The following is a 144179-nucleotide window of genomic DNA, read 5'->3' on the forward strand; positions in this document are numbered from 1 at the left end:
TACTCACGGGCTGTTAGAAACCCTGTTTGTTGACTCTGCTCCCTTTGTCCTTATGGGACAATGACCAATGACCCCTGAGAGAAGGGAGACACACAGGGGTAGTGACAGTGGTAGGTAGTATTGGACTCCTTGTGTCAGTGTTAGTGTGAATAAGAGATCCTGGCTGGCTGCAAAATACTCATAGTTCTAACAACAGCAGAAGCTACTCAGTCAGCTTCAGCGATAGCCACGTGGTTCCTATACCACACCCTCTTTTGCTTCTCTAGTACTAAGGGATGGCACTTGATAGTTTATTGCTGTCTCTTCACTTCTGCAGCTCTTCCAACACTTTTTGCAGTTAATTCACTATATTAAATTTCTGCTGTTTGACTACTTAAGAGTGATTTCAATTTTCAAAAGTGAATAGTAAGAACTCAGCTAGGCTACATTTTCTCTCTCAAGCATGTGGACCCGAGTTCTGGATGATAGACTGCAGCATTTGGAGTAAGGACCTTAAGAGTTCTTGTTCTCTATCTTCTCCCTCTCTCCATTATCCATCTTAGGGGATGGTGGATGAACAACATGAAGCCCTGAATCACCATATGGAGTAAAGCATTCACCTGCTTGAGCCTACAGAATGCTTTGACTAAAGGGATGTGCGATCATGCCCAGCAAGGATTGATTTATCTTACCTGTGGTCAGAAGAGTAGAAATCTCTTAAGTTTTAAATGGCACCAATTTCCTTAAAGTATGGAAGATAAACTTATGTATGTGTTATAAACATGACAGACCCATACATGATATAGTAACTTCCATGATGATTCATATCGATTCTAGAAGGTATCAGTGTAAATACCTAGGGATGCAGGAGTAATCTAAGTAGAGAGAAGAGAGCATGAAAACTTCTTTAGAGATTTGAACTATTGTTTTATAATGTAGGTTTTACAGGGAAACATGCACAATGTGGAATACAGCATTTTTTTAAAGGGAGTTTGAGGCTAACCTAGACTCCATGAGTCTTAAAAAGCCATTTTCAATCTCCCATGCTCATGGATTGGCAGGATTAATATAGTAAAAATGGTCATCTTGCCAAAAGAAATCTACAGATTTCAATGCAATCCCCATCAAAATTTCAACTCAATTCTTCATAAAGTTAGAAAGAGAAATTAGCAAATTCATTTGGAGTAACAAAACACCCAGGATAGCGAAAACTATTCTCAACAATAAAAGAAATTATGGGGGAATCACATCCCTGGCCTCATGCTATATTACAGACCAATAGTGATTAAAAACTGCATAGTATTGGTATAGAGACAGGCAGGTAGATCAATGAAATAGAATTGAAGATCCAGAAATGAACCCACACACCTATGGTCACTTGATCTTTGACAAAGGAGCTAAAACCATTCAGTGGGGAAAAGACAACATTTTTCAACAAATGGTGATGGTTCAATTGGCAGTCAGAATATAGAAAAAATGCAAATCAATCCATTCTTTTTTTTTTTTTTTTTGGTTTTTCGAGACAGGGTTTCTCTGTATAGCCCTGGATGTTCTGGAACTCACTGTGTAGACCAGGCTGGCCTCGAACTCAGAAATTTGCCTGCCTCTGCCTCCCAAGTGCTGGGATTAAAGGTTTGTGCCACCACGCCGGCTTGAAATCAACCCATTCTTATCTCCTTGTACAAAGCTAAAGTCCAAGTGGATCAAGGACCTCCACATAAAACAAGATACACTGAAACTAATAGAAGAGAAAGTAGGGAAAAGCCTTGAAAACATGGGCACAGGGGAAATTTTCCTGAACAGAACACCATTGGCTCATGCTCTAAGATCAAGAATTGACAAATGGGACCTCATAAAATTGCAAAGCTTCTGTAAGGCAAAGGACACTGCCAATAGGACAAAACGGCAACCAACAGATTGGGAAGAGATCTTTACCAATCCTCCATTCAATTGAGGGCTAATATCCTATATACAAAGAACACAAGATGTCAGATTCCAGAGAACCAAATAACCCTATTTAAAAAATGGGGAGCCGGGCGTGGTGGCGCACACCTTTAGTCCCAGCACTCGGGAGGCAGAGGCAGGTGGATTTCTGAGTTCGAGGCCAGCCTGGTCTACAGAGTGAGTGCCAGGACAGCCAGGGCTACACAGAGAAACCCTGTCTCGAAAAAAACCAAAAAAAAAAAAAAAAAAAAAGGGGGAACAGAACTAAAGAGAGAATCCTTAACTGATGAATATCAAATGGCTGAGAAGCACCTAAAGAAATGTTCAACATCACTAGTCATCAGGGAAATGCAAATACAAGCTGGTGTGATATTCCACCTCACACCAGTCAGAATGGCTAAGATCAACAACTCATGTGATATCAGATGCTGGCGAGGATGAAGAGAAAGAGGAACACTCCTCCATTGCTGGTGGGATTGCAAGCTGGTACAACCACTCTGGAAATCAGTCTGGTGGTTCCTCAGAAAATTGGACATAGTACTACCTGAGGACTCAGCTATACCACTCCTGGGCATATACCCAAAAGATGCTCCAACATATAACAAGGAAACATATTCCACTATGCTCAAAGCAGTCTTATTTATAATAGCTAGAAGCTGGAAAGAACCCAGATGTCCTTCAACAGAGGAATGGATACAGAAAATGTACATTTACACAATAGAGTACTATTCAGCTATTAAAAACAATGATTTCATGAAAGTCTTAGGCAAATGGATGGAACTAGAAAATATCATCTAGTCAGAAAAGAACACCCATGGTATACACTCACTGACAAGTGGATATTATCCCAAAAGCTTGGAATACCCAAGATCCAATTCACAGACCACATGAAGCTCAAGAAGAAGTAACACCAAAGTGTAGGTGCTTCAGACCTTCTTAGAAGAGTGAAGAAAATACTCATGGGAGGAAATACAAAGTGTGGAGAGGACACTGAAGGAAAGGCCATCCAGAGACTGCCCCACCTGGGGATCCATCCCATATACAGTCACCAAACCAGACACTATTGTGGATACCAAGAAGTGCTTGCTGACAGGAGCCTGATATAGCTGTCTCCTGAGAGGCTCTGCCAGTGCCTGACAAATACAGAGGCAGACACTTACAGCCAACTATTGGACTCAGCACGGGGTCCCCAATGGAGTAGTTATAGAAAGGACTGAAGGAGCTGAAGGGGTTTGCAGTCCCCTAGGAGGAACAACAATATCAACCAACCAGGCCCCCCTCCCGCCCCCAGAGCTCCCATGCCTAAACTACCAATCAAAGAGTACACATGGAGGGACCCATGGCTCCAGGCTCATATGTAGTAGAGGATGGTCTTGTCAGGTATCAATGGGAGGAGAGGCCCTTGGTCCTATGAAGGCTCAATGCCCCAGTGTAGGGGAATGCTAGGGCAGGGAGGTGGGAGTGGATGGATGTGTGGGGGAGCCCCCTCATAGAAGCAGTGGGAGGGGGCAGGATAGGGAGTTTTCGGAGGGGAAGCTGGGAAAGGAGATAACATTTGAAATGTTAATAAAGAGAATATCTAATAAAAAAAAAGCCACTCATGCTGCAGTGCTTCTTAGAAGGGGGAACAAAACACTGGCAGGAGGAAATATGGAGAAACAGTGTGGAGCAGAGGCTGAAGGAAAGGTCATCCAGAGGCTGCCCCACCTGGGGATCCATCCCATAATCAGCCACCAGACTGGGATGCTATTGTGGATGCTGGGAAGTGCTTGCTGATGGAAGCCTGATATGGTTGTCTCCTGAGAGGCTCAGCCACAGCCAACAAATACAGAGGATGATGCTTGCAGCCAACCATTGGACTGAGCTTGGGGTCCCTGATGGATGAGTTGGAGAAGGAACTGAAGGAGCTGAGGAGATTTGCAGCCCCATGAAGGAAGAAACAGTGTCAACAGGCCAAACCCTTTGGAGCTCTGGGGGACTGGAATATCAAATAAAAATGGAGGGACCCATATGTGGCAGAGTATGAGAGGCCCTTGGGCCTGAGGGTATTAGATGCTCCAGTGTAGGGGAATGCCAGGGAGGGAAGACAGGGTGGGTGTGTGGTTGGGTGGGGGAACACCCTCATAGAGGCAGGTGGGATAGGGGATTTCCAAAGGGGAGACCTGGAAAGGGGAAAATTTGAAATGTAAATAAAGAAAATAGCCAGTACAATATATATATTAAAACCTGGTTAAAAAAAAACACTCTCCCCTAAAGACACCCACTAATCCACTAAGATTCCCTCTTAAATGCCTTTTCAGTGTAAGAAAATGGAGCTATTCATTTAAGGTAAAGTAAAATTCTTGATTTTATCTGTTTGGTTTTTGAGACATAGTCTCACTATGTAGCCTAGGCTGCCATATGCTTGCCACAGTTTTCCCAAATGCTGCTTTTCAAGTGTGTACTGATGTTTGGAAAATAAAATGCTGGAATTAAAATGTTGTATGGTTACTTGGATGCGGCGGTGCAACCTGAGAGCTGAGGCAGCGAGTCTCTAGGTTAACGCCAGACTGAAGTACATAGAGAAATTCTGTTTCAAACAAAATCCCTGACGATATGGCATTAAAAGTAAAAGTCCAGAGTCTGGGAGTGTTAACCGTAGGTCAATGGTAGAACATGTATGTGCTTAGCATGAGAAAGACCCTAGGTTCTATCCCTATCATCCTCTTCCAAAAACCAATTTAAATATGTCATAGTAAATATAATCATAATATGAAGAGTGGCGTCTGCTTATTATCCTGACCGCAGTAAGTCCAGGTACATCTTTCAGAAGGCTTAAACACACACCACCAGTCACCCACTGTGGTTTAAAATGTTTGTCATTTGTACAAGGAATGCAAGTCACCTTTAATCTGTGCTGTCATATGTCCTATTCCCGCTCTCCTTGGAAAAGAAGCCTAAAAGTGTGCAATCCTCAATTCACACCCAGTACACCGGGAATCGTCTACTCTGACATTAGCAGAACAGCAACCTGTTTCTCATTCCTCTCACTCTTCCTTTAGCCCCATTTCCAGCCCTTCTTCCTTCCAGCCAATGGGAAGCACCGTACCATCCGAGTCACTCCAGGGACTCCTCCAGACGGAGGAGGAGCTCTCAGTCGCCGAGTGCCTGACCGTGCGCACGCGCACTCCCTCGGCGTCCAGGGGACGCTTAGCGATCCGTTTCCTTCCCCCTTTTCCTGGATCGCGCGACTCCCCAAACCCTTCCCATCCCGTAGTCGCTGAGGAGCACCTCGCAGTTCCTCACGAGGCGCCGCTCGGGCCTGGACGCGGCTGTACCCGGATGTGGAGCCGCTCTCGCCCGGCGGGGACTCGGTGGCGGGGCGGAGCGCGGCGGCGTGCGCGGGGGCTGAGGGAAGCGGGCCCCGGGGCCCCGGCTCCGGCCGCTCGCCGGCCGCTAGCGCCGCTGCCCATCTCGGAGCCGGCTCCCGGGCGTCCAGGCCCGAGTGAGCGGCCGGGGGCCGCTGAGGGCCGGCGGCTCGCCTGGCCTCCCGCTGCGCTCGCCGCTGCACCCGGGCGAGCCTCCCCCGGCCCTCCGCGCTCCCGGCCGGGGGAGAGCGAGGTTTGCTGGCGGCCGTCGCTGTAGCCCGGCCGGGGAGTCCGGGGCAAGCGGCAGAGCCCCCGCCCACGGCCGCTCGCCCTCGGCCTGCAATCCGCCGCCTGCGAGCCTCCGCGGGCGGGCCTCCAGTCGGAGCGGGGGCCGCGACGGCCACGGCCCGGCCCGGGCGAAAGGCTGCTCGTGGACCGCGCCGCCGCCGCCCCGGTAAGTCGGCCCCACGGCCCGCGGGGCTCGCTGCCGCCCCCGCCGGCGTCCAGAGTGCGGCCCGGACCCAGTTCTCTCACGATTCCCCCGCCGGCGGCGGCGCCCACCGTCCGGGCCCCAATGAGTAACTCCCGCAACAACCGAGTGATGGTGGAGGGGGTCGGCGCCCGCGTAGTGCGCGGCCCGGACTGGAAGTGGGGCAAGCAGGACGGCGGCGAGGGCCATGTAGGCACTGTACGGAGCTTCGAGAGTCCGGAGGAGGTCGTGGTGGTGTGGGACAACGGCACGGCCGCCAACTACCGCTGCTCAGGGGCCTACGACCTGCGTATCCTGGACAGCGCGCCCACCGGTAAGCGGGGCCAGCGGGTCTGGGGCTGTACGCGTGGGAGGAAGGGGCGAGGGCAGCCATGAGACGGCTGCCCTGGAGTGCAGTGCCGGGTCACGGGGAGTTTGAGCTTCCAAACCCGGTAAACAACTTCCAGAATAGGACATCCTTCTCAACTCACAGATTGTCCATTACCAGGATGCTTTCAGGTTTCCTAGATGAAAGGCATTGCAGACAACAGATTTCCTTCTGTTCTAAGGCAGGGGCCGGAGAGGCTGTCTAATAAGCATTGATATTAATCAGCTACCAAGTTATAACTGTCTAATGGGAGGCTTGCCTTGCCATATGGTGTGGAGTTGCTCGGGAATCCGTCTCTTGGTGCCTTTGCTTTGTTGAGCTAGCTTCTTTTCTTCCTGCCTGTGACACGGAATGATTTAAGAGTTTAGTTGGTAAATACTACTTGAGACTTGAAAATGTATTTTCATCGAAATTGTTTAATTATATATCTTTGTAGTAATAGAGGGGGACACTGAGCTGTTGAGCTCGTGTGTGCGCGTGCGTGCATGTTCGTACCTGTGTGCGTGTGTGTGTGTGTGTGTGTGTGTGTATGTGTGTGTGTGTGTGAGAGAGAGAGAGTGTGTGTGTGTGTGTGTGTGTGTGTGAGAGAGAGAGAGAGAGAGACAGACAGACAGACAGACTTTTTCCAAGAGGGGAATAGACATAGGAAATGCCGTTTTTTTCCCCTCCGGTTATCATCCTGTCCTAATAATATATTAAAATTCTACATATTTATCCTGAGAGTTAGTGATAGTCTTGGCTTACTCCATTATAGGCGTCTATGAGTTATCGTCACTGTGCTTTTTTATATGACAAACTTAAGAGTTGCTCTCACAGAATAAATAAAATTTATTTCAATCTACTTTAACTTAGATCTATTCTTGATAACTTTATTCATTTAGAAAGTTCATATTGAACTTATATTACGTTTCAGAATTTCTAAATAAGATGCTACTAAGATAATCAATTCTGCAAAGCCTAAATCTTTAAATGGATAGCTATTGCTACCAGCAGAAAGTAAGTTACCATGAGCTAACTCAGTTTTGAACTAGCAATTTATAAAATTTTGTTTCATTTTTAAAGAGAAGTTCTTGGACTCCTGTGTTGTTGAGGCTGGCTCTGTACTCCTAATCCTGCTGCTATAGCCTCCCCAAATGCTGGGTTACAGACATGGGTAACCAGACCCAGCTGGAAATTGTTTTAGCTGGTTTTTATGCACTGAAAGAATGTGTATGCATAACTCAAAAGGGCAGCCACTATTAACCTGTTTCTTGTATATTTTTACAGTTGCAAGCACAGATGTGAATATACTGAAAATACAAATCTCTTCTCTTAAATACAAATAGCAGTAAACTATATTTAGTTTTCTATACTTGTGTGTGCCTGCACATGTATGTCTGTGTGCACACGGGGTGGGTGTACATCTGGGTGTGCAGGTGTGTGGAGTGTCAGATGTGTGGTGTCTGCTTCGCTTTGCTTTTTGAGACAGGCTCACTCATGGACACTGGAGCTCACTGACTGACTGAACCCTGGGGGTCTTCATGTTTCTGTACCCCCAGCACCGAGATTACAGGCACAGCTACTGAGGATTGCATGGGACTGAGCCATCTCCTCAGCCCTCTTCTGCACCTTACTTACTAGATCTAGTAATTCATACTGGTGATCATTCCATGTTTGTACCTCTGTGTAGGTGACTGGATGCATACATGTACTTTCCCAGTAGTTTATTGATAGGTGTTTATATCTTACAGTGATGAAGTAGATGAATCTACAGTACCCTTGTGCATATGTGCTAGTTCTACAGAGGTGGAATTGCTTCATCTAAGTATGCACATATTTAATATTCTCATAGGTATTGACTGATTGCCTGCAAAGATATTTGACCAGTTTATACTCCAAGCAATTGTATGTCTGTTTATGCACACTTTAAAGTTTTGTTTTTATGCTAGCTCAGACAAAAGTCTGACCATAGTATAATTATTTGGAGGAATTTTTAGGATCAGTGATTGTAGGCTTATGGAGAAATCTAAGTGTCTTTCAAGGTTGGAGGTAAGTTTATCTCCACACACTTATCATTTTCTTTGTGGTGAGAGCCTTTACAATCTTTTCACAGCACACTGTTATTTTGATCCTCGCCCATGCAGCAGAGTTGGAGCTTATTCCTTGCCTCCTATGTTAGGATTTCTCAAGAGCTGTCAACATTGGATCATGTTCTGTAGTATGGAGTCTATATATTGTATTAATACACTTAGAATAAAAGCATGTACATAGAAGAAACTTTGAGAGCCTTTGTTTACTTCGGGATAATCTGAGATATTATTTAGTGGGAAGCAGATAATGTTCATCTGATTCCTTTTGAAAATACTGTTTTGATACTGGGGATTGAGCCCGAGGCCTATGCTCTGTGGCAGCTACATTTGAGCTCTTAAACATTTGAAAATACTTCTGTGTGCAGGTTAGGTAGTCTTCATGTGGAATGCTTGTTGGAATGTATCGTAGTTTCTGTGGTTTAATTTCCATCCATTAAATGCTTTTTGAAATATTAAACAAACATAAGCTCTTAGCTCCGATTTTATCCCTAAACTTAATAATGCTGCTTTTGTTTTTGCTTCAAAATATTGAATGAATGATGTCCATTGGCATTTTACTACACTCTGTAAGATTTATTCTGTTATATTCTGTACTTCATACATAATAGTGGGTTTGGCAAAATTCTGCTTTCACCTTCAAGTAATTTTGGCTTACAAAAATATTGTAAACTAGTAAGATTTTCTTGGTTTCTCCTTTCTCTGATTTAGAGGTCTCCTTTAACTTTGGGCCATGTTCTCATTTTTTGTCTTTCAGAGGTACCAGCCACAAGTCATGTGGACTGTCCCTCAAACTGAGTTGTCTAATGTTTGCTTGTGGTTAAATGCGGGTTAGGTTTTGTGGCAACACTGATAGAATGGTGTGTGGCCTTTTCAGAGCCCTGCGTTAGGAGATGCAAATCCATGGTCTCACTACTGTTAACGTAGCCAATCTTCACTTCCTAGGATTTTTTTATTATCAGTGCAATGTCAATATGAAAGATTTATATAATATTTTTAATGTTATCATGCCACCATTGGCCAGATGAAGCCTACAAAGATGCCTTTCCTGGGGCTGTTCAAGAACGAATTACTGCACTAAGAGACTTTGTCCCTGAACAGTTTTGTGTAAAAATGTTCACAGCAGTATTGGTTGCATGTAAAAGCAAAAGTTAGAAAGAAAATTAAAAATAAATAAATAGAATTAATAATAGTAATAAGTGAGAGAACTGTGCCTATAAACAGTGAAGTACAAATAGTGCAGGAGAGATGGCAAGGGAACAAAGCTGTAAAACGTTGGAGTTGAGGATGTACCTTAGTGGGGGGCATTTGATCGTCTGGAAGGAATAAAAAGCCCTCTGATATGTTAAAATGCAAAATACTACTATGAATATGTTGTGCATGTGTGTGTGGGTATGGGCTGTTGTGTGCACTCTGTAATAGGTGTGGTGGTTCTGTCTTTCTACTGTGTGGGTTCTGGGAATCAAATCTACTGATTACATTGTCAGGCCTTGAGACAGGCATCTTTATCTGTCATCTTTCCAGCTCTGTTGCAGTGTGCAGAATTTATGTTCTAGGCTAGTCAAAATTTAGTAAGAGGAACATTTGGTAGAAATCTGTATGCTGTAACTTGGGTCTTAGAGATACATTTGGCTAATTTGAAGTCACCAAGAAGATTGTGGAAATACATGGGCTATTAGTTTGGGGTCGTGAGGTTTGTGATCAGGTAGGTATAGTTGGCTCTGTATCTTTTAAGTACTAGTTTTAGATGATTTGGGGAGAAGTATGTTTTTACTTAAGATTTGTCTTGTCATCATTTCAGTGCAGTACTGTATTATTACCAAGGAGCATGGAGAACATGAGTTAGGACTTCCTACAGTTGCCTTTCTTATTCTTGGTATGTGGAAAAAAAGGTGGTGGTTCGTTCAAACTCCTCTAGTCATTGTTGGTCCAGGATGTTTCTGGGGTGTGTGTATCTTTGTGTCTTGTTCTACAATATTCTAAGACTGTTCCTCAGATTCCATGTGGAAAACCCCATAGGTGTTTGTAACCAGGTGTGGGTTTTAAAGCTGCTAACCTAGGATTAAAAGAAAGAAATCTTTAGGCTTTTCTTTCCTGAGATTCTCTTCTGGTCCATTTCTAGAGCTATAGTAGAAAAGTATATTGTCAAGTGAGCAAAGCCTTAGGAAAAAACAGGTTAGAGAAGAATAGAGGAGAAGATGCTGCTGAGGAGGGTGAAACGCCATTGAGATTGCGGCTTAGTAACAGTTATCATCTGCGAAGGAAGTTATTTTCCTAGAGACTTTGACTGTTTGAAATACGTCTTTCTATCTGTCTTCTAAAACAATGGTTTAAGTGAAAGGCCATCCACATTTTGAGGGGAGGCTGTTGGGAGGCTAGGGGTGGAACCCAGAGTGTTGAGTAATCTAATCATGTTCTCTTACTATGACTGTCCTTGTATTAGATTGTGTCTTAGTTGGATTGAGGACCTAAGTCTGTTTAGTAGACCTTACATTCATGTCTCTAAATGGCAGAAAGCATATAGATCACTCTGGGATCTTTTGGAATGCAGATTCCAACTAGCATCTCCGATTCTGCAAGAATCAGTCTCCCTCCCCCCTTTTCTCTTTTCTCTCTGGGTATGTGTGCATGTGCCTATTTCACACACCTGTGGGTGACAGATAGTGGACATGAGCAGTCAGCTCATGATTTCCCCCTTAGTCCCTTCTTTATAGTATAGTACTTTAGAAATGCTCACCACCTAAGTCTCTCACTGGGAGGAAATTGATTATAAGATTAAAGAAAATTAGAAATGAAATTTGTGCTGTGTAAGTTTTTTTTTAATTTGTATTTCCTTTTGTAAATGATATTAGCTGGTTATTTAAAAATGCATTTCTGTAACAAGCATTTGTATTTTTAAATGTTCACATAATTCTGTTCCACAGAAATAGCTACTTTGGTGCACTGTTAAAAAGTTTCTCTTTCTATGTTTTTTTTTTTTTTGTACAGACAGGGTTTCTCTGTGTAGCCCTGGCTGTCCTGGAACTCACTCTGTAGACCAGGCTGACCTAGAACTCAGAAATTCGCCTGCCTCTGCCTCAACACCTTTTATGCTTTCGATTTTATTGGGTAGTTGTCCTTTGATATCTTTAGAGGATTGGTTCTAGGACCCCTTACTGTTTCCAGAACCCAGGGGTGCTCAACTCTCTTCATAAAATGGTATAATATTTGCATCTAAGTTATGCATCTCCCTCTGTTTAAGTCATGTCTGGGTGCCATGCCAAGCAGTGTACATCCCTGCAGATGGCAGTTGTGCTGTGTGACTTAGGGAGATTTGCACATGTTCAGTATACTTGCATTTTAGCTTTCCTGATATTTGAAAACAAATTTTGAAAATTATTGTATTTTTTGTATATAGGTGTTTTGCCTACATGTATGTCTGTGTATCACTTGCATGCCTAGTGCCCATGGTGGCCAAAAGAGGGTGTTGGCTCCCCAGAAATGGTGTTATAGTTAATTGTGTACTGCCATGTGGATGCTGGGACTTGAACTCTGTAGACTAGGCTGGCCTCAAACTTGTAGATGTGCCTGCCTTTGCCTCCCAAGTACTGAGATTGAAGGTGTGCACTGCCTGGCAATATAATATAATATAAAAAAAAATTCTTTTTAAGGAAGGGTTTATTCTCATTCAGTGTTTGAAGACAGACAGTCCATCATGGTAGCAGGAGTGTGACGTAGTGGTCACATGACATTTGCATTCAGGAAGCAAAGAGGTGACTATGTTTTCCTGAAAAAAAAAAAAAAATGTCATCGTGGATAGGGTTCAAGCCAGATGATGTTCCAGCACTGAGAGGGGGAAGTGAACATGAGGTCCCACTCGTAATTTTTCCTGGTAGTTTTAATTCATGGTTGATTGGATTTGTGAATCCATGTTGACTCCACTGTTAAACACTTTCTGTTATGTGTGTTTTCTGTTTGAGTTGCAAATAATTTAATGTTTGTTGTATAGTAAATGATGATTATTTGAATGCATTAAGCGTATACACTTGTAGAAAACACTGCTGCTTGGCTCTCCCTTGTAAATGAAACATATGTACCTGTTCTCTGCTTTCTTTTTTCTGTATCTTGACATCTTTATAGATTAGCAGGTAGACACTGGTCTTTTTAAGTAGATACATGCATTTAATAGTTCAAAGTGTTTACCTAATTGCTCCCCTTATATTACTTTCTTTTATTCTGATGTTGTAAACAGTGCTTAGTACATATCTTAAAATACTGTTAGTTGTAGGTTAATTTGTTATAGGAATTCTGTTTTCACTGATTCTGAGAATTTTGGTCTTGTGAGAAGCTACTTTATAGGTATTGATGATAAATGAATTTTTTTATTTGAATACTGCTACTGTACTTTTTGTGTTTCATTTTTCTGAGGAGTTGGAAATTTTTTTTTATATTTTTGATGGCTATCTTTCTTTTCTTTTCTTTTTTACAAACAATCCATTTTTAAAAAAATTAGATATTTTCTTTATTTACATTTCGAGTGTTATCCCCTTTCCTGGTTTCCCTTCCGAAAACCCACTTCCCCCTGATTCCCAACCCACCAACTCCCGCTTCCTGACCCTGGCATTCTCCACACTGAGGCATAGAACCTTCACATGACCAAGGGCCAAATGAATTGAATGGGCTAACAGACAGTTCACAAATTGTGGAGATTCAAATCTAGTCTTCACCTCCTTGGCCTTCAGCCCTAATTTTTTTAATGTACATAATATATTTGGAGTAGGTCAGGGTGTATGCACAAGTGTTTGGTTTTTGGCTTTTTAGCACGGTTGTTTGAGTGTATTCCCCTCCCCTGCAGGAGCTCTCATGCAGCGTGGAGCTTGATCCACAGGCTGGGCTGGCGTTGGATTTGCAGCAGCTCCCTTGCCTCTGCTGCCCCAGTGTTGGGATTGCAGACATGTGCCACCTTGCCAGGCTTAAACGGAATACAATTCTTAATTTCACATCTTTATTAAATTTTTTACTCCTATATGACAAATGCTAAAAATAATTACTAATTTCTGATTACATGCTAGTTCAATACTTTTTCTTTGCCTTTGCGTGGCATAGTTATAATTATTGTGTATATTTGAAAAAGAATAAAACAGAAGGGAATAATTTATCCAGCAAGGAGGATAAGGGGGATTTGCAGATTTGGTAGAGATGTTTCCAGACGTTTTCTTAATGTGAAACAGAAGCTGGCTGGAAGAAAATGATGTGTGTCTATATTATTGAAACAGATTTTTACAATTTTTAAAATATTTTAAATGTATTCTCTTAGAATTTAATTTTACTATTGCAATTTAATAACATATCTTGAATACAGCAGATCAGTGGGCTTAATGCCCTAGATGTTGGGCAAGGGGAGGCTTTTAGAGTACTGCTTGCCAAGAGCTGAGCCTAGTAATCAGTCCTGCCTGGATTCAAACTTCAGTGTGTCACTCTAGGCAAGTCACTTCTCTGAGCCTCAGTTTCTTCATCAATAAAATGGGATAATAATATGTATTTTAGGATTGTTGGGAAAGTTGAGTAAAATGTATGTAGGGCACCAAGTTTGGTAAAATAGTGGCTTTTATTAATAACAGCTGACATTTAGTTAATTTAACATTTCTCAAGAATAAGAAATGGAGACGACACTGGACAGTTGGTAGGTAATAAAGTCCTTGCCCTCAGTAAGTATTTTAATCATAGTTTGGACTTGAGTACACAATACCCAAGAGCTCTCATCTTAAAGGGAATAAGAAATAGTTTATTCTGCAGCCATTTTTAGCGTTCATGGCCTGGGAACAGAGATTTAGGTTGCTGAAAATTTCAGATTCCAACGTGGAAGCAGTTTCAAGTTTTTACAAAACAGAGAAAGTCATGAATCAAGGCAAGTTTAAAGTACATTGGTGGGTACATTAGAGAGGCAATTGTGGTAAGATGGAGTTAGTTTTTCTCTAGCTTTTAGGTTGTAGAAGCTAGTTATGTAAGTTCCAAGACGACAGCAGGTGTGTATCTACTAGTCATAAGACCTTAGTTTTGACAAAGAGGTGGTGGGTGAGGAATATAATTAGACTTTGGACCTGCAACATGGCACTCTCTCTACAGTAGTGAAATTCTAATCAGTCATTCTCTGAAGATAGTTTCTTCTCAGGAGTTTCATTCATAGCCAAAGGCGGCTAATCCTTTCTGTAACATCTGAGAGAGTAAACAGTTTGATGAGTGTAACACTCTTGGAATGATGGCAACACTTAGGCCTTAGTAATAAATTGTGTTTGAATAATAGTATTGACTTTTTAATTATTTCTTGATGTGAGAAATCTTTTTGTTGTTGGTTTGAGGCAGGGTTTCTCTTTGTAGCTCTGGCTGTCCTGAAACTCAGCATGTAGACCAGGCTGGCCTGCCTCTGCCTCCTGAGTGCTTGGATTAAAGGCATGAGACATTATGTCCAGTTTGATGTTAGAAATCTTTGAGCTAGGAGAGAATTTCATGGGTCATTAGGTGCCATGCTAGTTTACAGTGGATGTTTGTTTTTATATCTGAACAGTCTGAGAATGTGTTACACAATCCTTAAGATATCTAAGATAATCAGCACTACTGATGTAGTGCCAACTTAGATATTCTTATCTCACGTACTGAACTTCACGTAGGGAAACTTCAGCTTGTTGTCTTTTCTCTTTATAGGTTTAATATTTTATGTTAACCAGTAATTTGTGAGTTTGAGTTACTTTTTAATGGTTCTCTTATGTTTTATTTTTATTTTTGTATTATTGATCCTGGCAACATGCTGTACTGTATTTAAATATTTCCAAGAAAAAGTTGTTAGTTATATAAATTCTTTGTTGTTGAACTTAGGAGAGATACTATGAACTGAGAACAGATGCTCATTTGAATTTGAGTAGAATGAGTCAAAGCTTTCATCAGGCCCTTGGCATAATGGTGGCAGGTGTCTTCATAAAGCCTGGGGGAAAAGAGCATTGACTCTCCAGGGTAATGTGGCATGCAGCAGTACGGAGAAAAGCACTAATGGGTTTCGTTAGGGAATTAAGAGATTTGAAATGAAAACTTTAAGGTATAACTCTGTTGGAGCTAACAATCTTAGATGAGAGTGAATTGGGGGATCTTAGTCTCCTAAAAGACCAATGAAGTATTGGCCTTGTTTAGTGCCCTTTCTTCTGCTCTAGGTTTTATTTAACCATCAGTTTTTGTTTTAAAGTCAGTTGTGTTCTCATTATAGGTCCCACAGCGCCAAGCTTTGTTTACTTTTTTTTTTTTTTAATTTCTCAATGCTAGTCTGTTTCACAGCTGTTGAGTGGCTTTGTTGGCATTTGAACTGTGGGAACCAAGAAAGGATTTAGATGTGCTTTTGTGTGCACTGGTGGTTTCCCTAAACTATTGTTTCACACCATGAATTGTAAATTGTAGAAGGTTGCTTTTTTTCTTTTTCGATGTCCATTGTTATTGTGTGTTTAAAAATGGGTTCTTTAAAGAAAACCTGTATGAAGTTTATGAGCTCATGAATGTCATCATTGAATTTTGTAGAAAATGAACTGAGAGGTGAAAAATATATAGATAGGATAGTAGTTGCACACTGCTTTTCTGTTGAGTGGGGACTTCAGGATAGAATTTTCCCATTCCCTTTGTTCAGCTGCCGCATGAGCTGCACAGTAGCTGTAGTGGGTGTTGACTGGGTCAGTGCATTTTTACTCTTGCTATAGCAGATTAACTGGAGGTCTACTCTGGTCTGTTCAGAAACAACCATGTCGTGGATGTCTACTGTTACTGGTATCAGCATGTTGACATTTTTGGCCAGCTTTCCTGCAATGAGACAGATTGCTACATATGGTATGGATAATGTACTGGGGGAATGGCCGTGTCTTCATAAGCATGACATAACTTAGTGTAAGGGTTAACAATCTCAGCAGCAGCTGTGTGCTCTATTACTAATGTAACTAGTTGGCAAGTTTAGATTTTGAGATACCCAACATCTCACTTGACCGTCCTGGTTTTCCAGGAGCTCTTAGCATTAACACATACTCAGTGTATATTCTCTGGAAAATTGCAAGGGGCAGTTCCATAACAGTTTTGCTAATTTTCTTTCTAGTTTGCCTGTGGTGGTATACTTTGTAATTTTAAAAATAAAATGTTTCAGTGTAGATATTTACAAAGTAGGTAAAATATTTTTCCATGGCAACATTTTATGTGTTTTAAAAATCAATAAAATGTCCTTTGTGGGTTAATATAGTTTGTATACATGTAGCTCTATATTTTCTACCTCTATTAAGTTTTTGTCTTTCTTTATACAAATAATTGTATATCTGTGCTTTTAAAAGATTTAAGTGGTTTGAAACATTTTGAAAGTGACCTCAGTGGAGGTTATGTCAGGGTATTTTAGTATTCAATAAGCCTGGAATAGTATTTTTTACTTTATTTTGATTTTTAGTTTCGAGCTTTTGAGTCTCACAGTGTAGCCTTGGCTGGCCCATCGTTTGTGGCAGTCTTCACACCTTTACCTGGTGGGTGCTGGGATTATGATGTATGTATCACACCCAGTTTTGGAATATTACTTTTGAACTATACCAGTTTCAGAAATAAAATTGCTCTTCATTGTTTTTTTACCCTCAAATTAGAAAATAAACACCAATATGCTTCTAATTAAAGTTTAAAGCAATTTAGAAATGTAAATGATTGAAACCACCATAGTCAGTAAAGCATGAGTTCCTGAATTCTGGCAGCCGTGTTAAAATGGCATGGCAGAGTGCTTGTCATCCCAGGAGTAACCCTGGGACTTCCTGGCAGTCAGTCTAGCCTAATTGGTGAGTTACAGGCCAGAAAGAAGCCCTTTCTCAAAGGAAGTGGATGATACTGAACTTCTCTTCTGGCTGGTCTCTGCATGCACACACATGCATATACACATATACACATGTGTTAAAAAGTAAATCTGAAAGACTTAGTAGACACTGATGTCCACTGTCTTCTTTTTCCTTTTGGTCAAACATTTGTGAAGTAGGAGACTTCGTGCATACAACATATTTGACAATGGAAAGTCACACTAGCTGTAGCCACTTCAGCTCACTGTTTGTCTGTGCTTTCTCCTTTCACCGTCCTCCTCCCCCCCCCTCCCCCCCAGCTTTACTTTGGCTCAAGCACAGGCTTGTACTGGCGTTCAGCTTCTTCTTCTTCTTCTTTTTTTTTTTTAAAGATTTATTTGTTTGTTTATTTATTTATTTATTATATGTAAGTACACTGTAGCTGTCTTCAGATGCACCAGAAGAGGGCATCAGATCTCATTACGGGTGGTTGTGAGCCACCATGTGGTTGCTGGGATTTGAACTTCAGACCTTCGGAAGAGCAGTTGGGTGCTCTTACCCACTGAGCCATCTCACCAGCCCCTGGAGTTGAGCTTCTTGTTTGAAATCTGGTTATCTGGATATAGAAAATAAATTTTACAGTTTCTTTCTTATTAGGGAGTAGCACTGGTTACTAGTTCTTTTAGAACTTAATAATAATATCACTATTTTTGTCCTGTAGTTCTTGCATGCACAGCACATTCTTGGAGTTTTAGTGCATACTGCCTTACCACTAAAGAACATTGTGCCTTCTCCAAAGGAGGCTAAGGCTTTCAGAGTAGAAGGACTTCCTTTCTTTTCTTTAATTATGGAAAGCTTCCCAAGTTAGACAGAACATAGAATAAGATCTCCATGTTACACACTGGGCATCTTTAACATGGCTGATCTTAGTTCATCTGAGTCCCACCTTCTTCTCTGCCTCTAATTATTCTGAAATGTGTATAAATACCTTGCAAATATTTGAGCAATAACAACTTTCTAGAGAACACAAAGATAAGCATGAGCTAGCTGCAGGTCAGTAGTGAGTTTGCCTGCTAGGATGTCTTGTAAAGTTGTGACCCTGCTGTCATAAGCCACAAACCACTTAAATTCTGGTTTCAATATATTGAACGGTGAGAGTAGTGTTGCAGGGTAATAAAGGAGGATTGCCCCCACTCTTAAAGTTATTTTCCATAATTTGTCGTAGTTTCTTTCCGTGTCTGTTTCATTCTTATGTGAACATTCTGAGGGAGGTTATAAGTTGGAAACAAGTGTACTGTTTTCCATTTAATACGGAAATTTGATTGCTAATATTTTAAAAGCACTTTTAATTGTGTTCTCATGTGTGTGGAGTGTGTTGGTATTTGTGCAAGATGCACCAGAGTCCAGAAGAGGATGATGAACCCCCTGGAGATGGAGTTACAGAAGGCTATGGGCTGCCTGACATAGGTGCTGGAACCAGACACAATTTCTCTGAAGCATGCTTTATGTTCTCCACCTCCGAGCCCACTCTTAGCACCAGTTGCTAATCTTTTTGTTTTTTATTTTTATATTTAGTTTGTGGTGTAGGTTCACATGTGCCATAGAGAGTATGGTCAGAAAAGAACTTGTGGGCATTGTGTTTTCCTATGCACTATATGGGTCTTAGAGATGGAACTCTGGTTGTCAGGCTTGGTGGCAACCATTGTTAGTTGCCGAGGCATCTGGGGTCTCCTCGTGGAGCTCAGGGAGGTCGAAAGCTGCTGATTAGTTACTCAGGATTCAGGATGGCAGTGGATTCCCGATTCCTTTCCTCCATCTCCTAAGTGCTAGGATTACAGTGTGTGCCACCATATTTACCGGTAGCTAACAATTTTCTAAACTTTAATGTTTATGGGGGAAACATTTACTGCTAAGTACGTAAGTAAAAGTTAATTTCTTTTGGAATAAGTATTTACCTGGATACTATGTTGCAGTTCTTTCAAATCCTGAGGGGTTTTTATTTTCTTCATGTATGTGTCCATGTTTATATCATGCATCTTTGCAGGTATGTGGTGCACACATGTGGATGTGGAGGCACAAGATTGATATTGGAGTGTTCTCCATTTGTTTGCTCAGAATCTTTTCAGTGAATCCAGACCTCAAGTGATACAGACTGGTCTAGCCAGCCAGCTAGCTCTGTGTCCATATCTCAGTATGGGGATGACGTCCAAACCATAGACTTAATTGCTCTCACAACTCTCTTCACTGAGCTATCTCCACAGCTTCTGATTGAGTATTTATAGTCAGAAACGTTTAATTGATGGGAAAGCATTCTTTATATCAAGCCCAGATTTCCATTTATGGATGATATCTAGGCAAATGTTATTGTGTAACCATTTAAACTATCTAATATCTGTACCAATAAAGACACAGGTATAAACTGAGCTGAAAACCTCCTAGCTCAGGGAGGTGTCTTTATTTTCTTAACTATATACAACTATTTACAAGCCTGGTCCTAACTGAACTGTTAGTACTTTAGAAATCTCTCTCTCTGTCATTCTACCCAACTAACCCCAGAGGGCTCCTTAGCTCTCTTTCCTAGAATACAGTTTCACCCATGTCCTGCCAGCTGCTTCTCTGTTGTTCCTGCAAGGCCAAAGAGAAAATCCCTATCTCTTACCTGGAGCTTTTTCCATAAAGGTTCTTCCAAGCCGGGGGTGGGGTGGGGGGTGGGGGTGGGGTAGACTGGTGGGGGGAGAGGGAGTTAGACACAGACAGGGAAGGAAGGGGAGTGGGAGAAGAGAGGAAAGAGAGGGGGAGGAGGAGAGGGAGAAAGAGGGAGAGAGACTTCTCACAAAAGAAGTCTCTAGCTCCTCCCTTACGTTCTTTTCCGCTGAACCATGTAACCCTCTTTGTGTAGCCGGGATCCTAAGCCAGGGCAGTAGGGGCCAAACCTATGGTGTGTTGTTCAAGGCCATCCTGCTGACTTTGTCTTGCCTCATAGACCAGAGAACACAATTCCTCTCTCGAGCAATTTGTCTTAAAATAGGCAGGAACTTTTCATTCTTTAGCATTACCTATGGAGATTTTTAGAGGCACACCCAAACTGTATCTCTTCAGGACACACCTAACTGCAATATCTGACAAATGCAATATGTATTTAATCTTTTATATTTTGCTAACAGTTCGGTTTTCTATGTACAGTAATCAGTTATCCTGTAACACTATTGGTTTGTGTTCTACTAATAAAATGAGAGTGGAAAGCATTGTTATGATTTATAATTTAGTTTATGATTTATATTGATCAAAGTATGTCAGATCTGTCACATCAAAATCAGATGTATTGTTTTTTAGAGAAAAAAATACTATTTGTTAAAATAACCTGTAATATGCTGTTGGATTTTCCCCAACACAGTAGTGTACACATAAGTGTTTGAGCGTGACATAAGCATGGAATTGTCTCCACAGGCATCAAGCATGATGGAACTATGTGTGATACCTGCCGCCAGCAACCAATCATTGGCATTCGATGGAAATGTGCAGAGTGCACCAATTATGATTTGTGCACTGTTTGTTATCATGGAGATAAACATCACTTAAGGCATCGCTTTTATAGGATTACTACACCAGGAAGTGAACGGTAAGAGAAAGAAGTTTTTCTTCACGACTTTTTGTTTCATCCTGTTAGCTTTAAATGTAGCTTAGGAAGTAGCTTTTGACAGTTTAGATTGAGTGTTGGAGAAATGAATAGCAGGCTAGATATAGATCTGGTTTGATGATATGAAGGTTGAATTTTATTATATGTGCCTGCCTGCCTTTCCTTCCCCTTTCCCCTTCCCCTGTTTACTCCCTTTTCTCTTCCCCTCACTTTCCTTTCCTTCCCAGACATGGTCTCACTGTATAGCTTTGGCTGGCCTTGAATTCAATGTGTGGACCAGGCTGACCTCCAACTATTACTATTATTTTATAGATGATCTTCTAATTTTTCTCTACCATGGAGACTTGGCATTGCTGATCAGTTGAAAATGCATGGGCAGCCCAAAACTGAAAAATGTTTTCTTGTTACACCCTTTGTTTTATGAATTTCTACCCAGAGAACACTATGGCCTGCTGATTGAGTCAGCAGGCACTTACTAAGGGTAGGGACTGGAGATGTGAGTCAGTTGGTGAAGTGCTTGCTGCACAACCATAGGGACCTATATTTGAATACCCAGCAGCCATGGAAAGCTCGGCAGAGTGGCACATTTTTGTAATTCTAGTGCTGGGGAGACAGAGACAGGATGATACTTGGAGCTGTGGCAGCCTATCTAGATGAACATTGAACTACAGATTCAGTGAAAGATCTCTTCTCAAAAAATCAGGTGGAAAAGTGGTTGAGAAAGACAACCAGCATTGACCTCTGGCTCCCATATGTGCATGCACACCTGCACACACAGATGCATACACACATGAATACATACACAGAAAGAGAGACTATATGGCAGCACTGTATTTGTGATTTGAGGATAGTTTTTCTTTCTTTCTTTTTCTTTTTTGTTTTTTTCGAGACAAGGTTTCTCTGTGTAGTCCTGGCTGTCCTGGAACTCACTCTGTAGACCAGGCTGGCCTGAAACTCAGAAATCTGCCTGCCTCTGCCTCCCATGTGCTGGGATTAAAGGCATGCACCACCACGCCCGGCTCGAGGATAGTTTTCTTAAGGAGTTTATAATTTAAGAGGAATAATGGATCATGAATGATTATCATATGATGTTTTAGAGTATGGTAGCATAATGTTTTAGTTTTTAGGAGCAATGAAAAGAGCATAATGGGATAATGGGTGTGGAGTTTTAGGTTGCGGAGTCTTTTCTTAGTAGATAGGATACTGCACTTAAATACAGTCAGCCAGAGAATCACAGCCAGGAGTAATAGGGTAACAGTTTTGAGTCACAGCATCTCAAATTAAGGCCCTGCCACTCAAACTGAGTACTTTGAAAAGTTATTTTGCCTTTTGCTTACAATTAAAATTAAGGAACAATAGGTTTTTTTTTTAATGAATATAACAAAAGGTAATATTCAAAAAACAAAAGTCCAAAATCTCTGATTAAAAATCATATAAATGAGAAAGGAGAGACGGCCTTGGAGCTATCAGCTGACTCAGATAATTAAGTGAAATGTCTTTTATGTTTGTAGTGCTCATAGGAGGCAGTATAGTGTAGCCAGACCTGTGCCTCAGACTCACTTTTCTGTCATAAATGCCATACTCACAGTGTTTGAGTCATTGCTCATCTTTTACAGATTCTTAAAGACACCCCCACCCCCACTCCAAACCCAGTGTACTGTTCTTCACAGCGTTCGGCAGAAGCAGAGGAACTACTATTCTTTGTAGGTAGATCATGCTCTAGAGGAGACGAAAGTGCTGCCACCAACTGTTCTTCCTAGGTCAGAGCCAAGTGTGGTTTGTCACTCATCCGAAGATGCTGTCTGCAGTAGGCCCTTACAGAGGACACTTAAAGCCAAAGCCTGAAGTGCCTAGACTAACTTCCTGTTCTGATTCCATTGCTTTGTAAATTCTTGTGAGCCTGAGCAACATCTTTTTTTATGCCTTGAGTTCCTTGTTTGTAAACTGTAGTGTTGTCTTTCTTTTAAGGCGCTAACACTTACAACCCATGTGAATGCTTTTATGTATACATTACTGTAACTCAGTTTTATAAGATTGTGAAAACAAAACTTTTATTTTTAGGGTTCTGTTAGAGTCTCGTAGAAAATCTAAGAAGATTACAGCCAGAGGAATCTTTGCTGGTGCCAGAGTGGTGCGAGGAGTGGACTGGCAGTGGGAAGATCAAGATGGAGGCAATGGGCGTAGAGGAAAGGTGTGTACTTTTTAGGGTTCACCGTCCACTAGAGTACCGTGTGTTGAGAAGATTTCTATTGCTGCTGTAAACACGTGTCTTTCCCATTTAAAGAAAGCAATGTTCCTGCTTACAAGTGCTACTGTCTCTTGAGAAGGCTGTTAGGCGGGTTTTACTTCAGGCTTCATGTTGGTTTTGCTCAGATACCGCCTTCCTGAAGACTCCATTTTGGGGCCACTCCTTCTTAAGTATAGTACCTCATGTTGTTGATTTTCCTGCTACTAAAGTTTTATCTGAGTGGCTGAGGGTGTAGCTCAATGAGAGAACCTCAAGATGTTCCTGGATCTGTTCACAGAGCTGTTGATAAGTATAAACATTATATCCATGTTTATATTCTATTCTTCTAAAGGTCTGCCACTCAGTAAGCAGCTACCTCCTCCTCCTCCTCCTCCTTCTTCTTTTTTTTTTGGTCTGGGGATCAAACAAAAGCCCTTGTGCATAAGAGGGAAGTGGTCTAGGGCCAGTATTTGGGTATGTTGCTTATATTTATCTTGGATTTCATTCTTTTTAGCTGATAACTAATTACCTATTGAGACAACAGAGATTACTGTATATGCTCTTCAGTGCTATATTGGATGGTCAGTGTCCTGAAATGAGTAGCACTTGGAAACATACATCTCCTCCTCAGATCCACTGCTGTCTTTTGAAAAGCTTGCTTGGGAGTAGGACAGAGGTTAAGCTCTGAGTACTGCTTTCCTCCAAGTTACACCAAACCAACAGAGAGAGAGGACTCATCAGTCAACCACTGACTTTTTTTTTTTTAATTTTTAATATTTTTATTACATATTTTCCTCAATTACATTTCCAATGCTATCCCAAAAGTCCCCCATAGCACCCCCCACTTCCCTACCCACCCATTCCCATTCTTTTGGCCCTGGCATTCCCCTATATTGGGGCATATAAAGTTTGCAAGTCCAATGGGCCTCTCTTTCCATTGATGGCCGACTAGACCATCTTTCGATACATATGCAGCTAGAGACGAGAGCTCCGGGGTTCTGGTTAGTACATCATGTTGTTCCAACAATAGGGTTGCGGCTCAGTGGGTAAGAGCACCCGACTGGTCTTCCGAAGGTCTGAAGTTCAAATCCCAGCAACCACATGGTGGCTCACAACCATCCATAATGAGATCTGACTCCCTCTTCTGGAGTGTCTGAAGACAGCTACAGTGTACTTACACAACCACTGATTTTATCTTAAATCGTAGAGCAGTAAAGCAAAAGGAAAGCCAGACAAGTGGGATTTACTATATTTCTGAACAGTTTATTAAGAAAATAAACTTCTTCCCTTTTTTTTTTAGATTTATTTATTAACTATATGTAAGTACACTTTAACTGTCTTCAGACACACCAGAAGAGGGCATCAGATCTCATTACGGATGGTTATTATTAATCCATGAAAAGAAAAAACAGGGTCACACAGGCTTTGCCTATCAGGCAGTCTGAGAGAGGCAGCACTCTAATAATGTCCCCTCTTCCTAGGTGACTCTAGCGTGTATCAGGTTGACATAAACAACAGAACACTAACCAGGCAGCACTTTTGGGAAAATGAGGAAAAGATATAAATAAAAGTAGGCATTCCTGAAGCTTTGAATTATCACAGCTTTAGTTGGTTGAAGTTTATCACAAGTTATACTTTAAGAACAAAATGAGAAAAAAAATGAATAAAACCATTTTGTACCCATATTACGCATGCACACATGTACATATGTTACTCTCGTGCGAGTGTGCACACACTTATACACACAATGAATCTGGATCAGAATTACTTAAGATAGTGCTAAATATACATCACCAAGTACTAATTATATTAGAATCTGAAGGAATGCTTCCAGTCTTGGCCCTTGCCCTGAGCAGAACTTGGGCGCAAACTCCACAGCCAGTCCCATAACACCCAGAGGAAGCCCCACTCACAGGTGCTTTAACATGCCCAGGATCACAGGAACACAGGATCCTAGGAGCTTGGTCACACCAGAATCTCAAGGTCCCAGAGGCAACTTGACTCCTAGGAGCTTGGACACACCCAGGATCAGGATCCCAGGATCTCAGAATCACAGAGAAAGCTTGACTCTGAGGAGTTCTGACACAACAGGGATCACAGGAAGGACAGGCTTCAGTCAGATATAGCAAGGGCAGGTAGCACTAGAGATAATCAGATGGTGGGAGGCAAGTGTAAGAACACAAGCAACAGAAACTAAGGTTACTTGGTATCATTAGAACCCAGTTCTTACACCATTACAAGTCCTGGATATACCATCACACTGGAAAAGCAAGATTTGAATCTAAAATCACTTCTCATGATGATGATAGAGGACTTTAAGAAGGTCATAAATAACTCGCTTAAAGAAATACAGGAGAACACAGGAAAACAGGTAGAAGCCCTTAAAGAGGAAACACAAAAATCCTTTAAAGAATTACAGGGAAACACAAACAGGTGAAGGAAATGAACAAAACCATCCAAGATCTAAAAATAGAAAAAGAAACAATAAAAAAGAAACAATAAAGAAATCACAAAGGGAGACAACCCTGGAGTTAGAAAACCTAGGAAAGAGATCAGGAGTCATAGATGTGAGCATCACCAACAGAATACAAGAGATAGAAGAGAGAATCTCAGGTGCAGAAGATGCCATAGAAAACATGGACACAACAGTCAAAGAAAATGCAAAAGGCAAAAGGATCCTAACCCAAAACATCCAGGAAATCCAGGATACAATGAAAAGACCAAACCTAAGGATAATAGGTATAGAAGAGAGTGAAGATTCCCAACTCAAAGGGCCAGTAAATACCTTCAACAAAATTATAGAAGAAAACTACCCTGACCTAAAGAAAGAGATGCCCATGAACATACAAGAAGCCTACGGAACTCCAAATAGACTGGACCAGAAAAGAAATTCCTCCGTCACATAATAATCAAAACACCAAATGCAACAAATAAAGAAAGACTATTAAAAGCAGTAAGGGGAAAAGGCCAAGTAACATATAAAGGCAGACCTATCAGAATTACACCAGACTTCTCACCAGAGACTATGAAAGCCAGAAGATCCTGGGCAGATGATATACAGATCCTAACAGAACACAAATGCCAGCTGAGGCTACAAACTTTCAATTACCATAGGTGAAGAAACCATCTTGGAATATCTTATTCCATGACAAAACCAAATTTACACAATATCTTTCCATAAATCCAGCCCTAAGAAAGAATAATAGACGGAAAACACCAACACAAGGAGGGAAACTACACCCTAGAAGAAGCAAGAAAGTAATCTTCCAACAAATGCAAAAGAATATAGCCATACAAACATAATTTCACCTCTAACAACAAAAATAACAGGAAGTAACAATCACTTTCCTTAATCTCTCTCTCTCTGTTTTTTTGTTTTGTTTTTCGAGACGACGTTTCTCTGTGTAGCCCTGGCTGTCCTGGAACTCACTCTGTAGACCAGGCTGGCCTCCAACTCAGAAATCTGCCTGCCTCTGCCTCCAAAGTGCTGGGATTAAAGGCGTGCACCACCACTGCCCAGACCCTAATATCTCTTAATATGAATCTATTGTAATCTATTGAAATTCAAAAATAGGAGGAATTAGAAATTTGTTGGCTGTCACCTAGTGGTCTCTCTAATTTGGTAATTGGAGCAATAGGTCCAATATTGTACAATCATATACACTTTCTGCTTGTTTGTATGTGACAGTGTCTTGCTGTGTGCCACATAATGGTCTTGAAATCATGCCTCTCCTATCTCAGCCTCTCTATTAGTAGGATTGTTTATATGACGTTTTTACAGTATACTATGATCAGAACAGCTTACATATTTCAAAATTATATAGCCAAAAGAAATGTAGACAATTAATTTGGGAGGTGGTTTGTAAGAGAATAACAAAGAGTGAGACAGAATGTTTTGCTTGATATTTATAATTATGTATCAACATTGAAGAAGACGACTCCTTTTTCTGAGATGAATGCTTTTCAAAATTATCACAGCCAATGAACCAAAATCTTACCCTCACCTAATGTCTGTGCCACCTTCCAGGCAGAATGTTTGATGAATGACTTCATGGATAGATCATCTTAATGCACACACCATTTCTTAAATGAATGCAACCTGTTCCTTGTGGGCTGAGAATGATGACAATCACTCAAGTCAGATCATAGCAGGAAATCTGTGTCCAAATAATTGTGCCTATAATTCATTCCTTGATGCAGCAGAACTGTCAACGCTTAACTTAGCTGCTATGGAGCTACTATACAATCCTTTGGTGACGTGAGGGACATTGAAGTACAGCCTTATTACCATGAATTCCAGTGTCTAAAAATTGTTCTTATTTTGCTTTTGTACCACAGTAAGAACCAAGATTTTAAGCTTTACTAAAAACAAAACAAACAAACAAAAAGACATTATCCTTTTATGCTCATTTAATAACATCTCTATCATTTTTATGATTGGTAGAAAATTATATATTATGTTGAATATAATAATAAAAAGAATAAAAAAAAGAAGTGGGAAAAAAAGAATCTTAAGGCAAGTCATTGCTACAGATGGATTACTGCACATTCACTTCAGCTCCTTATAAACTTGCTAGTTGAGATTGTACAGTGGTCATTTGGGCAGAATCCTAATGCACAGTGGAGTATTGTTGGACTAAATTTAGAAAGATGGTTGCCTCTTTTGAGAAATGGGTGGAGGGCGGTTGTGATGAGGTGTAGTGGGGACCTGAGAAGTCTGGGCTTCACTTTTTAAGACAGTGGAATAATTATAAGGTTGTTTATTTCTTTTTTTATTTTTAAAAGTATATTTCTAAAGTGTTACAATACATAAAAAACTTTCAAAGAATATATGGACTTAATAGTAATTTAAAGTATTTCTCATATGGTTCACTAAATCTTAAAAAATGAAGTCCTTTTATTTTTAAACTGTTCTTTAGTTCAGAGCAGAAAAGAAAGTTTAATATGTATTTTATTTAAAGTAATACTAGTCTGCTTTTATGTTTATGAAGTACTAATGATACAAGTTAGAATGGAACGGAAGTGCTGGCACACGCCTTTAATCCCAGTACTTGGGAGGCAGAGGAAGGTGGATTTCTGAGTTTGAGGCCAGCTTGTTCTATAGAGTGAATTCCAGAACAGCCAGGGCTACACAGAGAAACCCTGTTTTAAAAACAACAGCAAAAAGTTAGAATGGAGAAAAAAGTCATTTGAATTGTGTGTGAGCAGCTCCTTATTCTTAGTTGTAGACAGACCGAGCTAGAGAGCCAGCTTTGGTGCTCTCTGATGGCAGTCTATGTACTTGACTCTAGACCTTTAAGGAAAAGTTAGTAGCTAGTACCTGTGTGTGTGGGTGCATGTTCTTATACGCTTGTATGGGGTGGTGAGTAAGGAGAGAGAGAGAGAGAGACGAGACAGAGACAGAGAGACAGAGACAGAGAGAGAGAGAGACAGAGAGACAGAGACAGAGAGACAGAGACAGAGAGACAGAGAGAGAACAAGTTAGAGTTTAAGCAACCATGGATAAGAATCAATGGGTGTGGTGTGGTGTCTATGTGCCCACTAGCATGCTGTTCTAGTTGGAGTAGCCTGCTTTCGTGACAGCTGAGCAGCTCACTGCCACAAATATTCTTCACAACTTTGGATTCTAACTACAAAACAGGCTTATCATTGTTAAAAAATTTAAATTATGTGTTGGATAATTGGCTTAAAAGAATATGCTGTGTTCTTCAATTTAAATTTTGCATTATTCATTTTCTACTAATATAATTCCTCTGCCTCCTAATTAAAATTTTTTTTACAGTGATTTTAGAATGTACTCTCAGGTAAGGTCAGATGTGATGACATAAACCTGTAATGCAGATACAGACTTTGTGGTCACCCATGGCTAAGTTCTGACAACTTGCCTCAACCCCTGCCCTGCCCCAAACAAACAACATCAAAAACACCAGGCTGGGAATACAGCACTTCCCTATAGTATAGTGCTTGCCTAGCATACAAAAAAGCCCAGGGCTAAGTACCACCAGGGGAAAACAAAAGCAAAGACAACAACAACACAAACAGTTTTGTAAGTTGGATGAGGAGGTACACACATCCTACAGTCCTTTCCCTTGGGAGGCTGGGGCAGGAGAATTTTGAGTTTGAAGCCAGAGTGGGCTACTCCAGGATATTCTATCTTAAAACAAAATAAAAGTTAAAGTTCTGGAAAAAATTGTACTTTATTGCTAACTCAATAATGCTAAAAGTGACTTTTAGCTGATATTTTTCTTGATTTTGTTATATAGGTTGATAGATGAAAAGGTTTTTAAATTTTCAGTATAATTAAAGCATCTAACTGCTTTCCATTTTCTAAAACAAGTTTTTTTTGTTTGTTTGTTTGTTTGTTTTTTTCACCCTAAATTTTTATTAGGTAACGGAAATCCAGGACTGGAGTGCATCCAGCCCACACAGTGCAGCCTATGTTCTCTGGGATAACGGTGCTAAGAACCTTTACAGGGTTGGCTTTGAGGGCATGGTGAGTAGTGAAGAAGCACACCTGTGAGAACTGGTCCCACGCCGTGTGTGCACTGCTGTGTGTGCTCTGACGAGACACCCTGGGGATTCACTAGGACAAGAGATCCTCACACCTGACACCTCTCAGTGTGTCTACACTGCTTAGTTGTAAACATGCTTTTGCCAGAGTCAATGTTTGGGCATCTTACTATATGTTATTTTATACATGCCTTTGTAATGTAAATGTAGTAGATTTATCTCTTAAAATCTAGCAAAAAAAATTAATAATTATCTGTAGGGGACTCTGGAGTAGACCTGGAGGCTAGTATTAAAATGAGGTTGTTTCTGTATTCTATGCTGTAGTAGCTGATAAAAACTTTAATTATTTTTAAGGAAGTTTTTTTTTTTTTTTTTTTTTTTTTTTAAAGTATAGAGTTGATGATTAAATGTGATTATCTTGTGGCATATGCAATCCCAGCACTCCAGAACTAGAGGCAGGAGGATCTCAAGTTCAAGGTCAGCTTGGGCACATAATGAGACTGTGTCAAAAATTAAAAAACAAGGTAAAGCAAGAAAGTGATAAACTCTGCTTCAGGAGTGCTGGTGTTAAAAGTGTGCACCATCATCACCCAGCTACCAAATGCTTTATTAATGTTAAATTTTATCATTGGATATAGGGTCAGTTCATTTCCTTGCATATTCATGACACTCATGTCTCTCCATGCTTTCAAATTGTGAGTTGTTTTGTTTTGTTTTAAGACTCCAAGTAGCTCATGCTTTGTTTACTATGAAGATGTATATGCTGTGTGGGTTCAGGCAGTTAAATGGAGAACATATACAGGTTGATGGCTTATGTGGTTAATAGTATTATTTAATGAGTTGTCCTTTGAGGGTTACCTTTCCCTCTCCATTGCTGCAGGCAGGGTAGCAGCCAGTATGCTTGTATATGTTTTTGTGTATTATGGATATATTTCCTTAGGATAGATATACCTAGAGGTAGAATTACTGAGTCAAACTATTATGTTAAAATAATCCCAGCCTTTGTCTGGGTCTGGGATTGAGCAACCTTTCATGGTTAGTGGCAGGGTGGGCTGTTACAGAGTTGGGTTCTGTGTGTATGTGCCAGTTACCTGCTGTTACCTGCTGTTTACACCAGCTGCTTTCAGACTTCTTCTTTTTTTTAAAATTTTTGTTTGTGTTTTCTTTAATTCACTTCAAAGCTTTCATAAGTAACACCCAAGAATGCCTTAATGTCCACATTTCTTGTAACACATAGTCATAGGTGTCTTCTCATTCGGGTACTTAAGTAAGAATATGTTTTTATAGAAATAAGTGGGAAGGCACTTAATTAGCCAGATAAATGGGGCAATTACCTGTGAAGGATGAAAGCTGGGTTTGCTTCCATTCTTCTCTGCTTCTGCAGGCTGCTTGGCTTTACATTATTTCCCTTCTTTCTTGTATTTGCTTTATCTCTGTAATAGACGTGTGAAAGGATCAAATGTAGTGAGAGTTTTGGTTTATTTTGTGTAAAGTTATTTTAAAATTTCAGGGTGTTGTACACACCTCAGATACTGGGTATTTCTGAGAGTTTATTGTGTGCCATGTGCTTTTGAAAGTTCTGTAATGATGATGGGCCAGTGCTGACTGTGGACTTTAAAATTAGATAGATAGCTGAAGGTACATAAGGTCTTTCTGCAGATGAGTTTTCTGCCCTAATAGATGTTATGAAAGTAGAGTTGACTTTGGCATCCTCCCAGCACTGCCTCTGCCACAGATGCTGAGTGGAGCTTGTTGCTTTGCATACTGTGCCTCATTTCAAGTTTTAATGGATACCTTTCTGCTTTCGTTTCTTCTTAGTCTGATCTCAAGTGTGTCCAGGATGCCAAAGGAGGTTCTTTCTACAGAGATCATTGCCCTGTGCTAGGTGAGTTAGCAGATAAAGAAAATTTCCAAATAATGAGTCAGGTTTATAGAATTAGTATAATGTCTCAATTAGACAGGAAAAAAATTGATTATCATTAAAGTTATATAGAGAAGTACTAAGTTTCATTTTAGTTTTAAGACAATTATTTCTTTTTATGATTTATTTAGGCTCAGAATGAGTTGTCATGTCTTGGGAATTGATGTGCTATTTGTATCATAATGTATATTTAATATACTTTTAACTGAACTTACACCATTAAAATTTTTGTATTCGGTTATATCAGTGTTGTATCTCCCATACTACTGAGGAAAGAATTTGACAATTTTGTGATTATTAATACCTCACACTTACTATAAAACTAATTTCTTAGTAAAAGAATAGCTTCAAGATCAAGGTAATATAGTAAATATAATTCAAGGAACATAAATGTTTTTAAAGAGTAAAGAAGCCAAATCTGCTTTTGTTTATAAACTAATTATTGTTGGTGTGTTGTGATGGGCCCACAGTCTCCAAGCACTTTCCTCCCTGGTAGTGTGTGTGCTTTCATTTCACTTGCCTTCTTGTCAAAGCATGCTGTTTTCTTTCAGCCTACTTTTATTTCTTTTTAAAGGAGAATATAGGAATATGCACATGCGTTTGGCTAGCTCACTTTCTTACTTTCTTTTGTGCCTTTATAAGGAAAGTGTGGACTCAACATGAACATTTTGATCCCTCCATGAAGTGTTTGATGACTTTAAATCTTTGTCCCAGAATCTTTATTTTTAATTGGCCTTAGTCAGAAATGCAGATTTTGTTTGTTAAAAAATACTAAGCACATTTGAGGAAATCTAGGTTTCCCCTTTAGAGTCTATATTTAGTTACTATGGTTACCGGGGCTCTGGTGCAGTGCAGGAGTCATCCAAACAAACTGTGAGTGTTTTTATCTTTCAGAACTCTATGTTTATTTTTATTTAATGTATGTGAATACACTGTAGCTGTCTTCAGACACACCAGAAGAGGGCTTCGAATCCCATTGCAGATGGTTGTAAGCCACCATGTGGTTGTTGGGAATTGAACTCAGGACTTCTGGAAGAGCAGTCTGTGCTCTTAACTGCTGAGCCATTTCTCCAGCTCCCAGAACTGTATATTCTGATGTAGGATTGGTAGTCTTTCATAGATTTTGCTTCTACTTAATTTTTATGAGTGACTGTATTGTTAGAAATTTCTTGTACTTGGTTTGTGGTTTTGTGGACCAAGCCCAGTGTCTTCCATCTTCCTGACAAGAGGTGCAGTGCTCAGCTCCATGCTTCTTGGCAGCTTATCAGTTAATGTTGATTTACTTTTTTTGTGTTTGAGAACTCTGTTCTAAAATCTTATACTCACTTGATCACAGTTAGTTTTGGGGTCTTGTAGCATAGCATAGTGACTTTAGTTAACAGTAATGTCTGTTTTGCATCTCAAAATAGCTAAAAGAGAGAATTTGTAATTCTTTTATTATAAAGGATATATATCTGAGGTAATGGATATGCTCATTATTATTCTTATTTGCTCATTACACATTATATGTATCTATTAAAATATCATAGTGTATCCATGAATGTATTGAATTGTCACATCATTTAAGTAAAACTATTTGATTCTAAGAGAATATTATGAATAGCTGTTGGTCGATAAATGGCGTAATCTAAATGTGAAAAGTGGACTCTTACACAAAAACACTACAACTAGCTAGAGAAGATTAAAAAAAAAGAAATGGAAAATTAACATAGATCTCTGTCTTAGCTAGGGGTTTCTATTGCTGTGACGAAACACCATGACCATAAAGCAAGTTGGGGAGGAAAGGGTATATTCAGCTTATACTTCCGGATCATAGTCCATCATTGAAGGAAGTCAGGACAGGAACTCAAACAGGACAGGAACCTGGAGGCAGGAGCTGATACATAGGCCATGAGAGATGCTGCTTACTAGCTTGCTTTCCATGGCTTGCTCACCTACCTACCTTCCTTCCTTCCTTCCTTCCTTCCTTCCTTCCTTCCTTCCTTCCTTCCTTTCTTTCTTTCTTTCTTTCTTTCTTTCTTTCTTTCTTTCTTTCTTTCTTTCTTTCTTTCTTCCTTCCTTCCTTCCTTCCTTCCTTCCTTCCTTCCTTCCTTCCCCCCCCTCTCTCTCTCTCTCTCTTCCTTCCTTCCTTCCTTCCTTCCTTCCTTCCTTCCTTCCTTCCTTTCTTCCTTCCTTTTTTTTGTTGTTGTTTTTTGTTGTTTTGTTTTGTTGTTTTGTTTTGTTGTTTTGTTTTTTCGAGACAGGGTTTCTCTGTGTAGCCCTGGCTGTCCTGGAACTCACTCAGTAGACCAGGCTGGCCTTGAACTCAGAAATCTGCCTGCCTCTGCCTCCCGAGTGCTGGGATTAAAGGCGTGCGCCACCACTGCCCAGCTTCGCTTTCTTACAGAACCCAGGACCACCAGCCCAGGGATGACTCAACCCACAATGGGCCATAACCCCCACCCCTCATTGGTCACTGATTGACAAAGTGCCTAACTTATAGCTGGATCTCATAGAGGCATTTTCCTCAACTGAGGGTCCTTCTCTGACACCTCTAGCTTGTGTCAAGTTGATGTATAAAACCATCTAGTATAACCTAACCAGTCCAGATAGCAAGGTAGTGATCGCACAAGCATGAATGCAGTTGCATACTGCAGTAACTGCCTTTTTTCATCCATTAATTGTGTTTGAAATTACAGGTGAGCAGAATGGCAACAGGAATCCTGGTGGATTGCAGATTGGTGACCTGGTAAATATAGACCTTGATCTAGAAATTGTCCAGTCTTTGCAGCACGGTCATGGAGGATGGACCGATGGCATGTTTGAGACTTTAACTACAACTGGAACCGTCTGTGGCATTGATGAAGATCATGACATTGTAGTACAGTATCCAAGTGGCAATAGGTTGGTACTGTTTCCTGGGTCTTGATGACAAAGTTAGCACACAGAGATAAGAGCCTTAAAGAAAGCAAGTACAGTGCTGAAACTCAGGGTTTATTGAATTTAGTTCTTAGATAACAGATTCAGAGCGTGTGGGGAAGGCAGTGAGAGACGTGTATGTGTGTGATCACATATTTATAATAAAACCTTTTTATATTTAACATGCTGTGGCATGGTAGCTTACACTGACAATCTCAGCACTGAGGATATTGAAATAGGAGGATTATTGCAATTTCAAAGCCAGTGTGGTGGTTTGAATGAGAAATGTCCTCCATAGGCTCAGAATTTGAACATTTGGTCCCATTTGGTGGTGATGTTAGGAGGTGGCGCCTTGCTGGCAGAAGCACTTGAGTGGTGGCAGGCTTTCCAGCTTGCTCTGCTTCCTTTGTGTGGTTGAAGTTGAGATCTCTCAGCTTCCTGTTGCAGCTGCCTGCTGCCATGCTTCCTCTACCATTATGGAGTTTCTCTGCAATTGGACCCCAAAACTATACTTTTTGTTCTATAAATTGTTTTTCATTTTGCTATTTTATCACATGAACAGAACCCGAATAAAAGCAATTCTATGTGCTATTAATATTAGGTCCAAAATTAGCTAAATATTCTTTGTTCATGATAGACTGTAACAGTCCATTGTGAATGAAGAGCTGTAACACTAAAACTCCTTCGGCTCGTATCTCTGGGATCCTCTCTCAACAGCACAGCTTTCTTTGCTTTAGACGCGTGCATGCCTCTTGGTCTTGTCAACAGTGTAGTATGGCATGCATGGAGAGCGGTACCGACTGTAGGACTGTGTGCATTTCCTCCTTTGCATCTTTTTATACTGCTCCCACGTGTGAATAGCTCTTGTTTGTGCTTTGTCAGTAGATTTTACTCCTTTACCTCGTGTACATATCAGGTTTATGAGCTTTGAGCTTTGACAACCTTTCCCTCTACACGCCATGGTTTGAAGTTCCCTATTATCGGTTAAAATTATTAGTGACTCTGTATCTTGATCTTGAGTTCTTGGAGGCTTAGTATATACCTTTTATTTTATTTTGGACCTTGTTAAAAGTGTAGTTAAAGGCCATACCTAATATGAGTGTCTGTCTTTTTTTTTTTTTTTTTTTTAAGGAGAGGGATTTATTTACAATAGGGAAAACTGTATCAAGTTGTTTGCCTAAGTATGGAATCTTCTGTGATAATATCCAAGTATTTGTGTGTGCGTGTGCATGCGTGCATATGTATGTTTGTTAGTTGTGTTTTGGGGACATGGTTTGGATGTGTAGCTTAGGCTTCCCTGGAACTTACTCTGTAGCCTTGGCTTTTCACAAACTCATTAATCCTCCTCCCTTGCATCCCTTGCCCATACTGGAATTACAGCTGCGCACCACTACCACTAGCTGTTTATCCAGATCATCAGGGTGCACACACTCGTATCAGCAGATATAGAAATATTTTAGAACATATCAATTAGGTCAGAAAAAGACATGAAAGGACAAATGTAAGGGAGTGGAAAGCACTCTATTTAGAGGGAGAGAATTAAGTCCATACTACTGTGTTTAGGTGCTGTTGTAAGACTTATGTTTTACAATGTAATTTTGGGACGTAAAGGACACTGGCTGATGAGAAAGAATAGAATTTTCTTTATCGTTCTTTAAAAAATTGTGTGTGTGTGTATGTGTGTGTGTGTATATAAACGTGTGCACTTATATTGAAGTCAGAGGACAGCTTCCAGGATTTGGTTCCTTCCTTCTATCATAGGTGGTCCTGGGGTTTAAACTCAGGTTGACAGGTCTGGTGGCAAATGCCTTTAGTTGTTGAGCCATCTTGCTGATCCCTGAATATGATCTTAACTATTCAAGAGACCCTTTCCCTCTGGGTTGCTTTAAAAAAAATTTACTTGCATGGTTATAATATTTTATTATTTATGTGTATATGAGCCTGCATGAATTTATGTGCACCATATATGTGTAGGAGCCGTTGGAGGCCAGAGGAGGGCTTTGGACCCACTAGGATTTACTTAAAGGTGGTTGTGAGCTCTGACTGTGGATGCTGAGAACCAAACCCAGGTCCGCCACAAGAGTGTGTTTAACCCAGAGGTTCTCAGCCTTTCTGGTGCTGAGACTCTTTAATACAGTGTTCATGTTGTGTGACCCCCAGACATCAAATTATTTCATAACTCTTAATTTTGCTACTATTACAAATCCTAATTTAAATATCTAGTATGCAGGCTATGCAACCCCAAAAGCATAGTGACCCACAGGTTGAGAAACACTGGCTTAACCACAGCCCCAACTTGCATGGTTCTTGGGACCAGGTTTCTTTCTTCCCTTCTTTTTTAGATTCGTTTAGATTCTCTTACTCCAGATAAGCACTTAGATTCTGAACAGTGCATAAAATGCAAATAATTTGGGAACTTCTTTGAGAAGGTATCTTTTTTGCACTGGAGTTCAGTGTGTAGTTAAGTGGAGTGTGTTGTGCATGTTTTGGTACATTTGTTTGATGAGATATGGAGTAGTCAGGAAGATGATAGTAGTACAAAGAAATGCTTATGTAAAACAAAGAAGCCATCATTTTAGATTAGGGACATAGCTCAGTTGTAGAGCATTCAGCTGGCATGAATGAAGCCTTGAGTTCAATCCACAGCTCTGCATGAATATTAAGTATGGCACATGTCTGTGATCTGAGCATTTGAGGTACAGAGGCAAGAGGGCAAAAGAGGAAGATTGTTCTCAGTATGTTTGAGGCTAGCCTGGGCTATATGAGATTCTGTCAAAACAAAAACAAAAAACAAAATAAATTTGATTTGTGTGTGTTTCTGGGAAATTGAACCCAGGGTTTGGTGAGGCCAGACAGTGACTATCACTGAGGCCCAGACCAGATATTTTTGTTTGTTTGTTTTGATACAAGGGTTACAATTATGGAAAACATTTATGTGTGGCAAATTAAAACTAGATAGTCTTTTAACTGTGAGATTGGTAGTCGTATAGGACAGTGATTTCAACCCTCCTACTGCTGGGATCCTTTAATGCAGTCCCTCATGTTGTGACACCCAGCCATAACATTGTTTTGTTACTATTTCATAACTGATTTTGCTACTATTATGAATCATAATACAAATATCGGATATATACAGGATATCTGATATGCAACTCTCAAAGGGGTTGTGACCCATAGGTTGAGAATCCCTGATATTATAGGGAGTTTGGCTAGGATAGAATGATAAATATATATGTGTGACCAGGAAACTTTCTTAAACTGCTCTGAAGAAACCACCTCAGTGTGCAGTGGAGGTACATACAGTGATGTTCTTTATGTATGCTATGTACTGGTAAACATCAAAAGTTAATAACAAAATTCAGAATGTAATTCCAGAGGGTTGCTTTATTATTTTGAAGTAGTACAGAGTTTTTCTCCCTGCAGTGTTTAAAGATATATTGAGTGAATTCACTTGTTCTGAGCCTGGGTTCTGTTTTTGTAGATGGACTTTCAATCCTGCTGTTCTCACTAAGGCAAACATTGTCCGAAGTGGGGATGCTGCACAGGGTGCAGAAGGAGGCACCTCGCAGTTTCAAGTGGGTGATCTTGTGCAAGTTTGTTATGATCTGGAAAGAATTAAACTTCTCCAAAGAGGACATGGTGAATGGGCTGAAGCGATGCTTCCAGTAAGTATATGTAAATAGTTTGGGAAAAAATATTATACTGTGCTTGTAAAATTAATTAGCTAATTAATTAAAGCAAATTAATTTTAGAAACAATTGGAGTTGAAAGTTACATAAAAAAGTCACTCAGAATGTAATTGCAAAGAAAGACAGTGCACAGAAAACTGACAAAAGCTAAAGTCAAGCAGTTCAAAATCAGCTAAAATAAATGAAGGATATGCCAAGACACAGAAGAATGAAAGAGCAGGAATGAGGTGTTAGAACATAAGAAAGAATTCAAAAGAAGAAAAAGGTCATTTAAAAAATTATGATTGGCTGAGGAGATGGCTCAGTTGTAAAGTACCTACCAGGCAAGCAGGAGGACTGATTCCTTCACCCCGAACCATGTGAAAGCCATGCATCTGTAACTCCAGCATTGGGGAGCAGAGGGGAGCAGCAGGTCAGTGGAGCTTGCTGGCCTGCCAGGCCAACAAATGGGTAAGTGCCAGGGTCCACAAGTTGGTGGGGGGAGGGAGGGAGGGAGGAGAGAAAGAGACCTTGCCCCTGTCTGAGATGATAAGGTAGAGGCTAGGGAGAAGTGGTTCAGCATGTAAGGGCTGATGATCTGACAACATCTTCAGGACCCACATGATAGGAGGAGAGAATTGCTTCTGCAAGTTGTCCTCTGACCTCCACTTATACCATGTCATGGGTGCACACATTTGCATTCTTACACACACCATAAATAAAAGTGTAATTAAAAAGTGGAGAGTGATTGGGAGACATGTGGTTTTTGGCATCCACGTGAGTGAGTGTGTGTGTGTGTGCGCTTGAGCATGACCTTCTTCATGTACCACACACAGACACACATGCACACTATATGCATACGTGCAAATACAAGCCTTTTAACAATGGTGGTTAAGCTGGGTGATGGTAGAGCACGCCTTTAATCCCAGGACTTGGGAAGCAGAAGCAGACGGATCTCTTGGGTTTGAGGCCAGCCTAGTCTACAGAGTGAGTTCCAGGACAGCCAGTGCTGTTCAGGGGGGAAAAAGGTGATGGTTAAGTTGGAAGGAACACAAAACAAGTAATTACCACAGATAATACCTTAGGAGCAATAGAAGCATCAAAGCATGAAGAATTTAAATATGAATGACATGTAGAGAATATCTGACATATTCATATGTAAGCCCCATACAAGGTTTGAAACAGATAAAATTCTTTTTTGGTCTAAATAACATCTTGTGAATACCAGCCAGCTGTCTACCACTAAGCTAACATTTGTAATTCCAGCTAAATGTTGTTGAAATTGAAAACAGATTTGAGGCTGAACTTGAAAGGGAGGGCACATGACATACCCAGGAACCTACTCGGATAGAGTGACTTGAGTCTTTGAGAACATTTTTTCCGACTGCTAAAAAAAAAAGGGTCAAATTATTATAGGTCATTACAGGAAGAGGAACATTTTTTATTGAAAAATATCTCTGGGTTTCATGTAGAAAACAGTGATAATATAATTTAAAAAGAAAAGGTATATTTAGCCAAACTAACTTAACTCCAGGGGTTGTAAGTTGCTTGAGTATGTAAGAATGTAAAGGCCCTGTTCTCATCATCCTCGGTAACCTACTAAAGAATGGTACACTGATGCAATCCAGTGACAACCCGCCAGCTGGTCATGCTGTGTATTTGTTTGGTTAATTAATTTGAAAGGGCAACACATACAGTGATTATATATTCTAACAGCATAACTGCAACTGTCAGAAATGGAAATGAGGAAACATGAGAAGTTTAAAAGTTTGTTTTTTAGCTGTGTTAACCATCATGAAATACTATTATTTAAAATATTGAAAGCCTGGTGTGCAATGGCTGCAAATAGCAGCCTCTGTGGTAGTGCACTCAGCCTGTTGCTTGTGTGAGTTGCCCTAAGGGAGCTTAGACAGTTTTGGTGGGTATGCCTATTTTTTATTCCAATGCTGTTCTCCAGGTAGGCTTTAGACAGAGATCCAGGGACCTTTGAAAAGTCCTAAGGCATTAGTGGCCGGGATTCACATTGGACAGGTCATGTTTATCTGCACTAAGAATAAGACACATGATAAGTGACCTGTAGAGAGCCAAGGTCAAGTCCTGGCCACTGGAGCATCCATACCTAAAAGAAATGGTATGGATGCTCCACGTCATCACATCTAATTTAATGAGTTTTAAAGACATGGTAGCTAGAAGTGGCTGGTTCCAGATGTCCTTGAGATCAAATATTTTTATCCCCAGCTATTGTCTTCTGGACAGCTGGTAAGGACCCAAATTCCTGAGGGCTTCCACTGTGTGGGAATTCCATACTCCACTAGTCATGCTCATTAATAAATATTATATCCAGTCTGCCTCCCTCCCTCCCTCTACACACTCCTTCCCTCCCTCCCTCCAATTATTTGCTTGTTCGTTTGTTTATTTATTTATTTGGTTTTTTCAAGACAGGGCTTTTCTGTGTAGGTGTGCTGGAACTTGCTCTGCTGACTCTGCTGGCCTTGAACTTGGAGATCTCACCTGCTTCTGCTTCCTAAGTGCTAGGATTAAAAGTGTATCACCACTGCCAGGCTCTAGTCTGCTTTTTAAAAGTGTGTGTGTGTGAAGATGTAGGGAAAAGGAGGGGGAGGGGTATGTAAGAAGAACACACAAATGACTAACTTCAATATTGTTCATACTACAGAATAGACATTCATGTATATGAGTCTTTTTTTTTAAGAAGTAAGGAGATGTATGGTCATATTTGTATTTATATAAAAATATTAGTTAAATAGAGCTGTTAAGGACAATGTAAACTTTATGTTAAAAAAAAGATAACTGGAGATTTAAACTCGGTTGTAGAATGCTCACAACTGGCTCACTATAGTCTGTAGCCCCAGGTCCAGGAGATCTGTGGCTCACTGTAGTCTATAGTTCCAGGTCCAGGAGATCCGTGGCCCTCTTTTGGCCTCTGTGGGCACCTTCATGCTTGTGGTTCACATATATGCACTCAGGCACACACGGATACATTTAAAATACGAAGTAAGTTTTTAAAAAATAAAAAGATGATAAAGTAAAACCCTGCTTCTGACTTCGGTCCATGAAGAAGCCTGTAAGTAATGAGAAGGGAGTAGCAGTGACCAGCTCAGTGTAGGTTATGATTCCAGACAACCTTCCCCTACTGAAGAGGAAAGTTACAGAGAATGGGCCTTGTACCAGATAGTGAAAAAACGTGATCAGGGATTTGTAGAGTTGTACTCAAAGAATGAACAGCAAACTTGAAGAGCTCTTACTGGCAACATGCAGAAGGGTAGACAAGCCTGTTCAGCTATACCAGTTAGCAGAATTAAGATTGTGAGTCAGGTAATCCCATTTCTTCATATTATTTATAATGAGGGGAAAAAAGCATATAGACTTTGAAATTTTTGAAAAGACTTACTTTGTTTTTTAGGATTATTTTGTGTCTTTAAGTGTATATGATCATGTATGTGCCTAATGCCCAGAGGTTGGAAGAAGGCATCAGATCTCTTGGAACTGGATAATGGATGGCTGTGAGCCACCATGTGGGTGCTGGGAATTGAACCTCGTCCTTTGCAAGAGCAAATGCTTTTAACCGCTGAGCGCATCGTTCTGGCCCTCAAGGTTTATTTTTTATGTTTGTCTATGGATCTGTGCATGTGTGCATATGAATGCACGTGCCTCAGGAGTCTAGAAGAAGGCATCAGATCTCCTAGAGCTACAGTTATAGGTGATCGTGAGACAACCATAGTAGGTGCTTTGAAACTAACTTAGTTTCTCTGCAAGAGCAGTATGTGCTCTTAACTGTTAACTCATGATCTTTGGATCTTCATTTTAAACAAACTAAAATGTTGTTTATGTGACAGCTGGAAATTTGAATACTGATATTTTATGCTTTATGATACAGAATTGCTGATAGTGTTTAGTGGGTAGATTATAGTATAGATCTGTTAATAATGTTTGTTTTGTGTGTATAGGCTGATGTAATCTTTTTTTTTTTTTTTTGGTTTTTCGAGACAGGGTTTCTCTATATAGCCCTGGCTGTCCTGGAACTCACTTTGTAGACCAGGCTGGCCTCGAACTCAGAAATCCACCTGCCTCTGCCTCCCGAGTGCTGGGATTAAAGGCGTGCGCCACCACGCCCGGTTTTTTTTTTGGTCTGATGTAATCTTGTAATGGAGAATAGGTGGGGGCGGATATATGAAGATTGGCTGATAAATATTTTTAGCTATTGGAGAGTACATGAAAATTCAGTATACTCTTAGCCTCTTAGCTACTTTTGTTTGCAGATTCCCATAATAAAACATCAAAGGGAAGATGAAAAAGAAACAAAAACATTTTATGTAGAATTTATTAAATATGTATGTGTGTATATACAGATCTATACCCATATCTATATGAGAGACAGACAGAGAGAGAGAGAGAGAGAGAGAGAGGAAGAAGAAGAAGAAGAAATGGGCAGAAAGGCAAGAGCATTATCTAGAAATAGTGGGACTCCTTTTAAGAAGTGCTGAGTTTAAAATGCGGCTACTAAAAGTGCTTGTTTGTGGATTAGGTGTACCCATGAATGTAAAGGTCTTAGAACAGTGTTTGTCATCTGGTGAGAACTCAGGTTGCTACTGATATCTGTGCACAGCTCACCTTCCTACTAGATGTAATATACATGTTATTTCTTAAAAAGCAGTTTCTTTACATTTTTATTTTAGAGTAAGTAATACTTCATGTTTATCAGTGTTTGCCTATATACCTGTGTATATCCCACATGTGCTCTGCTGCCTGGAGAGGTCAGATGAAGGTGTGGGATCCCTTGGAACTAGATTTAGTGTTGCTTGTGAGCCACCTGTGGGTGCTAGGAACAGAACCCGGAGCACCTGCAAGAGCAGGTGCTCTTAATGGTAAGCTATCTCTCCAGCCCCATTATTCAGATATTTCAAAAAAGATACTATTAAGTTTGTGACTAATAATCTATTTGAGTATTGTTACCTCTCAAAATTTTAAAATTAGTGACTAAGTAAAATCAACACTTTAAAATACATAAGGTGATGATTGCATTTAATAATACATTTTTCTTTTTTAAGACTTTAGGTAAAGTTGGCCGAGTACAACAGATTTATTCGGACAGTGACTTAAAGGTGGAAGTCTGTGGAACATCTTGGACGTATAACCCTGCAGCAGTTTCCAAGGTGGCCCCTGCAGGATCAGCCATTAGCAATGCATCTGGTGGTAGGTTTGTCTTGTTTCCCTAAAGATCTCAGATACCCAGATCTCAGACTGGACATGGCAGCACACACTTAATCCCAGCACTCAGGTAGATCTCTGAGTTCAAATCTAGCTTGATTTATAGTGCTAGTTCCAGGACAGCCAGGGATACACAGAAAAACCCTTATTTGAAAAACAAACAAACAAAAAGAAGTTCTCATGCACAGATGGTCATGTCTGTGCACTTCCAGATAGCACAGACTCAGGTGGACATTGAGTACTTACTTTGTAAACTTTTCTTTTGTTTCTATTGCTTTGTTTTTCTAGGCAGGGTTTCTCTGTGTAGCCATGCCTATCCTCCTGTCTCTGCTTCCTGAGTGCTGGGAATAAAAGCTTGTGACACCACTGTCCAGCTACTTTTAAACTTTTTCTTTTTTTTACACCTTCCCCTCCCCTCTCTGCTCCTTCCCCTACCATCCTTCCTTTCAGTTCTCCTCCTTTTGGTGTACTGAGTATTCATTACTCTGCCTAAGGTGCTCCTGGAAAGGTGCCATGAATGTGTGCTTTTCCTTGGGTTTATCAAGGTTCTCGGTACCAGAGAGACACTTGAAGTTTAGTTCTTATCTCAATCAGAAATGGATTTTGTTTTGTTTTGTTTTACTTTTTTTTTTTTTTTTTTTTTTTTTTGGTTTTTCGAGACAGGGTTTCTCTGTGTAGCCTTGGCTGTCCTGGAACTCACTCTGTAGACCAGGCTGGCCTCGAACTCAGAAATCCGCCTGCCTCTGCCTCCCGAGTGCTGGGATTAAAGGCGTGGGCCACCACGCCTGGCTGGATTTTTTTTTTTTTTTGTTAAAAAAAATATCCTCTCCTAGCTTACTTTTTATTTCCAACATTATTGCTAGAAGATGTGTTTCTTCCTGTATATTTTCCCATCAGTTACAGTAACATTAGAACCCATGGTGTCTTAGTTAGGATTTCCATTGCTGTGAGAAGTTGCCATAACCAAGGCTACTTTTATAAAGGTTAACACTTAATTTGGGCTGCTTTACAGGTTCACAGGTTCAGTCCATTATCATGGCAGGAAGAAAGGCAACTTCCAGGCAGACATGGTACTGGAGAAGGAGCTGAGAGTTCTGCATCTTGATCCAAAGGAAACTAGGAAAAAGCTCTCTTCCACATTGGGTGGAGTTTGAATGTAGGACCTCAGAGCCTACATAGTGACATGCTTCCTCCAACAGGGCCACACCTATTCTAACAAGGCTACACCACCTAATAGTACCACTTTCTGGGCCAAGCATATTCAAACCACCATACGTGCTAAAATGTGAATTTGCTGAGTGCTTGGCTAAACTTGTTTCTAATGTCCTTCCTTCATATGCTCTAGCTTTGTGTGCACAGTCTAGTTTATTCTGCATCATTTTCTAAGTGACTGTATGTGCACTTTTGCCATGTAATAGAAGAGAGAGGACCATAGTAGTAAATGGAACATACGAATAAACAAACAAACCAAACCACTGGGTTAGTAGATGTGGTGGTTATATTTGATAAGTAGAGGCAAGAGGGATCTGAGTTTGAGGCTAACCTGGGTGTCTTGAAATCCTGTATCCAAAAAGAAACGATGATTTCAGATTTTATTTTGTAATTTTATTTTTACTTTTCTCTCTTTTGAGTTCCTGTTGCAGATTGCTAGTATCCTGATAACTTAAGCTGTGTTGATTTCTATTTTGAGCTAGAAGCATCATGTTAGCTTGGCTACATACAAACTAAAAAGTGAAGAGTAATTATACCTACTCTCAAATAATTGGGCTTGGTAGGCATTTTGATTTTTCTTTTACCCCACTTTGTGATTACTTTGCTTTTGAGTAGAATGAAAAGACTGGAGCTTGATATCTTCTGTTTTACTATTTTGGAAAAACAGTCAAGTAGCACTTAACAGAGCATGCTCTTATCACGTCTGCATTCATAGTCAGCAGAAAGTTGATTTCCTCCCAAAATGTTTTTCCTGATATTCTAGAGGACATCATTTCTGAGTTATAATTGCTGCTCTGTTGAGTTTACTACAGAGTGGGATGTTCTGTTGTCTGTAGTGAAGAATTAAGCTCTAAAAGGCATTCCTATCATTGTGGGATTGCCATGCTAGTGTGTTTATAGTATCTTTAGTATGACTAAATCTGAAATTATTTTAATCTGTAATGCTTTACTTTTTCTGTATTTACAAGTTGAAATACACGATTTGAAGACTCTTAAAATATTTATGGGGTTGAATTTAATGGAGCTTGGAATTAACGCTTATTACTTGCACAGGTAGCTGTCTGTACACAGTAGAAATAGCATTAATTTAGAAATAGTAAAACAGAGAAAGTGTTTAGGAACATGGAGAACATCTGTTCCTTTAACACCTTGTTTTGTGCCTTGCAGAAAGACTCTCCCAGCTTCTGAAGAAATTATTTGAAACTCAAGAATCTGGTGACCTCAATGAAGAGCTGGTTAAGGCTGCTGCCAATGGAGACGTGGCTAAAGTGGAAGATTTGCTGAAAAGACCAGATGTGGATGTGAGCATTTCAAAAACAACTTTGAGGCATTTGCAAAAGTTGTAGTTTAATGATTTAATAAAGGCTGACGTCTTTTAGCCATCTGGAATTGGCTCTTGCAGTTGATAGGAAACATGAACCTATTTTCATTTTTCGTGTAGATAGTGTTTTTAGTACTAGATACTGAAACTACCACCTTTTCTCCAGTGCGTTCTCCTTCCAGTGCACAAATCAGCTGCTGCGTACTGATACAGGGGTTGGTTGTTATTCGTATCTGTTATGTGTAAGTGCCTGGCTGGTTTACTTATTGTAGTTTTGAATATATTTTGAAGTCAGAGTAGTGTAGTAGTCTTTGCTCTGTTCTTCCTGATCTTGTGTGTGTGTGTGTTTTCATAGGGCATTTAGGTTTTTTTTTTTTCTCTTTTTTAGTTTTTAAGTTTTTTAGTATTTAGTTGTCACTGGGATGCATTGTAGGCTGCTTTGGCTCTTTGACTGTTGACATTCATGATGTTTGTGTGTCTTCCTGTATTTATGTGTCCTCTTCAGTTTCTTTCCTCAGTAGTTTAGAATTCCATCATAGAAATCTGTGACCTCTTTGGTCAAATTTATTCCTTGTTACTTTTTGGGTCCCCGTTGTAACTAGGCTTGACAAGCTTTCTGTTTAGATGGCTTGCTGGTGAGGTCTGCCGGTTCTGCTAGCGTGTTTGCAGTTTGTTGATTAATTCAAGTAGTTTTTTTTGGTGGATTCTTTACACTTGCCATCCATCTGTCTGTCTTTCCCCTTTTTTCCTTCTGTACTTAAGTTCCTTTCCTTTTCCCTCCTTTGGGTTTTTCAAACAGGATCTTGTTGTATAGCCCTGGATGGTCTCCTGCCCCAGCCTGTAAGATGTTGGATAATGGACATCTTCCATAGTGTCTGACTTTCTGATTTTCTGTGTAGAAATCATGTTCCCTACAGACAATGACAGCTTGATTTCCTCTTCCCAGGTTAGATGACCTTTGTTGTGGTGGTGGTTGTATGTTTGTTTTCCTTTGATTGTGTGCTCTGTGACTACCAGGTGGAATAAATAGATAGTAATAGTGACCATCTTAGCCTTGCTTCAAATCTGAAAACGTTATCTCATTTAGCCTGTTAGGTGCTGTTTACTGTATATGACTTATATCGAAATATATTCCATCAATATTAATTTGTTCAATTTTCATCATAAAGAAATGTTGGATTTTATCAAGTACTCTTTTTTTTAGCATTTATTGAGATGCTCATGAAATTTCTTGGTTGAATCTCGATGTAATTTTCCATTTCTTTGCCTGAACTACACTGATTGTAATGAATGATTTTTTCTTTTTTTGGGGGGGGGGTCGAGACAGGGTTTCTCTGTGTAGCCCTGGCTGTCCTGGAACTCACTCTGTAGACCAGGCTGGCCTCGAACTCAGAAATCCCCCTGCCTCTGCCTCCCGAGTGCTGGGATCAAAGGTGTGCGCCACCATGCCCGGCTATAAATGATCTTTTTAAAAGGGATATTTTCCTATAGTTTTGTTTTGTGTGTGTCCTTGTCTGGTTTTTATATAATAATGTTTACCTGATAGAGTTTGGAATAATAATTGAAGAGAATTGGTGTTCATTCTTCCTTGAGAGGTGCAGTTGAATGAAGCAAGTCTGGGACATTGCTACTGACTCCCTTACATGTTACTTTCCGTCCAGGCTTTCTGTTTTGTGAAGATTCAGTGTTGAGAGAGAGGATAGGATGGATGCATATGTCCTATGTATCTATCATTAATTTGTTGAGGATCCCTGGCCGCTCAGGGCTCCTTTGGTGCTCTCCAGGCTGTTGGCTCTAATATTTGCTTTTCATCTCCAGTTTTCAGTTTTCCTCCTTTCCTTTAGTCACGCTAAGGATTGGTCTATTTTATTTTATTTTATTTTGTCAAAGCACACTCTGTTTACTTGATTTTATTTTCAGTTTTCTGCTTCATTTATTTCTGCTCTGATCTGTGAGTTCTGGTCTTGAGACCCTGGCCTTGCATATGCTTACCTGCTTCAGCACACACTCTGATCTTCAGGATCCTGTGCCCTCTATAGATGTTGGATTTCATTGTGTTTTGTATTCCTTGGAGCACAAAGATAATTGGTGTGATGGTTAATGTGGATTATCGACTTAATTGAATTGAGAGGCATCTAGGACATTGGTAAAATAAGTGTGTGTGTGGAGGAGGAGAATATTTCCAGAAAAATTCCAGGTAGTGGGTGGAGAGTTGAAGGATATCTTTGAATGTGTGCAATTCAAGCCAATAGACTGGGAGTACAAGTAAAAGAAAAGGGGGAGGCTAGCCCAGTACAGGCATATCCTCCCTCCCTGGGCTATTATGAGGTGCGCTGTTCTGACCTCCATGATGGTCTAAGGCATAAAACCTTCCAAAAATGTGTATTAAAAGAATCATTCCTTCCAGTTGTTATTCTCAAGTATTTGTCACAAGAAAAAAATCTTTTTTTTTTTCAGTTTGTATTTTTATTAGATAGTTTATTTACATTTCAAATGTTATCCCTTTTCCTAGTTGCCCCTCTGAAAACACCCTATTCCTTCCCCCCTCCCCCTGCTCACCAGCCCACCCACTCCTGTTTCCTGGCCCTGGCATTTCCCTATACTGGGGCATAGAACCTTCATAGGACCAAGGGCCTCTCCTCCCATTGACAGACCAGGCCATCCTCTGCTACATATGCAGATAGAACCATGAGTCCCACCATGTGCTTTCTTTGGTTGGTGGTTTAGTCCCAGGAAGCTCTGTGGGTACTGGTTAGTTCATATTAATGTTCCTCCTAAGGGGCTTCAGACCTCTTCAGCTCCTTGGGTACTTTCTCTAGCTCCTTCACCCTATGTTCCATCTAATGGATGACTGTGAGTATCCACTTCTGTATTAGTCAGGCACTGTCAGAGCTTCTCAGGAGACAGCTATCTATATAAGACTCCTGTCAGCAAGCTCTTGTTGGTAACCACAATAGTGTCTTGGTTTGGTGGTTGTTTATGGGATGGATCACCAAGTGGAGCAGTCTCTGGATGGTCATTCCTTCAGTCCCTGCTTCACACTTTGCCTCTGTAACTCCTTCCATGGGTATTTTGTTTCCCCTTCTAAGAAGGATCAAAGTATTCACACTTTGGTCTTCCTTCTTGTTGAGTATCATGTGTTTTGTGAATTGTATCTTGGGTATTCTGAGCTTTTGGCTTAATATCCACTTATTACTCAGAAGATGCTCCAACATGTAATAAGGACAGACACATGCTCTATTATGTTCATAGCAGCCTTATTTATAATAGCCAGAAGCTGGAAAAAGTCATAACTAACATAGTTGTTTATCTGTACTCTTTGTTCATAATTGTGTGGATTTGGGATATAGGGCTTTGCACATCCGAGGCAAGTGCTGTAGCACTAAACTGTATCCTCAGCCTTGCGGTCTTTTTTGATAGCATTTTTATTTACTTGTAGAAACTTTAAACCAGTGTGCAGTATAGTTTGATCACTACTCTCCTTCAACTCCTCCTACTGCCCTCAGTTTTTCCCAGCTCATCTCATGCCTTTTTTAAAAAAGAGAGGCCAAGCAGTACTGCCCAGTATATGCATGGCATGAGTGTGGGGCCAGTAGCCATGTTTCTGAAGGACAGTGGTCTTTTCTCCCTCAGCAGCTATCAGTTCCTCTAGGAGTGGGGTCTTAGGGGCTCCTCCCCACCCATGCTGGAATCTTGTTTTTTTTGTTTTTTTTTTTCTTGAGCTAGGGTCCCTGGCTGTCCTGGAACTCTGTCTGTAGATCAGGCTGGCCTCAGATCACAGGGATCTGCCTGCCTCTACCTCCTGAGTACTTGGAGTAAAGGTTTGCTCCACCACTGCCCGGCTCCATGCTGGAATGCTAAGGACTAGATCTGTACTGAGTGACTAGAGTGCAGCAGTTTGATATGTGCGACAGCTGTGTACTGTCCAGACGTCAGCATTTCATGACACTCTTCCATTCTTTGGCTGTGACTTTGTTTCCATCTCTTTCATGATGAGTCTTGGATTGAGGGAGGTTGGTATAGATGACTCACCCACAGGTGAGAATATAGCCAGTACTTGGGCCAATTGTGAATCTTTATATTAACTGTCATCCAATGAAACAATAAATCTATTGGTAGGAAAGCATTAAGCAGAGTTTCACAGCATGACTTGTGAATAAAACAATAACATGCCTAGGATCCAGGCACAGACTTTTTTTTTTTTACAGTACCAGTCATGAAATCCTTCCTGTATAGCAGGACTCATATCTAATCAGAAAAGTTACTGACGTCACTGTCTTGCTACTATTACACCAGGCAAATTAGTGTTTTAGCAGTGTTGTGCCTATACCGGTACAGTAGAAATTAGGTTTGGAAATTATATGATGTTTGTGGAAATCAACAATTTACACATAAATACTGGATCAAGGAAAAGTAAAGCAAATTTAAAAGCTCTTGAGACAAAAATGCAAATATGGCATAACCAACAATCTATGCACTAGGACAGATTCCTTCTACAGCAAAGTAATAGCTACGGCTTTGGTCTCTCATTATTTTTTTAAAATAATTTTGATGATCTTTGTTGTGATATTTGTAATGTTAGATTGCTCTCAAAGAATCATTAACTGTACAAGATTTAAAAAGTTCGTATTTATTGGCTATTTCTGATTTGTGATGTTTGTTAATATTTTCTTCTTTCTTTTTTTAGGTAAACGGACAGTGTGCTGGCCACACAGCAATGCAAGCTGCTAGTCAAAACGGACATGTTGATATTTTGAAATTACTTTTGAAGCAAAATGTTGATGTTGAAGCAGAGGTATATAAACTAAGCTTGAAAACAAGACCGAGTCAACTTTTTCTAGAAATAGTTCTATATAAGATGGAATCTCATTCTTGAAATTTAATATTCACCCTATGTTGTCCAAATTAAAATGAAAAATTAAGAAAAGATAGTTTAGAGCTTTCTTCTATCTTTCTCTTCCCATCACTCCTTTTCTCTCTTTTTAATGATTCCTCAATATTTCAGACGTAGCCTCCTTCTGTTAGGGTAGAAATGCTATTGGGAGCCCTACTGTGCTCACCCATGATCCCTACTAGACACGTATAAGGGGATGTATACACTTGGGATCAACATCTTTCTTATCTAACACTCAGAGGTTTTTTTTTTTTCTTACAAGTTCATTTATCATTTGCTTAGCCTGTTTATTATTATTTTTTAACTTTTATAGTGGGTCTTTATCCCTGCATGTGCACATGCTTAACTTTGTGTGTATTATAAAAGGGCAATAGCAGACGAAGACGCCAAGAAACGTGGATTGTAGGTAGCATGGCGACTACTGCCCAGCAGTCCCCTCAGCAGGTCGGCGGAAAGCACAAAGGCAAATCCCAGTTCCTGCAGGCCAAGCAGGCCCGAAGCGGTGACCCAGGCGGCCCGCAGCAGCTGGAGCCCGGCCTGCAGGGCATCCTCATCACCTGCAACATGAACGAGTGTGTAGAGGAGGCCTACAGCCTGCTCAACGAGTACGGCGACGACATGTACGGGCCGGAAAAGTTTATAGACAAGGACCAGCAGCCCTCTGGAAGTGAGGCAGAAGACGATGATGCAGAGGCTGCCTTGAAAAAAGAAGTTGGTGACATTAAGGCTTCTACAGAGAAGAGGCTGAGAAGATTCCAGTCAGTGGAGAGTGGAGCGAATAATGTAGTCTTCATCAGGATGCTTGGGATAGAACCTGAGAAATTAGTGCATCATATTCTCCAGGTTATGTACAAAACCAAGAAAAAGAAGACAAGGGTTATTCTACGAATGCTGCCCATCTCAGGCTCATGTAAAGCTTTTTTAGAAGATATGAAAAAATATGCAGAAACATTTCTGGAACCTTGGTTTAAAGCCCCAAACCAAGGGACATTTCAGAATGTTTACAAATCTCGAAATAATAGCCATATGAGTAGAGAAGTTATTAAAGAGTTGGCAGGAATAGTGGGCAGCCTCAATACAGAAAACAAAGTGGATCTCACTAATCGAGAGTACACGGTGGTGGTGGAAATCATCAAAGCTGTGTGTTGCCTGAGTGTTGTGAAAGATTATGTGCTGTTCAGAAAATACAACCTCCAAGAAGTGGTGAAGAGTGCAAAAGACTCACAGCCTCACCCAAAGCTGGGAAATGGCAAAGAAGCAAAATTGGAACCTGATAGCAAGTTGAATCAAAGTGATCCCCCAGAAGGGAACCAGGTGGCACCAGAGAGTATCAAGGAGCTCGGGCAGACAGAGCCAGGGTCTGAAACCCAGGCAGAGAGTGAAGGAGACGCTAAACCTGAACCTGAAAGTCAAGTCTCAGAAGTACCCAAGACAAATGAAAATGAGCTCTCATAGGTCATTCTGTGGGAAGGTGGTCTCAGCTAGGGTTCCATGTGAAATTGTGATAATATATTTTGACTTTTGTGTGCTGCTCAATGCTGATCCCACAGTCCCCGTTGTCCAGGCCTGTATGTCGGTATGCAGAAGCATGCACTGTTTCCCAGGGGAGGGTGCTAGGAGGATGGTGTTGGCTTCTCCTCCTCTTTACTCTCTCTAGTTTCCTTTTAAACACTGCCAACTGATGGAACTGAACAGTCTCTGAGAGGGAAATGACAGGACATTCCGAGGAGGGTGTGTGCTATGACTCAGCTGTCCCTGCCGTTCTGTTGTACACATAGAGAAGCGGTGTTGTGGATTATATGGGAACCACTTTGTGATGCTTTCTACTGTTTGTTTTTCTTGGGTTTTTGTTTGTTTTGTTTTGTTTTATGATAAGAGCAAATCTGATGTCTCATCACTGCAGGTGTTTTAGAGAAGGTGTGAGTGAGAAGAGAACTGCTCTAGGTGTAGACCCAGGTGTTTCTGATAAGGTTAGGGATGAGGAATCACTGCCGGGCCACATATCCTAGTACACAAACCAGGAAAGAAAGCTACTATCCCAGGGTTCCCTGTCCAAGCTGGTCTGTCAGCTTGTGGTGCTTTCCAGTGTTCGTCACAGGCAGAGATGGGAAGGGTAGAAGGGAGCAGTGAGTACTGTAACCCCAGCTGTCCAGGTGGGGACTGTAACATAGGTTGGGAACTGGGTTTGTGCTTAAATCTTAATGCACAGAGCTAGTGACGGGAGAATATATACTTCGCGTCACACAGCTAGAGGCTTGCTTGATAAGCCAGACCAAGAAGATATGGGAGAAGCAGAGACTAGGCAGTACCTTGCTAATGCAGACAGGGCTAGATCACCCTCAGGCGTTTGCCATGTTACCGCGGGTCTGAGATTGAAACCATCTTGAAAGCATAGGCCTTAGGGTCACTTAGGGGAATGGGATGAGAGGATCTTGGTGCCTTCTTGTGGCTTGCTCCAAGATAGAGGGACTTTTCTTTTAATAGTGGAGGACAGAGGGCCTGAGGACCAGTTACTCATGGCTCAGACAGGTTGTTCTGGAGCAGGGCAAGTTGCTGCACTTGATCTATACTTTGCTTTTATCGGCCTTTTTATTTGTTTGTTTTCAACGCGTCCCTAGTGTGACTGGCTATTTGCCAGTTGTACAGTGCTGTGTGCTCTTGGGATCTAAATTCACTCACAGATTTTGCTCTGCCTTCAGATTTGCCGACTTTGTCTTCACTGACTTTTCAGTGTGCTAGCGTACAGGTGATCCAGGGTAGGAACTTAGCAGTTAGTTTAAAACTATAGCACTTAGGACAGAAAATAAGGAAGCAGAAACCAAATCCCTGTGCTGAGGGTCAGCATGCCTGTCCTGCTCTGCAGAGAGGAGTGAAGCCCGGCCTGGAGGACACGTTTCTCCAGAGCTGAGGCCCGGGCCTGGAGGGCACGTTTCTCCAGAGCTGAGGCCCGGGCCTGGAGGGCACGTTTCTCCAGAGCTGAGGCCCGGGCCTGGAGGGCACGTTTCTCCAGAGCTGAGGCCCGGGCCTGGAGGGCACGTTTCTCCAGAGCTGAGGCCCGGGCCTGGAGGGCACGTTTCTCCAGAGCTGAATACAGTTCTCACATATGTTTACTGCATTTTGTTCTTGGTACAGCTGAATTTTCAAGTTTTCAAAGTTCCTGATATTTTAAAAAATAAAAATGAATTTGTTCTGTAAAAAAAAAAAAGGGCAATAAATACTGATGTTGGCATTTCGGCTGGGACATCTGTTCTATGTATGAGGTAGAAACATTAGCTTAGTGTGTTAACTGTAACATTACCAAAAAAACCAAAAAAGATATCAGGATTGTATTTATTCTAGTTTAGACCAATGGAGTAGTAGTTTTGCCCTCTAAACTCTCCTGTGGAGCATTAAAATGCTTGAGTTACCAGAATATCTCTCTAGCTCTTCCTCTTTTTAAGTTTATTTTTATTTTATATATATCCTTTTAAAAAGGTCTTCCTGATCTTATGTTACTTTTTTTCCTTTAATTGTTTGTACTTTACTGGACACCTAAAGAGCTTATGGTGTTTCACCATTAAAATGTTCATTGTTGATGTTGGAATTTTCTGTTGCCCATGGAGAGAGTTTGAATGATTTTTAATTTGTAATCTTTCCTCCCCCCCCCACCCTTTTTTTTTTGGCAGGAGTAAAGAGAATGCCTGTTTGTGCTTATATGTCTATCAGTATACATTTGCTGGTGCAGGTGTGTGTGTGTGTGTGTGTGTGTGTGTGTACATGTGCATACAGGAGTCTTTGGAGACCAGAAAGTGGCATCAGATCCCTTTGAGCTGGAGTTGTGTGTGGTTGTGATGCAGGTACTGGGAACTGCATATGAGTCCTTTTGCAAAGTAGTTCATGCTCTTAACTACTAAGCCATCTTTCCAGACCCAGATGCTTAAACTTCAAATTAACATTGAGGAAGACTCCAACTACATAGCAGTTATTTTTACTATGATGTTTTATTATGAATGAGATATATAATATGATTTTTCATTTGCAGTAGTATAGAAGTTGGATTTTTCCTGACAGAACTTAGGAACTTAGATGTGGGTTAAAAGTTATTTTATTGATGGGCAGTGATGGCACATGCCTTTGATCCCAGCACTTGGGAGGCAGACTCAGGTGGATCTCTGTGAGTTGGAGATCAGCGTAGTCTATAGAGTAAGTTCCAGGACAGTCAGGAGTACACAGAGAGTGTTCTTCTTGTCCTCAGGAGATGGCCTACAGAATAGGGTGTAGTTGACTCAATGTCATTGACTTTGCTTTCATCAGTAACTTTCCCCTGCTTAATTGAATTAATATAAAATAAGTGGCCAGTTAATACTGTAAACATGTAAGACTGTTGTCAGATGTGTCAACATGTGCTGTTGGTCAGATGCTTCTAAACATCCTTTGGTTTGGAAACTGTTAGTTAACTAGAACGTGAGACCCTGACTGGGACTTGTGCTGTAATACTTCTTTAGATTTCCATCCAATATGCTTTCTGCTACTGCAGATTTGTATCACTTGTAGAAGGAGTATGAAAAGCAATATTCCTATGTCATTTAACAACAGATTCTTGGGATCTCTGAGAAGGAAGGGTAAGATGTAAGCCTTAATCAGGCTGTACCAATCAATGTAGAGAGAAACAATGTTAGCACATCGTGAAGTGAAGTGGCTGTGACATGGTTCCTGGTCACATAGGCATTGTGTTAGTTGTACCCAGTTAAATTTTTCCCATCTGTACTTTGTTGGAACATTGAGTGGAGTCTCCTTGTCTTTTCTGATCCTTGTTAGACTGTTGATTTAGTTGGGAGAGTTTAGGTTTTCTTTTTTTTTTTTTTTGGTTTGTCGAGACAAGGTTTCTCTGTATAGCCCTGGCTGTCCTGGAACTCACTTTGTAGACCAGGCTGGCCTCGAACTCAGAAATCCGCCTGCCTCTGCCTCCCGAGTGCTGGGATTAAAGGCATGCGCCACCACATCCGGCGAGTTTAGTTTTTTTTCAAAACCCAAATAGATGTTTACAATCTTGAAGATAAACATAGTATTTTACCCTATTTTTCTTCATTAAATTGTTGAGAAGTTTAAGATGGTAAAAACATAATATTAAACATTTGCCACTGATGCTGGATATGGTTTTACCTAACATCGGATCATGATTGCCTTTGGAATCAATTCAAGAAAAGTTGTATATTTGCTGATGTAATTAGTTTTTGTAATGGAATTAGCAAATAAAAGGATGCTTGTTACTCAGAACCCAGACATGACACTACAAAAACCCAGTTTCACAAATGTTGAAAGAAAAACTATTTAAAAATTTAATTAAAATATAAATACAACTCATAGTTCAAGATAGACAAAAAATGCATTGATTTTTTTTTTTTCCCCACATAAGAGTTAACATTAGCAGGTTTTTGACTGGGGATAGACTGTGCATCAAATTTCCTTCCTGTTTCTCTGACTTAGGGAAAGCTCAGAAAACTGTATCGGAAAGTTAGCTTTGTCAGCTTACTAAGTACAGTGTCCACCTTATGTACAGTTTAGAGCATCAGGGCCTGTGGGAGCAAATTTGAGGCCTCTTCAGGGATTTGGGATTTTATTTCCTTTACTGATAAAGTATTAAGATATGGAAGTTTAGATGAATGTGCTTTGTTTTTAGATAGAACGCAAGCATTCTTAGGTTATTAGGAAATTATGATTTTACTAAGGGTTTTGAGGACTCTTGACTTGAGGGTTAAGCACCAGGAGCAACATGAGGCTTCACCATAGACCCTGAGTTTTCTTCTCTTTCCCTCCTTCCCTCCCCCCTCCTTCTTCCCTTCCACTCCTTCCTTCTTTCCTCCGTACCTTCTTTCTTTCCTTTTCCCCCAGTCCCATTCGTATACATACATATATTCCTATGTGTATGTATGGCAAATACTTACTGATTGAGCTACCTTCTTTAGCCATAAATCCAAAATTAAAATGATATTTTTGCGTCTACAATGATACTGAGTAAAAAGTTCCATTATAAAAGTTGTAATTTCTTGAAAGGTGGTACTTTTATAGCCATGCCCATTGTTAGCATTGCAGTATAGCAAATTAACTTGTTTTCATTCTTTGAAAACACAAAATTCCCGTTTTCTTGTCTGTGATAATATTTTATGGGACTGTAATATGGAGAAAGAGAAACAAACCATCAATTTTATCATGACACTTTGGTATCACTTGTATTTATTCTAACTAAAATTTTCTGACAGGCAGAAGAAGACAGTCTGGGTGTTCTATCTCTCTATCTCTGTCTCTGTCTCTGTCCCTGTCCCTATCCCTATCTCTATCTCAAACGGATGTTACTTTTTCCAGTTCTGGTTATCTCATTCATGGAAACAAAACTATAAAACTGGGCAATAGGTAATAAGTGGTTTCAAAATCAGTTTTTAAGAGTGAGGGGATCTTTAATAGCAATTTCAATTGTCATTCCTGGGAACAAATATCTAAAGCCATTTTGATGGCTGTAAACTTGAGTCCTTCCTGGTGTTTAACAGAATGATTCCTTTATACTGATCAATTTTGAAACCACATACCTATTGCCCAGTAAGCACCCAGATTATCTCTGAAGATAACCTACTTCTGTGAGTCCTGTTCTCATCACCCTTCATTTGGCCACTCACAGATTCACCTCTCCCAAGTGCTTCTACAGTGGGGGACCAAGCACACGAACTTTTGTGCTCACAAATTGTTTCCAAACTGTAACAGTCACAAATACTCAGGAAATGGAAAAGATAACTAGCACAGTGTCTTTCTTCTTCAGCCACAGTAAAGTGAAGGCAGAAGTGAAGGAGAAGGGCTGTGGGGTCAGTCTGCCTTACAGTGAAGGGGGAGCTGTGGGAATGAGTCAGTCCTGGCAGGTAGACATGAGGGGACAGTCTGGAAAATCATTTCAAGAAAAGCACATAGAGGACTCAGAGAGGAAGTAGATGCATGCGGGCCTGCAGGGCACTGTTTTTGCTGACCATATGGACTGCAGCTTTGTCGGGCAAGATGGGGCAACTTCAGTGGCACAGGTTTTAGAGGGTTGAAAGGAGAGAGAGGGCAGGAGAGGAGGGGCAGCGTTAGTTTAGTCTCCATAGGACCCTGTGTGCACTAGCGCAGAGACAGGCTGTGCTACAGTTTATTCAGAGTAATTCAGAAGAAAGTAGTAAAACTTAGAATTGAAGCTGAGGTATTATGATTTTCCAATTTAGAAGAGAAACCTGAAAACTTTTAATTGTATTGTCCTTTTATATGTGTGTATGTGTGTTCTATAATCTTTAGTTTTATAAAAAGTTATTGCCTTTAATATCATGTATCAGGGCTTAAACATTTTTTTTTAATATTTGTTTTTATATAGACAAATTTGATAGGGCTTGCATAGCATGCTTCTGTTAGTGCTTTCTTGTTTGTTAGTTTTGCTCTTTTCTTCCTCTTCATTATTCTCTCTCCTCCCTCCCTGCCTGTCTGTCTTAAGATAGAGTCTCACTCACTGTATAGCCCAGGCTGTCCTAGAACTCACTGTATACTCTGTGCTGTCCTCATTATATAGTATAGGCTAGCTTTGAAATTTGATCCTCCTGCCTCAGGCTCCTTAGTGCTGGGATTATATGTGTGTAGCACCATGCCTGGCTTCAGTTAATAGTTTTCTAATAACCATAAGTGTAATAATTTCATATTCATAAATAATTGCCATTTTTATGTAGTTGGTTGTATTGGATTGATGTTCCCTTTTTACATGGAAAGGTAAATGGGTAGTCTTAAAAGATAGAGGGGGTGGTGAGGGGGCGCTGGTAAAGAGTGGGTATTACTCATGTACAGGATCTGAGTTCAGTGTCCAGCACCCATGGTGACTGACTGTCTCACAAGACCATAACCCTAACTCAGGGACTGAAACGTGCCTTTGGCATTCCAGGGCACCCACACTTGCACAGAACCACAAGCTGACACACTCTTTCTTCCTGCCTCTCCTGTCTCTCTCTCTCTCTGACTGTCTCTATCTCTGTCTTTCTCATACACACAGAGGGAGAGAAAGATATTTTTAAAAATTACAAGAAAAAAAAATACAGATTGATGGTTAGGAAGATCAGTTGTCTGTCTTTTTCTTTCTGTCTGTCTGTCTCTGTCTGTCTCAGGATGTGTGTGCACATGTACATATTATGCTTGTGATACTTGAGTACAATGCTGTTCAGAAGTGTGAGAATGGAACCTTTTCTGGTTGCTTCCCAGTCCTTCTTTCTCAGTATTGAAATGTAACAAAACCTTCTTGTAGAAGGGAGCTTTTTCCTGGCTCCAAGCTCCTGAAAATAATGACTCTGAGACTCAAATATATTTATAAATACCTAGGTCATATAGCTAGGCATGTTCCCCAGCTGGTTTATAGTTTAATAATCCCACTATTCTATTCTAAGTTCTGCTATTTACTTGCTCCTTAGTTTATATGCAAGTGTCTTCTATGTCTGGGGCCCAAATCTTCCTCATTTGGCTCTATTGCAGAATCCTTTCTGCCTACTGAATGTCCCAGCTTCTGTTCTGCCCATTCCTATAGACCATAGGGTTTTTATTGATAAGTGATACACATACAGTACACAAAAGACACAGTACACAGTTCTCTGCAAAACTCCTAATTTGATTCAGCTAGAAATATCCACAAGGTAAATTTCCTACCTTTTCAAGAAATGTAGCTGAACCAAATTCCTACATAAATATCACCCTTGATAGCTGTTTGAAAGATAACCGGAAAATATTACAAAACAAAATAAAACCCAAACCTATCTTGAATTCAGTGCCTGTTTTGTGCCTATTCATTCGTTTTAGAAGTATTTAATTAAACGGTATTGACTTGTGTGACCCTTGAGTAGTAGTTTTAAGTGGTCATGGATGGCTACCAAAGGAGTTTTCAAACCCGTTGTAAAATCGAGGGAGTATGCTAGGTACTGATATAAAGATTGGGAGTCTCTGTTTTGGAGGAATACTTGAATAGGCTTACATTCAAGTGTAGTGGTGTTGACACTTGGAGTGTAGTATTCTCATGGAGATAGTAGGAGTGTTATAGTACCCTTATCTATGTATATCTATCTCTGCAAAGGAAATGAGGCTAATTATATGTAAATATATGTGATGCATAATGTACGTTACCTTTATATTATAGTAGAAGCACTTTCCCCTTTATAGTTTCTTTTATGTAAAAAAAAAGTTAATATCTCATCTCTTTAGAACTATGACTGTTACAAACAGTATGGCAAGCATAGTTTAATTCCTCTGAAAGAGTTACACAATTTTGGAATTTTATTTTATTTTATTTTATTTTGAGACAGGATTTCTCTGTATAGCTTTTTCTGTTCTGGAACTTGCTTTGTAGACCAAGCTGCTCTGGAACTCACAGAGGTCTGCCCCTGTCCCCAGAGTACTGGAGTGTGCCACTACCACCTGGATCATTTTTAAATCTTAAAAAAAGCATTATTTAGCAAGAATTTCTGTTTTCAAATACACAGAAGTGGTTATGTTCAGCGTCTGACTTAGATGTAATTTGACTAATGTCCAATTCCTGTGTAAAGGTAATTAAGACCATATTGTTTTATATCTTCTTTGGTAGTTACACTCAACTGATAGTAGTGTAGTTGTCTTGTTCCTGGATTAGTTGTGCATTCTGGGAATGCCAGGATTTGGGATACTGAGGCAGGTGGAGGGCTCAAGGCCAGTGGAGGTGACATCAGATTCTGTCTAAAAGACTTTTTGTTATGAGCTGGATGGCACTAGCTGTAGAGCATGTGCCTCACCTATGTGAGACCGTAGGTTTGATCCCTAGTGCTACTGTTTTAGTAAAATACCCTGGTATTGGCTTAGTTCAATGTGGTGCAATGTGACTAACTTATATAGTCATTTTATATTTACTTTCCCACAACTTTTCTGCAGTTAATTTGGTTTGTGATATTTTATAGCTTTAGATTTTTTTCTTAACTCGTCCCTGATTGAACTTTCATGCTGACCTTCAGGATAAAGATGGAGATCGAGCCGTTCACCATGCAGCCTTTGGAGATGAGGGTGCTGTCATAGAAGTCCTACACCGAGGCAGTGCTGACCTGAATGCTCGTAATAAGCGTAGACAGACGCCTCTTCATATTGCTGTCAATAAAGGTCATCTTCAAGTTGTGAAGACTTTGTTGGATTTTGGTTGTCATCCCAGTCTCCAGGTAAGACATGAAAGGAGTTTACTAAGCAGGCATTGGTAGGACTGGTTAAAGTGACTTACCAAGTTCTGTGGTAAATTTGTTATTGTGAAGGATATCCAAGATACAGGCTGTATAAAATAACTTACTTTGCAACTATTTAAATATTTTCGTTGTAGCTTTATTATTCTAGGTTCTAGGTTTAAGTCTGTTTTGGAAAATATATTACGTTGCTTTAAGTAGGAAGGAAAATAGCCTGATTTTTGAAACAAAAATTTTGCCTAAAAATGATTTATTTCTAAGCTAGTTTAGCAACTAGATGAACTTAAACCATATATGTAAGAGAAACATGGTCTGTGTCCATGAACACTTTTTTTTTTTTTTGTATACACAAGGTTAAAATTTGGAATGAGTATTTAATTTCATAGAAAAATAATACAGCATATAATAAAATGTCATTGGGTTTCTTTCTAGCCTTCTTTCTATCTTGATCATTTTTAACAAAATAGACTTGAAATATTATTTTTAAATAAAAGTATTTTTAAATACATTTTATAATAATTTATAATAAATAATGAGTATTATTTTTAAATAAATGTTCTTGAACACTATTCGGATATGTAAAACTACTTTCTTTAAGTTGAAAATGCAGTAATAATTAGAAGACAACAGGAGTAATCACTGTGATCTTAAATAGCTTGTGGCATGAATGATTGTAGATATTAGGGAATGGCTGAAGCCCAGGAGTGGGAGGAGAGTAGCAGGTACTGCTCAGTCCAGAATGATTTCTTCCAAACTGGGATGTAGCTTTATATCCTGCCTGTAGGAGGCAGGGCTAGAGAGCAGAGGAAGAACCGAGAGTGTTCGGTTAAGGAGAAGGAATTGAGAGCTACTAACCTGATGTGGGAGTCAGTTATGTGTAGGGATTGTAATAGACAAAGCATACTTGAGACTTGTGCTTTGGAATAGCTGTTATGGGGACCAGGGACCCATGGAAAGGTATTCCAGGGCATATTAGTTCACCCCAGGTGAAAGGCTACATATTTTTAGTGCCACCAAATAGGAGGTAGGTAATTGGATTGAACTCCGGTTAGGAATACCTTATATAGGTGAGTGCCTGTGATTGGAAAACATTTCCTAAACATGGCCAGATGATACTATAGGTTTTCATGTATTTTATTTCAAGGCCATACATCTCTGCCATTACAGAATAAAGGAATCATAGCTAATACATAGATGAATGGGTATGGCTGTGTTCCAGTAAAATTTAATTTATAAAAACAAGTGGAAAGCTGGCTTTGACAACTATGGTATATAATAGAGTGTATGCTACATATGACTTTGTAAAGCTACAAATTATATATAAGCTCCAAATAATTCACTTTTGCAGGTGATCGATACTGAATTAGAATTCATTAATCAATTCATAAATTGATTAATGATAAATACCTCTACAAAATGTAGATTGAGGGAGTAAAGAGACAGTGAGTAAGAGCACTTATGTAAGCAAGGGGACATAAGCTCAGATAGTTAGCACCCACACAACAAACTGGGCATGTCTATAACATTGGGATGCTGAAGACAAGTGGATGCAAAGCTCACTGGCCAGCCAGCCTAGCCATGTAGTCAGAGACCCTGTCTCTGGTGAGTAAGTGAGAAGAGTAGAGGAATGGAGCTGCTGTCTTTCTCTGGGTGTAAACACCTGTTCTTGTGCTTGTACCACACCCTGCATCCTATACACACAGGTACAGGTTTTAAAAAAAATAGATTCAGAAATTAGAGTTTTTGACTGGATTTGTTTCTACTTTGAACTAAGCCACTTTCCCGCCCTCTGAAAACACAATAGTTGTTGACTTTCAACCTGTGGATGCATATCCTATTAATATATAGGAAACCGAAAAATTACTGATACTGTGTAATTAAGGCTGAAAATACTGGCCTTAAACTCATGGTATTGGGGCCTACAAGTGCTGCCATAGGTTGTTTTAATATTTGAGTCAGGGTGTCTTGTAGCCCAGGCTGACATTGTAGATGATAATGACTTTGAACTTCTAATCTTTGTACTGTCACCTCCCAAGTGCTAGGGTTATAGGTATGCACTGTTATGTCCGTTTCCTATGGTGCTGGAGATGGAGCTCAAGGCTTTGTGCATGGTACAGAAGGACAATAGAGTGTTACATTGGGTGTGTTAATACATGCCTATAATCCCAGCATTCAGAAAGAAAAGGCAGGAAGATTGGTAGTTCAAAGCTACCCTCAACTATATAGAGTCAGTTAAAGGTTAGCTTAGGCTGCAGTGTGAGAATGTCTCAGAAAGAACCACCATTACCTCCATGTCAGAGGCAGAGGCAGGCGAATTTCTGAGTTTGAGGCCAGCCTGGTCTACAAAGTGAGTGCCAGGACAGCCAGGGCTACACAGAGAAACCCTGTCTCGAAAAACCAAAAAAAAAAAAAAAAGAAATGGACCAACAAGAACCAGGAGCATGATTGCCGACTGACAGCTGTTTGCTTGTTGGAGAGCCTGCTTCTTTGTTTAGTAGTAGTGAAAGTCGTCCTGTTGATGTGGTGATCAATGGAAGGAGAACTAATGGAAGTTTCTTTAAACTTAAAAAAAAAAAAAGGATTCTGAAGGTGACACCCCTCTCCATGATGCCATAAGTAAGAAACGGGATGACATTCTGGCAGTTCTTCTGGAAGCTGGAGCAGATGTGACCATCACGAACAATAACGGGTTCAATGCCCTGCACCATGCTGCACTGAGAGGGAACCCCAGGTAAAGGTCCTCCTTTATTGTTTTAGGTGCTACTTAAAGATGGTTTCCTGTCACCTGTTGTAGTTATTTTCCTGATGTGATGAGGACAGATTTGGCTAAAGCTCTGTAGAAAATATGCCTTCATTCATTAGGTACATGTTGCTCCAGTATAAGTATTGGGAAGTAGTCTATTGAATGTAGATATAAAAGACTTAAAGATGTTAATTAAACGTGCCTTAAGATTTTTTGCTTCTTCAACATCCTTCTCAAGTTGTCTTCTAATTTCACATATTATCCATTTACATGATGTCAGGTATTTATGATCATTGTAATACGTTATTTAGATACATGATACCAAGGAACCTTAATTATATTCTAGTAATGGGTGTTCTACCAGAATAAAAGGGTTTGCTGGTTAAAATTTGAGAGGGCTGCTTTTGGAGACAAGTGTAAATGATAAGGTTTTCATAAACAACTGTGTCTCCTTATAGTTAAGTAAAGCACTATAATATATTGACTAAGAAAACTATTCACTTTGGTGTTTGCTTTATCTATTGTGAAATTTTTTTAAGATTTATTTATTTTATGTATATGAGTATACTGTTGCTGTCTTCAGACACCAGAAGAGGGCATTGGATTCCCATTACAGATGGCTGTGAAGCCACCATATTATTGCTGGGAATTGAACTCAGGATCTCCGGAGGAGCAGTCAGTGCTCTTAACTGCTGAGCCATCTCTCCAGCTATTGTGAATTCTTATTCTTTGGAATTCCATAATATGTGTGTGGATTTCTTTTTAAATTCTTTGGATAGTTTTACATGTTCATCGCTCATTAATGTATTTTATATCATATTTCAATTTTCTCTTTTGCTATGTTTAAAACTTCTTAGGATGACCACTTGAGGGTAGTTACAGAAGACAACAGGGTTTTTTGGGACTGCTGTTTTTGGTGCTTCAATGCCATTTTGTCCAGTACACACTGAATTGTTTTCAGATGACAGATATTTGAACTCTTCATACATTTGCATTGTAAAGGAGCTAATAATTATCATGTCTCCAGCCTTAAGACAGATGATGACAATGATAAGCCTCTTCTCAGCGCATCATGTACATCGTCTCAGTTCTTTTAAAAGCTGAACTTTTAAGGCCTTAAGTTGGTGTTTTGCTAGCACTGCTGGTGATTGTATTTAGGCAGCTTTGAGGGAAGCACTGTGCCATCAAGTTGTGGTCCCAGCCCTCTGACTAGCTTCTGATTGAGTGTGAGAGCCTCGTTTTATTTATATGCCTGGGGTTGCATTCAAGCCCTTTTCTTTTTCTTTTTTTAGGATAGTTTTATTGTGTAGCTCAAGTGGTCCTGGAGCTGTCTGTCATCTTCTTGCCTCAGTCTTTAGTGCTGGGGTTATGGGTTGAGTGTCTAGAGCCCCTCTCTCTGACTTTTCTCCCACTAATTAAAATCTTCCAGCCTCCCTTGCCCTGTAGTTGTGTTACTGTCTAAAGTGGCTGTCTTCTCTCTTCCTCCCAGCTCTTAAACGTTTTCTTTCATGACCATGTTGTCTTAGCCACCTTTCCTTTCTTCCCACCTGCAACTGCCTCCTCCTCTCTGCTAGAGTTCTGTTGTGTTTGTTACTCACATGTGTGGCCTGCTTAGTGCGGTCTGTTAACTGTGTACATTTCCATATTCCTTTTCCATGAGGACTAGAGATGTTCATATTCATGTGTATGTCCTCCACATTTATACAGTAGACATTCAAATTAGTCTTAACAGTAAAGACACCACAAGATTTCAAGAAGATAATGTATAATTAATTACAGAATTAATTCTTTGTAATTCTTGGATTTTTCAGAAAATAATGTTAACAGTGACTCCTTCAACGAGCTACTTTGTGTTAGATGACATTAAGAAAAGAAAGGAAAGGGGCTGGAGAAGATGGCTCAGTGGGTAAAGGTGCTTGTTGCCTGATGACATGAGTTCAGTTCCCAGGACCCAGTTAGAGAAGGGAAGAAGTGACTTCTGCGAGTTGTTCTCTGACCTCTACATGCTTACAAGGCACACACATATACCCACATGCATATGGAGAATGTATTAATTTATATAGCAGAATGACTTTGGTTAAAGCTACATGACTCCCTTATTCCTTTTTCTTCAATGAATTTTGGGCAGCTGTGACTGTGGTTGCCATATATTGGTTTTATTGGAAAACACTAAATGTTTAAATAAATAAATGTATCAATTGTGATAGCATGTTGGGATGCTTTGAGGTTTATTAAAGTTAGCTCTCCTAGACTTTGGGCCTTTATTCTTACTTTAAAAAAGCAGATATGGCACATTATTATTTCCATATGCTAACATTTTCCCTCTTTTAAGATAGAATGTCAAATATTAAGAAATGTAGTAACATTTTCCTTTTCTTTGAGCACTTTCTAGTCTTACTTGTTAATGTGTCTGTCATCCATATTGTAACATTTTATCCTGTTTTTGTGATTTTGTTTTGATACAGTCCAGAATTACTTAGTATGATTGTGTGCTGGACTTCCATTCCTCTTTAATTGTAACTAGTAATAGTCCTTTTAGTTAGTATAATTCTCTGGTGTTTTTGAGAGTTTTTCTTTTTTCTTTTTGGAACATTTGCACTTTTTCCTCCATTAACTTTTTTTCGACATTGTATAAGTTCGTCTCATAACAGGTTTGCTTGTACTCATTTCCACTTGTTATGATTGAAAATGTGGGAAGTTTCCAGAATTGGCATATGCACTTGTGTGTATGTATATATGTCTATGTATGTATGTGTATGTATGTGTCTATGTATGTATGTGTAAACTGAGTACACTTCCTGGCTTTGCTTTTAGTTAATAACAGTAATTTTTCAGCAGTGTATCAGCAGCGTCATATTATTGGATGTGCTTTTCTGAAGAAAAACTTGTATTATCCTGGACTTGAAGATATGTCTAGGCCAGGCAGTGGTGGTGCACGCCTTTAATCCCAGCACTTGGGAGGCAGAGGCAGGTGGATTTCTGAGTTCGAGGCCAGCCTGGTCTATAGAGTTGAGTTCCAGGACAGCCAGGGCTACACAGAGAAACCCTGTCTCGAGAAACCAAACAAACAAAAAAAAGTCTAGGTGCCTTATGTTTATGGAAGGTATGCTTTGAAACCTGGACTTGAAGGTGCAGACCAAAATATTGTAAATTTAAAAGCTGATCTGTAGGGTTAGGAATTGTAACTCAGAATAACATTGATCATATTTTCTGATACTTGGTGTTTTTGTTTATGTATTGGGGGTACTGAAGATTGAGCCCAGGACATTGTATATGCAAGACATTTTTCAACTGTATCTCCAGCCAGATATTCGATGTTTATAGAGATATTTCCCCCTAGATAGTCCTGTTATTATATCTCAGTTGGGTAAAATTGCTGTTGTAAATCAAGGTGGATAAAAAGTGAAAGCCAGCTTTATTTGGATGAACTTGCATCCCAGGCTACCCAGGCACCTGCCTGCAGGCCTTCACCATTGCTGAAATGTGTGCTTAGTAAGCAATGTAAACCATTTGCAGTTCTCTTGTAGTTACTGCGAAAATCGGGTGGATATTGGTCTCTGGTTTTGTCTCCTTCAGTTTCTTTTCACTTAGACACTTGTGAGGAAAGTTTCTCTGAAGGACAAAGACAGAGCAATGGCATGTTTGTTAGTGAAGGGTTGCCAGCTGGCAAGTGAGAAGAGTTGAGAAACTTCCTAAGTAGTAAGTAGAAATGTTTTAGCATTTTCCTTCTGCTTTAAACCTTACAAAACATTTGCTTTGGGTTCAGAGTCAGAAGAATTAGATGTTTATTGTTAAAGTCTGTCCCTGGACAACATTCTGCTAAGACTCAGTTAAATTGTGGCAAAATGGAAGGCTTAGTCCTATTGAAGATGATTACTGCATTTCTGGCGTACTAAATATTATTATGGTTTTCTGTAACATAAACCATGCACACTGGAGAGATGGCTCAGTAGTTACAAGCATATCCTGCTTTTTTTTTTTTTTTTTTTTTAAACAGGATGTTAGTTCAGTTTCAGGCACCCATGGCAGATGGCTTATACCTGTTTGTAACTCCAGAGGGGTCCAGTGTTTCTGCCTTCCGTGGGCAACTGCACTCCTGCACTCATGTCCACAGACCCACATACAGACACAGACAGGTACACACCAAGTACTTTTTAAGAATTGAAAAAAATAACTTTTATGTATGTCCATGTGAAAAGTGAGATATTCCCATCATGTTTTTAGGTGAGTTTTCAATGAGTTTCTCAAATATTTTTGTCATTTTTATTAGAGGTACAGTAGGCATTTTAATATTATCACTTTCAGAAGAAGAAAAGTTTATGTCACTTTTAAGATTTAAAGTGCTTTTATAAAAATTTTTACATTTTATTAATTAAAATGAAAAGTTAATACCACAACCACAAATAAATAACTTTATTTGAAATTCTTTTTATCACACATTTTCATAAAGCTTTTAAGAAACATCTTTAACCAGTTTAGTTCTTCCAAATAAGATTGACAGTTGCTAGGTATTTGCTTTTAATTACAGTTTGTATGAATTCAGTAAGTTGAGATGTAATTCATGTTCACGAAACACTGGCTGTCCATGTGTAATCAATGCATAGCTACAGCTGGTTGAAGGGGACCAAATCCATTGAAGAGGCGATTTGGTTCCATTTTACCAGCTTTAGCAAAGCATTGCCGCTGCTGGTGTAGGATCCAAACAGGTTAAATGCTCTTTTGTAGAAATATAGCATGACAGGTATTAGAGGTTCCTACACAGGTGTACCAGTTGTTAAACAGGAAATTCACGTTTTTAGGCATATGACCTACACTGCTGTTCTTGCAGCTCACATCAGTGTGCATCTTTACTTGGTTCTTAAATGCACACAGTAGCCTTTCAAAACCAACATTTGAAAGAACAGATAAATCATAATGTGTTTCAGAGTAATGCTTCTAAATTATCACCATGTTAGTTTGTTCATTCAGGTCTTTGTGTAGTCCTGGCTGTCTTGGAACTCACTCTGTAGACCAGGCTGGCCTCAAACAGAGATCTGCCAGCCTCTGCCTCCCAAGTGCTTGAATTAAAGCAGTTTGCCACCATGCCTGCAAACCAGGTTTTTAAGTAATTAAACTAGATGTTGTAAAAGGGTCATGCTAGCTACATATTTTTGTACTGCTTCTATTTTAGCACGATAGCTGAGGACTTAACAAGTTCTGCTACGGAGTAGAAGGATAAGAATGGCCGTAAGAAAGTAACTCTCTGTCCTTTAATTTATTACTGCATCACACACATCTTCAGTGTCATTCTTTGCTTTTGTTTATGTTGGCATACTAACCCTAAGTTCAGAAATTAACCTTCTTAAAAATCTATCTTATTGAGGTGGGGTGGGGAGGAGATGTGGGATGTGGAGCAGTTGGAGGGTAGAGGGGGGTGGGGTGGGGGTGGGGAATGGAATGTGGAGTGTAAAAAAATAAATTAACAATAAGATAAAGTTTAAAAATCTATTTTCTTGACTAAATTCTATGCTGTTTTGAGTATAGATTGTTTAGTTCTTATTATCAGGTTAGTGATACATTCATGTATGGTAGTCGGCTATAGTCCCTGAATTTCGAATATTAAAACCTACCATGTGATACTTTAAAACCAGTACTTAAGCATTTGTTAATGTGATTCTGCTGGAGATTTCCTGCCCGAAGAGAATGTCTTCTGACACATACTCATACAATAAAAGTTTGATATATTATAGCTTGTCTGTAAAATAAGAATGCTGAGGGAAATACCATATAATTTTATTTTTTTAAACTAATATGGTAGAAGGACAACACAATCTCAGACAGTATGCAAATAGTTTAATATTCTACATCTGTTGTTAATTATTGTGCTTCTGGTGAAATTAATGTAATTTTAATTCTTTGCATCATTTTTTCCAAATAGTGAAACAGGTATTTGGTTGCTTGAACTTAAGTGCTGAAGATAGCACTTGCCTGGTTCTATTTTAGTAGGTCCCTGGCAGCTAGTAAGCAAGTGCAGTTGCTTAAGTGTGCTTTTGGATCATTGAGTTTCGTGTACTGGCCATATCAGGACAAGGAGAGGCCATGGGAAAAAATAGTCCAGCATCTGATAGTGTCAGCATCTGTTATCCCTGTCAGGGTGACAGTGAAGTGTTTGAGTAATAGCAGTGTCAGCAGATGCCCAGAGTTTAACATGTACTCACTTCAAAAGGGACAGCTGATCTAAGTGCTGGATGTGACATTTCAAGTGATTCAAAACACTCCTAGACAAAAGCTGAACTTGGAAGCAACAAAATCAGTTTTCAGTTTTATTTTATAAATGAATAGCTAGCATTCTCTTAAGGATTGTAACAAATTATTAGTTGCGAAAATGTTTCTTAAAGAATTATTAAAACCTTTCAGACCTGTGGAATAACTAATATAGCTGTTCATAACTCATTATGAGAAGAATAATGTCATTTAATATAAGCAAGGATAATACAGACTTAGATTTTTGACAGTTTGTTGTCAATATATCCTGTTATATTTTAGTTGTGGCCTAGGGTTTTGCCATTTTTATCATTCTCTTTCATGCTGTATGTATTAACTGCACTTAAAGTACAGATTGGGTTAAGAACTGACAAACTGGAAAAGGACAAAGGCCAGTTTTCACGTGTGCAGTATAATTTTACTTAAAAGATAGTCTTTAAACATTATGGTTTCAATAGCTATCAGAAAAGAAAATAATGAAACCAAAAATTTTGGCTTACGAGGTCCTCTGATTTTAATAGGTTATACATTTTGCCACATGTGAAGAATAGCTATTATATCAGTAAAATCAGCTTTTTGTTGCTTTATTTTTCTTATTAGATTTGTTGGTCCTGATTTGATAGAAGCGATACACTAAAATATCCAATTGTGAACACAGATAATGGTTGATCCTGTGTCTCACTGTTTTGTGCTAGCAATACTATTTCCTCTGTAGTAGTCAAATTTTAGTCATGTGAGTATTCAGTGTAGAGTGTAGTATGATTTAATGTGAAAATTAAAATCCACTTCCATGGAACTTCTCTCTTCAGTACAGTATAAGGGATGTTAGTTTGCCTGGTGAATGGCTGGTCCTTTTGGAATGGGGCTGTTAGTATTACAGGTGAATTCAGAGTATGAAAGTCATCCTCCTGGAAAGAGTTTCCTTTAGCTTCAGCTTAGCTTCTTCTTGGCGGACATTACCTACCCAAAATACATACTTCTTTACATTCCATAGCACTGAATGTTCATATGGGTACATAAAGAAGTATGTGCTCTGAGTAGGCACTCCTACGCCGGCCGATAGCTGTGAAAACATGAAGCAGCCCACCTCTCCCAGCTGTTAGTAGGACATTTGGATTACTTTTCTGGAACAGTAATGGATCCTGTGCGGAGATTAGCTTATCAGAGACTGAATTTTACAACAGATTTACCTGATCCCATCAATGCCACTTCTGCTCGTGGTTCTTTTAAGCACCGCCATGCTTTGCCCTGCTTCTTCTTTTCCAAGAGATGCAGTCAGCAGAGTCTTGAGTTTATTCAGAAATGTTAGCACGCTTGCTGCTCTCTCCATCGTGCCTCCCTCTTCTTTATAATTTGCTTCTAGATCCTTTACAGACAGATGATAATCAATTTACTCTAAATTGTTTTTATAAACCAGATAATTCTACTTAAAACTTATTGGGAGAAACAAGTTATAGTTAGCACAGGCTTTGAAATTGGATCATTTCATTGTGTGAGTGAATTAATGTTCTTAAATGGAAATTTATTTTCAAGGTAACAGATTACAAATCATTTAGTCAAGTTTTTGTTCTGTTTCTGTTTGCATTGAATGCAATTCAAATAGTTAACATGCTTGTGCTTGGTTTGTCTGAGACTACTTTTTAAAATGGTTTTTAATATAATGGGAAAGTACTAAAATAACTTTTCCAAAGTCTCCATAAAAGAGGAGAAGCACTTTAGTCTGTGAATCTCGGGTTTTACCTTGAATATTTAGCACAAGAAAAAGAATAATTTGGGAGTGGCCTATAGTCACTAAGACATTTTGAAGGTTAATTCAAAAGGAGACATTGAGAAGCTTTGAGATTTGGTAAAGAATAGAAAAGGGGGTGCTGGGAGGGAAGTGGGGGAATAGGATTTCTGCAGCCCATGAAGAAAGCTAGTAAGCTGCCAACATGGACCTCAGTCAGCAGTGCTGCTGAGACCTGCACCATGCAGCAGCATGCAGATGTCTGTGGCCTGAGAAGTAAGCAAGGGGAGACATTTCATAACCTAAATCTTGAAGTAGCTTTTAGAAGCTATTGTGCTCTGGAGGCAGGATGCAGGTTTACTAGAGAAGTGAGACAGAACTGAAACAGTTGTTTAATTGAAAACAATAAAGACCCTGTCTTTAGTGACGTAATGATACTGGTAGATTGTATATTTTTGAAGTTATCTGGCATGCTGTTTGAACAATGGCATTTTTAAAACTAAATTATTAATTTGAGCTTTGAAATTAGCCTATGCCCAGATATAAATTAATTTAACAATGAGAATATATATCAGTCAATATTAGATAAGCATGCAGAAAGTCAGAAGCATCCTTACAAGTCAGTTCTTGTGCTTGATTTACCTGTGAGCTTAGTGTCCTGCCCCACTTACAGGAAAGAGATGTAGTGACCTACAGTAACATTGCAGTCACCACATCATGACCGTTCTTTCACACTGCTGCTGTTTCAGCACTGCTTTTATAAGCTGGGTGAGGTAAGCACCCAGTGTAAGTGAACACAGGACCTTACCTTGTGAGATACATTTGAAAGACAAATTAAATATACAAACAACAACAACAACAACATAATTTTACCTTTCTCCCTTGCTCTTCTCATAGACATAGAAAGACACAAATACACAGATGTGCATGCAGGCATGCAATCTCTCTCTCTCTCTCTCTCTCTCTCTCTCTCTCTCTCTCTCTCTCTCTCTCAAATTGAATCAACATTAGTCATATAATTTAGAATGTAATATATCAATTATATAGATATGTAGAGAAAGTTAAGTAATGGGAAGGTTGCTACAGTGGCAAAGAGAATGTACTTAGGGTTTTTGTTAGATGAAATGATTCACAAGAGGGGAAAAGTTTGTAATCTAAGATTTAAAAAAACAAAAAAACGCTGCAAGCAAAACCCTAAACCCTAAACACACCTCACATTCTCCCAATTAGCTGTAAACATTCACCCAGTTTCCTGTGCCCACCAGACTATACTGGGTTCTTGTGGTGCCTCAGGAAATCTTGTGCATCTTTCTTGCTTTGGGTCTTTTGGAGGAGCAGGAGTTTGAGTTTCCAGGGTTAGTGGTAGATCTGGAGTGAAGCTACCTTGTTATGTCCAGAGGTCAAGTCTGCAAGCGAGGGCAGGACTCCCACATAGTCACCACAGAAGCCAACTTCTATTCTTCCCGACTCAGTGGCCACAGCCTAGGCTCTTAGAGCTTTATAGGCAGCTAAGCATTTGAAACATGCACTCCCAGGCAAACAGACTCTCTTGTGCCTCTCTCTTCCCTGACCATATTTAGTCAGCCATAGCAAAAAATAGTCTCTCAGCTGTCGATTGTCGATCTAAGAGCTGAGGAGGATTCTATCTTGCTTTCTGCCTATTGATTGTTCTTCCTGTGGTCCCAACACTGCTTTGCCATTTGTCCTGCTATATTTTTTTTAAGTACTGCTAAATAGAGCTGTGTCTCATGTTTCCACTTACATTTCCCAGATTCTCCCCGAGCTTGTGCTGAGACTAGGAAAACCTCACGCGGCTGTCACTATACTTAGAAGCACTGAAGAGAAAAAGGGCGGCGGGGGTGGGGTGGGGTGGGGTCGGGCAACAAATTTGCCCTGGCTGGTAGCAAGACAATCTTCAGGCAGATCTGCAGGATGTAAAAATCCCTCTGCTACCAAAATACTTCATAATCCAACTCTTTTTTGATGGTTAAAATATTTTGTATAGTAATGTATTACACAGATGTTGGCTTGTAGGGATTTTTGTACAGTTATATTTAGGGTTAGTTACTATTTTTTAATTATTTGAAAAATAATAAATAGCACTTGAGTGGAGAATAGAACTGGTGAGTAGAATTTATCGAGTGGCCGTGAGATGGAGCAGTAAGAAGCTTGTATAGGATTCTTTGGAAGTATTTAGACTCTTAGTTCAGTGTCCACTTGAGTCGCTTTGTCGTAGGGCTTAGAGACAGTATGGTAGGAATGCCTATGGGTAACTGTATGTACATGTACAAGTCCAACGATGCCTTTAGTGTGGATTAAACTCTCAAACCTAAGTCTAAAGTGATCTCTTTCCTCTCCTTTAAGCCATGACTCCAATGTTCTAAGTACCATTTAGGTATAACCATCCACAGACTAAAATGATCATGAATTTGACATAACTTTGCTATATAGTATGTGTCCTAGAAACAAGAAATACTTCAGAGTTCTGAATTTTAATAGTGTATTCAGGTTAAATTTAAATATAGATATTTATTTTTAACCAAAAATGAGTAGTATTAAAACTCAAACCCAGCAAATCTATAAAGATAAAATTTAAATCTCAAAAACCTGAAAAATTGGGCAGGAGAAACCAGATGTATCTTGTTCTTAGTTCAAACATATTCTCCTAAGTAGTCGTTGAGCTAAGAGTTAAGTAGAACTATATCACCTCACACAGGCAGGGGGCTGTCTTTAACAGTCTTTTGTCTTCACGATTAATTTGCTTTGGGGTAAGAATTTTAAAGGAATGCTTTTGTGGATACTGGTAAATTTTAGAAAACTGTACCTTTTCCAAATGTTCAAAATTTATGCACATTAAGAGATGATACATGTTAGATTTTAAAAGAATTTAATTTTCAGGTCCTAAAGTACCCACCCCTGCTGTAGCAATGAACACTGTGCCATGTTCCTGTGCTGGGTTGTGACATTGAAATGAGTCAGAGAATTCCTGCTCTTGTGTTCAGCAGTCCACCAAACATATGATATCACTAATACTCTGCCTGGATGCTCAGACTAGATGCCCTGTGTTTCTTCATTCTTTCCACTCAGAAAACTTTGAGCTCTGGTTTCCATGTGCAAAGAATCTCCTTTGGTATACAACTATATATGCATACAACTATATGACTCCAAAAGCTTTTGTTTGGCTTAACTTTCCTAAGTTTCTTTACGGGCTTTGTACTAATCTGCTTTACCTACTATTAAGGGAATCTTAAAGTAACTAAACAGACGCTGATTGACCATCCAGTAAAAGGCTCTTCTGACATTTTTCTAAAATTAAGTGATACTAATATGCAAGACTTCTGTAGTTCACCTGCTGGATTTGAGAAAATGTTCCCTTTTGCTGAAGAGAGACATTAGGAATAGCATGGCAGGCCTTAGAGATTTGCCTGGTACCATTTGAGCACCGCATACCAGTGTAGACAGCTGCTTGTCCCCTCTGCTTCTTGGAACTCATTTGTTCATCATTCAGCAAATGTCTGAGCATGGCCATGTGCCAGGGATTAGGCTAGGCACCACTATTAGTTGTTCTGGAACTTAATGCTTTTTTGGCACCATTTATAAATGCCTGCTTAACTGGTAGCAAGATCTTATCTTTAAAACATCCGTGTCCTTAACCTATTGGAGAAGAACTAGTTGATAAATGGAAGAGTGTATCTCTATTGGGAAAAATAACACCAAGTCTTAGAGACTGCAATTAATAGTCTGTTGGCTTAGTAAAAGAAATTGACTTACTTATTGAGCTGGTAATAGTGTCTGTTGTATAATTTCATAGCCTTCAGTGCTTGCAGCATAGCAGTGGGCTTTCCTAGTGACCAGCTGCAAGTGCTGCAGAGAAGATCCTCTAGCTGCTGTCCCAGGTCCTAAGATGTGTTTTTAAAATTGCCCACTCTGTAACAAGAAGAGGGCAGACTGCTCTGATCTATTATTGGTGTACGGAGGTGAGGGAACAAGAGTCTCTTCTTTTATTTTCTCCAGGCTTACCTTGCAGGCTGGGCCTAAAAATACTATCTCTTTTCAAGGTCATGTATTGTTTTGTTTACTTTTCTAAAGGGATTGATAAGTCTCTAATTACCATCTCTGAAGAGAGGGCTGGAGAGATGGCTCCACTGTTAAGAGCACTGGCTGTTCTAGAGGGTCAGGGTTCAATTCACAGCACCAAATGGCCACTCAGAACTGCCTATAACTCTAGTTCCAGCAGATCCAAAATCCTCATGCAGACAAAACACCAATGCACATAAAATCAAAATAAATAAATCATTAAAAAATTTACTCATGTATGTATATATGTGTGTTATGTATGTGTACGTATATATGTATGTATGTGTATATATATACATATATGTATATATGTATGTGTGTGTTTACGTGTGTATATCTATCTATCTATCTATCTCTCTCTCTCTATATCTATATATATATAAGAGAATTCCCCATAGCTCCAGTGTAGAATGTGCCTGTTAGCCTGTGTAGATGCTTCTCACAGACAGGGAACATGACTTTGCACCCCTTGAGTGTGGGCTGTACAATGCTTGTCAAGAGGGTAGAATAGAAAAAGGTGGAGACAGTGTACACCAGAGAGCTATGTCACACACTCCTCCATGCACCTGTCAGTGGTAACATTGAGAGTGGTAGGTCATGTGGATAGTAGGTGAAAAGTGATGGAAGGCACTGCCTATGTAGTTATTCTGCCAGGGTCCCCTAGCCCCAGACTGATGAAGAGAAAACATACAGAGTGTCTAGTTAATACTCCTTAGGCTTCTTAGCTTTGTCAAAAAACAAAGAATAAGTGAAACTGTCATAGCTCAAGGGGACCTGTGGTTTTCAGAGCAGACAAAAAAAGGAACATTAAATAAAAAAAAATTTAAAATGTTTTAAATCCTAGAGAGCTAGGGGTCTAGCTTAGTGGTCGAGCATGTACAAGGTTGATCCATCCTCAGTGCCACAAAGTGAGTGAGCATTTATCCACCCAGTGTCGCCTAGTTGATACTTAGCTTGCATGTTTATATATATATATATATATATATATATATATATATATATATATACATATATATACATATATATATACACACACACACACACATATATATATATATATAATTAGTTTTTAAAATATAAGGTCTTTATTTTACTTGAGCTTATGTTGAATTCATGATCTTGTTGCTTCAACCTAAGTGCTGGGATTATAATTACATGTGTCACCATGACCAGCTTTCATTGGTTAAACTTTGTAGAAAGCTATAAACCTCTTTTAAGTTTTTTTTTTCCTCATGTTTTTTTCTGCACTCTTTGATGCATGGAGTGGTGGATAATGTATGATATGACCTTCATGATATTCATATGTTTTGTAGTATAGTAGTCACATAATCTGAGTTGAGCTAGTCATGGTGAGAGGCGAGGTAGGGAGATCAAAGTTCAAGACTAACTTTGCCTGTATAAGTAACAAGACTCTCAAAGCAAAAAATCTGTTAAAGCTTAAGCACTTGGCAGCATTAGTTTTAATAAGTTCAGAGGTTCTTGTGCCTCCAAAGCTTATTTAATGTATATGAGTACACTGTAGCTGTCTTCAGACACACCAGAAGAAGGCATTGGATTCCATTACTGATGGTTGTGAGCCACTATTTGTTTGCTGGAAATTGAACTAGAACCCCTGGAAGGAAGCAGTCAGTGCTCACAACCATTCTCTCCAGCTGCCCAAAGCTAAAATTTTAAAAGCATTTATGTATTTTTATTGTGTGTGGTTGTGTGTGGTTGTGTGTATGTGTGTGATGAGCTTATATGTGTAAGCGTGTGTTCACACATGTGCGTCAGAATCCCATGATGTACATATTGAGGTCAGAGCACAACTTAAAGAAGTAGGATCTCTCCTTCCACCATGAGTCCCTGCAATCAAACTCAGGCCTAGCCACAAGCACTTTTACCTCTTGAGCCATACCTGCTCCTTCAAAACCTATTCTTAGAACTTCCTATATGGGATTCATAAAGACATTTGCAGCTGCATCCTCTGAGGTCCTAGTGTCAGTGTAGAGGCTGACACTTCCATGAAATTTCCATAGGAAATATTTTTGTGAGGAAAGGTTTCCAAAAAGCATTTATTTCTTAATTTGGTTCTCTGGGCCTCTAGGATTTTTAATTCTTTTATGTTCTTTAAGGTGTCTTTGACTTTTTTGGCTTTTTAAAAATATTAATGGTTTTGAGAGCGTAAATATTGAATTATACTTACCATTCGATGCATCTCACAAACAGAACTTTAGCACTAAACGTAAATCAGATTTAAGTTCTGCAATCCCAACAAGCTACCGAGTATATGTCTGATCACTGTTCCTACTGTCTCGCCCTTGTTACCTGCAATCAGATTTAAATTCTGCAATCCCAACAAGCTACCGAGTATATGTCTGATCACTGTTCCTACTGTCTCGCCCTTGTTACCTGCAATCAGATTTAAATTCTGCAATCCTAACAAGCTACCGAGTATATGTCTGATCACTGTTCCTACTGTCTCGCCCTTGTTACCTGCAATCAGATTTAAGTTCTGCAATCCCAACAAGCTACCGAGTATATGTCTGATCACTGTTCCTACTGTCTCGCCCTTGCTACCTGCAATCAGATTTAAGTTCTGCAATCCTAACAAGCTACCGAGTATATGTCTGATCACTGTTCCTACTGTCTCGCCCTTGCTACCTGCAATCAGATTTAAGTTCTGCAATCCTAACAAGCTACCGAGTATATGTCTGATCACTGTTCCCTACTGTCTCGCCCTTGTTACCTGCAATCAGATTTAAATTCTGCAATCCCAACAAGCTGCCGAGTATATGTCTGATCACTGTTCCCTACTGTCTCGCCCTTGTTACCTGCAATCAGATTTAAGTTCTGCAATCCTAACAAGCTACCGAGTATATGTCTGATCACTGTTCCCTACTGTCTCGCCCTTGTTACCTGCAATCAGATTTAAGTTCTGCAATCCTAACAAGCTACCGAGTATATGTCTGATCACTGTTTCCTACTGTCTCGCCCTTGCTACCTGCAATCAGATTTAAATTGTGCAACCCTAACAAGCTACCGAGTATATGTCTGATCACTGTTCCTACTGTCTCGCCCTTGTTACCTGCTGTTCTTTGCTACTTCGTGTATGGGTAGAAACTATTGACGGTGAACCATGCAGGCTTCCTCACGCCATGCTGTTTGCTTTCTGTCATTCCTCCTGGGAGGTTTCCCTCTCACCCACAGCTTTCCTCTGGAGCACTTAGGTTCTGTGCTTGCTGCATTCTGCAAGTGCTGATCATTTGTTTGGCTCTTAAAATATCACAAAGCAAAAAGCATTGGAGAATTATGACAGTAATTTCTGCCTGTGTGTGTACAAACATGATTTTCTTTTCTTTTTAAAGACTATCTTCATTTGATGACACAGTTTCTTTTGAATACTTTCCAAAAGAAAACAAAGATCACATTATGCAAATATGTGACAATGTGATTTTGCCTTTCAGTGCAATGCGTGTTTTACTCTCAAAATTACCAAGACCATGGATTGTGGATGAGAAGAAAGATGATGGTTATACTGCCTTGCACCTGGCTGCCCTGAATAATCATGTGGAAGTGGCTGAGCTGTTGGTGCATCAGGTAGGAGAGGCAGTTGTGCTTTAATAGACATAGAACTTTTTAATTCTTTATTTCACAAAGTAGATATTAAACTGCAGATACAGGTTGTAGTAAAACCCCCATGATGATGAAAATCAACTCAATGTATGCTCTGTTTTAAACACTGGTTGTTTTTGTTTGTTTGCATGAAACAGTCTTGATATGTATAGTTCAGTCTTAGCTAAAACCCAGTATCCTGCCTCAGCTTCCTGAGTGCTGGGACTACAGGTACACACCAGTCATCCTGGCTAACACTGGCTCTCCACCAACCTTCTCTCATTTGTATTTACACCATGCTCCATGTATAGAGGTCAAAAGAACAGTCTTCAAGAAATGATTTTGTCCTTCCATCATAAGACACTTGGAGATCAAACTCAGGACATCAGGCTTGGCTGCGTCCTGCCAGCCTCTCTCTAATACTTGTTTGTAATCTTCCTACTGTGTACATTTAAATAGATATAACAGATGATCTGAGAATTAGGTAACTCATGACCAGTCAAAGAAACATAATTAAACATGATAGAAAGCAAACCAGAAATGTCTCTCTTCCAGAGTATGGCATAACTTGCTGGAGTTTCAGCTCTGGCCGGCAGTCCATGCATGGGTGCAGCTGGCCATCACAGTTGTGATTAGATGGGTTTAACCTAGCAGTGTAAGGTCTGTCTTTTGAAGCTTTGACTCTGCTCTTCATTTTGCTTTGTTATATCAGACATTATGCTAAGCATTTTTTGTGTGTGTGTGTGCTGTATTTCTTAATCTTTACATAAGCCCTGTGAAATAATTTACACTATTTTGGAGCTGAAGAAAAGGGCTACTACATATTGAAATGCTTAGAAAAGTTTACATGACTTGTAAGTGGCAGAGCTTAAGACAGAGTGCCTTGATTCTAAAATCAGTTCTTTTGTCCACAGACTCTTTCCCTTTTGTTTAGTAACAGCTGCTTTTGGAGTCCATCTGCTCGTTCCTCTCCTGAGCATGCACAGGACTTCCTGCTCCATCTTTACTAACTTCATAATACTCAGATCACCTCCTCACTTCTTTTCACTGAGTGAGGAAGAGCTTGGTTGTGCAAGAGAAGGAAGTGAACTTCAGGTTATTTAAGTTACTCCAAATCCTATATGGAGACACAGTTGCTTTTCAGAAGTGCTTACAGCTTTTAAGACTTGCTCTCAGAGGATAGTAAAAGAGAGTACTGTTAGACTCCATAGTGTACTTTGTCCCTGAGCTGGTTTGAGGTAGTCACTGTAAAGGAGATACTTATGTTTACATTAAGTGTTCTACATAGGTTTGCTGTCTGTCTGTCTAGTTTTCGCTATCTGTATGAGGATTGTGTCAGGGCAGCTTCCAAGGAAGAAACAGTGGTGGACAGAGCTATGTATTCCTTGTCAGTAGCTAACAATTTGCATGTTCTTCTCTGTTGTTCAGATGTAACCATTTAAAATCTGTTCATTGTTAGGGAAATGCAAACCTGGATATCCAGAATGTGAACCAGCAAACAGCCCTACACCTTGCTGTTGAACGGCAACACACCCAGATTGTCAGGGTAAAGTATTTATTCTTGGTAATATGCGCTTACAATAGCTTTTTAACTGTGCTGAGGTTTAGAGCCTTTCATTGTGTCTGTGGGATAAGGAGTTGATACCTAGTTAAATTTTCAGCATATTGTTCTCATAGTTCTCTTAATGTTAGTGAGTAAATTTAAAGTAACAATTTGAATAATTACCCTCTTAATATGTGTAGTGGATAGTAAAGTAAAAGCGTTGCCTTGGAACTTTACTGTAAATTGATTAATTGAACTATATGTTTTTTAATGTACTAATTTAGTTATTTCAAACAAAATACCTGAAAAAAGTATTGCTTTAAGTATTTTTATGAAGCAGTGACTCTGCCACAGTATCACCAGGAAGTGTGACAGCAAAGTTCATTCTGTACTCCGCCCCAGAGCAGCAGAACTAGAATTGGTCCTTTGTTAGTAGCTTTTCTCTTTGCTGTGACAGAAGCCACTTAAGGATGGGAAGGGTTGGTTTGTCTCACACTATGAAGAGGATGCAGTCTGTTAGGATGGGGAAGTCATGGCAGTTGATTACAGTGTGTCCCTGTCCCTTTTATTCAGTCTGGTACGCTAGATACACCATCACATAGGGCCACACACATTCAGTGTGGGTCTGTCTTCCTCTGTTAAACCTCTAGAAACTTCCTCAAAGACACACCCACCCAGAGGTGTGTTTCCTAGGTAGCTTCAAATCTAGACAAGTTGACAGCAAAAATTAACCACAAGTTTGAAAAATAAGTCTTAGAATTATATTTTATATAGCTTTTTAGAACAAAAAAAGAGACAAAACAAGACGAAAAGTTAAGATTGTACAGAGATTAGGTTCTGTAGATGCTATTGTTTAGAGCTCTTTGATATTTGTATAAAGGATTAGGAAGATTGTTGAAACACCGTAAAGATGATCTAAACTGAACTTAAAATTTATTGTGCAAGGCACACGATGAAATAATCAGTAACTCAATTTTCCAAGTGATTTGGTTTTAGCAAACAGTGTTTACATTTATTGTTATTTAAAATTTCAAATAGGTCCAGAATGCTCACTGCTGATAGGCTGCAGTTTCTTATAGGTGTGGACACTATCCAAATGAAGCATCTTTCTCTCAGCTTTTGGTCCGTGCAGGTGCTAAGCTAGACATTCAGGATAAGGATGGAGATACTCCTCTGCATGAAGCTTTGAGACATCATACTTTGTCTCAACTACGTCAGCTACAAGACATGCAAGATGTGGGCAAGGTAGATGCTGCCTGGGAACCTTCAAAAAACACAGTAAGTAAAGATAATGTCTTCTCACTACTAGTAGAAGCAAGTTTTATATTTCTTCTGCGTCTGATTTGCATTGGACAAAACATTTTATCAGTGATAGACTTGGGTTTATCAAACTTTAATACTACTGCTGGTTCCTATGAAGTGCATTTGTTCTGCATCTTATCAAAAGTTGTTTGGTTCTTTAAAAATTCAGCAGTACAAATGGGGTGCAGTGAGTGAGTTGTGCTGTACATTCATGTTTCTTTCCCCTTTGACCGTGGTGTTTTGTGATGAGGCCTCAGTCTACCCCAGTTATCCTCAAACTCTTGTTCCTTCTGCCTTGACCTTTGCATGGCTGGGATCATGGTGTAAGCCACCATACCCAATTTTTGACAATGTTCTTAGAAGAGCAGAATGTCTTAATGTTGAAAAAATGTAATTAGTTTTTTCTTCTACTATGTATGCCTTATGTCCTAAGAATTCTTTGGCAAGATGGTCATTCAGGCTCCTTCTATAGATGCTTATGAAGCTCAGCTGTTGCTTTTAAGTTCCAGTGAAGTTTTATATAGCGTATGTTATAGGTTGCAGTTCATTTGTCATTGATAGATGGCCAACTGTCCCTCTACCATTATTGAGTAGCATCCTTTTCTGCTTGAGTGCCTGCTTCCTTTATCCAAGATCAGTAAGCTATTTATCTGGAGGTTTCCTCTGACACACAGGGATTGCAGCAGCATCTTGTTCTTTTCGTCCAAGTTCTTTTTTGGCTGTGGGATTCCCACTCAAGTGTCTTAGAGCCTTGTGATTCAACATTTGTTTATATTGAAATCTGGAAAGGGAAGTCCTCCAAATTTATTTTAAACAATTGACTATCTTAAGCCTTTTCACTTTCAAATGAATTTTATTATCATTTTAAAGAGTATAATTGAATCTGAGGCCCGAATGTTTGTGAGTTGTTGTCTTGTAAGACTCTGAATATACATTTTTTAACCCCTTTGTGCTTTCTTTTTTCTTTTTCCTTATTTTAAAGTTCAAAGGAACATACTTCTCTCCATGGGTTATTGTATAAGATCATAAAAGTGCTTTAAAACAGTACCCAGCTTGTATGGGTCCTCAGTGAGTCTTGATAATTATTGTAAGAATTGCAGATATATTTGGATCCATAGCTCAGATGATAAAATCAGATCCTGGTTCTTTTTATTCTTTGAAGTTTTGCCTTGATTCAGAAGCATTGAGAAGTTAGTTGGTAGTGGCCCCATAGCTAAACTGAGTAGGAACAAATGTGCTATTTCTTCTTAACTAGAAACTTTACTTGAGTTCCTCAGCCTTAATTGACCTGACTTTGGTTCTGTGTAATTAATCAGTCATGTAGGAGGCAGGCGCCCAACTGAGTTTAGCCACTTTTACGCTGGAGAGTCGATTCACAAATGTGGGAAAATGGGGACTGGGGAGAGATGAGTCTGCATTAGAACTGAAACTCTTACATGCCTAACACACATACATATGGCAGATTTCTGTAAGGGAAAATCATGACTCTTTTCATTTGATTTCAGTTAATAATGGGACTTGGTACCCAGGGGGCTGAGAAGAAGAGTGCAGCATCCATTGCGTGTTTCTTGGCAGCCAATGGTGCTGATCTCAGCATTCGAAACAAGAAGGGTCAGTCACCACTGGATCTCTGTCCTGACCCAAGTCTCTGCAAAGCTTTGGCAAAATGTCATAAGGAAAAAGTCAGGTTTGTAGTTTTTGTCATGTAATGTACTATTTATTCCTAAGATTCTGTGCAGCGTCATAAGGGAGGACCTGGGACTTGCAGGTATCTTGATCTTTACAGTTCTTGACCTGTAAAGTGTTAAAGTGTTGCCACTTCCATCCTTGGAAACCTTTCCTCTGTGTAGTGTGTCTCATTTCATGTTACAGTCCCCACATTATGTGTACTACTGTATAGGTAAGCTTAAACTTGTTTAAACTAGTTTGATCGTCTAGGAATCCTGTATGCTCTGGGAATTTTTAAGAAAGGCCTTAATAGTAAAAAAAAAAAAAAAAAAAGCTCTAACATTACAGTATTTTCCTTCAAAAGGTAGTTTACTCTCTCTGAACAGAGTGAATATCATGGAAAATTTTTGTAATACTACAGCACCTTGCACCAAGACCTTGAAGACAGTTACTAGCAATAAAGGGTTAAAGAATGAACAAAGGAATTGCCCGGTTGATTGGGCATTTTCCCTAAAGGTGATTGTCTCACACATTCATATGTGAAATGTCAGTAATTTTAATTAAGACTTTTGGTATACATTTTTTTTAACTGAGTAGGCATACACACAGTCCACATCTCTTTTGACCTTTATACCTCTTATCAGTAACTGTATTGGTAGCTGTCCCTTTATGCTTGTTTTTCTCACCTCTTTTTTTTTTTTAGATCATGTCACTCCTTTTTTTTTTTTTTTTTAATTGTTTTATATATATGAGTATACTGTTGCTGTCTTCAGACACACAGAAGAGGGCATCAGATCCCATTACAGATGGTTGTGAGCCACCATGTGGTTGCTTGGAATTGAACTTAGGACTTCTGGAAGAGCAATCAGTGTTCTTAACCTCTGAGCCATCTCTCCAGCCCCTAGTGGTGTCTTTTAATTAATACTATAATATAGTGCTACTTGGGGTTTTTGTTTTATTCCTCTGGCTTCTTTTGCTGTGTCTGTGTAGATAGAACATGTTCTAAATGAAATTTCACTTACTTAGTTTTTTTGTGTTTATCTTGAGACAGAGACTCAATATGTTGCTCTGACTATCATTAAACTCACTGTGTATAGATCAGGCTGGTCTTGAACTCACAGAGACCCACCTGCCTCTTCCTCTTCAATGCTGGGATTAAAAGCATGCACCACAACACCCAGCTCATTAAGTTAGCTTTTGCTAGTGTTTTTAGCTCTTTATTATAAGTTCACCCTTTTTCGTTGAGTCTTGATTTTAAGATTGATTGTCACTAGAAGAATATGAAGGTACAAAGGTTTATAAACAGGAAAAGGCACCTGTTTGGTCTATGCTTTTGAGCAACAGAGATGTGAACATAAGCAATTATAAGTTAAAAAAAATAAAAGGTTTTACATAAAGCTGTTGATATTTGATTTTTTAAATATAATCTGTTTTTATGTGTGCTAATGACACTTTGGGTGTTAAAAAATTAACATATTTGTTTAGAATGTTTGGATGGGCTTGATTTGAAATGTTTTGTTTTATTAGTGGCCAAGTGGGTTCTCGGAGTCCTTCTATGATTAGCAACGATTCTGAAACTCTAGAGGAATGCATGGTGTGCTCAGACATGAAGAGAGACACTCTCTTTGGTCCGTGTGGACACATTGCAACCTGTTCTTTGTGTTCCCCTCGTGTCAAGAAATGCCTCATTTGTAAAGAACAGGTTCAGTCCAGGACAAAGGTAACAGACTGGCCAGCCAGTACTGTGCTGTTGTGTTGTATTGTGGAATTCTATGAGACCTAATGCTCCCCTCTGTGATAGGCATTTTACTATGTTCTTCCAAATAAGATAAATATCATAATACATAATTTATACATTTAAAGACATTACTTCAGAGTTTCTGAATTGATTTCTAGTCTTACTAGTGTTCCTTGTCATGTTATTACCAGGATTTAAAAACCATGTATGGTTTTTACGTCTCAGTCTTTTTAGTTTACATTTCCTTTTTATATCTTAAAGTATACTACTTGAAAATTAGTCACTTGTTTTTCTCTCAGAGCCTTTTATAACTTAGGTACATTGAATTCTGCTTTGTGTTATGTAGTATGAAGTTTTCAAATCAGTGGGAAATTTAAAAAACAGACACTTCTAATCAGTCACCAGAGTTGCTGGGTTACTAGCTGGTTTTGACTGTAAAGAAATAGTGACCCCAAGTGGTTAAAGGGGAATCAACAGTTTCATTGAAGAAAAATCCTAAAACTAGTATTTAGTGCAGAGGGTGTTTTTAGAGGAATCATTTGGATTCTTCGGTAATTAGGGCAGTATAAATACATTACAAATTAATTCAAACTTTTTGATGAATTAGGAAATTAAAGTGTTTTTTAAAGTGCTAACAAAGTCGGAAGTGATTACTTTGTTAAATAACATTACTCCATGCTGGGAGGGAGGGCATCGTCTGCTCAGAGTCACAGAATGCTTTGATTCAGTTGTTGCAGGAAAGGGAGTGTAACCCAAAAAGATAATCCAGACGGGGAGTATTTGTGGTTAGAAAGACTTCTCTTTTAAATAGTAGAAAGGATAGGTAAGTGATTACTAGATCAAGTTGCTTTGTTATTTTAAACTCTTACAAATAATATTAGGTAATTTATTAGTTTTGGTGGTAGTTTTTAAGTTTAAGTTTTTAAGAATATCAGAGACCAGCCAGGTTTTACTGTACTAAAGAAGTATGCCAGGTATGCAAACTCCAGGTACAGTACTGAGCCATAGGCTAGGAGAGCACACATCCATGAAAGCAGGCAAGAACAGTGTGTTAGTGGTTGGATGGTGTTATAGGGAGAGGTGGTCATTTCTGGATAACAATTCTATAAATAAAAGGTAGTTAAGTGTGGCTGTGCTGAGGAAAGGCAGGCTGTTTGGAAAACAAGTGTGAGTGTAGGCAGTGGTGTGAGCTAGAGGGAAAAGGAGCCACAGGCAGGGAACACAGGACACAAAACCATACACATGGTAGACGTGGTCAAATTGACATTAAAAGTTGGGTGTGGAAGACTTACGGACTTAGTGACAGGACAGACAGGTGAGGAGTGACCTCATTACTCTGGGCTTTAGGAAGCATGGGAATTGGTCAGATCCTAAAAGGGGGGCTTTCATGAAGAACTCCCTGGCGGAAGCAACAGAAGCACCCTCTCTCTGGGTAGGATTTTGTTATTGTTAGTCTTCTCACAGTCATTTGTTTTAATACTCGTTTATTAAAATTTCCTTAGAGCTTTTGAAAAACAAAAACACAAAAAAAGGAAACTAACGTTTAGCTCCTTGTCTCTGACCTCAGATGAAATGGAATCTTTCTATTCTGCACTTTGTGTCAGGTATGAGTGGAATGCAGAAATAGCCCGTTAAACTAGCTACCTAGTGATGTGAAGACGAGCAGGCAGGAGAGCTAGAGAACAGGGCTTCTGTAATGGGGAAGAACATGGTGGCATAAGCTGCTGGGGTGGCATGATTTCTCTGCACTTGTTCACTCTGCCTTTTCTCGATGTAGATTGAAGAATGTGTGGTGTGCTCCGACAAGAAAGCAGCTGTTCTCTTTCAACCTTGTGGGCACATGTGTGCTTGTGAGAGTAAGTAGCCTATTGGGAACCTCTCCAGTGTTGTCATAGAGACAAAAGTAAACGCCTACATCTTTGATGTTTGTGTTTGTTTATTGGATAACCTACAGAAAAGCTGGACAAGCATTTAGTACCTTTTTGGTACTTTTGAGTGACAGAGTATACTGAATAATTTGATTACTGAAATTCTATGTTCTATCAGACTGGGCTCTTTTAAAATTTGTTTTGGCTTTTTTGGGTGTGTGTGTTGTGTGTGTGTTTGTGCGTACTTATTTATTTATTTTTGAATTTTTATTTTTGTATTACCACAAAAGGAGCTTGCGCTCTCTCTCTCTCTCTCTCTCTCTCTCTCTCTCTCTCACACACACACACACACACACACACACACACACACGAAACTTAACTTCTAAAGCTATTCCAACATGTAGCCTATCCTTTTTGCAGTAGCAGTGGTTGGTATGTGCCAGAGTACCTGAACAGCCCCTTCCCTGTGCACCTGCTTGATTCCTTGGGCTCTCACAGCTCTGTTGTTTGGGGCTGTAATTTTGTTATGTTAACTGTTAGATTAGGAGAAAGTTAAGAAGTCTGCTTTAAATCAGTGGTTCTCAAGCTTGCTAACGCTGTGACCCTGAAATACAGCTCCTCATGTTATGATGATCTTCTTCATACCTGTGGTTTACTGTTGTTAAGACTCTCAATGTAAATAGATGATATGCAGAATATCTGCTATGCTGCCCCTGTGAAAGGGTTGTTCAACCTCAGAGGGGTCACAGCCCACAGGTTAAGGAAGACATTTATCTTGAGAGTCTTCGCTTTTTATATCTTTTATGTCTTACAAGGTTTGAAATTCTCTTTCCTTTGCTGGTTTTTTGTTTGTTTTGTTTTACTTTAAAAGATCTCAAAAAGTTGAATACTTTCTTTAAATGATATTTCATTTTATAAAATAGGTTAGTCAAGAATTATTGTTTTTTAATGTTATTGAACTAGAATAACATGCAAATTACATGATAATTGAGTCTCATTGGTATAAGATGCCTATTAAATGTTGGGTTAAGCCGGGCGTGGTGGCGCACGCCTTTAATCCCAGCACTCGGGAGGCAGAGGCAGGCGGATTTCTGAGTTCGAGGCCAGCCTGGTCTACAAAGTGAGTGTCAGGACAGCCAGCGCTACACAGAGAAACCCTGTCTCAAACCCCCCCCCCCCGAAAAAAAAAAAAAGAAAAGAAATGTTGGGTTAAACTTTATTTTACATTTATTTATTTGTGTATATGTCTGTAGGTTGTGTATATACCTATGGGTCTTTAACTAACGTGGTATGTATAGGAGTCTTAGGACACTTGAGGGAACTGTTCTCTCTTCTACCCTGTAGGTTCTTGGGCTCAAACTCAGATGGTCAAGCTTGGCACAGATAGTTTACCCACTGAGCTGACTTATAGGTCCCCAGACTACTGGTGTTTTGTTTTTGTTTTTTTCATTCTGATAGACAGCTAAATAATAGGTGAAGGATTTATACTGTTGACAGGCTAACTCAAATAATTGTTTCTATTTATCAAGGCAGGTGTAAAAGCTGTCATCAGGGTCCAAACGACATTGGGCTTGCAAATGGTTGTTAGTTGCCATGCAGGAACTGAGTCTGGATTTTCAGGAAGAGCAGCCAGTGTTCTTAACCACCCCTAAGTCTCTTCAGCTGCAATAATCATGAGAACGGCTACTAAAATATAGTTTCTGAGAGTTTATCATGGGCAAGGTGGTCTTGTGGAAACCTTCTCCTAGGCACTCTGAAGCAGTGCACCAATCAGGTGACAGAGGGGAGCCCAAGGGATGGGAAGAAGAAACCATGGAGTAAAGAAAATGTTTTTAGGAAATTAACATTTGACCATCATATTTCAGGGAGGCAGAGGGAAACCCCGAATGAGTGAAGGGCTGAGTGGATGTGTGGGCACGGCCACATCAAGAGTCCCAGACCTTCAGCCTGATGGGAAACCGCAAGTGCGCGTGCTTACCGCGTGTGCAGTGTCCACTGTGGCTTCCTCCTTTCAGATGTGTACGTCTGGGTGTGCAGTCATAGGTCTGCTAGTCACTGAAATGTGTCAACAGTGGTCCTCTCCATTTTCTAAGCCTTAAGACTTTTTTGCTTGTTTATTGTTTTTTATGGATTTTTTGAGACAGGATTATAACTGTGTGCCACCATCCCCAGCTAAACTTTACCATTTGGAAATATTTACTTAGGAAAAAAGTCACTATTGAGTTACATTAGGAAATGTTTTCCTAATAGGCTTCTTGTTCCAGTGGATGGTTCTCACCCATAGGTTAATAACATGATATTAAGGTTGAATTTTACTTATAACTTATAGCTAGGACCTGGCATGTTTCTTTAATGTTTGTTTTAGTATGTAGTTAAATTATAGAAATACAGCAGAGAAAGGCGATGATTTTTTTGTTGTAGCTAAAGAAGTGTTCTCCTTTTCAGACTGTGCCAGCCTGATGAAAAAGTGTGTGCAGTGTCGGGCAGTGGTTGAGCGGAGGGTGCCTTTCATCACGTGCTGCGGTGGCAAGAACTCAGAAGACCCCTCTGACGAGATCTGTGAGTGTCCTCTGTCGAGGGTCCTTGCTTTGCTTTCTTGTGGGATATAGCTCTCCGTTACACTATGCTTGGACTTGGTCAGCCTAAGATACGTGACGTAGATTGACGGAGGAGATGGGTTTTTTTTTTTTTTTTTTCCCGGTGCTTTTGTTAGTTATAAGAAATGTAAAATTGGACTTTCATTTAGTTTGTGGCCTGCTTATAGATTTTGGAAATGTGTGTATGCCTGTGTAATGTGTGTATATGGGTGTGTCCATGCTTCAGTAAGTAGACATCAGAGGACAGCTCTGTGGAACTGGTTCTCTCTCAGCCTTTACGTGCATTCTGGGAATCGAGGTTTATGGGGCATGCACCAAGCATTTTTACCACTGAGCCAACCTTGCCAGCCTAATATTATACTTCTGAAGATTTGCAATATGAAGAACATTATATTCTTGTTTAAAGAATATTTGCTTTTTGTTTTAAAGATGAAATTTAGTGGCTGTGTTTGTGTACCTATTTCTGGGAGTCAGATTAATTAAGCATATACTATACCAATGAGCTGTGTACCAGACCAATTTAGTGTATCTGGAAATGGGGTGCTGACTTCCAATTTAATTTTTTTTACAGTTTACAAATATATTAACTTGGTCCCTTTACATAGCAGGCTTTCAGGATCATCTAATTTGCATGTGTTTCATTGGATAGTAATTATTAGGGACAAAGTAAGCTGAATTGTAACACAGACAAGTAGAGAGATAAAGATAATTACCTTGCCATTTTTCCTTTTATTTCATGGTGCTGGCAGAATCAAGTCATGGTTCATGCTTAGCAAGCAGTCACCTGTTGGCTTTTATCCCCAAACCCTGCCTCCTACTTTTCCAGTCATACAACTGTATAAAATATTTTTTTCTTTTGGGTCAGTGTCTTAGATTAGATAGTGTTATTTTGCTGTGAAGAGACACTATTACCATGGCAACTCCTGTAAAGGAAACAATTTCAGAGTTAGTTCATTATCATCATGGTGGTGGGGAGCATGCTACATGCAGGTAGATACGGTGCTGAAGAAGTAGTCAAGAGTTTTGTGTCTGGATCCACAGGTAGCAGGAAGCAACTCTAGGATTGGCTTGGGCTTTTGGAACCCTAGAGCCCCCCCCCTCCCCCCCAGTTACAAGCTTCCTCCAATAAGGCCGCACCTCCTAATCCCTGCCAAGTAGTGCCATTCCCTGATGGCAAGCATTCAAATCTATGAGGCTATGGGAACCATTCTTATTCAAACCGCCATAGTCAGCGAGCCGAGCCGGCCCCAGCAGGTAAAGAGCGTACCAGTGTTAAGCCTGACATCCTGATTCAGTCCCTTATGTACAGGTACCTGAGAATTTACTTCATTCTTGTTTTTTTAAATATATTTTGTAAATAGATGAGGAAGAACATTGCTACATACACCTCTGCCCAAAGGTCTTGCCTTTTTCACAAAGAGAGAAGAATAAAATTCTTAGGCATGGATATTAGCTAGAATAAAATGTCAAGAATATTCAGATCAGGGCGGATAAAATCAAAGCACTCTTATTCATACCTTCTGAACTTTTCAGCCTAGATTGTTAACAGTGAGGAAATCTTGGCATAAAGAAGGAGGGTCAGGCTTGGGTGGCAGGTGCTTGTAATCCCATATGTAGAGAGCACTTCTCTCCCTCCTTCCACTGCTCCTCCATTTCCCTCCAATAGATATCAACCAAACATGGTATAACAAAGTTAAGATAAGACTAGGCACAAACCCGCATAGCAAGACTGGATAAGGCAACCTAGTAGGAGGAAAAGGGTCCCAAGAGCTAGCCAAAGAGTCAGAGAAACAGCCCACTCCCACTGTTGGGAGTCAGTGAGAACTCAGAGCTACACAACCATAACATATATATCTCAGACCCATACAGGCTCTGTGATTGTCACTTCAGTCTCTGTAAGCCCCTATGAGCCCTGCTTGGTTGTTCCTGTGAGTGTTCTCATGATGCCCTCAATCCCTCTGGCTCCCTTCTGTATGGGGTGGCTTGAGCTCTGCCTAATGTTTGACTGTGTGTCTCTGCATCTTCTCCAGCACATGCTTTCAATCCTAGCACCTGGGAGACAGAGGCAGGCAAATCTCTGAGTTTAAGGCCAGCATATTCTGTGTAGTGAGTTTCAGGCCAGTCATTTACATAGTAAGTCCTTGTCTGAATGACCATCATCATCATCATCATCATCATAGTGAGTTCAAGGCTCGCAAGAGCTATATAGAAAGACCCAGTTTGGATAATCATCGTCATTATCACCATCATCATCATTCCTATCCAAGTGGTGGGTGCTATCTGTATTCTGATGGGAGGTGGAATTAGGGTCAGGAATTTATGGCCAGCCTTGACTACATAGTAGGGTCAAGGCTAGTCTGGGTAATGTGAACCTTGTTTATAGATGGGAAGATTCATTTTTTTTTTTTAAAGTCATCTAAGAGACTGATTAGCACTCCTTTAGTAGCTATTTTGCTATGATTCCAGTGGCCCATGAGCAAAGAAAAGGGAGTGTATGTTTTGAGTTTGCAGGAGAAAGCTTCAAAACTCTGAAGTTCTCTTTTGCTGTGAACCTCTTTCTCTTCCCACCTCTGCCTCTTTTTTTGGACAAAGTCTTGCTGTGTGGTCCAGGCCAACCTTGACCTCATGGCCATACTCTTGTCCTCAGTCTCGGGAGTTCTGCAGTTGCAATCACGCATTACCATGTCTGGGTTCCTCTGTTTCTTTTTTAAAAGTATGTATGTGTGAGTGTATGTGCATTGAATCTCCCTGGAGCTGGAGTTATGGGTGGTTGTGAGTCATGTGACATGAAATGCTAAGAGCTGAACTCTGGCTCTCTATAAGAGCATTGTATACATTTAGCCACCAAGCACCCTCTCTAGCTCCCAAACCTTTTACCTCTTTAAGATTATAAATGAATGTTACCTAGATGTTACCACTGTATCTTTTCTCTCAATATGGAGCAAAATTTTGAAGAAGACCCTAAATGGTAGGCTCTTCCACACCGTTCTTCTGTTGTGAAGCTTATAGAACCCATGGCATAAAGGCATTCTACTACGAACTATCTTCAGCCACACAGTTTTGTTTTTTAATAAAAGTTTAGAAATATGTCATAATGTCAAAACAGTAATAACTAAGGTTTTTCTTGAATTCTATTCTAGCAAGTGGGAATATCCCAGTGCTGCAGAAGGACAAAGACAACACCAATGTTAACGCAGATGTGCAGAAGCTGCAGCAGCAGCTTCAGGACATTAAGGAGCAGGTAATGATTGCATCCCAGCCCCCCCTGTGCCTCTTACTGTGCCACCTCATTTGGTGCACGTCTGCCGGTCCAGTGACCTTGTCTCTAGGCATGGTTTGCCATCATAGGTCACTTCTAGTGTTCAAATGGGGAATGACTTGTGTCTGACCTTGAGTTGGAGTCAGACATTTTCCAAAACATGGAACCCAGATAGCCACAAACGTGGTTGGACAGAACCCTGAGAACCGCAGTGAGGCGCCTTTCAAACGTTTGACGGCTGTGCAGCCATGCAGCAGCCGTGCAGAAGCAGAGTGTGCAGCAGGAGCTCTCCTACCCTTGCTGCTCTGAAGAGGCGCTGCTGTTAAAACTGCTTAGGAGCTCCCTCTTCCACTCTGTTCAACCTTTTCTCCTCTTTCTTCTCCCCCCTTTCTTTGACAGGGCCCTGCTCTGTATCCCAGAGACTCAATGCAGCAAGAATGTGGTCCGAGGTTGGCAGTGGCATCACTGTTAGCAACAGTTGTAGCATCGTAAATCCCAAGTTTACTATCTGAATTTACAAGAAATAACCCATAGAACAGTGGTTCTCAACCTTCTTAATGCTGTGGCCCAGTAATAATAATGTTGTGATAACTCTCAACCATAAAATTACTTTGTTGCTACTTCACAATTGTAGTTTTGCTCCTGTTACGAATCTTAATGTAAATATCTGATGTGCAGGATATCTGATATATGACTCCTTCACAAGAGATCGACCCTCAGAGGGATTGTGACCCACAGGTTGAGAACCATGGCAATGGACAGGTGGCCCAAGATAATTCATGACCATAGGAAAAGTAGTTTAAAATTGAATACATGTATGTGCTAAGCCTGCATACACTTAGCTGAAGAGAGAAAACTCTATTAAGATGGAATTTTTTCTATAGAATCAACATTTAGCAATAATTGTTACATAGTGACTAAGTAAAGATAAGTAAGGATTTAAAGGTATTTTTTGCCTCCACGTTTGTCTCCCCTCCCCCCACTATTGTATGTGTTTGTATGTGTGGTGTCTGCACATGTTTGTATGTGTGCAAGTGCATGTGCAGGGTTAAAAATGTTTTCCTTGGTAGCTCTCTGCCTTCCTTGTTGAGCAGCTACTCTCCTGGACCTGCAGCTCACTGTTGTAGCTAGGGTGGCTACCAGCATGCTCCAGGGACTCTCTGACTGCCTCCTGTGGGCCAGTGTGCTTACCTGGATTCACGTGGGTTCTGGGGTTCTGAAGTCCAGTCCTCACTTGCTCAGGAACCATGACTATTGAATCAACTCTTTGGCCTTTGTTTGTCTCTCATTTTTCAATTAGCATAGAGATTAATGGGTTTCATTATGACATTTTTATAAATACATGGTATTCTTTGTTCTTATTTGTAACCCTCCCCACAACCCCACCAATTAGCTTTCCTTTTGTTGAGTGTGCCTTTCTCCTCCCCTACTTTAGAGTTTCTTACTGCTTTTGTGTCTCATGCGTTCCATTGCACTCTTGGTCACCTGCCTTCATATATATCCCTCCCCTCTTGTATTCCTCTTTGTGCTTCATCAGTATGGATATTTACACACATTCATTTGTAGAAATTTAAGTCCACATTCTGCATATGAGAAATATGGGAATATTTGCCTTTCTAAGGCTGACTTGTTTCTTGTAACGTGATTTCCAGCTGCTTCCATTTTCCTGCCAATGTCATGATTTCATTCTTCATTTTGGATGATTCCCATTTTTATGTGCCACATTTTCTGTCTGTTGGTGTGCATCTAGGCTGGTTCTACTTACTGTGAATAGTGGCAATGAACGTGGATGTACAAGTCTCTGGTATACTGGTGTAGAGTCCCAAGTGTTAGATAGCTGGGTCTTATAACGGTTCTGGTTTTAGCTTGCTTAATTTTGTTTATTGTTTTGTCTTATTTTGTTTTTGAGAATCTTCTTACTAATTTCTGTAGAGGTGGTACTATGTAGAGGTGGTACTAGCTTGTGTCCCCTCATCAGGGTATCTTTCCTTGCAGCCTTACCAACACTTGATTCTGACAGTTGTTTTCACTGAGTGAGATGGAAGCAGTTTTAATTTACATTTCCCTGATGATGAAAGCTTTTTCAGATATTTCTTGGCTATATATTTCTTCTTTTGAAAATTATCTATTTGACTCATTAACACATTTGTTGGTTGGATAAATTGTTTTAATTTTTTGAGTTTTGTAGTTTCTATATATTAATCTCCTGTGTAATGTAGTTGGTATAAGTTGTCTCCTGATGAATGAGTTATGCAGTCTGTGTGTTCATGAGTGTGCATGGATATGTGAATGCACATGTGGAGGCCAGAGGTCATCTTCAGGTGCTTTATTTATTTATTTTTTCCTCCAGCACAGGAATGTGCTGCCACAGGCTGTTCCTTTTTTTTTTCTTTTAATATATTTTATTACGTATTTTCCTCAATTACATTTCCAATGCTATCCCAAAAGTCCCCCATACCCTCCCCCCCTCCCCCATTTCCCTACCCACCCATTCCCATTAGTAGTACTGCACAGTTTTTGAGAGCAAGAACACTGGGGCTAAAAGTTCCAAGATGACTTGTCTTGAAGATGTTTTGAACCATGTTAAACCAGTTTGTTTTTCAAGTGGACTGGGGCTGTATTGTATCTAGGAGTGTAGTGCCTAGCAAGGGCTCTCAGCTGCATGCCTGCACTGCCATTTCAGTGATACACACCTGGGTATCTGCTGGCAGCAAGTCTGCTTCAGGTGCAGTGGAGCTGCTTTGAACCATTGCTTTCTCCTTTTGGATTTGCATTCTTTATTTTATGTAATAATTACTTTTAGGATTTATTATCATTTATGTTGTATATGTTTGGGTACAAGAGTTTAGTGTATTTCATGTATGCAGAAGCCAGTGGAGATCAGATACACTGGAACTGTAAGCCAACAAGTGAGTGCTGGGAACCAAACTCAGGTCCTTTGCAAGAGCAGTAAGTGTTTGCAAAGTCTGAGTTGTATCTCCATCCCCATAGTATTTGTTTTATGTGCTACCTTTGTACTATTTAGAAAGAATTAGTATCTGTTTTGTAGGGATGACGTTTTATTATAACTATTTTTGAACAAGTAATTAGTAAATAACTAACTTAATTTTAAGCTGAGCATGGTAGCACATTCCTTTAATTCTAGTACTTGGGATGCAGAGACAGGTAGATCTCTTATAAGTCTGAAACCAGCCTGGCCTACATAGTAAGTTCACTGGCCAAGGTAATATAACAAGACCTAGTCTCAAATCTCCTCTCAAAAAAAAAAAAATCCTGAAGAATTTATTTCTGAAAAGCAATACATTGTTTGACTAAAACCAGAATAGAAAATTAACGATACAAAAGCCTTGTCGTGTTACACGTATAGTATAACATGGCTCCTGCTTATTCACTGTCTCTCTCATTTCAGACCATGTGCCCTGTGTGCTTGGATCGCCTGAAGAACATGATTTTCCTCTGTGGCCATGGAACATGCCAGCTCTGTGGAGACCGGATGAGTGAATGCCCAATTTGTCGCAAGGCAATTGAACGAAGGATTCTTTTGTACTGATTAAGAAACACAGAGTGTTTTGTTAGCTAAAGTATGTGATCGTGAGATCTTAGTAGGTTCTAAAACTAGTTGGGAGTTTAATCTAATGAGTTAATTTGTAATTTCATAATTTCTTTTTTTATGTTTTTTTTTTAGAATGTAATTAGACTATATATGGACCACCATAACAACGAAAACATACAGTGTTTGAACTTGCCCACTTGTGTGTGTGTGTTTTCCTCTTGAATTTGGAACATCAAATCCATGAAAACTCATAGAAAATTTGCTTTTGGCTTTGAAGGGGAAAATCCTTTAAGGACCTCCTTTCACATTTTTCTATTGCATTTTTCTTTTTTAATATGTGCATATATGTTAAACCTTAGGCATTAGCTTACAAGGTCAGTATTCCACATGATTATCATGATTTCACATGGTGAAATGACATGCTCTTCTAAAAGGTCATACTGAAGGTGAATGGGGCAAGTCAGCCTATGTCATGTATGCTCAGTGACAGAAGTGTGGTAGAGATATGCCTCCTGGCTAAGGCAGTACTGAAGGAAACATTGTATTTCAAGATAATTTAAAGTTATCCAAATGATTGTTTCCGAATTTTTAAGTAAGTGAAAATATGTGGTAAGAGAATAATGACTTTACCTTCTTTTCTAGACTTAAAAGGAAAATTGACTAACTTAATAAATGAATTATTTCAAAATCACCAGTAGACATGAAAGGGCAAATTGTAGTAAGAACTGAAGGCTAGCTCAGAATGACACAATCACATCTCTACCTGGTTTTCATTGTTGGACTTCTTGTATTAACTTCTCACTGTTTGCATCAGCTCTTTGTAGAAAAAGGTCTGTGAAAAGCAATTTCCGTTTTCCCTGTGACTGCTAAACTGGGCTTGATCTAATCAGTGCGTGCACACCATCCTTTCTGTGTCTCTGAGGTCTCTAAAGCTGGTGCATTGTAAGAGGCATCAATCTTTTCTGTATGTCTGTTATTTCTGACAGTGTTATGGATTCTACCTTCATCCAAAGCCTTACTTCTGTTCTCTCTGATAGTAATTTTACTATAAAGAACTTAGTTTTTCTTTATACCTACAGATGAACATTCTTTAAACTGCCAATATATACTAAGATACAATAAATAGCTTAATGTCAGATACTTAGAAAAGGATGCCAGGGCATTTGTGGAAATGCATGGAAAATACATGTTGACTTGGTTAGGGGGCTAAGCATTTTATCTTAAATGAGTAATCTTTGTATCTAGCCTAAATATATGCACATTGTTTCGAGATTCTTCACTGCTAGATTGTTAAAAACAAAACAAAACAAAAACCAAAACCCACCTGTCAGTTATTTACAATAGTGTCTACTGTGTGCTGTGTATAAGCATGTACTCTTAAGGATAGTGTTCTTTGAGGATAGTTTCCCCTGCATTTGAATCTGGCTAGCTTGTATCTGTTTTTTTGCTATAGCAACTTAAAGTGGGAGAGCAGTGTCCAGCCTGCTGTGCTGTGCTGCTGGTGGTTACTTGCGGCCCAGTGAGCTGAGCTGCTCGTTTTCAGCAGGCTCAGCAGGCTCAGCAGCTCCAGGTCTGTGTTGAGCTGAGTAACTGCTTTGTTTCTCCTTGGTGTTTTTGAGATAGAGTCTCACTATGTATTCTAAGCTGACATGGAACCTACTGTGTAGCTCAGGCTGGCCTCAACCTTATGATCTTCCTGCCTCTGCCTTCCAATTGTGGGGTTATAGGATGGTGATCCCACCATATTTAACAACTTTAAATTACTTTGTAGGGTACAATCCTTATTAGTTTCAAATTAGGAATGTTCTATTGTAAGGAAGCAATGAGGCTATTTTTTTCTAAGTATAATTTGAAGAGTTTTTTGCTTTTTAAAGATACATCTGATGATACGATGTTTACATAAAGAGACAGACTTGGAAAGAGTAGAAATGAGGCTCTTTTCTTCCTTGCCATAGGCTGCCCACCTCTTTCTACTTGTCATCAGGCAAGGAGGAGTGGCTGCTATAGAGTCTGCCAGCCCGAGAATCTGTGTGCCACAGCTGTATCCCACTTCATTCCTTTCTCTGTCTCCCAGGCTGCAGTGCCAAGTCTTATCCTGTAAAGATTCTATCTGTTAAGGGATAGACCTCCTAACCAGCTCCATCATCTCCTCTATGCAGAGCAGAGCACACTAGCTTAGGAGAGAGAAGCCGTCAAGTCTCTGTAGTGCTGGGAACTTCCGCTTTCTCTTTGTCACTTGGCCATTTATGTTATGCATATTATGGACAGATGCACTTCTGTTCAGGTCTTCAGGCATCTAAAATTATTGTAAATTTGTTTTGGGCTTACAGGAGATGGTAAGAGTGGGAACTGAATCATGCCAGTGACTTCCTCCTGCACTCTGAAACTACCTCTTAGTCTCTCTACAACACTTGGCCCTGTGGGGATCTTTCCTTCTAGTTACCCAAACCTCTCTTTCCTGTGCCTCAGAAGAATTCTTACTTTTCCTTAGAATTATTATTACAATGACATGCATTCGTTTTTTGTTGTTTTTTAAAGTATTGGACTTGGGCTAAGTGGGGGGCAGGAAAGAAGGTCAGTGTCTTGTGTCTGTGGACAACAGGATAGGGTCCTGAGGCGTGTTAGCGTTCTTCACTGGCGTTTCAGGAGAGCTGTCGGGAGCAATATTGGATTCCCTCTCTCTGCCCCTCGGCCCACCACATTTTCCCCTTGATTCACGAAGACTGTCGGCTTTCTCACTGAGCACACACACAACTTATCAGGCGCTGCTGCCACAGCTGCTCTTGTTCACATAGTTTAACATCCTTACCTGTGCTGTACACATGCAGAATTTTATTGGGAGTGGGGTTTTCAAGAGAATATAATTTTATATTAGTGTAAGAATATTATACTAGGCAAATGTTTAGTTATCTGAATTATGCTTAAGGTATGCTTAAGGTATTGTAATTTAATAATGGCAGGTTAACCAGAAGTCTACTGAAACATAAAATTAACTGGAAATAATTCCTTAAATTTTATATTTTTGAAGACTTTAGCCTGAAACAACCTTTTACTTTAGAATGTTGAAAATGCATGCTGCTTAAGATTTGTCTAGTTCAAAATTCAAACCTTGCTGGGTCATTTTCACACAGGGAACATTCTGGTAGTCATTTATTGCCTGGTGGATGTTTTTTGTTTATTTTGAATTCTGGACACTTTTTGGATGAGGAATAGTTAAACTTGTCACTTAGGACAAAGCTGGATGCAGCAGAGCTGGTTTCGGGGTTTGGGGTTGTTGCAACAAATAGGAAACAAAAACAGTGAGCTCAGAGGAATGGAGCATTGTGTAGGATTTGCCACGGTATTGGTAGGGAGGGTGTATTTAACTAAAACATAGAAGGGGTCTATAAGGTCAGTTCTTCATATGGCTTGTCAGTTGTTTTGTAAATTACAGACTTTAACACGACTTCCTCTTTTAAGGCCCAAAAGGAAAAACATTTATCCTTTCAGAGTGTCTGGAATGTTTATAGTAATAATTTCTATAAAAACACTCATGGATACATTTTTGGTGTTTTTTTTTTAAATTGCAGTGAGAACCACATATCATAAGGTTTGTTGTCCTGACTGCTTCTAAACATGCAGTTCAGAAGGGTCACTTCCTCTCCGTTTGTTGGGAAACAAGCATAGAACTTTATCCTGCACCTGTCAAATGCTTCCTTCTTCCTTCCCTCTGGGCAGCAGGGCTCTGACTCCTTAGAACACGGACACTCAGATTACTGCCGAGAGCCATTTGTGTTTGCAAGATCCAAACCCAGGTCAACATCACGCTCCTGAGATCTGAGGAAGGGCATCTCTCCCCTGCCATAACTGCTATTTTTTTTACATGTATGTTAATTGAAAGAGTTTATTATTTCGTTATGAGCCAGAGGGGGAAGCACATTTTAAATATGGGAAATAAGTTAGCTTTGGTTTTGTACTGTATTGGGAAGGTAATAGATTTTCACAAGTAATTTGTGCCTTGTTATAAATATCAATTGTCGTTGAGTCTACCTGTCAAAGTTACAGAATACATTTTTCTTTCAAAATGGCAACCTGATTTAACTTGCTTGAATATTACAATAGGAATGCTTACTGATACTACTTGATAATCATGTATATCCTTTTGACTTATACACACGAACACACATGAGACAACAGTATTGATAATTGCAGTTGTATGTCTTTAAACACTAAATGTAGGAAGCTTTTTAATGTTGTCTTGTGTGTGTGTGTTGCTTTACTGCAGTGAGGGAGAAATCCTTTGCATCAAGCTTCAGTGGCTGATAAGTGGCTAGCAGTGGGTAAAATTACAATGTAAAAATAGGAGTGGATAGTTAATAACGTTAAGTTGCTACCTTGGCATTTTCTACCTCCTTTTCTACCAGAATACTGCTTTTCTTTCACCCATCTAGCATCTTGTCTTATTTGTGGGAGAAAAGGAAACAACCTGAAGATAAAGTTAGAATTTTTTTTTTTTTGAGAATTTAAGCAATAGATACAGGAAAAGTGGCCTGTCACAGTAATTTGGTGCCTCAATGCAGAGGTTTGAACGGATAGACACAACTGTCTAAGAAGGGGAGTAGTGCTGAGTGGGTGCACTGTCCTGCAGAGTTCTCTTGATTTTACTTCATAAACATGACTTCTTTCTTCAGAAGCAAAGTGCTTTTCTAATTTTTTATGAAATAAGCAAATCTGCCATTTTGTCTGAGTACAGTTTCAGGAAGCTATTGAAAGTTCTGACTCAGGGCTTTTTAACCGTTAAAGCAATTGTTAATATATTTTGGAAACTCCATCTGCATAACTCTTCAGTGCCTTGATTAACTTGGCAACACTTAAAAAAACTTTGTACTAGGTAACCTTCAGTGCATCAGTCACGATATGCACGTTCTAATCATCCTGCTAAGCATGTGCAAGAACACCTCTGCGTGTGGGTTTGCATAATTCTATAAGGGAAGTGTTCTACATTTGCACTTGATACTTTTTTTTTATTATTACTTGTTTTTTTACAAACTGATTATTCAAGGCCATGGCACTGTTACCAGAAAAATGGTGTTTGCTGTCTATATGCAAGTCTATATAGCTGCTGGGGAGAGGACAGAGCTCACACTTTGTATCTAATACGAAAAGAAGATCAATACAAAAAAAAAAAAAAAGATCATCTTCCTCTCAAGTGGAAACCAAACCAAGCCAAACCCTTTGTTTAAGTGGTTCAGTTAAATGATTAATTGAAAGGAAATCATGAATTGCATGTCATTCTTCATGCTGATCTGTAGACTAAAAGCATGTTTTTCTGTCTCCTTCAGGATGTGTCTGCCATTCTAAGTACAGTATATTCAAATGGTGGAAAAAAAACTGACTCAAATGTTTTGCGCTTTGTAATTTTTCCAGTTCTTTTTAGCTTTCAATGTTGGAATAAATTTAAGTCTTGTTTATGGCTAAAGTTTCTGTATGGAAAAATGATTCTTGCTTATTAGCTTTTGTTTAAGAAAAAAAGCTTAGTAAAAACTAAGCTTTTAAAAATAAATGCAAACATTTACCATTAATAAAATCTGTGGTGTAATATGTTTTTCTCTGACTTTTGGGAAGCTATTCTTTATAATAATATAAATGAATTTTTATTTTTAAGGCATTTGAAAGCAAATCTCAATACATCCAAAAAATCCTAGTATTGGAAAGAAAATTACCATATCTTTGAGAAACAAGGACATCTCTCCAACTCAATGTAAGAAGTAAGCGTCCACATCTAGAAGGTTCTCGTTGTGAGTGCTCACATGTCAGGCAGGAGCCTGTCTAAGGGTCAGAGGAGCTGGCATGCTTTAGTGCCTACTCTTTCAGGATACGATGTGTTTGGACAGTAACCTGAATAGAACAAACTTGATCAAAGAAAGCCAGACCTGAAGAAAGGACTTAGTCTTTCTCTCTCTATATGTAGATAGCTTATATTTTTAAAAATCTTATTCCTCTCTGGGAGACAGATATATGTGTGTGTATATATATGTATGTCTGTGTATGAAATTTTTAGAAAGGAGATATTTTACAGCAATGATGTATCTCTCCTTTTCAGTGTTTTGTGACAAATCAGTCATTGAATAGTTCGGGAGTATTTTATTTTTAAAGTTGCTACACGTACTTTGTAAAGTCATTGAGAGGTTTTTCTAATTCTAGTTTAAAAGATGCATATCTCAAATGTCTAAGAGAAAATCCATTGAAAACAAAAATCTTTAATTGATAAAGGCATATGTGTTCCAATCGAATTTATTTTGGATAACCTCTAATTAATTGTATTTGTGTTTATATCTATTACTGTATAAGTAGATATCTCATGGTCATATTTTTTATTAAATTGAAACTGTAGGTTTAATAATAAAAGACATTTTAGAAAATATGCTTTATATTTTATCATTGACAGTTATCCCTCATAGAGATTAGATTTCACTAATATTTTATGGCACAGCGTATCTCAAACCTTGGATAATGCTTTTTAGAACAACAATAAATGTTCAAAAAATGCAGTGAAGTGTGAGAGGCCTGGGAAGCTCACAGTTGCTGCAATCTGAGCCTTGGCTAATAGTTTCCCCTTTTACAACTAAAATAATAGTTGATGAGCTCGCTTTTATTTTTGTGAGAACTAATGATATTAATAATGATAGATATAGTAAGTATAATCCAGACCCATAAAATGATAATAATAGTAATAATAATAATAGCAGCAATAATAGTAATATAATAATAATAGAAATAGATGTAGTAAGTATAATCCAGACCCATAAGCTAACAACAACAACAACAAGAATTTTAAAACAATGTAAATATTTCTTATTTTCCCACCTCACCAATTAGTATTAGTATTGAGCAGAACATTAACAAACAGAAAGTGCTGTTGTGGACAAATATAAGAGGTAGAAATTCAAGGGGGACTCCATATGGTCGAGTTCTTCCTTCAGCAGTAGAGCACTGGACTTGATGTGTGGACCCAGACTTGGTCCCCAGGACTGGGAGGAAAAAGCATGAGACACTAGAGAAAGCATAGCATTAGTCAGCTCGATATAGTTGACATTGACACAGAAATTTACTACCAACAGCAAAGTATCCGTAATTCTCAAGCTCATATGAGGCCTTCATAAATACTTAATGTATCTTAAAAGAATGATACACCATATTCTCACAGACCATGATGGGATTAAACTAGAAATCTAGAGAGGTGGTAAAAAAAAAAAAAAATCCCAGTCATTAAGTTGTTGGTGACTAAGCCACACAAGTAACACAGAAGCTACGGAAATCTCAAGTGTAGGCTACTTTGGATACTGGGTATAGTGGCTTATACTTATGTTCATAAGATTAGGGTGAGATCAAACAGATCTCAAGTTAGAGGCTGGCAAGCTGGTCGGTACACACAGGCACGTGCACAGAAAGCAGTCCCCACAAAAGAATCTGGTGACATTGACAGTGTATAGTAGAAAGGGTATAAACTGATTAAGCCTCCTCTTTAATCAAAAGATAAAAATGGGAGCAGAAATTGGAAGGGAAAAAAATTAACCCAAAAGTGTAAATGAATTTATTGGAGGAATATTAATAATATTAAGAGCCAGACCCTGAAATGATCAACTAAAGAGATTAGCCAGGTTAAATAGGCAATTAAAAGGCAGGAATGGAGCTGATGAAATGACTCAGCAGGTAAGAGCACTGACTGCTGTCCCGAAAGCCCTGAGTTCAAATCCCAGCAACTACATGGTAGCTCACAACCACCTGTAATGAGATCTGATGCCCTCTTCTAGTGTCTCAGACGACAGCTACAGTGAACTTATGTATAATAATAAATAAATCTTTGGGCCTGAGCGAACAGGGCCGACCAGAGTGAACAGAGGTCCTAAAAAAATTCAATTCCTAACAACCACATGAAGGCTTACAACCATCTGTACAGCTACAGTGTATTCACATACATAAAATAAATAAATAATCTTTTTTTTTTTTTTTTAAAAAGGCAGGGATATACAGGGTGCCTCACTACAGATTTTATGGGCATTAAAATGCAAGTTACATGAAAGTAATGGTGTGCGCTTACAGTTCTGGCATTTGCATAACAGAGCCATAAAGTCATCCTCTACTGCAGAGTGAGTTAAAGCCCACCTGAGCCACACGAGGTCCAGTTTAAAAAGGAAAACATAGTATTAACAACAATTCTCTCCCTGAGTCTTTTATGCTTGTTTATTTCCTTATTTTACCACCTAAATGGTTTTATTTCCTGAAAGATATTCCCATCAAAGAGAACTGGGGACTCTGGATAGCTATCAAAAACATTGCCTTTAAAATAATTAGCCTTTAAAAACAAAGCACTGTGAACAAGATGAGTTCATGCTGAATTTTATGCATTGTTTATGGAAGAAATTATGCCAGCTATGTACTATCTCTTCAGAAGATAGAAACAAAAAGAGTGCTTCCTTCAGAGAGATACCAGGCTTGTAAGTAAAAAGACAATATTCTTTAGGGTTTTTTTTTTTTTTTTCAAATTTGATCTTTGAATTCTATCAGTAAAAATACAAACCAAAATGTACTTTGTGAATATTGTCAAAGTGACATTAAAGTTTATATGGAAGAAGAAGGTTTGAGGATTAATACTTCCTGACTACGACTTGAGTTATATACAGCTGAAGTTCCATAGCCAGCCAGATGCACAGCAGCAGATGAACAGATGAAGAAATTTGGTCTATCTACAATCCAGTTGTAAAGAATGACATGTCATCTGACAAAATGGATGGAACTTAGAGATCATCATATTCATTGATAGATTTAGACAAATGTTACAGTGTGATGGTTAATGTGGTCAACCTGACAGGGTCTAGACTCCTCTAGGAGACTTCCTGTGAGGGGTTTTATCCAGATTAAATTATCCTCTGGCTATGCTCGTGAAACATGCTCTAGATGAGTGGGAAAGCCTACCTTAACTGAGTGACACTACTCCATGGACCAGGATCCTGAATGAAATGAAGAGAAGCCAGTTGACTGAGCACTCACCACTGTCAACCCTGACCAGATACAGGGTGACAGCCACTTCAAGCCCCTGCCTCTGTGACGTTCCAGCTATGATTTGACTGCACCTTTACTGTTAGCCAAAGTAATCTCTTCTTTCTTGGGTTGCTTTTGCTAGGTATTCTCTTGAAGATGAGGAAAGTGATGGAATCAGTACTGAAAAATGGAACTCTTGCTGAGATAAACCTGACAGTCTGATTCTTTTTTTCTTTTCTTTTTTTTTTTTTGGTTTTTTGAGACAGGGTTTCTCTGTGTAGCCCTGGCTGTCCTGGAACTCACTCACTCTGTAGACCAGGCTGGCCTCGAACTCAGAAATCTGCCTGCCTCTGACAGTGTGATTCTTAGTCCCATGTAACTGCTTTGCAAAAGGAATATGAAGAATAGAAGCTTTGGGCAAGGAAAGCGCTTGAATACTGTAAGCAAAGCTGAGTGGGCCATTTTGATGGAAGCTTAGAGAACACAAGTGCTGAAAGAAAGGAGACAGCGGAAACTTGGTCTCTGTCTTGTGAAATGCAAATTATTAGGAAAGAGAATGGGGCTCCTCAGAAGTCCCTGCCTGGGCAAGGGTCTCCCTGAGGTCAGAATATAGAAACAGATGCAGCTTGTGATCCAAGGGGTTCAAAGCCCTCCCCAAGGCCAACCAGGAGCATAGCCTCATTTGTGTGGCAGCTTTTTGCAGACATGAAGGATTAGAGGGGTTATAGAGGCTTGTGTCTCAGTTCCAGGGAGCTGCTCCTACCAGGCAAGTTGGAGCGCTTCGAGAGCCCCTAAAGCCTAAGCTTCTGTGAGAAGGTTAGCAGATCCCATGGGAGAGAGCACCACAGAGGGGAGGGCAGACATGCTAGCCCGACCAGGCCCCTGGATAAGATGCACTCACACTCAGAACCTTGAAGGTGCCAGGACCTTGGGACAGACATCTGCTGAGGAAGAGTGACCCAAGACACTCTATACACTATAGGTGGCAGGATTGAAAGAGTGGAGCTGCTCAGGCCATCTAGAGCATAGAGAGGCTGTCACAACCCCCAGGTGCCAGGCATGGAGCTACAGAGGTTGGTGTTGCCCTGTGCATGGTGTGAATCTTTCCTTGCTTTGTCTCTATTCCATTCTGTGATACAGATGTTTATGCTGTGCCACTGTTCATGTATGCAACTTGCTTTCTCTTTTACAGAAGTTCACAGTTACGAGTCTTCCATGAAACTTGCAAGTGTGACGATGATGACTTGCATTGTGAGGTGGCCTTGAGCCTGCGGGGATGGAAGTTAGCTTCGCGAGTGATGTGTTTGCAAAGCCAGTTGACAAAGGGTTGAGTTGTGATGGTCAGTGGTTTCAGCTTGGCAGAATTTAGAAAGCAAGCCTCTAAGCATGCCTAGGAGAGATTGTCTAGATTAGGGTAATCGAGGTTGGAAAAACCACCCTAACTGTGAGTGGCACCATTCCATGAAATGGGCTTCTGAAAGAAAAGGAGAAGGCAAGTTGACTATGAACACTCATTACTGTCTGCCTCCTGACTGAAAGGGACCAGCTGCCTCAAGTCTCGAGTTCCTCTTGCCATGATGGATGGTACCGTTTAGCCATGATTGGAAATAAACACCTCTTTCCTTAAAGTTACCTTTTCCATATGTGGAAACTAGGCTTAAATATGAGTATGCACATGCAAGCACACACATATATATGGCTGAGAGGAGGAAGATGTACAAGAGGAGGGAAGAGGAACAAGAGGGTAATGTAATATATGATAGGGAAGCAGGAGGGGCTGTCTGGGAGAAGGAAGCAAAACAAGTGGGAGCAAGGGGAGGAAGTACGGGGCTAAATATGAACAGAGCATGGAGATACTATGTATGTATGAGATGTCACAGGGAATACATGCTGGATGTGCTGGTATACATCTGTAACCCCGCTACTTGGAGCCTGACACATTGCCAGGCTGGGCTACATAGACCCTGTCTCCAAACACACACACATGCCAATGAAGTAACCTCCAAAACATGCAAAGCACTTTCAATATTGAATAGGAAAACCTAATTTTAAAATAGGCAGAAATTGGGTATAGAGGTATGCATATATTCCTGGTACTCATGAATGCGAAAGACATTACTAAGAAAAGTAAAAAGAGCTGGGCAGTGGTGGTGCGCACCTTTAATCCCAGCACTTGGGAGGCAGAGGCAGGAGGATCTCTGAGTTCGAGGCCAGCCAGGGCTACACAGAGAAACCCTGTATCAAAAACAAACAAACAAAAAAAGAGCAAGAAAAGTAAAAAGGCAGGGGGACTGCTCTGAGTTTGAGGTCAGCCTGCGTTACACAATGAGATCTGTCAATAACAACAATAATAAATACAAAGGGACAAAACATTCTCACTAGCAAGGGGCGTATGACACCACCACATATGTCACCAGAGAGCAGACACTCAAAATATCGATGTACAAACTCAGTAATAGAATTGTAAAAGCATGTAAAAACCCACAGTACCAAGTGCTGACCAAAAAAAAAGACAAAGCAAGAACTCTCACTGCTTCCTGACAGGAGTACAAAATGGTATAGCCACTCTGGAAGGTGGTTCGGCAGTTTCTTATAAAATGAACCATAAGATGGTCTAGCCAAAACTATCCACAAAATTACCCACAGTTATAATTGTCAAAAACTGGACATACAAGTGATGTTTGTCAATAGGGTTAAGCAAGTTAGTAAGTGTATGCAATGTAATAGTGAGAAATAAAATGAAGTGAGCTATCTGGACATAAAAAGTATAAAGGACTGTTAAATACACCCAATGAAGGACACCAGGTTAAACGGTGAGACGCTGCATGATTCCAGCTATCTGATACATGGGGAAAAGTCTGGCTATAGAGACAGTAAATATCCATGTTTGCCAAAGTTTGGGTCATGACCTGGATCAGTAGGCAGAACACAAAATATTTATGACAGAGAAGTTATTTAGTACAGATATTGTAGTGACATATATTACATAGAATCATAAAGTAAAGAGTGTCCCCTTGGCTGTGAAGACTGGGCTGTGACATCGCACCCCACTGTTGACAGGCTTTAGTTGGCTGACTTGGCGAGGTAGGTTAGATTAGAATAAATGAATTAAGTTATACAAGTTAGTTGAGAAATAGCCTAAGCTATAAGGCCTAAGCTTTCATAAATATGTGTCTGTGTCATTGTTCAGGAGCTGGTGGGTTGAGACAGTCTGGCGGTAGGGGAGTGGGGGGGGGAGTGTATTGGGGACTTTTTGGATAGCATTGGAAATGTAAATGAGGAAAATACCTAATAAAAAAGATTAATAAAAAAAAAAAAAGTCGGGAAGACTAGGAAGTTATGGGCATCAGCCCTGAGGTCAAGCCAGGTAGTTTTTTTTTTTAAAGGTGGGGGGGGAGGAGGGACCCAGTTTCTTCAAGTTTAGCTCAGGGTCCATTACTGTTCAGCCCACATATCTTCTCTAGGAAGAAGGAGTGGTGCTACCCATTCCTCAGTCATCAGCCAGGTGCAGCAAGTCCATGGATGTGCACCTCACACCTCTTACAGAGATGTGTTTGACAGCGATGCTATAGTGAGAATCTTGGTTTCTTTAAAAACCATATTATATAAATATGGTTTTGTTTTAACCCAGGTGTGGAATACTGGCTTCTTCAGATTGTCCACAACCACTTATAATGATTGTCCCGTGCTCTATGAGAGGCATCATTTTTGCCAGCTGCAGAGAGTTTATGTTTGGAATTCTGAGGACTCCTGAGAGGCTATAAATGCCAGAGCCCTGAGAGGGCCTGTGTTGGCAGCTGCTCCCCTGCTGCAGCATTTGCTGCTGTGGGATTGCTGCTTTGCTTGTTTGCTGCTTTGCTGGATTGCTGGTTGGAGATTGGATTTTCGCCAAGGAATTTGATGCCCCTAATCAGCAGGAAGCAATCTAAACCCCTGTTCCCTTCTAACCTTTCTCTCTTACCTAGTTTTGGGGGGTTGAAAGAGTGGTAGAAAATAGAACACAGAGTAGCCCCAAAAAGTATACTTACAGGATGGGGATCTTGAATGTGAGAATCTTCAAATTTTCTCTGTCCTCTGTGAGAACACAATGGAGCTGGGAACTGTACTCTGACTGACTACTAGAGAAGAGGGTGATGCATGGCAGCTTGTCCTATCCTCTAAGAGTCAGCCTCTCACAAGGGACACCATACTCACCACACAAGAAGTGTGTCCACTTGTGTGTGTTTGCAGAGATGGTCATCTGGTCTCCTGTGGAATTTGCTCCTTTACCGGTTTATCCCTCACTTCGGAGCATTGTGGGGTCTAGTGTCAAATATGACACCATCGTGTTTAATAACAACAGAGCCACCTTCTTTGCACCTGTGCCACACAACTTCATATGCAGCTCGTTGGTCAGCACTACAGGACTCAATGCTCTGTGAGGGTGAGGAGGCTCAGAGAGGAGAAATTATGTAGTTTTTCAGTTGTTCGTAGCTGTACTTGAAGTCCATCTAGTTTTCTTTACCTTCATCCATTGCGGGGGAGGAGGGGAGCAGGGACAAGCTTTTATATAGGACAGGCTGGCCTTGAAGTTGTCAAGCTGAACATGACCTTGACTTCTGAGGCTCCCTCCTCCACATCCTGAATGGGGAATCGCAGGCGGGCAGCACCAAGCTTGACTTCCAAACTACTGTTTCCTTTTGCTGCCCTCCCTTGTCCCCCATTGTCCTTCTATGCTTCCTCCTCCCTCTCCCCTCTTCTCCTCCTTCTCATGCCTCTGCTCCTTGCCCCTTCTCCACCTCCCACCCACCCCAACCCTTCCTTCTTTGTTGTTTTAAAAGCTCCCATCCCTGACAAAACAGACTCCCTCTGATGGCAGTGCTGAGTTGTGTCCGAAAAGGCATTAATCCGAGAAGTAATTGTGAAAAAAGCTTCAAATTGAGTGGGAAGAACCAGAGGGATTTATAGCTTACCTTGATTTTCTTTGAATTTTCTAGATGGAGATCCAGGAAAATGCTCTCTGGAGTCCATTAGCTGCATCATTTTATATACCACAAGGGGGCAGTAAAAGTCTGCAGAGTCAAGTCCTGAGGCTGCTGTGTTAAGGGACCTGGGCCTAGGCTAAAGTGACTGCATTGTCTGTCCATGCCTTCCTCTGTCCTCACACAGCCTTGTGGTGGGAAACAGGCAGAGGGAGCAGTGGCCAGTCTTTACTTCTCAGTAAGTGATGTTTTAGTTAAAACTTACTGCACATAAAGTATGGTAACAACCAACTTAAAACAAAACAAAACAACGAAAAACTGTATCTAGGGTTGATGTTGTGCTAAGTGGGTAAAGGGACTTATCACAAAGCCAGATAACCTGAGTTTCATCTCTGGATCCATATGGCAGAAAGAGAGAACTGATATTATCAAGTTGTCCTCTGACATGCAACACACACACACACAATGTAATTGAAAATATAAAACCCCTCTGTATCTCACAATTACTGTGTCTAAGGGTTTTGAACAAAAGGTAATCTATCTAAGGCAACAATAATAAAATGGGCTTGATGGAGTGGTCTAAGTGGCAGACACCATGGTTCAAGCCTTACTTGACTAACAATCTCTGCTTGGGGGCAACATAACAAGTTGTCTCTTCCAGAAAAACAAGCTCCAACTCCTCCATATTCCCAGCAGGGCCACTTTCCTGTTCTCTACACTGATGTGCATGGTCAGGAGGCAAAGTCAAGACAGTGGGGCCAGGAACTCATATGATGGAAATTCTATATTCAGAAAACAACAGAAATTAATAAATGTAAACACAGATGTGAAAGTGGGTTTTGTTTACAAGAAGTCACATCAGATTGCAGTTAGAACCAAGATTGCACATATTCCCAATGTTCCAAAAACAGGGTTTTGCTTTTCCTTTTGGAGACAGGGTTTCTCTGGATCCCTGGCTGTCCTGGAACTTGATTTGTAGAACATGCTGGCCTCTAACTAACAGATCTGCCTGACTCTGCCTCCTGAGTGCTGGTGTTAAAGGTGTGTACCCCAACACCCAGCTAAAAGAATTTTCAAAAACTCAGCTCCCTGATATCTTTCTCCCTTATTCTTAGTTTAAATTCCTGATCTTTCAGTGTGTCTGTGATTTTTTAGTAGACAAAGCAGAAAGATAATAGCATGGTACTTTAGCATGGTCCCTTCTTCCCCGCCTTCTTCCTTCTCCCGCCCCCCACCCATTCTTCTCTCCCCTTTCTTCCTTACTTTTTTCTTTTCTCCATTCTCTCTCTCTCTCTCTCTCTCTCTCTCTCTCTCTCTCTTTCTTTCTTTCTTTCTTTCTTTTTTGAGATAGGGGTCCCTTGTCGCCCAGATTGCCCTTCATCTGACTGTATACCTGAAGATAACCTTGAATTTCTGATCCTTCTGCCTCTCTGTTCCTTGAGTTCTGGAATCACATGCCTGTCCCATCACATGTTTATAGGATGTTGACCTAATACAGGGTCCCACGTATACTAGACAAACCCTCTACTTGTGTGTGTGCACATGTGAACATATATATATATATATATATGTTGTTTGAGATAGGGTTTTACAGTGTAGTTCAGTCTGGCCTAGAACTTGTGTGTCCCAGGTTGGCCTCAAACTTGTAGCAATATTCAGCTCCAAAAGTTACATTTTGTGTACCCCTTTAAAAAGAAAAGTGATCATCAAATGTTGCTGGTCTAACTGGATGTCTGCATGAGGAAGAATGCAAATTGATCCACATCTATTATCCCAGACAAAACTCAAAGACCTTAACATAAAACCAGACTCATTCGTAGAGAACTGCCTTGAACACATTGGCACAGGAGACAACTTCTTGAACAGAAGAACACTATTAGCTCAGGCAGTTAGATCAACAATAAATAAAACCTCATGAAACTGAAAAGCTTCTGTAAGGCAAAGGACGTCAGCCTACAGAATGGTAAAATATTTTCACCAGCTTCATATCCAACAAAAAGCTAATATCTAAAATATATAAAGAACTTAAGAGACTAGACATCAACATACCAACTGTAAATTCAAGGGAGATTGTCACTGCACTAGATTTCCACATTGTCGCACAAATGTCCCTACTTTTGAAAAATTAAAATTTTAAGATAGAATACAGATCTAAATGGAAACTTTCAATAGAGGACTCTCAAATGGCTAAGATACACTTAAAAGCTCAACGTCCTTAGCCGTCAGAGAACTCCAAATGAAAACTACTTTCAGATTCCGCCTTAAACCTGTCAAAGTGGCTAAGATAAAAACGAAACAAAACGAAGCACAGTGACAGCACATGCTGGCAAGACTAGGGAGCAAGGGAACACTCTGTTGCTGGTGGGAGTGCAAACTTGTACAGACGCTTTGGAAGTCATTATGATGGATCCTCAGAAAATAGGGAATGGATCCACCTCTAGACCCAGGTATACCATATACCATACCACTCTTGGGCATATACCCAAAGGATGCTCCATCCTACCATAAGGACACATGCTCCACTATGTTCAAAACAGCTTTATTTATAATAGCCAGAAACTGGAAACCACCTATATGTACCTCAGTTAAAGAATAGGTTTTAAAAAAAATGTGGTAATTTACACAATGGAATATTACTCAGATGTTAACAAAATCAAAATGACATCATGAAATTCGTTAGCAAATGGGTGGAACTAGAAAAAAATATTTCTGAGTGGGGTAACCCAGACCCAGAAAGACAAATATGGTGTACTGGCTGGTTTTGTGTCCACTTGACACAGCTGGAGTTATCACAGAGAAAGGAGCTTTGGGTGAGAAAATGCCTCCATTAGACCCAACTGTAAAGCATTTTCTCAATTAGTGATCAATGTAGGAGGGCCCATTGTGGGTGGTGCCATCCCTGGGCTGGTAATCCTGGGTTCTATAAGAAAGCAAGCTGAGCAAGCCAGTAAGTAACATCCCTCCATGGCCTCTGCATCAGCTTCTGTTCCCTGACCTGCTTGAGTTCCAGTCCTGACTTCCTTTGGTGATGAAAAGCAATGTGGAAGTGTAAGCTGAATAAACCCTTTCCTCCCCAACTGCTTCTCAGTCATCATGTTTGTGCAGGAATAGAAACCCTGGCATATGGTATGTACTGATTTATAAGTAGATAATAGTTGTAAGGTAAATAATCATGGCATAATTCACAGACCCGGAAGCTAAAAACAAGGAGAACTCAGGGGGGTTGGGGGCACATGAATCTCCCTGGGAAGGGGAAATGCTACAAGATGTGCTGGGGTAATGGTGGTGCAGAACCAATGGCTGGCCCAACTTGATGTCCACACCATGAGAGGAGCCCATGGCTGATGACACTGCCTGAATGGTGAAGAACCAGAGGCTGGACGACCCAGGGACCTAGGATAGGACCAAACATGACTGGAAAAAAAAGTCAGTGAAAATATATTCTGATATTCATAGATCAGAGCCTAGCCTAATCAGAGAGTCTCATCTAGCAACTGATGAGAACAGAGACCCACAGCCAAACCATAGGTAGAGCTCAGGGATCCCCATGGAAGTAGAGGAGGAAGGATTGTAGGAGTCAGAGGACAGAGGACACCATGAAAACAGAGTCAACTTAGCTGGGTTCATAGGGGCTCACCGAGACTGAAGCAAAAATCATGAACCCAGTATAGGTCTGAGCTAGGCCCTCTGTGTACATGTTATGGTTGTATAGCTTGGTGGTGGTGTGAGGGTGGGGGTGTCTCTGACTCTTGCCTGTACTTGGGACCCTTTTCCTCCTACTAGGTTGCCTTGTCCAGTATTGATATGAGGGTTTGTGCCTGGTCTTATTGTAACTTTTGTGCTATATTTGGTTGATATCCCTGAGTAGGCTGCTGCTTTTTTTTTTTTTTTAAACAGTAAAGGAGTGGATCAGGGGAAGAGGGGAGTGGGGGGGGGGTGCTTGGAACAGTGGAGGGAGGGGAAAATGTGGTTGGGACATAATGTATGAGAGAAGAAGAAATGATAGAGGGTTGGAGAGATGGCTCAGCGGTTAGAGCACTGACTGCTCTTCTGAAGATTCTGAGTTCAAATCCCAGCAACCTCATGGTGGCTCACAGCCATACGTAATGAGATCTGCTGCCCTCTTCTGGTGTGTCTGAAGACAGCTATAGTGTACTTAGATATAATAATAAATAAATCTTTAGGTTGGAGTGGGTGGGGTCCTGAATTCAAATTTCTAGCAACCACATGATGCCTCACAACCATTAATACAGCTTCAGTGTACTTGTACAGAATAAATAAATAAATAAATAGATAGATAGATAGATAGATAGATAGATAGATAGATAGATAGATAGGTACATAGGTAAGTAGATAGATAGAGAAGAAAATGTAGTACATGCCTGTAATTTCATCACCTAGGAGGCTAAGGAGGGAGGACTGCTACAAGCTTGGGGCCAGCCTAGACTTCAGGTTAGAGAAAGACCCTGTTTCAAAAGAAAAGAAGAGGAAGAAAAGAGACAGGGAGGGAGGAGAAGAGGAGGAGGAAACACATTGCCAGCTCTACATGTTGCGTTTTCGGCAGCATGTCTCCATTTTGGCCTGGTGTTAGTGCAATCTCTGATGACCGCTTTTCAACCCCACCACTGTACTGATCACCTTTGTTTTGAACCTGCTTTGTTCTCCTCAGCCTACACAGTTCTGCTAGGCATATCAGGACACAGCATGGTGGTGACCACCTCCCTTCCATTCCAAAACTAGACAGCATGGTCCTAAAAGCTTTCTAGCCCAGGGTATTTTAAAAATAACCTAGGTTCACACAGAAATATCCGTGGGTTGCATTAGTGCAGCTAATAAATCCCAAATGAGTGTGTCCTTGACACATCCTTATCTGGCCCAGCTCAGAAATTCCCAGAGGTGGTCCTACTCAAACTGACAGAAAGAGGGTTGAAAAGAGGGCAAAGCAGAGTGTGGGGTGCCACTCAGTCTGTAGAATGCTTGCCTACTATGCATGCAGGAAGCCCTGGGTTCTGTTCCCAGACACACATAACCAGCTGTGGTAGCACAAGACTAGAGAGGTTTTATAGCCATGGGTGGTTGGTTTTAAACCTCAACTTGCAATAATCTAGAATTGAAAAGAGCTCAAAGAGCAGGTTGACCTGTGAACAATGCTGTGGGTGATTTTCTTTTTATTTTATGTGTATGAATATTTTGTCTGCATGTATGCCTGTACATCATGTGCATGCCTGGCGCCTGAAGAGGTGAGGAGAGGACATTGGATCCCCTGGAACTGGAGTCAGACAGTCCTGTGATACTGTGTGGGCTCAGGGAGTTTCTAGACTTGAGTCCTGTAAGTTAAGCACTAAGCACACATGTGTTCATGTCTCTCTGCTCTTGACTATGGATCTTATATGCTTCAGGATCCTGCTGTGGCTTCCAGAACTGAAGGACCACACCCTGGAGTGGTAATCCTAAACTGATTTTTATCAGGATATTTCATCACAGCAACAGGAATTAAACTAGAAGATATACCATCAGTGAAATATATATTATTTGTACCTATTTTATAAACAGTATGCTCACATGAATAAGCTATGGCGAGAACTTAAGCCCTGGAAAGGGGCCTGTGCCAGTGAGGGGCCTGTGGCTTGAGCTTTGTCAGCTCCAGAGTAAATCCTCTCTAAACATACTTGAGGAGCCCATGTGACAAAGAGCCTTGACACTGTTCAGAGTGCCAGTAGCCAGCAAAGACAAACTCACTCGTACCAATAAGGACAGATGTCTATCTACAGTGGGGCCTCCAGCTTCAGGCAAAAGTCACAATGCTCCCATGTCCACTAACATTTCAGTCTCAGCTTTGGGTCATATGCAACATTTTGGTCACTAGTTACTGTGTTACAACAAAGGTCAGGGGACATAAATATAGCACAGGAGCCATACGTAGCTCAGCTATTTCCCCAGTACTTGGAGACTGAGGCAGGAAGTTCTTAAGTCCACAGCCAGTTTAGACTACACAATAAGTTCTAAGCCAGCATGAGCTAAGTAACACAACCCTGTCTCAAAAACCAAAGACAGCTGTGGTGGCTAAGCACTTATAGCACAGCACTAAAGAAGCGGAGGCGTCTTGAGTTTGAAGCCATGTTGGAAGAGGATCCTGTGTTTTTCTAAAAAGGAGAAAAGAGAAGACATATTCAATAAATTATTGACTATAACTACCCTCTCAGGTTATAGAGACCCAGCACTAGAATATATTCTTATCTCACTGTATTATTGTGACCACTGTCCAGCCTTTCTCCAGCCCCACATGCCTCAGGCCCTGCTTACCCTTGTCCTGACTCTTCTATGGGACCAGCTTATGAGTAGGAGAGAGCACTAACCGCCTTTCTGTGCCTGGCTTCTTTCATATAAGGTCTAGGTTCACCCATGCTCTCATAAATGGCAAGATTTCCTTTTAATGAATGCATAGCATCCCGTGGTGTATCGTACCCCACACCTCATATCTGCTCGTCTGTTGATGGACACCTCGGTAAAGTCTGTATCGTGGTTATCTTTCATAGAATAACACTGGAACATGGGAACCCAGGTAACTTTGAGCTCACTGAGTTCATTTCCAGATGTGGGATTGCTAGATCAGATGAATCAAACCGTTTTTACTTTTATCTATTTCTAATGATTTATTTTTCATTAGCATTTTTGTGGTCATTTTTGAGACATGGTCTCACTGTGTAGCTGTGGCTGGTCTGGAGCTCACTCTGTAGACTACGCTGACCTTGAACTCACAGAGATTCACCTGCCTCTGCCTCCTGAGTGCTGGTGTTAAAGATATGCGCCACCGCACTGGCTTTACTCTTCATTTCTATGAACGTGTGTGAGTTGATGTGTGTCCACTTATGTGCAGGATCCTTTGATGCCAGAAAGGGGAGGATACAGGTCCCCTTGCTGGAGTTCCAGATGGTTGTAAGCTACCTGGATGGCAGCTGGGGACCAAATCCAGGTCCTCTGCAAGAGCAAGTTCTCTCAACTGCCAAGGCATCTCTCCAGCTCCTGACTTAGGTTTTTTGAGGCAGGACCTTACTCTGGGGTACAGGGTGGCCTTTGACTTATGGTGATTCTCCTGCCTCAGACTCCTAAGGTCTGGGTATAGGAACAAGCTACATTATCTTGATGTTCTGAGCAGCTTTTGAGTGACTTCCATACTGTTTCCCATGGTTACATCCCTGAGGGAAGAACTCTCCATTCTCTACACCCCCTACACCATGGCAGTTGTTGCCATTCTCACAGGGTGAGGTGCCTTGTATTTCCCTGATGATCTGTGATGCAAAAGGAATTTCCATACACTTGTCCATTTGTGTATCTTCTTCTGAAAAATGTCTGCTCAGATAAGTTTCTTTCTTTTCTTTCTTTTCTTTTCTTTTTTCTTTTTTTCTTTTCTTTCTTTCTTTTTTTTTTAATTAGGTATTTTCCTCAATTACATTTCCAATGCTATCCAAAAAGTCCCCAATGCACACCCCCCCAGTCCCCCACCCACCCACCCCCACCCCTTGGCCCTGGCATTCCCCTGTACTGGGGCATATAAAGTTGGCAAGTCCAATGGGCCTCTCTTTCCAGTGATGGCCGACTAGGCCATCTTTTGATACAAATGCAGCTAGAGTCAAGAGCTCTGGGGTACTGGTTAGTTCATAATAATGATCCACCTATGGGGTTGCAGTTCCCTTTAGCTCCTTGGGTACTTTCTCTAGCTCCTCCATTGGGGGCCCTGTGATCCATCCAATAGCTGACTGTGAGCATCCACTTCTGTGTTTGCTAGGCCCCGGCATTGTCTCACAAGAGACAGCTATATCTGGGTCCTTTCAGCAAAATCTTGCTAGTGTATGCAATGGTGTCAGCGTTTGGAAGCTGATTATGGGATGGATCCCTGGATATGGCAGTCTTTAGATGGTCCATCCTTTCTTCACAGCTCCAAACTTTATCTCTGTAACTCTTTCCATGGGTATTTTGTTCCCAATTCCAAGAAGGGGCACAGTGTCCACACTTTGGTCTTCGTTCTTCTTGAGTTTCATGCATTTAACAAATTGTATCTTATATCTTGGGTATCCTAAGTTTTTGGGCTAATATCCACTTATCAGTGAGTACATATTGTGTGAGTTCCTTTGTGAATATGTTACCTCACTCAGGATGATGCCCTCCAGATCCATCCATTTGCCTAGGAATTTCATAAATTCATTCCTTTTAATAGCTGAGTAGTACTCCATTGTGTAAATGTACCACATTTTCTGTATCCATTCCTCTGTTGAGGGGCATCTGGGTTCTTTCCAGCTTCTGGCTATTATAAATAAGGCTGCTATGAACATAGTGGAGCATGTGTCCTTCTTACCAGTTGGAACATCTTCTGGATATATGCCCAGGAGAGGTATTGCTGGATCCTCTGGTAGTATTATGTCCAATTTTCTGAGGAACTGCCAAACTGATTTCCAGAGTGGTTGTACCAGCTTGCAATCCCACCAACAATGAAGGAGTGTTCCTCTTTCTCCACATCCTCACCAGCATCTGCTGTCACCTGAATTTTTGATCTTAGCCATTCTGACTGGTGTGAGGTGGAATCTCAGGGTTGTTTTGATTTGCATTTCCCTGATGATTAAGGATGTTGAACATTTTTTCAGGTGCTTCTCTGCCATTCGGTATTCCTCAGGTGAGAATTATTTGTTCAGTTTTGAGCCCCATTTTTTAACGGGGTTATTTGATTTTCTGGAGTCCACCTTCTTGAGTTCCTTATATATATTGGATATTAGTCCCCTATCTGATTTAGGATAGGTAAAGATCCTTTCCCAATCTGTTGGTGGTCTTTTTGTCTTATTGACGGTGTCTTTTGCCTTGCAGAAGCTTTGCAACTTTATGAGGTCCCATTTATCGATTCTCGATCTTACAGCGCAAGCCTTTGCTGTTCTATTCAGGAATTTTTCCCCTGTACCCATATCTTTGAGGCTTTTCCCTACTTTCTCCTCTATAAGTTTCAGTGTCTCTGGTTTTATGTGGAGTTCCTTAATCCACTTAGATTTGACCTTGGTACAAGGAGATAGGAATGGATCAATTCTCATTCTTCTACATGATAACCGCCAGTTGTGCCAGCACCATTTGTTGAAAATGCTGTCTTTTTTCCACTGGATGGTTTTTGCTCCCTTGTCAAAGATCAAGTGACCATAGGTATGTGGGTTGATCTCAGGGTCTTCAATTCTGTTCCATTGGTCTACTTGTCTGTCGTTATACCAGTACCATGCAGTTTTTATCACAATTGCTCTGTAGTACAGCTTTAGGTCAGGCATGGTGATTCCACCAGAGGTTCTTTTATCCTCGAGAAGAGTTTTTGCTATCCTAGGTTTTTTGTTGTTCCAGATGAATTTGCAGATTGCCTTTTCTAATTCGTTGAAGAATTGAGTTGGAATTTTGATGGGGATTGCATTGAATCTGTAGATTGCTTTTGGTAAGATAGCCAATTTTACAATGTTGATCCTGCCAATCCATGAGCATGGGAGGTTTTTCCATCTTCTGAGATCTTCTTTAATTTCTTTCTTCAGAGACTTGAAGTTCTTGTCATACAGATCTTTCACTTCCTTAGTTAGAGTCACGCCAAGGTATTTTATATTGTTTGTGACTATTGAGAAGGGTGTTGTTTCCCTAATTTCCTTCTCTGGTTGTTTATCCTTTGTGTACAGAAAGGCCATTGACTTGCTTGAGTTAATTTTATATCCAGCTACTTCACCGAAGCTATTTATCAGGCTTAGGAGTTCTCTGGTGGAATTTTTAGGGTCACTTATGTATACTATCATATCATCTGCAAAAAGCGATATTTTGACTTCTTCTTTTCCGATTTGTATCCCCTTGATCTCCTTTTGTTGTCTAATTGCTCTGGCTAGGACTTCAAGTACAATGTTGAATAGGTAGGGAGAGAGTGGGCAGCCTTGTCTAGTCCCTGATTTTAGTGGGATTGCTTCCACCTTCTCACCATTTACTTTGATGTTGGCTACTGGTTTGCTGTATATTGCTTTTATCATGGTTAGGTATGGGCCTTGAATTCCTGATCTTTCCAAGACTTTTATCATGATGGGTGTTGGATTTTGTCAAATGCTTTTTCAGCATCTAACGAGATGATCATGTGGTTTTTGTCTTTGAGTTTGTTTATATAATGGATTACATTGATGGATTTTCGTATATTGAACCATCCTTGCATCCCTGGGATGAAACCTACTTGGTCAGGATGGATGATTGTTTTTGATGTGTTCTTGAATTCGGTTAGCAAGAACTTTATTGAGGATTTTTGCATCAATATTCATAAGGGAAATTGGTCTGAAGTTCTCTATTTTTGTTGGGTCTTTATGTGGTTTAGGTATCAGAGTAATTGTGGCTTCATAGAATGCGTTGGGTAGAGTACCTTCTGATTCTATTTTGTGGAATAGTTTGTGAAGAACTGGGATTAGTTCTTCTTTGAAGGTTTGATAGAACTCTGCACTAAACCCATCTGGTCCTGGGCTTTTCTTGGTTGGGAGACTATTAATGACTGCTTCTATTTCTTTAGGGGATATGGGACTGTTTAGATCATTAACCTGATCTTGATTTAACTTTGGTACCTGGTATCTGTCTAGAAACTTGTCCATTTCATCCAGGTTCTCCAGTTTTGTTGAGTATAGCCTTTTGTAGAAGGATCTGATGGTGTTTTGGATTTCTTCAGGGTCTGTTGTTATGTCTCCCTTTTCATTTCTGATTTTGTTAATTAGAGTACTTTCCCTATGCCCTCTAGTGAGTCTGGCTAAGGGTTTATCTATCTTGTTGATTTTCTCAAAGAACCAGCTCCTTGATTGGTTGATTCTTTGAATTGTTCTTCTTGTTTCCACTTGGTTGATTTCGCCCCTAAGTTTGATTATTTCCTGTTGTCTACTCCTCTTGGGTGAATTTGCTTCCTTTCGTTCTAGAGCTTTTAGGTGTGTTGTCAAGCTTCTAATGTGTGCTCTCTCTAGTTTCTTTTTGGAGGCACTCAGAGCTATGAGTTTTCCTCTTAGAAATGCTTTCAATGTGTCCCATAAGTTTGGGTATGTTGTGGCTTCATTTTCATTAAACTCCAGAAAGTCCTTAATTTCTTTCTTTATTCCTTCCTTGACCAAGGTATCATTGAGGAGAGTGTTGTTTAGTTTCCACGTGTGTGTTGGCTTTCTATTATTTATTTTGTTATTGAAGATCAGTCTTAGTCCATGGTGATCTGATAGGGTGCATGGGACAATTTCAATATTTTTGTATATATTGAGGCTTGTTTTGTGACCAATTATGTGGTCAATTTTGGAGAAGGTACCGTGAGGTGCTGAGAAGAAGGTATATCCTTTCGTTTTAGGATAAAATGTTCTGTAGATATCTGTCAGATCCATTTGTTTCATAACCTCTGTTAGTTTCACTGTGTCCCTGTTTAGTTTCTGTTTCCGTGATCTGTCCATTGGTGAAAGTGGTGTGTTGAAGTCTCCCACTATTATGGTGTGAGGTGCAATGTGTGCTTTGAGCTTTACTAAAGTATCTTTAATGAATGAGGCTGCCCTTGTATTTGGAGCATAGATATTCAGAATTGATAGTTCCTTTTGGAGGATTTTACCTTTGATGACAATGAAGTGCCCTTCCTTGTCTTTTTTGATGACTTTGGGTTGGAAGTCAATCTTATCAGATATTATAATAGCTACTCCAGCTTGTTTCTTCCTACCATTTGCTGGAAAATTGTTTTCCAGCCTTTCATTCTGAGGTAGTGTCTATCTTTTTCTCTGAGATGAGTTTCCTGTAAGCAGCAAAATGTTGGTTCCTGTTTCTGTAGCCAGCCTGTTAGTCTATGTCTTTTTATTGGGGAGTTGAGTCCATTGATATTAAGAGATATTAGGGAGAAGTAATTGTTGCTTCCTTTTATTTTTGTTGTTAGAGTTGGTGTTCTGTTCTTGTGGCTGTCTTCTTTTAGGTTTGTTGAGGGATTACCTTCTTGCTTTTTCTAGGATGTGGTTTCCGTCCTTGTATTGGTTTTTTTTCTGTTATTATCCTTTGAAGTGCTGGATTCCTAGAAAGATAATGTGTGAATTTGGTTTTATCGTGGAATACTTTGGTTTCTCCATCTATGGTAATTGAGAGTTTAGGTGGGTATAGTAGCCTGGGCTGGAAATTGTGTTCTCTTAGTTTCTGTATAACATCTGTCCAGGCCCTTCTGGCTTTCATAGTCTCTGGTGAAAAATCCGGTGTAATTCTGATAGGCTTGCCTTTATATGTTACTTGACCTTTTTCCCTTACTGCTTTTAGTATTCTATCTTTAGTGCATTTGTTGTTCTGATTATTATGTGTCGGAAGGAATTTCTTTTCTGGTCCAGTCTATTTGGAGTTCTGTAAGCTTCTTGTATGTTCATGGGCATCTCTTTCTTTAGGTTTGGGAAGTTTTCTTCTATAATTTTGTTGAATATATTTGCTGGTCCTTTGAATTGAAAATCTTCATTCTCATCTACTCCTATTATCCGTAGGTTTGGTCTTCTCATTTTGTCCTGGATTTCCTGGATATTTTGAGTTAGGATCTTTTTGGATTTTGTATTTTCTTTGATTGTCGTGCTGATGTTCTCTATGGAGTCTTCTGCACCTGAGATTCTCTCTTCCATCTCTTGTATTCTGTTGCTGATGCTCGTATCTATGGTTCCAGATTTCTTTCCTAGTGTTTCTATCTCCAGTGTTGCCTCAATTTGGGTTTTCTTCATTGTCTCTACTTCCCTTTTTAGGTCTTGGATGGTTTTATTCAATTCGATCACCTGTTTGGTCTGGTTTTCCTGCAATTCTTTAATGGATTTTTGTGCTTCCTCTTTAATGTCTTCTACCTGTTAACAGTGTTCTCCTGCAATTCTTTAAGGGACTTTTGTGCTTCTTCTTTAATGTCTTCTACCTGTTTACCAGTGTTCTTTTGTATTTCTTTAAGTGTGTTATTAAAGTCCTTCTTGATGTCCTCTACCATCATCATGAGATATGCTTTTAGATCCGTGTCTAGCTTTTCCGGTGTGTTGGGGTGCCCTGGACTGGGCGAAGTGGGAGTGCTGGGTTCTGATGATGGTGAGTGGTCTTGGTTTCTGTTAGTAAGATTCTTACGTTTACCTTTCGCCATCTGGTAATCTCTGGGGTTAGTTGTTATTGTTGTCACTGTTTAAAGATTGGAGCAGACTCTGTGTTCCACTCACCAGAAGTCTCAAAATCCTGTGGCGGGTGTCGTGGGTAGCTGGCGGGTGTCAGTCGACCCTGCACTCTTAGCTACCCAGGTGCTGGTCAGACCGGAAGAGGCTTGTGGCCCTTCTCAGGTGGATTTCTGCCTCCTCAACCAAAGCAGTCTCAGGTCCCGCGCGATTGGACCGGAGCAGAAGCTGTGTTCCACTCACCAGAAGTCTCAAGATCCTGTGGCGGGTGTCGTGGGTAGCTGGCGGGTGTCAGCCCACCCTGTGCTCTAGCTACCCTGGTGCTGGTGAGACCGGAAGAGGCTTGTGGCCCTACTCAGGCCAGTTTTCTGCTTCCCTAACTAATGCAGTCTCAGGTCCCACGTGCAATTGGATTGGAGCAGGAGCTGTGTTCCACTCACCAGAAGTCTTAAGATCCTGTAGGGGGTGTTGTGGGTAGCTGGCGAGTGTCAGCAGGCCCTGCGCCCTAGCTACCCCGGTGCTGGTCTGACCTGAAGAGCTTTTCTTTTCTTTCAAGACAGGGTTTCTCTGTATAGCCCTGGCTGTCCTGGAACTCACTCTGTAGACCAGGCTGGCCTCGAACTCAGAAATCCACCTGCCTCTGCCTCCCAAGTCCTGGGATTAAAGGTGTGCGCCACCACTGCCTGGCTCAGATAATTTCCTTATTGGATTATTCTTACTCACTTTTCTGTTGACTTGTTTGGGTTCCCTGTGTACTGTAGGCGTTAACCCCTGTGTGGATGAATGCTATGCGCAGACTTTGCTCCCAGAGGATGGTCAAAGCTGGGCTGATTCTTCCTTCCCTGTCCCGTATACAGTCTATATACTGGCCCCTAGCCAGGAGTCTTTCCTGCAACTCTAAGGCCAATAGATCTTCTATCTGAATGACACAGTTGCAAAACACCATTTCTGCAACAAATACATGATAAAGACCCAGCCCAGGCTAGCCTGCGGTTAGATTGAGGCATAGCAAGTGTTTACAAAGCATTTTCTGCACGCACATCTCTGTTTAATCAGATTATAAACAAATTGGTGACCAGGACCAGAACTTTTCACTGGCCTATCACAGTTCTGGGTGTATCAGCACAGAAAACAACGTACATTGATGGATACAGCTCCGATTTTTCTCAGAGAAGCAAACCTCTTGGCAGCTTCCTCTTAAGTAGGCTGAAGAAGCCTTGGCTGGGTGCAGATGGTGAGGTTATCTTCAGCACACACTGTCATGGAGTTCCCCAAACCTTGGTCATGGGCTCTTGGCCAGCCTCTCATATTTAAAGTAATTTTTCTTTCCTCAGTAAATTGACTAGACATCTTGATTTTTTTTTTAATTCTTTTAACATGTGTGTGTTCAATGTGTGTGTGCTCATGTATGTTCGTGTTCATGTATGTGTGGCCAAAGGTCATTGTTAGGTGATTCATGAATTGCTCTCTAACTTAATTTTTCAGACAGGGTCTCTCATGGAATTTGGAGTTCACTGATTTGGGTAGACTAGCCTGTCAGTGAGCCCCAAGGATGCTCTTGTCTTGCCTCCCCACACTCGAATGAAAAGCGATGCCAGCAAGTCTGACAAGATGCTGACTAACGTCCTCATGTCTGTGTGGAGCCATCGCCACACCCTCAGAACTCTTTCTCGGAGTATGAGGAAGAGAATCCATGGCTTTACACACACCTGGTGACCTTTATCTCACCAGGCAATGAGACACCATGAGCTCCAGCCTGTCTACTGTGATTATTAACAGGCTAATAATCTAAGCGTAGTCACTCACTGGCTTCATTCCCACCCCAAATTCCTTACTTTGGGAATTCCTTACTAAATTGAGGGGGTGTTTAAGCTGGCTCAAAGTCAGTATTCCACGATGCAACTGGGCATGCTATGTGTCTGCTTCTTTCTTTCTTCTCTGCTCTTGCTGCCATCCCAAAGCCATGTGAGTAACAGGGAGAGGAGAGGCCTTGGTTTGTCCTTCCATTGGACTCCAGGCTGGCCTTGTCCTCCACATCACCTCGTCCTTTGGAAGCTGGGACTCTACCAGGGCCTATCACTTTGGTGGTTGTGGTATTAGAACTCTGTAAGACAGTGGGAACTGGGTTGTTGGGTATATCTCTTCTTTTGCTATAGTTTTCCTCTTTCCAGTAAACCTGGGCAGCAAATGCAGACATGGTTTGTGTCCTCTGCCTCAGCCAGGGTTCTCTAATCTCTGCTCTCCTCAGCCTGGGACTTCAGGAGCCAGGGCTGGGCTGCAGTGACACGTACAGTAAAGTTTAGAAGGAGTGGTCCTGGGGAACTTGAGGGGCGTGACCTTTCATCCCTGGAATCAAACAGCAAATCATATTTGGACAAAAAGTTGCATTATCTGATTTTTTTAAACTTCGATCTTTCTCACTAATTTTTATGCTTACTTAGTATCAGGACTGTGTTTCTGAGGCCTGGCTCTTTGTCTGAATTGGGGGAAGATCCATCGGATCCTTACTGGTGTCTTAAGGCAGTGAGGGTCCTTTTCTCTAGGGTTAGTAGGGCAGCAGCCTGTTCTGCATCTATCCAATGGAGAGATCAGTGACACTTGTCCAGAGGGCAGTCTAAGAAATATCTCATGTCATTAAGTACAACCCTTCCTGTCCCACCGCACCCCGCCCATCCAATTGGCATTTTCTTCTTTTTTGCCTTCTCCTCTGAACCTAACTGTCAACCTGCCCTCAAGATGGATCTAGAATCACAACTCCCACTAAGACCTGGGAGGGAGTTACCTTTCTTCTGGGATCTTGGCAATGCTCTGCAAGGCACCCAGTTTGTAAGTCAGATGGCATGCATCTCTCCTCTCCCTGCATGAGGTGGTACAGCTCACAGCATCCTCTCTGTCTCTCACTGAGCCCTACTGGACTCCCCTGCTCAGCCAGCCATTTCATCTCTCTCTCTCTCTCTCTCTCTCTCTCTCTCTGTGTGTGTGTGTGTGTGTGTGTGTATGTGTGTGTGAGTGTTCCTCTTATTTTATATTTGTATGGTGGCAGGATATAGGGGTTGTACATGTGCCAAGGAGTATTTGGAGATCAGAGGACAAATCTCTGAAGTTGGTTCTTTCTTTCCATGTTTTGTGGCTTCCAGGGGGCTTATTCAAGTGGCCAGGCTTTCTCAGCAAGTGCTTTACTTGCTGAGACATCTGGCCAGCCCTCCTTGCCCTTTCTGTGCATGCCTAGTACCTTCTTACTACAGACCTTCTTATCTCTTGCCCCTCTACCCAGAATGACCTTCCTACAGATATTCACAGGGCCCATCCCTTTGTTTCTGTCAAGTATTTGCTCAAATGCCACTGTCTTAATTTGGATTTTATTGCTGTGAAGAGACACTGTAACCCCAGCAGCTATTATAAAGGAAAGCGTTTAAATAGGGCTGGCTCACAGGTTCAGAGGTTTACTCCATTATCACCACGGTGGGAAGCATGGCAGCGTGCAGGCACACACAGTGCTGGAAAAGAAACCGAGACTTCCACATCTTGATCCACAGGCAGTAGAAGGAGATTGTGTGCTACACGGGGCATAGCTGGAGCATAGGAGACGTCAAAGCCCATCCCTGAAGAGACACACTTCCTCCAACAAGGCCATACCCATCTCCTAGTAGCTCTAATCCCCATGGGCCAAGCATTCAAACACATGAGCCAATGGGGGCTATTCCTATTCCCCTGGAAGCCATAAAACATGGAAAGAACCAACTTCACAGCTACCAAAACACTCCACAGAAGGCTTCCCTTCCTCCAGATCCCAGCCCCAACCCCCAGCATAATTTCTTACTTAGTTTCCTTTTGAGATAAGCGTTGTGTCTCCTGCTCACTGTTGTATCTGCAGTGGTCAGAACAGTCTCCTGTCATTGTGTTAATTAAATGTATGTTGGAGGACTAGAGCAAACACAAACACAGGAGAGATGTAGAAATATCCTTCAAAAGCCAGGTGGTGGTGGCGGCGCATGCCTTTAATCCCAGCATTCAGGAAGCAGAGGCAGGTGGATCTCTGAGATTGAGGACAGCCTGGTCTACAGAGCAAGTTCCAGGACATCCAGAACTATACAGAGAAACCCTCTATGTCTCGAAAACCAAATACCAAACCTCTTCAGATATTAAAGGAAGCACGCAGGTGAGCTATTTACTCATGCCCACCGGGGAGCTGGTATTTCTTGTTTTTTTGCAGCTAAAAGCTGTGGTCGGCTTTTCCTGTCATCCCCATTGGGTCCTCCTAGCACTGATCCTGGGACCTGTCTTCATCTCTTATCATTGACCATTTAAATTCAGTGTTAAAGAGGAGCTGAGGGAGGTACTGATGAAAAAGAAAGAATAGCTATCACCTGGTAAGAACGGCCCAGAAAAGCCACATACCTGGAGCGTCTGCACTTTAAAAAGCAAAGACACAACAACAAACTGAAGGTGCTGTCTTGCTGTCTCTCCTCCAACTTCCTACATGCCAGGGTGAAAGTGAATGAGTCACTCAAAACGTGCCAGCCTCTCATGCCTGTGTGGCTCCCTCCTAGTCTTCTAGTTACTCCCCTCCTTAGAGACAGTCAGTGGAGAATTCCTGAAATTCTGAAAGGCCCTCCTGATTCTCAACAGCTCTCAACAAGGCCTTCACAGGTAAGACAGTTCCCTCTCCCCCACTCCCCTTTCCTGATTTGAAGATGGAGTTCTGCTCCATTGCCCAGACTAGTCTCAAACTCCTGTGTTAATTTGTTTTTTAAATGATCTTAGTCTCCTGAGTAGCAGGCACTGCCTGCCGAGCCCCCTCTTCCATGTTCATTGACCTTTGTACACAGTTTGATTATTTAAGGAGCATTTGATTATATTTGCTTATTTGTTTATGAAACAGGGTCTCACACTGTAGCCGAGGCTAACCTGGAACTATGGCTTCACTGTGCCTGGTAACTTGTGCTTGCACACTTTTTTGCTGACTCTTCCTGCAGTGCTGACTCTAGGTATTTTACTAGAGTCTTAAAAGCAAGCACACTAGTGTCCTGACAGCAGTGAGATACAGCACACTTGCTCGCACCAAGCGCTGACTCCCACCACCCAATGCTGGGACACTTCTTCCAAAAGCCTGCTGCCGGTCCCATTATCACAAATCAGAAATCCCCGGTCTACGGTGGAAAATATTCTTGAAAAGACTGGTAAGAAGAAGGGGAGGCAGCTTTGTTTCGAGGGATGGGACAGAATGTTCTTCCTCTTTATGAATTTTAAGAAACCAAGAAAGGCAAAAAGAGTGAAAAGTTTCCATAACCACTTTTCCCCTTCAATTTGTCTGTGAAATACGGCTTCACTTCAAAATATGCGCTTGCTATTGTTTTTGCTTCTCCAGTGAAAACAGACAGAAAATGTGCTGCTTCTCCAGCAATCTTTCTGATTGTCAGAAACAGGAAAATAGCGTAATTTCCCGTGAAATGCCAGTATCAGCATGACCTCTTAGTACCATGCGGTGCCATTCGGCTGTGGTTCCGGGGCCTCTCACTTTGGGGTGCTTCTGATGCCAAGTAGGTGCTGTCTTGATTCTTCAAGATGATGAACGGTCTTCTAAGTGCCTGTACAGAGCTTAAGAGACAAACACCACAGCACGGAACACCCTGTGCCAGATCGCACACAACCGCCAAATCACATCCGCCCCTATCTCTCTGGATGATCCTCTCCCCCAACCCCCAATCTAGGCCTGGCATCTTGCCCTGAGTCTCAGCCAACTGGACATTAACAGACCACGAAGAGGAGAGAAATCCAGATATGTTCCCCTATAAATCTCCAGTGGAGCCAAGTCCTGATGGTCTGTGTTTGTGGGCAGTGGAGGAAGGGTGCAGAGGGGTGGGTGTAAGTGGAATTTGCAGATGCTCAAATTTTCTTTTAGATACCAGAGGAAACAACGCTTTCATAGCCTCCACTTTCTGATGCACGGAACACGGGGGCCGCTGATAGTTATCCTACCTGGGCCTTAAAAGTGTGCTTTCTAGGCGAGGTGCATATTATATATTAGCAATATGACGGGAAGAGTGTAGGTGCACACAGAGCTCTAAAATAAAACAAACAAAATGCAGGAGCGGGGGGCTGAGGCTTCAGTTCAGCTCAGTGCTTGCCTAGTGCCTCGTTCCCAGAGAGCCCTGGGTTCCAGCCCCAGCACCCAGAATGCCTGTTGTTCCATAGTCACAGTACTGGAGAGGTAGAGGCCCCAAAGTCACCCTCGGCTACATAGTTAGTTTGAAGCCAGCCTAGGCTACATAAGACTCTGTCTTGGAAAGAAAATTAATAAGAGAAAGAAAAATGAACAAACAGAAACACAAGAAGGCCCAGCCTAGAAAACGAAAGCCACATCGTTCAGAGTTAACGGCGGCTCTGCTTTCTTTAGTAATTACTGCAGGGTCAGCTTCTACTATGTAAGGGGTTTAAGCCAACTGCTGAGTTGCAATTCTCATCCTGAGATTTTGAAATTAATATTTAAGGGGCTTAGGTTAAATGCCTTAAGTAAAAAAATTGTATATATAAAAGTCAAATGTTATATAGCCATGTGAGTGAGAGGCCACATTGTGGTCTGACAGGGCACAGACCCAACAGCTGAGAAAGCAGGCGAGGCTAATGGGCAAAGTGGACAGGAGCAGAGGGGGGACTAGAGAGTGCTTTAAACATCCTGTTTTAATTTTCAGTTGAGAATATAGACAGTTCTTGTTTTTTGTTTTTTAATGAAGTTTTGTTCTCATTGTAGAGCCAGTGTCTGGGCCAGGATGCCTCTCAGTGGGTACAGTATTTGACTTGCAATGAGGCCGTGCTTCAATTCCTAGCACCTCATAAAATTGGCTGTAATGCATAGGCCAGTAATCCTAGCACTTGCAGTGGATATGTTAGTTCAGGGTTATCCCCAGCTATCCTAAATGTCACTTGGGCTTCCATGAGCTCTGTCTCCAAGAACAAGCAAAAAAAAAACAAAAAACAACAAAAAAAAAAACAAAAACAAAACAAAACAAAACAAAAACCAAACCAAACCAAACCAAACCAACAACCAACCAACCAACCAAACCAAAAACAACAACCCCAAAACAAACAAAAAATCAAACAAACCAGATAACTATAAATAAGGCAACTGTAATTTAGAAATACTTTGGGTAGAAAATACCTTGGCTACCCCAGACTGACCCAACACCATTGCTCAGCTGCAGACACTGCAGGGTGACAGCTGTCTCCCTGTAGCACAGGCTGACAGTGAAGCCAGCCTCTGCTGCCTGGGGTCTAGGAAAGGATCTGACTGCAGATCAACGTCACAAGGAAAGATTACAACCCAAGGTCAGTCCAAGTGACTCAGGGGGTCAAAGTACTTGGCAGGCAAGCCCAAGAGTCTGATGCCTGAAATTCACAGTAGAAGAAGAGAACCTGTTCCTGAAGTTGTCTTCTCACCACCATGTGCACGCACGCACACACACACACACACACACACACACTCTTAAATTAAAAAAAAAAAATCAGAGGCCCAAGCACAGTTTTAGTTTTTAAACCATCATAAACTGGAACGACTTGGTTGGGTTCCATCCCTCAGGCACTGTCCACTTGTTTGTTGTTTTGTTCTGTTTTGAAGACAGGGTCTCTCACTGACCTAGGACTCACTAAGCAGGCCAGGGTGTTCCAGGGACCCTCCTGTCTCTGTCTTCCCAGTGCGGGGACACAGCTTGCTCCATCACACCCAGCCTTTTTACATTTCTGGGGATTTAGCTTAGGCTCTCACACTTGCACTGCAAGCCCCTCACTGGCAGAGCCGTGTGTCTAGTTGTGCTTTCTGCTTTGTTGTTGTTGTTGTTGTTGTTTTATAAGTTGGAGTAATAGAGCAGTCTGCCAAAGAAATCATGCCAGCCAACTGAAGAAGACAGTTCTGTTGTCGCCCCAAAGAAGACAAGGAGAAAAATCTCAGAGCCTGGAGTGTCTCCACGCTTGGTCTAACTCTTGGTAATTGTTGGAATTTGTTTTCTGTTATTTTAGAATTACTAAATCCACTGGGTTTTTGTTCTTTAGCTCTTGAAAAGGGTCCATGGCACTTTTGAGACAATCCATTGCCATGACACCGAGACACCCCCCACCCCCAACATACACATACACACTGTGCTCATGACACGAGATCCCCCCAACACCCCCACATACATGCTGTGCTCATGACATGAGATCCCCCAACACCCCCACATACATGCTGTGCTCATGACACGAGATCCCCCCAACACCCCCACATACATGCTGTGCTCATGACATGAGATCCCCCAACACCCCCACATACATGCTGTGCTCATGACACGAGATCCCCCAACACCCCCACATACATACTGTGCTCATGACACAAGATCCCCCCAACACCCCCACATACATGCTGTGCTCATGACATGAGATCCCCCAACACCCCCACATACATGCTGTGCTCATGACACGAGATCCCCCCAACACCCCCACATACATGCTGTGCTCATGACATGAGATCCCCCAACACCCCCACATACATGCTGTGCTCATGACAGGAGATCCCCCCCCCCCCCCATACACACTGTGGTCTTTCTATGCTTGTTGATTCCAAAGACAATGTCAGGACTCCCAAGTGACCTTCCAGACCTCCTCTGAAAACAGGTGCTGGTTTCCTAAGTGACTCAGGGAGCCCGGGGGCCTCAGCCATTGCCTGAAGCCTCTGAAGTGACTGTGCAGCCTGGCTTGCTTGTTTCTGCCCGGGAAACTGTAAATTTTGCAGCTTAAAACTAAGACAACCTTTTAGAATACTGCCCAGCTCCAGAGGACAGGAATGCCACACATACGATAAAAACTTGCTTTACTTTTTAAAGTAAATTTGTGGCTTGGCCTCTTGGGATTGCTCCTAGGATGTGGTATGACCTTAAAGAGGTAGAACTTATTGGATGGTCTTTAGGTCATTGGTTCCAGTGCCTTGCATGGAGCTGTTGGACCCTGGCTTCTTTATTCTCTCTCCTTTTTTTTCTTGGCTGTAGAGTGAATAACTTTGCTCTGCCATATGCTTTGACTAGGGTACTGCCTTGCCCCAAAACAATGATCATAGACTAAAGACTTTCAAACCTGTGAGGCAAAACCAAACTTTCCCCTTTGTAACTTCTTTATTTCTTTGTTACAGTTACAAAAAGCTTTAATTTTTCTTTGTCTTCCCTATGATCTGAGTTTGTGGCTACTTTGAGCTGAATGAATTAGGTTTTGTGAATCACGGTTTATGTAATAGTTGAGTCAGAAATGTGAGAATATGAGTTATCTCCCCCCTCTCTGTCTCTCTCTGTTTCTCCCTCCCTCCCTCCCTCCCTCCCTCTCTCCCTTTCTCTCTCCTCATCTCCTTTCCTCCATCCCTCCTCCACCCTGTCTTTCTGGTTTTCCAAGGCATGGTTTCCTTGTGTAGCCCTGCCTGTCTTAGAACTCACTCTGTAGACCAGGCTGGCCTGGCACCTGCCTCTGCCTCCCGAGTGCTGGGATTTAGATGTAAGCATGCCTGGCTCAGCCGCTCCTCTGTGCCAAGCACTTTTACATCATCATCACTATGTGCTACTCTATCATCCCCATTTGACTGATGAAGAAGATTGAAGATCAGAGGATATAAGTGATGTATTCGAGCTGAAACTAGAATTCTTTCTTAATCCATCCCCACCCTGAATAAGTTCTCAGTGTGAGGCTCATGCTGGTCTGGAACTTGCTTTGTATCCTAGACTGGCTTCAAACTCACAATCTTCATGCCTCTACCTCCCCATTGTTGGGATTGTAGATGATGTGCACCACCATGCCTGGGTGAAGTAAGAGTCAATCTCATTAATTCTGTGGGTCTTAGTACTCACTACCAGGTTCTTGAGGAAGCCTTTAGATACTGGTGCTTGCTATAATAAGTGCTCAATGAGTAGCTGCTGAAGAAGGAAAGAACAAATCAAACTAGAACAGCCCAGACTTAGACATACTGAGATTCCCTAGCAAGGATGCAAACCTCAAGAAAAGAACCAGGTTGAGTTGTATGGGACATGGGCTGTTGATTATAGAGTCCTCTCGTCATGTGCTGCATTTTGATCATGTAGTCTGTGTGTCACCTGGTGTGAGCTGATGTGGAGGGAGGCAGGCTCTCTGAGTGCAACAGGAAACAGAGAGAATTGAGATTGATAAGCAGGCACTTCACAGAGGACCTGTCTTTCTCTTGATAATGCACGACTATTTTGATGGGTGAGTCTATATGAGGAGGTGGTCTCTGACCTGTCCCGTAAAAAGAATTCCAGGATTCTTCTCTCTTGGTGGAGCTTTCCAAGAATTCTTACAGGTATGTTGGTCTATTAGCTACTTTTCATTTGCTATGATAAAATATACAGACAAAAGCAAGCAAAGGAATGAAAGGTTTATGTTAAATTATAGCTCCAGGGGCATTGGAATCCTTCAGGGCAGGAAGGCACAGCATGGGGGCAGGAACAGGAAGCTGAAAGAGAGAACAGGAAGTGGGGTGAAATTACAAACCTGCCAAGCCCATCCCTAATGAAGTATTTCTTCAGCATCTCCTACCAGTTCCAACCTTCACCAACAGCACACCAGCTGCAGACCAAGGATTTAAAGACAGGAACCTATAAGGGACATTTCTCATTCAGACCACCAGGGTAAGCTTGCCACAGGCAGAGGTAAGCTTGCCACAGGCCGTGGAGGGTTCAGAGATGCTTCATCACGTTTCTCAAAGAGCCCATGACAGTCATGAAATCTGGAGTGCTGGTCTGGCTTTTGAAACTGCACAGTGTATTGCTATGTGTAAGGTTGTCACATCTCAAACCCAGAACCTTTACCTTACCTCAGTGGTTTGGTTTTGTCAATTGGCCTGTTTTGTGCATGTAAATCCCCCCCACCACCACCACCTTATTCTTTTTACTGGACATAGGCTCTTACTACATAGCCGCAAATTCAAGGCTCCACTGAGCCATGTCTTAAAAAACAAAAATGAACCAAAATAAAAAGGAAATAAAATTAAACATGATGGTGGTGCATAGAAATGGGCATATAGTAAAGTGACAGGACCATTCCTCATGTTCATATACAGTGTGGTCAGGAGCAGGTTGTGAGTTGTTAGGAGTCAAGCCCAGAACCTCATGCATGATAGACAAGCACTTTACCAACTAAGCTACGACCTCAGTTATGTATAAATACACTGAGAAACTATTTTTACAATTATTTATTTTGTATGCATGTATGTCAGAAGGCACATGCATGTGTAAACTAGAGAATAACTTACAGGTTAAAAATGCAGTCATCATCCTGTAGATTAGTATTCTCTGGGCTAGAGTCATGGCTCAGAGTTAAGACTTCTTACTGTTTCTCCGGAAGACCCAAGTTCAGTTCCCAGTACCCACACCAGGGGATTACGAACACCATAACGGATATGCTTTATAAAACGAGGTAGTGGCCCATGCTGAGGCCGTCTCCCTGATATACTAGGCCATGCAACAAGCCTAGTATACAAGAAAGTTTATTTGGGACCTGGGAAGGGGGTCTGAAAAAGGGAGTGGAGGCAGAGAAAGGAAGGGGACAGAGAAGGACACACACAAACACAGAGAGAGAGAGAGAGAGAGAGAGAGAGAGAGAGAGAGAGAGAGAGAGAGAGAGAGAGAGAGGGAGAGGGAGAGGGAGAGGGAGAGGGAGAGGGAGAGAGAGAGAGAAAGAAAGAGAAAGAAAGAGAAAGAAAGAGAAAGAGAGGGTGAGGAGAGAGAGAGACCCAAACAGTCCTTCTATGCCTGGCTCCTGGCTTGTACCTGGCCATTGCTAGGTGGGCAGAACCTAGAGGAAATGCTAATAACTGTATACAAGTGGTGTACATTCACACAGACACATTAAAAACAGAAATTGTTAAAAGGAAAGAAAAAAGAAAAGAAAGAAAAACAGATTCTTTTTCCTAGAGGTAACCTTGTTTTGCTGGGTTCATTTGCAAACTTGCCTGAGAACCCATCGTTCCCTCAGAGGCCAGGTGTTTCCCACAGGACGGAATTCCCCTCCATGGCTGTTCTGCCAAAGCTGAAGGATGCTCTGCTGAGGCCCTCCAGGCTCAGGCTCTGTCCTCACTGCATGTCCAGTGGGGAAATTTTGTTATCATCCGCTTGTCAGAGGTGATTGTGAAAACCTGTATTTTATTCAGGCAGGAAATGACACACTGTATTTCTAGTTTTGACAGTCCATCATGCAAATTAAGTTTCATTTAAAAATATTGGGGGCACAAGAATCTTTAGGGCATGTAGAGAATGCTTTTCCATGGAGTTATTTGAATTAATGGAAATGTTAAAATGTATATATTTTAAGTTTACAGCAGGGTGTTTTGATGTACATGCATATATAGTTTTTATGGATACTATGGCCAACTCATTTAATACATAACCCAAGATGGATGAGAGAATGGAGTCCTCAACTTAGCCCTCTGAACACACACACACGCGTGCACGTGTGCACACACACACTTACGAACACATTGTACACACTCAGATAATCATATATACACGTGAATAATGAATAAAACAAATAAAAAAACACCTCAAAAACAAAATAAGATCCCTAAACCACTTTTAAGACTTGAAAGACCCATTGACTCCATTTATCTCCTTTTTTATTTGAAGAGTTGTAGACAGTAGGGGAAGGACAGGACTAGAGCCAGAAGCCTTGATCTCCAAGGTGCTGTATCCTGGGACCTGCTTGACTTGAGAGAGAGGAGGAGGACTCTGTTGCCACTGCCCTGCCTCCTGCAGGCCTTGAGGAGCAGAGCACTGTGGGCTCTGGATAACATAGGCACTTGTACAAAGGATCTGAAGTAGCCAAAGGTGATGGGAAACAGTGCTCTAGAGCTAAGAGCAAAAGGCAAAGCAGCCAGAGAAATCTGTCTCGAGCTGCCTGGAGAAAGCTGATGTCTCCCTCTTTGTAGAGTTGTACTTCTCTTTATGATGTGGGCTGAAAGGAAAGTGGAGCTGACCATCCCCAAATATTTTACAAGGACCTCTCCAGAGTTCTCTGTGCTTGGAGAAGTACAAGCTGAAATGGACCCTGGTTGGGTTTAAAGCACCTTTTCTCTCTAGCCATTCACTCAACCCAGGTTCCCCCAGAGGTTCTGAAGTAATCCCAGAGTCCCCTAGGAAGCCAGGGGAAGAGCCTGTACCCCAGTACTTGGGTTCCCTCCCAGCACAGCACTCGCAGGGAGTCTAACTGCAGCACTTTGAGGTTTGAAGAGGCCTCTTTTTCAGTCGTTGCTAGGGCTGGCACAGTCTCCGAGGCTTATCAGGAGGAGGACAGTTTAAACAGGTCTTATCGCTGTGTATTCAATCAAGGTTTATGAGGGCTGATAAAGATGTCACCTAGCGCTGCAGTGTTCGCTGAAGCTCTATTCCCTGGGGGGATAAAATGCAATGCTGTTTGTTATAAACAGAACATTTTTGAATAAACAGGTTTTATTTATTTGTATTTTTTGTCAACCACGGTACACATAGGACAAGCCACCTGTGTGATTCAGTCCATTTATGGTACAGCATGGCCTAGGACTGTCCTGCTGGGCAATTCCAAGGGCAAGGCATTTGCCCTCACTAGCAACACAGCTCGGTCTTCACCATCGAGAGTTATCACAACTGCTTGTTTAATAATTCAGCTCCATCGCTGTCCTCAGCTTAGGTGAAGCAATAAGCTACTGTGTGCTTTTAATTTTGTGTCCTTTTATGTTATTAAACTATTATAACAAAAACATGTTTGCTTTCATCTTTGATTTTAATAAAAGTCTTCTAACTAAACATATTTGGTGTATTCCTTCTTTCTATGTATTTCTTCAATTAGGACAAAAATTGCCAGTGTTTCTTTCCTATATGAAACTGTATTTGTGAATAGACAACTAGAATTGTGGCAAAGATGATCAGGGGTATGATGCAAGGCTCAAGGCTCTGAGCTGGAGGCCTTTATGTGTCTGCTTTATCCTGAGGCCTGTGCTGGGTCACATCTTTCACACAGTAAAGAGTCTCAGTGGCTATGTAACATGTTTCTGTTTATTAAACTAAGGCACAGTTGCAGAACACAGGGCAAGAAGCCTTATAGTGTTGTAGAAAGAATATCTTGTGTATTGTATGGATGTGGATTAAAAAGCCTATGGCTTATGGCTAAGGCAGGAAACAGAAGGTGGGAGGAAAAAGAATTCTGAGATTTCTGCGAGGCTCATCAGGAAGAGGAGATGAGAGGGATGTATGGTACCTGAGCACAGGTCCATGGCACCAGTCATATGTCAGAATGAAGATGAAAATAAATGGGTTATTGTGGGACTGTGATAAAAAAGAAAGGAAGGAGATGTGGGACTGTGATAGGTTGCCTATCACAGCCCCATGGGTTAACTTAAGGTATGACTCTAGTCAGAGAAGAGCCTAGCTGTATGGCTATCTTGGGGTTTTACTGCTGTGAACAGGAACCATGACCAAGGCAAGTCTTATAAAGGACAACCTTTAATTAGGGATGACTTACAGGTTCAGAGGCTCAGTCCATTATTATCAAAGTGGGAGCATGGCAACATCCAGGCAGGCGTGGTGCAGGAGGGGCTGAGAGTTCTACATCTTCATCTGAAAGCTGCTAGGAGAAGACTGACTTCTAGTGTATAGTGACACACTTCCTCCAATAAGGCAACATCTCCAAATAGTGCCACTCCCTGAGCCAAGCATATGCAAACCACCACAGTGGCCAAGGTATTTGTAAATATATTATGAGTCTGAGTCTTATTTCTGGGAGTATGGGCCCCGGGGCAAGAACTAGACCTAACCTCTACAGAGTGGTACAAGGTTTTCTCCCAACTTTAAGTTCAAAAGGCTCCATGGCTTGACAGCTATTTTCCTACCTTTTGATAGCGCTACTTGGCCTGTTAAGGAATCTGCATTGCTAGGAGGCCACACGTTCACTTTCAGTATGGTAAGATACTCTCAGATATCCTTGATCATCAAGTTTTAGGATATCAAATTACCTGTTCATTTAATACTATTTAGTTGCAATAGTGGCTTTCTTTTACTGTGCGAACACATCTTTTCTCAACCACATTGGGTCAGGCTTAGTGTAGATAATTGCTCTTTATTCCATTCAACCTTGAAGGGAAGGAGGAGGTGGTGAGATGAGAAGGGAGACAGGCCTGTGTTGTTGATGGCTCTGTGCTGCTTGCTCTCGCAGGAGAGAGGAGGAACGAGGAACGTCTCAGGTGGCTTCTTGTGAACCAATCCCCTAGTGAATAAAGGAGTCAATCACTGGGTGAGTAGGTGGGACTTCCGGATTGGACGAAGGAAGTGAGGTAGCTGGAGAGAGTTAAGCCCCCTTTTGGAATGGGACAGAGAGGGGTAAGATGTAGCTGCTAGAGTTTCCTGGTATCATGGTGGATCCGCAAAGATTCGCCACCAGAGGGATCAGATTTTAATAAGGCTTACAAGATTTGGTTTTAGTTGTTGTGCCCAGAGATTGTGTTACCATTGTTTCTGAGCTAAGTTTGTGTTCTGTTTTCCTTCACGCAGCTGGACCCGCCAATGGGAACCTAGTGAGCCGGTGGAGCTCTGAGGCAGAGCCTCCACAAGATAAAAACAGGTCGGCCTTTGCCTGCCAGTACATGGCTGGCCAGGCCACGGGGCAGAGGCACAAGCGTGGGAACGTGCCAGGTCGTCTTATTTAATATTTCCCTGCAACAGGCCTGAGAGCTTCAGGTTAACAGGTCCAGTGGAAGAGAGCGTCACAGAAGAGAGGGCAGACATGCTAGCCCTACCAGGCCCCTGGATAAGATGCGCTCACTCTCCAGGTGGCTCTCCCCAGATTACACTAGGATGGAAGTACCAATAGTTACAGGGCAAAGATCCCAACGAGTAAGAAACAGCTAGTATCAAAACTACTAGAATAGATAGCAACAACTTCGAAGAAAATTCTGCAGAGAGCAATCTTTTTTGTTTGTAGGTCACACGACATGAAATTTCTATCTGGCTGGGAAGTCAGGGTTGTGCAGCTGTAGTTCCAGCTACTTGGGAGGGTGAGGACTGCAGCTCAGGCCTTTAAGACCAGCATGAGCAGCACAATTAATTGGCGTGAGAGAAAGATTTATTTTTATCTTTTTAAAGTTTTAGCATTTATGCCTGTCTCTGGTGTTTGCCTGTGAGTGTAAGTGCCTGGAGCGTCCAGCAGAGGGCATCAGATAGATGCCCTGGAGCTGGAGTTACAGGTGGTTGTGGGCAGGGGGATGTGGATGCTGGGAACCAGACCTGGGCCCGATGGGAGAGCAGACCACGTTCTTGACCACTGAGCCATCTCTCCAACTCCACAGCACTAACTTTTTTTTTTTATGAATATCACCTGCTGACCCATGTGTGCTGATACTTCACATTAAAAAGTAATCCATAGAGTTAGATTCTGAAATTCAAAGTTTAGGGATTCCTTCTTTTTTTATATACCAGTTATTGTTTAATAGAATTTCAAGATTCCTATCAACTAAACCATTTTGAAAGTTTGCTCAATTTAAATTTTATAAAGTATGATCTTATTTGAAATGGAACTGCCCTTCCATCCCCACTTCTACCCCCAAATAGCATTGCTCAAGTGACAAATACATTTATAATAACTTTTTAAAAATAGTTAAGACACATGCACAAATGTTTTATTTAATGTTGCTTTTTTTCTATTGGATATTTTCTTTATTTACATTTCAAATATTATCCCCTTTCCTGGTTTCCCCTCCGAAAAACACCCTCCCCCTCTCACCTCCCCCTTCCCTCTGCTCACCAACCCACCCACTCCTACTTTCTGGCCCTGGCATTCCCCCACACTGGGGCATAGAGCCTTCATAGGACAAAGGGCCTCTTCTCACATTGATGTCTGACTAGGCCATAGGGATGCCTTGATTAGCATATCTCACTCCATTTTTATATATGAAGAGAACGTGAAAATCAAAACAAACTAACAAAAACAACCCTTTCCACATAAGTGTGAATGTACTTGCAAAACTATAAACCAAAGGTTAGGTGACGGACTGGGGCTGTAGCACAGGTAGCAGTGTGCTTGCTCGACGCGGGCAAAGCTCTGCATTGGCTGGTTAGGAATGTGTAAAGCCTTGGATTGGAGCCACCTGAGCCTGGTGTGTGGAGCCTCATGTGCAAGCTCAGCGTTTGGGAGACAGACGTAGGAGGATCAGAAGTTCACGTGATCCTGAGTCAAACAGTGGCAGCAGCAGCAACAACAACAAAATGTTGAGAGCTGGAGAGATGACTCATTGGTTAAGAGCTTTTCCAGAGGCCCCATCACCCTCATAGTGGCTCACTATGTGACTCCAGTTCCAGGAGATCTGGTGTCCTCTTCTGGTCTTTGCAGGCACCAGATATGCACATGGATATATATGGGTACAGGTATGCATAAAATTATAGTAATTTTGTAAGTTAAATGGGTAGAAAGCCTTGCACCACTAATTGGTGGCAAAGAAGAACAATTTCAGCTTTGCTGAGACAATACCCACACAAACCTTAGCTGTGGAAGCTGCTGCTTGGTCCTGACTCAGCCTTGCTGAACCTGGGTGCTAGGCCTTCCTCCTTTCAGCATGGTCGCCTCATGACTCTGTGGTCACTTCTTGTATTTTACCCACATATATAGTTAAGCATTCCTTGGTGGTTCTAGACAGAACAAACATCATTTCCCATCTTCTCTTTCTTTTAACTTTATCTAAATGAATTCTTCGATGAACAGAAATTGCTAATTTCAATGTACTTAAATTGTGTTTGGTCTTTTATAGAAGTCTGTTTTAAGAAACTCTGTTGGGCTGGGCTGTGGTGGTGCACGCCTTTAATCCCAGCACTTGGGAGGCAGAGGCAGGCGGATTTCTGAGTTCGAGGCCAGCCTGGGCTACAGAGTGAGTTCCAGGACAGCCAGGACTACACAGAGAAACCCTGTCTCGAAAAACCAAAAAAAAAAAAAAAAAAAAAAAAAAAGAAACTCTGAAACTCTGTTGGGGGCTGGAGAGAGGGCTCAGCTGTTAAGAGCACTGCTGCCCTTCCAGAGGTCCTGAGTTCAGTTCCCAGCAACCACATGGTGTGCCACAACTACCTAATGTGATCTGATGCCGTCTTCTGGCATGCTGGTGTACATACAGATAGAGTACTCAAAAGGAATAAGTAAATCTTAAGAAAGAAAGAAAAGTTCTTTATGTCTTGGTTCTGTTTCTGTCAATGCCTTCTGTCTAACTCAGAAGTCCTTTTCTGTCCCAATATCAGTTTGTCTGTCTGTAGGTACACTACATGGCATTTTTATTGTTCTTGTTTTTACATATACCTCAGTATATGTTGCTAAGTTGAGTCTTCCTCCTCAGTCTTTTATAAAGTCAATTAGCTACCTCTGTTTTGCACATAAATTTTAGAATAAACTCATAATTAACTGGAAAAAGTCTTACTGAACTTGAATTTCGCTTAGCACATCCTTTGAATTGATGAATTGTTCATTTAGCTACTTCTTAGATATTTTGTGTTTTTGTTTCTATTGTGAGTGCTCTTGTTTTAAAGCTATGTTTTCTAGATGATTGTCACTGATTTAGAGCAGAGATAGTCACACTTTTTTCCTATGAGGGGCTAGACTGAACACTTTAAAGTCTGCAATCCTGGAAGGTCCCTCCTCCATCTGTTCCCTCTTGTCCTTCCTCTCTCTTCCTCCCTCACCTTCCTCCCTGTCAGTCCTCCTTCTCAACCCCTTAACGAAGGTCAAAGCAATTCATGTTGGTGGGGCTTATGAAAACATGCCTTTCTAGAAGACTTTGCTCAGGGCTCTATTTCTGTATTCCTCCTATGGTGAGTGGATTAACCTTATAAATTGTTCCAGTCTTCTGTCACTTCATGGAGCAGCTGTGTGTGTGTGTGTGTGTGTGTGTGTGTGTGTGTGTGTGGTTTGCTTGATTTTGCTGCTTTTTCTACAAAGATTACATTGTCTGCAAATAATACAAGTGTTATATCTTCCCCTTCAATCCTTACCTTTCTTCCATTTCCATTATCATGAATGTATATGTAATGTATGTATGTATGTATGTATGTATGTATGTCTATGTTGTGTATGTGGAGGCAAATGTATTACAATATGCATGAGAAAATCGGAAGCCACCTTTGTGGAGTCAGTTCTTTCTTATCTTTGTGAGTCTGATGCTGGCCTAAACGAGCTATGTAGCTCAGGCTGGCCTCAAATTCCTAATCCTCTTGTCTTCGACTCCCAGGGGAATATGGTATGGGCCACCATGCCAAGCCTGAAGCTTTTTTTTTTTTTTTTTCATCATATTTTTAAAGGTTCTGCTGTTTTACTTTTGTAAAGCTAAGACTTTCCCTTCTATTATTTGCTAGGAATTTTGGGTAGAGATGTTATCTATCCAAAATCTTTTCTTCATCATTTGTGGTGATATAATCTTGTTGCCTAGTAGTGAGCTGAATTAATTGGTCTAATGATCACATATTGACCTGAGATAAATCTCTTTTTTTATTGGATATTTTCTTTATTTACATTTCAAATGTTATCCTCTTTCTCTGCCCCCCCGGAACCCCCTACCCCATTCCCATTCCCCCTGCTTCTATGAGGGTATTCCCCCACCTACCCAACCACTCCCAACTCCCTGCCCTGACATTCCCCCGCACTGGGACTCTTAGGCCTTCATAGGACCAAGGGCCTCTCCTCCCATTGATGCCCAACAAGGCCATCCTCTGCAACATATGCAGCTGGATTCATGGGCCCCTCCATGTGTACTCTTTAGTTGGTGGTTTAGTCCCGGGAGCTCTGGGGGAAGGGGAGGGTCTGGTTGGTTGATATTGTTGCTCTTCCTATGAAGTTGCAAACCCCTTCAGCTCCTTCAGTCCTGTCTCTAACTACTCCACTGGGGACCCCATGCTCAGTCCAGGTGGGACAGTCTCTGGATGGCCTTTCCTTCAGTCTCTGTTCCACACTTTGTCTTTATATTTACTCCCATGAGTATTTTGTTCAATCTTCTAAGAAGGCCCAAAGCCTCCACACTTTGGTCTTCCTTCTTCTTCAGCTTCATGTGGTCTGTGAATTGTATCTTGGGTATTCTGAGCTTTTGGGCTAATATCCACTTATCAGTGAGTGCATACCATGTATGCTCTTTTATGACTGGGTTACCTCACTCAGGATGATATTTTCTAGTTTCATCCATTTGCCTAAGAATTTCATGAAGTCATTGTTTTTAATAACTGAGTAGTACTCCATTGTGTAAATGTACCACATTTTCTGTATCCATTCCTCTGTTGAAGGACATCTGGGTTCTTTCTAGCTTCTGGCTATTATAAATAAGGCTGCTTTGAACATAGTGGAGCATGTGTCCTTGTTATATGTTGGAGCATCTTTTGGGTATATG

The 144179-nt window shown here is 40.7% G+C and overlaps 1 protein-coding gene and 2 pseudogenes across 3 annotated transcripts; all 3 read left to right on the forward strand.

Annotated features, from left to right (window-relative positions):
- The first annotated feature begins 5165 nt into the window (after positions 1-5165).
- Positions 5166-103000, forward strand: Mib1 (MIB E3 ubiquitin protein ligase 1). Of its 3 annotated transcripts, none has more exons than XM_021150154.3 (22): positions 5166-6073; positions 20448-20619; positions 22699-22828; positions 29253-29357; positions 31193-31259; positions 33974-34178; positions 37675-37858; positions 42928-43072; positions 45467-45600; positions 50308-50415; positions 60519-60716; positions 63314-63465; positions 78970-79102; positions 80577-80663; positions 81777-81938; positions 83468-83649; positions 85158-85350; positions 87146-87224; positions 89682-89795; positions 92974-93074; positions 96502-96673; positions 102290-103000. In XM_021150154.3, the coding sequence occupies exons 1-21, from the start codon at positions 5845-5847 to the stop codon at positions 96640-96642; spliced, it is 3021 nt and encodes a 1006-aa protein (XP_021005813.1). In that variant the 5' UTR covers positions 5166-5844; the 3' UTR covers positions 96643-96673; positions 102290-103000. The 3 variants fall into 3 exon arrangements, with proteins under 3 accessions (XP_021005813.1, XP_021005814.1, XP_021005812.1); XM_021150155.3 differs by lacking the exon at positions 102290-103000 and adding an exon at positions 96778-101337; XM_021150153.3 differs by lacking the exon at positions 102290-103000 and having other exon boundaries at positions 96502-101337.
- Positions 39656-39776, forward strand: LOC115029962 (small nucleolar RNA SNORA70; annotated as a pseudogene).
- On the forward strand, positions 50433-54419 carry LOC110284422 (THUMP domain-containing protein 1 pseudogene; annotated as a pseudogene).
- Positions 103001-144179: the final 41179 nt, after the last annotated feature.

The sequence above is a fragment of the Mus caroli genome, unplaced genomic scaffold (assembly GCF_978045245.1).
Source record: "Mus caroli unplaced genomic scaffold, Mus_caroli_1 scaffold_19, whole genome shotgun sequence".
Classification (NCBI taxonomy): Eukaryota; Metazoa; Chordata; class Mammalia; order Rodentia; family Muridae; genus Mus; species Mus caroli.

What these genes read in the sequence shown, in the direction of transcription:
- Mib1 (XM_021150154.3), top strand. Translation starts at nt 5,845, where the DNA reads ATGAGTAACTCCCGCAACAACCGAGTGATGGTGGAGGGGGTCGGCGCC. An exon ending in GCACTGAGAGGGAACCCCAG is followed by an intron (nt 63,466 to 78,969) that starts GTAAAGGTCCTC and finishes TTTGCCTTTCAG; the next exon opens with TGCAATGCGTGTTTTACTCT. An exon ending in AGGTTCAGTCCAGGACAAAG is followed by an intron (nt 85,351 to 87,145) that starts GTAACAGACTGG and finishes TTCTCGATGTAG; the next exon opens with ATTGAAGAATGTGTGGTGTG.